Consider the following 144179-nt stretch of genomic DNA (forward strand, 5'->3'; position numbering starts at 1 on the left):
TTGAGGATTGAGGATTGAAGATTGAGAATTGAGGATTGGGGATTGAAGATTGAGTATTGATAATTGAAGATTGAGGATTGAGGATTGAGGATTGAGGATTGAGGATTGAAGATTAAGGATTGAGGATTCAGGATTGAGGATTGAGGATTGAGGATTGAAGATTGAATATTGATGATTGAAGATTGAGGATTGAGGATTGAGGATTGAGGATTGAGGTTGAGGATTGAAGATTGAGGATTGGGAATTGAGGATTGACGATTGAGGATTGAGTATTGGGGATTGAGAACTGAGGATTGGGGATTGAAATTGAGTATTGAGGATTGAAGATTGAGGATTGAGATTTGATTATTGAATATTGTGGATTGAGTATTGAACCATGAGTATTCAGAATATTCTATTGAGTATTGAGAATTGAGGATTGATGGTTGAGTATTGAGGATTGATGGCTGAGGGTTGTGTCTTGAATATTGAGGATTGAGGATTGAGGATTGAGGATAGAGCATTGAGGATTGAAGATTGAGTATTGATGATTGAATATTCAGGATTGAGGATTGAGGTTTGAGGATTGAGGACGAGGACTGACGGTTGAGGATTGAGGGTTGAGGATTGAGGATTGAGCATTGAGGATTGAAGATTGATGACTGGGGACTGAGGATTGAAGATTGAGTATTAAGGATTGAAGATTCGGGTTGAGGATCTAGGATTGGAGATTGATTATTGAGGATTGAAGATTGAGGATTGGGGATCGAGGATTGAGAATTGAGAATTGAGGATGAGGACTGAGGGTTGAGGATTGAGGTTTGAGGCATGAGGGTTGAGGGTTGAGGATTGAGGATTGAGGATTGAGGATTGAGGATTGAGTATTGAAGATTGAGTATTGATGCCTGAGGATTGAGGATCGAGGATTGAGGATTCAGGATTGGAGATTGATTATTGAGGATTGAAGATTGAGGATTGAGGATTGAGGATTGAGAATTGAGAATTGAGTATGAGGACTGAGGGTTGAGGATTGAGGTTTGAGGAATGAGGATTGAGGGTTGGGGAATGAGGATTGAGGATTGAGGATTGAGGATTGAGCATTGAAGATTGAGTACTGATGCCTGAGGATTGAGGATTGAGGATTGATGATTGAGGATCGAGGATTGAGGATTGAGGATTGAGGATTGCAGATTGAGTATTGAGGATTGAGGATTGAGGATTGAGGATTGAGGATTGAGGATTGAGGATTGAGGATTGAGAAATGAGGTTTGAGGATTGAGGATTGAAATTGAGGATTGGGTATTGAGGATTGAAGAATGAGGATTGAGGAGTTAGGATTGAGGATTGAGGATTGAGGATTGAAGATTGAGGATTGGGTATTGAGGATTGAAGAGTGAGGATTGAGGATTGAGGATTGAGGATTGAGGATTGAGGGTTATGGATTTTGGACGAGGACTGAGGGTTGAGTATTGATGTTTGATGTCTGGGGATTGAGGATTGAGGATTGAGAATTGAGGATTGAGGATTGGGGATTGAAGATTGAGGGTTGGGTATTGAGGATTGAAGAATGAGGATTGAGGATTGAGGATTGAGTATTGAAGATTGAGTATTGAGGATTGAAGATTGAGGATTGAGGATAGAGGATTGATGATGGAGGATGAGAGCTGAGGGTTGAGGTTTGAGGTTTGAGTATTGAATCCTGAGAATTCAGGATATTCTATTGAGTATTGAGAATTGAGGGTTGATGGTTGAGTATTGAGCATTGGGGTTGAGGATCGAGTATTGAAGATTGAGGATTGATGATTGAGGATTGAGGATTGAGGATTGAGGATTGAATATTGAGTATTGAAGATTGAGGATTGAGGATTGATGATAGAGGATTGAGGATTGAGCATTGAGGTTTGAGGACTGAGGACTGAGTATTGAGGATTGAGGATTGAGGATTGAGGACTGAGGATTGAAGATTGAGGATTGGGGACTGAGGATTGAGGATTCAGGATTGAGGATTAGGGATTGAGGTTTGAGGACTGAGGATTGAGGGTTGAGGGTTCAGGATTGAGGATTGACGCTTGAGGATTGAGGATTGAAGATTGATGATTGGGTATTGAGGATTGAACATTGAGGATTGAGGATTGAGGATTGAAGGTTGAATATTGATGAATGAAGATTGAGGATTGATGATTGAGTATTGAAGATTGAGGATTGATGATTGAGGATTGAGGATTGGGGATTGAGCATTCAGGAATGAGTATTGAAGGTTGAGGATTGAGAATTGAGGATTGAGGATTGAGGATTGAGGATTGAAGATTGAGTATTGATGATTGAATATTGAGGATTGAGGATTGGGGTTTGAGGATTGAGGACGAGGACTGACGGTAGAGGATTGAGGTTTGAGGATTGAGGATTGAGGACTGAGGATTGAGGATGAGGGCTGTGGGTCGGAGACTGAGGTTTGACGACTGAGGACTGAGGATTGAGGATTGACAATTGAGGACTGATGATTGAGGATTGAAGATTGAGGGTTGGGTATTGAGGATTGAAGAATGAGGATTGAGGATTGAGTATTGAGGATTGAGGATTGAGGATTGAAGATTGAGGATTGAGGATTGAAGATTGAGGATTGGGTATTGCGGATTCAACATTGAGGATTGAGGTTTGAGGATTGAGGATTGAGGATTGAGGACTGAAGATTGAATATTGATGATTGATGATTGAGGATTGAGGATTGAGGGTTGTGGATTGAGGACGAGGACTGAGGGTTGAGTATTGATGTGTGAGGTCTGAGGATTGAGGATTGAGGATTGAGAGTTGAGGATTGAGGATTGAAGATTGAGGATTGGGTATTGAGTATTGAAGAATGAGTATTGAGGATTGAGGATTCAGGATTGAGGATTGAAGATTGAGTATTGAGGATTGAACATTGAGGATTGAGGATTGAGAATTGAGGATTGGGGATTGAAGATTGAGTATTGAGGATAGAAGATTGAGGATTGAGGATTGAGGACTGAGGATTAAGGATTGAAGATTAAGGATTGAGGATTCAGGATTGAGGATTGAGGATTGAGGATTGAGGTTGAGGATTGAAGATTGAGGATTGGGGATTGAGGATTGACGATTGAGGATTGAGTATTGGGGATTGAGAACTGAGGATTGGGGATTGAAATTGAGTATTGAGGATTGAAGATTGAGGATTGAGATTTGATTATTGAATATTGTGGAGTGAGTATTGAACCATGAGTATTCAGAATATTCTATTGAGTATTGAGAATTGAGGATTGATGGTTGAGTATTGAGGACTGATGGCTGAGGGTTGTGTCTTGAATATTGAGGATTGAGGATTGAGGATTGAGGATAGAGCATTGAGGATTGAAGATTGAGTATTGATGATTGAATATTCAGGATTGAGGATTGAGGTTTGAGGATTGAGGACGAGGACTGACGGTTGAGGATTGAGGATTGAGGATTGAGGATTGAGCATTGAGGATTGAAGATTGATGACTGGGGACTGAGGATTGAAGATTGAGTATTAAGGATTGAAGATTCGGGTTGAGGATCTAGGATTGGAGATTGATTATTGAGGATTGAAGATTGAGGATTGAGGATCGAGGATTGAGAATTGAGAATTGAGGATGAGGACTGAGGGTTGAGGATTGAGGTTTGAGGCATGAGGGTTGAGGGTTGAGGATTGAGGATTGAGGATTGAGGATTGAGGATTGAGTATTGAAGATTGAGTATTGATGCCTGAGGATTGAGGATCGAGGATTGAGGATTCAGGATTGGAGATTGATTATTGAGGATTGAAGATTGAGGATTGAGTATTGAGGATTGAGGATTGAGGATTGAAGATTGAGGATTCAGAATTGAGGATTGAGGATTGAGGATTGAGGATTGAAGATTGAATATTGATGATTGAATATTGAGGACTGAGGATTGAGGGTTGTGGATTGCGGACGAGGACTGAGGGTTGAATATTGATGTTTGAGGTCTGAGGATTAACGATTGAGGGTTGTGAAATGAGGTTTGAGGATTGAGGATTGAAATTGAGGATTGGGTGTTTAGGATTGAAGAATGAGGATTGAGGATTGAGGTTAGAGGATTGAGGATTGAAGATTGAGTATTGATGATTGAATATTGAGGATTGAGGATAGAGGTTTGAGGATTGAGGATTGAGGATTGACGACTGAAGATTGAATATTGATGATTGATGATTGAGGATTGAGGATTGAGGGTTGTGGATTGAGGACGAGGACTGAGGGTTGAGTATTGATGTGTGCGGTCTGAGGATTGAGGATTGAGGATTGAGAGTTGAGGATTGAGGATTGAAGATTGAGGATTGGGTATTGAGGATTGAAGAATGAGGATTGAGGATTGAGGATTCAGGATTGAGGATTGAAGATTGAGTATTGAGGATTGAACATTGAGGATTGAGGATTGAGAATTGAGGATTGGGGATTGAAGATTGAGTATTGATAATTGAAGATTGAGGATTGAGGATTGAGGATTGAGGATTGAGGATTGAAGATTAAGGATTGAGGATTCAGGATTGAGGATTGAGGGTTGAGGATTGAAGATTGAATATTGATGATTGAAGTTTGAGGATTGAGGATTGAGGATTGAGGATTGAGGTTGAGGATTGAAGATTGAGGATTGGGAATTGAGGATTGACGATTGAGGATTGAGTATTGGGGATTGAGAACTGAGGATTGGGGATTGAAATTGAGTATTGAAGATTGAAGATTGAGGATTGAGATTTGATTATTCAATATTGTGGATTGAGTATTGAACCATGAGTATTCAGAATATTCTATTGAGTATTGAGAGTTGAGGATTGATGGTTGAGTATTGAGGATTGATGACTGAGGGTTGTGTCTTGAATATTGAGGATTGAGGATTGAGGATTGAGGATAGAGCATTGAGGATTGAAGATTGAGTATTGATGATTGAATATTCAGGATTGAGGATTGAGGTTTGAGGATTGAGGACGAGGACTGACGGTTGAGGATTGAGGATTGAGGATTGAGGATTGAGCATTGAGGATTGAAGATTGATGACTGGGGACTGAGGATTGAAGATTGAGTATTAAGGATTGAAGATTCGGGTTGAGGATCTAGGATTGGAGATTGATTATTGAGGATTGAAGATTGAGGATTGAGGATCGAGGATTGAGAATTGAGAATTGAGGATGAGGACTGAGGGTTGAGGATTGAGGTTTGAGGCATGAGGGTTGAGGGTTGAGGATTGAGGATTGAGGATTGAGGATTGAGGATTGAGTATTGAAGATTGAGTATTGATGCCTGAGGATTGAGAATCGACAATTGAGGATTGAGGATTGCAGATGGATTATTGAGGATTGAAGATTGAGGATTGAGGATTGAGGATTGAGAATTGAGAATTGAGTATGAGGACTGAGGGTTGAGAATTGAGGTTTGAGGAATGAGGATTGAGGGTTGGGGAATGAGGAATGAGGATTGAGGATTGAGGATTGAGCATTGAAGATTGAGTATTGATGCCTGAGGATTGAGGATTGAGGATTGATGATTGAGGATTGAAGATTGAGGATTGAGGATTGAGGATTGAGGATTGAGGATTGAGGATTGAAGATTGAATATTGATGATTGAATATTGAGGACTGAGGATTGAGGGTTGTGGATTGAGGACGAGGACTGAGGGTTGAACATTGATGTTTGAGGTCTGAGGATTAAGGATTGAGGATTGAGAATTGAGGATTGAGGATTGAGGATTGAAGATTGAGGATTGGGTATTTAGGATTGAAGAATGAGGATTGAGGATTGAGGTTTGAGGATTGAGGATTGAAGATTGAGTATTGATGATTGAATATTGAGGATTGAGGATTGAGGTTTGAGGACTGAGGACGAGGACTGAGGGTTGAATATTGATGTTTGACGTCCGAGGATTAAGGATTGTGGGTTGTGAAATGAGGTTTGAGGATTGAGGATTGAAATTGAGGATTGGGTATTTAGGATTGAAGAATGAGGATTGAGGATTGAGGTTAGAGGATTGAGGATTGAAGATTGAGTATTGATGATTGAATATTGAGGATTGAGGATTGAGGTTTGAGGATTGAGGACGAGGACTGACGGTTAAGGATTGAGGTTTGAGGATTGAGGATTGAGGATTGAGGTTTGAGGATTGAGGACGAGGGCTGCCGGTTGAGGATTGAGGTTTGAGGATTGAGGATTGTGGATTGAGGACTGAGGATTGAGGATTGAGGATTGAGCATTGAGGATTGAAGATTGATGACTGCGGATTGAGGATTGAAGATTGAGTATTAAGGATTGAAGATTGGGGATTGAGGATCTAGGATTGGAGATTGATTATTGAGGAATGAAGATAGAGGATTGAGGATTGAGGATTGAGAATTGAGAATTGAGGATGAGGACTGAGGGTTGAGGATTGAGGATTGAGGTTTGAGGCATGAGGATTGAGGGTTGAGGATTGAGGATTGAGGATTGAGGATTGAAATTGGGGATTGGGTATTGAGGATTGAAGAATGAGGATTGAGGAATTAGGATTGAGGTTTGAGGATTCAGGATTGAAGATTGAGGATTGGGTATTGAGGATTGAAGAATGAGGATTGAGGATTGAGGATTGAGGATTGAGGATTCAAGATTGAGGATTGAGTATTGAGGATTGAGGATTCAGGGTTGAAGATTGAGGATTGAGGATTGAGTATTGAGGATTGAGGATTGAGGCTTGAGGATTGAAGATTGAGTATTGAGGATTGAGGATTCAGGGTTGAAGATTGAGGATTGAGGTTTGAGGATTGAGGATTGAGGATTGAGGATTGAGGATTGAAGATTGAATATTGATGATTGAATATTGAGGACTGAGGATTGAGGGTTGTGGATTGAGGACGAGGACTGAGGGTTGAATATTGATGTTTGAGGTCTGAGGATTAAGGATTGAGGACTGAGAATTGAGGATTGGGGATTGAGGATTGAAGATTGAGGATTGGGCATTGAGGATTGAAGAATGAGAGTTGAGGATTGAGGTTTGAGGATTGAGGATTGCAGATTGAGTATTGAGGATTGAAGATTGAGGATTGAGGATTGAGGATTGAATATTGAGGATTGAGGATTGAGGATTGAGGATTGAGGATTGAATATTGTGTATTGAGGATTGAAGGTTGAGGATTGAGGATAGAGAACTGAGGATTGAGGATTGAGGATTGAGGATTGAAGATTGAGGATTGATGATTGAGGATTGAGAATTGAGAATTGAGGATGAGGGCTGAGGGTTGAGGATTGAGGTTTGGGAATTGGGGATTGAGGATTGAGGATTGAGGATTGAGGACTGAGGATTGAGTATTGAAGATTGATTATTGATCACTGAGGATTGAGGATTGAGGATTGAGGATTGAGGATTGAGGATTGAAGATTGAATATTGAGGATATAAGATTGAGGACTGATGATTGAGGATTGAGGATGGAGGATGAGGGCTGAGGGTAGAGGATTGAGGTTTGAGGACAGAGTACTGAGGATTGAGGATTGAGAATTGAGGATTGAGGATTGAGGATTGAAGATTGAGGATTGGGTATTGTGTATTGAAGAATGAGGATTGAGGATTGAGGATTGAGGATTGAGGATTGAGGGTTGAAGATTGAGTATTGAGGAGTGAAGATTGACGATTGAGGATTAAGGATTGAGGATTGAGGATTGAGGATTGAGGATTGAAGATTGAGTATTGAGGATTGAAGATTGACGATTGAGAATTAAGGATTGAAGATTGAGGATTAAGGATTGAAGATTGGGTATTGAGGATCTAGTATTGGAGGTTGATTATTGAGGATTGAAGATTGAGGTTTGAGGATTGAGGATTGAGAATTGAGAATTGAGGATGAGGACTGAGGGTTGAGGATTGAGGTTTGAGGAATGTGGATTGAGGGTTGAGGATTGAGGATTGAGGATTGAGGATTGAGGATTGAGTATTGAAGTTTGAGTATTGATGCCTCGGGATTGAGGATTGGCGATTGAGGATTGAGGATTGAGGATTGAGGATTGAGGATTGAGAATTGAGTGTTGAGGATTGAGGTTTGAGGACTGAGGACTGAAGATTGAGGATTGGGTATTGCGGATTGAACATTGAGGATTGAGGATTGAGGATTGAGGATTGAGGATTGAGGACTGAAGATTGAATATTGATGATTGATGATTGAGGATTGAGGATTGAGGGTTGTGGATTGAGGACGAGGACTGAGGGTTGAGTATTGATGTGTGTTGTCTGAGGATTGAGGATTGAGGATTGAGAGTTGAGGATTGAGGATTGAAGATTGAGGATTGGGTATTGAGGATTGAAGAATGAGGATTGAGGATTGAGGATTCAGGATTGATGATTGAAGATTGAGTATTGAGGATTGAACATTGAGGATTGAGGATTGAGAATTGAGGATTGGGGATTGAAGATTGAGTATTGAGGATTGAATATTGAGTATTGAGGATTGAGGATTGAGGATAGAGCATTGAGGATTGAAGATTGAGTATTGATGATTGAATATTGAGGATTGAGGATTGAGGTTTGAGGATTGAGGACGAGGGCTGACGGTTGAGGATTGAGGTTTGAGGATTGAGGATTGTGGATTGAGGACTGAGGATTGAGGATTGAGGATTGAGCATTGAGGATTGAAGATTGATGACTGCGGATTGAGGATTGAAGATTGAGTATTAAGGATTGAAGATTGGGGATTGAGGATCTAGGATTGGAGATTGATTATTGAGGAATGAAGATAGAGGATTGAGGATTGAGGATTAGAGAATTGAGAATTGAGGATGAGGACTGAGGGTTGAGGATTGAGGATTGAGGTTTGAGGCATGAGGATTGAGGGTTGAGGATTAAGGATTGAGGATTGAGGATTGAGTATTGAAGATTGAGTATTGATGCCTGAGGATTGAGGATCGAGGATTGACGATTGAGGATTGGAGATTGATTATTGAGGATTGAAGATTGAGGATTGAGGATTGAGGATTGAGAATTGAGAATTGAGAATTAAGTATGAGGTCTGAGGGTTGAGGATTGAGGTTTGAGGAATGAGGATTGAGGGTTGGGGAATGAGGATTGAGGATTGAGGATTGAGGATTGAGCATTGAAGACTGAGTATTGATGCCTGAGGATTGAGGATTGAGGATTGATGATTGAGGATCGAGGATTGAAGATTGAGAATTGAGGATTGAAGATTGAGGATTGAGGATTGAGGATTGAGGATTGAGGATGGAGGATGAGGGCTGAGGATTGAGGATTGAGGATTGAGAAATGAGGATTGAGGATTGAGGATAGAAATTGGGGATTGGGTATTGAGGATTGAAGAATGAGGATTGAGGAATTAGGATTGAGGTTTGAGGATTCAGGATTGAAGATTGAGGATTGGGTATTGAGGATTGAAGAATGAGGATTGAGGATTGAGGATTGAGGATTGAGCATTGAAGATTGAGTGTTGAGGATTGAAGATTGAGGATTGAGGATTGAGGATTGAGGATTGAGGATTGAAGATTGAGTATTGAGGATTGATGATTGAGGATTGAGGTTTGAGGATTGAGGATTCAGGGTTGAAGATTGAGGATTGAGGATTGAGGATTGAGGATTGAGGATTGAGGATTGAGGATTGAAGATTGAATATTGATGATTGAATATTGAGGACTGAGGATTGAGGGTTGTGGATTGAGGACGAGGACTGAGGGTTGAATATTGATATTTGAGGTCTGAGGATTAAGGATTGAGGATTGAGAATTGAGTGTTGAGGATTGAGGTTTGAGGACTGAGGATTGAAGATTGAGGATTGGGTATTGCGGATTGAACATTGAGGATTGAGGATTGAGGATTGAGGATTGAGGATTGAGGACTGAAGATTGAATATTGATGATTGATGATTGAGGATTGAGGATTGAGGGTTGTGGATTGAGGACGTGGACTGAGGGTTGAGTATTGATGTGTGATGTCTGAGGATTGAGGATTGAGGAATGAGAGTTGAGGATTGAGGATTGAGCATTGAGGATTGAAGATTGATGACTGCGGATTGAGGATTGAAGATTGAGTATTAAGGATTGAAGATTGGGGATTGAGGATCTAGGATTGGAGATTGATTATTGAGGAATGAAGATAGAGGATTGAGGATTGAGGATTGAGAATTGAGAATTGAGGATGAGGACTGAGGGTTGAGGATTGAGGATTGAGGTTTGAGGCATGAGGATTGAGGGTTGAGGATTAAGGATTGAGGATTGAGGATTGAGTATTGAAGATTGAGTATTGATGCCTGAGGATTGAGGATCGAGGATTGAGGATTGAGGATTGGAGATTGATTATTGAGGATTGAAGATTGAGGATTGAGGATTGAGGATTGAGAATTGAGAATTGAGAATTAAGTATGAGGTCTGAGGGTTGAGGATTGAGGTTTGAGGAATGAGGATTGAGGGTTGGGGAATGAGGATTGAGGATTGAGGATTGAGGATTGAGCATTGAAGACTGAGTATTGATGCCTGAGGATTGAGGATTGAGGATTGATGATTGAGGATCGAGGATTGAAGATTGAGAATTGAGGATTGAAGATTGAGGATTGAGGATTGAGGATTGAGGATTGAGGATGGAGGATGAGGGCTGAGGATTGAGGATTGAGGATTGAGAAATGAGGATTGAGGATTGAGGATAGAAATTGGGGATTGGGTATTGAGGATTGAAGAATGAGGATTGAGGAATTAGGATTGAGGTTTGAGGATTCAGGATTGAAGATTGAGGATTGGGTATTGAGGATTGAAGAATGAGGATTGAGGATTGAGGATTGAGGATTGAGCATTGAAGATTGAGTGTTGAGGATTGAAGATTGAGGATTGAGGATTGAGGATTGAGGATTGAGGATTGAAGATTGAGTATTCAGGATTGATGATTGAGGATTGAGTATTGAGGATTGAGGATTCAGGGTTGAAGATTGAGGATTGAGGATTGAGAATTGAGGATTGAGGATTGAGGATTGAGGATTGAAGATTGAATATTGATGATTGAATATTGAGGACTGAGGATTGAGGGTTGTGGATTGAGGACGAGGACTGAGGGTTGAATATTGATGTTTGAGGTCTGAGGATTAAGGATTGAGGATTGAGAATTGAGGATTGAGGATTGAGGATTGAAGATTGAGGATTGGGCATTGAGGATTGAAGAATGAGTATTGAGGATTGAGGTTTGAGGATTGAGGATTGCAGATTGAGTATTGAGGATTGAAGATTGAGGATTGAGGATTGAGGATTGAAGATTGAGGATTGAGGATTGAGGATTGAGGATTCAGTATTGAAGTTTGAGTATTGATGCCTGAGGATTGAGGATTGGGGATTGAGGATTGAGGATTGAGGATTGAAGATTGAGGATTGAGAATTGAGTGTTGAGGATTGAGGTTTGAGGACTGAGGATTGAAGATTGAGGATTGGGTATTGCGGATTGAACATTGAGGATTGAGGATTGAGGATTGAGGATTGATGATTGAGGACTGAAGATTGAATATTGATGATTGATGATTGAGGATTGAGGATTGAGGGTTGTGGATTGAGGACGAGGACTGAGGGTTGAGTATTGATGTGTGATGTCTGAGGATTGAGGATTGAGGATTGAGAGTTGAGGATTGAGGATTGAAGATTGAGGATTGGGTATTGAGGATTGAAGAATGAGGATTGAGGATTGAAGATTCAGGATTGAGGATTGAAGATTGAGTATTGAGGATTGAACATTGAGGATTGAGGATTGAGAATTGAGGATTGGGGATTGAAGATTGAGTATTGAGGATTGAAGATTGAGGATTGAGGATTGACGATTGAGGATTGAGGATTGAAAATTGAGGATTGAGGATTGAGGATTGGGGATTGAGGATTGACGATTGAGGATTGAGTATTGGGGTTTGAGAACTGAGGATTGAGGATTGAAATTGAGTATTGAGGATTGAAGATTGAGGATTGAGATTTGATTATTGAATATTGTGGATTGAGTATTGAACCATGAGTATTCAGAATATTCGATTGAGTATTGAGAATTGAGGATTGATGGTTGAGTATTGAGGATTGATGGCTGAGGGGTGTGTCTTGAATATTGAGGATTGAGGATTGAGGATTGAGGATAGAGCATTGAGGATTGAAGATTGAGTATTGATGATTGAATATTGAGGATTGAGAATTGAGGTTTGAGGATTGAGGACGAGGGCTGACGGTTGAGGATTGAGGTTTGAGGACTGAGGATTGTGGATTGAGGACTGAGGATTGAGGATTGAGGATTGAGCATTGAGGATTGAAGATTGATGACTGCGGATTGAGGATTGAAGATTGAGTATTAAGGATTGAAGGTTGGGGATTGAGGATCTAGGATTGGAGATTGATTATTGAGGAATGAAGATAGAGGATTGAGGATTGAGGATTGAGAATTCAGAATTGAGGATGAGGACTGAGGGTTGAGGATTGAGGATTGAGGTTTGAGGCATGGGGATTGAGGGTTGATGATTAAGGATTGAGGATTGAGGATTGAGTATTGAAGATTGAGTATTGATGCCTGAGGATTGAGGATCGAGGATTGAGGATTGAGGATTGGAGATTGAGTATTGAGGATTGAAGATTGACGATTGAGAATTAAGGATTGAAGATTGAGGATTAAGGATTGAAGATTGGGTATTGAGGATCTAGGATTGGAGGTTGATTATTGAGGATTGAAGATTGAGGTTTGAGGATTGAGGATTGAGGATTGGGGATTGAGGATTGAGGATTGAGGATTGAAGATTGAGGATTGAGAATTGAGTGTTGAGGATTGAGGTTTGAGGACTGAGGATTGAAGATTGAGGATTGGGTATTGCGGATTGAACATTGAGGATTGAGGATTGAGGATTGAGGATTGAGGATTGAGGACTGAAGATTGAATATTGATGGTTGATGATTGAGGATTGAGGATTGAGGGTTGTGGATTGAGGACGAGGACTGAGGGTTGAGTATTGATGTGTGATGTCTGAGGATTGAGGATTGAGGATTGAGAGTTGAGGATTGAGGATTGAAGATTGAGGATTGGGTATTGAGGATTGAAGAATGAGGATTGAGGATTGAGGATTCAGGATTGAGGATTGAAGATTGAGTATTGAGGATTGAACATTGAGGGTTGAGGATTGAGAATTGAGGATTGGGGATTGAAGATTGAGTATTGAGGATTGAAGATTGAGGATTGAGGATTGAGGATTGAGGATTGAGGATTGAAGATTGAGGATTGAGGATTGAGGATTGAGGATTGAGGATTGAGGATTGAAGATTGAATATTGATGATTGAAGATTGAGTATTGAGGATTGAGGATTGAGGATTGAGGTTGAGGATTGAAGATTGAGGATTGGGGATTGAGGATTGACGATTGAGGATTGAGTATTGGGGATTGAGAACTGAGGATTGAGGATTGAAATTGAGTATTGAGGATTGAAGATTGAGGATTGAGATTTGATTATTGAATATTGTGGATTGAGTATTGAACCATGAGTATTCAGAATATTCTATTGAGTATTGAGAATTGAGGATTGATGGTTGAGTATTGAGGATTGATGGCTGAGGGTTGTGTCTTGAATATTGAGGATTGAGGATTGAGGATTGAGGATAGAGCACTGAGGATTGAAGATTGAGTATTGATGATTGAATATTGAGGATTGAGGATTGAGGTTTGAGGATTGAGGACGAGGGCTGACGGTTGAGGATTGAGGTTTGAGGATTGAGGATTGTGGATTGAGGACTGAGGATTGAGGATTGAGGATTGAGCATTGAGGATTGAAGATTGATGACTGCGGATTGAGGATTGAAGATTGAGTATTAAGGATTGAAGATTGGGGATTGAGGATCTAGGATTGGAGATTGATTATTGAGGAATGAAGATAGAGGATTGAGGATTGAGGATTGAGAATTGAGAATTGAGGATGAGGACTGAGGGTTGAGGATTGAGGATTGAGGTTTGAGGCATGAGGATTGAGGGTTGAGGATTAAGGATTGAGGATTGAGGATTGAGTATTGAAGATTGAGTATTGATGCCTGAGGATTGAGGATCGAGGATTGAGGATTGAGGATTGGAGATTGATTATTGAGGATTGAAGATTGAGGATTGAGGATTGAGGATTGAGAATTGAGAATTGAGAATTAAGTATGAGGTCTGAGGGTTGAGGATTGAGGTTTGAGGAATGAGGATTGAGGGTTGGGGAATGAGGATTGAGGATTGAGGATTGAGGATTGAGCATTGAAGACTGAGTATTGATGCCTGAGGATTGAGGATTGAGGATTGATGATTGAGGATCGAGGATTGAAGATTGAGAATTGAGGACTGAAGATTGAGGATTGAGGATTGAGGATTGAGGATTGAGGATGGAGGATGAGGGCTGAGGATTGAGGATTGAGGATTGAGAAATGAGGATTGAGGATTGAGGATTGAAATTGGGGATTGAGTATTGAGGATTGAAGAATGAGGATTGAGGAATTAGGATTGAGGTTTGAGGATTCAGGATTGAAGATTGAGGATTGGGTATTGAGGATTGAAGAATGAGGATTGAGGATTGAGGATTGAGGATTGAGCATTGAAGATTGAGTGTTGAGGATTGAATATTGAGGATTGAGTATTGAGGATTGAGGATTGAGGATTGAAGATTGAGTATTGAGGATTGATGATTGAGGATTGAGTATTGAGGATTGAGGATTCAGGGTTGAAGATTGAGGATTGAGGATTGAGGATTGAGGATTGAGGGTTGAGGATTGAGGATTGAAGATTGAATATTGATGATTGAATATTGAGGAGCGAGGATTGAGGGTTGTGGATTGAGGACGAGGACTGAGGGTTGAATATTGATGTTTGAGGTCTGAGGATTAAGGATTGAGGATTGAGAATTGAGGATTGAGGATTGAGGATTGAAGATTGAGGATTGGGCATTGAGGATTGAAGAATGAGGATTGAGGATTGAGGTTTGAGGATTGAGGATTGCAGATTGAGTATTGAGGATTGAAGATTGAGGATTGAGGATTGAGGATTGAAGATTGAGGATTGACGATTGAGGATTGTCGATTGAGGATTGAAGATTGAGTATTGAGGATTGAAGGTTGAGGATTGAGGATTGAGTACTGATGATTGAGGATTGAGGATTGAGGATTGAGGATTGAAGATTGAGGATTGATGATTGAGGATTGAGAATTGAGAATTGAGGATGAGGGCTGAGGGTTGAGGATTGAGGTTTGGGAATTGGGGATTGAGGATTGAGGATTGAGGATTGAGGATTGAGGATTGAGGATTGAGGATTGAGGATTGAGTATTGAAGATTGAGTATTGATCACTGAGGATTGAGGATTGAGGATTGAGGATTGAGGATTGAAGATTGAATATTGAGGATATAAGATTGAGGATTGATGATTGAGGATTGAGGATGGAGGATGAGGGCTGAGGGTAGAGGGTTGAGGTTTGAGGACAGAGGACTGAGGATTGAGGTTTGAGAATTGAGGATTGAGGATTGAGGATTGAAGATTGAGGATTGGGTATTGAGTATTGAAGAATGAGGATTGAGGATTGAGGATTGAGGATTGAGGGTTGAAGATTGAGTATTGAGGAGTGAAGATTGACGATTGAGGATTACGGATTGAGGATTGAGGATTGAGGATTGAGGATTGAAGATTGAGTATTGAGGATTGAAGATTGACGATTGAGAATTAAGGATTGAAGATTGAGGATTAAGGATTGAAGATTGGGGATTGAGGATCTAGGATTGGAGGTTGATTATTGAGGATTGAAGATTGAGAATTGAGGATTGATGATTGAGTATTGACAACTGAGGATGAGGACTGAGAGTTGAGGATTGAGGTTTGAGGAATGGGGATTGAGGCTTGCGGATTGAGGATTGAGGATTGAAGATTGAGGATTGAGGATTGAGGATGAGGGCTGAGAGTTGAGGATTGAGGTTTGAGGTCTGAGGACTGAGGATTGAGGATTGAGAATTGAGGATTGAGGATTGAGGATTGAAGATTGAGGATTGGCGACTGAGTGTTGAGGGTTGAGTGATGAGAATTGATGTTTGTGGATAGAGATTTGAAGATTGCAGATTGAGTATTGAGTATTGAAATGTGTGAATTGATGATATTCTATTGAGGACTGAGAATTGACGGCTGATTGTTGAGGACTGAGGTCTGAAGATTGAGGATTCAGGATTGTGGATTCAGGATTGAGGTTTGAGGACTGAGAATTGAGGACTGAGTATTGAGAATTGAGGATTGAAGATTGAGAATTGAGGATTGAGGATTGAGGATTGAGGATTGAAGATTGAGGATTGGGCATTGCGGATTGAACATTGAGGATTGAGGATTGAGGATTGAGGATTGAGGATTGAGGACTGAAGACTGAATATTTATGATTGAAGATTGAGGATTCAGGATTGAGGGTTGTGGATTGAGGACGAGAACTGAGGGTTGAGTATTGATGTTTGAGGTCTGGGGATTGAGGATTGAGGATTGAGGATTGAGGATTGAAGGTTGAGGATTGGGTATTGAGGATTGAAGAATGACGATTGAGGATTGAGGATTGAGTATTGAGGATTGAGGATTGAGGATTGAGGATTGAGGATTGAGGATAGAGGATTGAGGATTGCAGATTGAGTATTGATGATTGAATATTGAGGATTGAGAATTGAGGTTTGAGGATTGAGGATTGATGATTGAGGATTGAGGATTGAGTATTGAAGATTGAGTATTTATGCCTGAGGATTGAGGACCGAGGATTGAGGATTGTGAATTGAGTATGAGGACTGAGGGTTGAGGATTGAGGTTTGAGGAATGAGGATTGAGGGTTGGGGAATCAGGATTGAGGATTGAGAATTGAGGATTGGGGATTGAAGATTGAGTATTGAGGATTGAAGATTGAGGATTGAGGATTGAAGATTGAATATTGATGATTGAAGATTGAGGATTGAGGATTGAGGATTGAGGATTGAGGTTGAGGATTGAAGATTGAGGATTGGGGATTGAGGATTGACGATTGAGGATTGAGTATTGGGGATTGAGAACTGAGGATTGAGGATTGAAAGTGAGTATTGAGGATTGAAGATTGAGGATTGAGATTTGATTATTGAATATTGTGGATTGAGTATTGAACCATGAGTATTCAGAATATTCTATTGAGTATTGAGAATTGAGGATTGATGGTTGAGTATTGAGGATTGATGGCTGAGGGTTGTGTCTTGAATATTGAGGATTGATGATTGAGGATTGAGGATACAGCATTGAGGATTGAAGATTGAGTATTGATGATTGAATATTCAGGATTGAGGATTGAGGTTTGAGGATTGAGGACGAGGACTGACGGTTGAGGATTGAGGATTGAGGATTGAGGATTGAGCATTGAGGACTGAAGATTGATGACTGGGGACTGAGGATTGAAGATTGAGTATTAAGGATTGAAGATTCGGGTTGAGGATCTAGGATTGGAGATTGATTATTGAGGATTGAGGATTGGGTATTGAGGATTGAAGAATGAGGATTGAGGATTGAGGATTCAGGATTGATGATTGAAGATTGAGTATTGAGGATTGAACATTGAGGATTGAGGATTGAGAATTGAGGATTGGGGATTGAAGATTGAGTATTGAGGATTGGAGATTGAGGATTGGAGGTTGATTATTGTGGATTGAAGATTGAGGTTTGAGGATTGAGGATTGAGGATTGGGGATTGAGGATTGAGGATTGAGGATTGAAGATTGAGGATTGAGAATTGAGTGTTGAGGATTGAGGTTTGAGGACTGAGGATTGAAGATTGAGGATTGGGTATTGCGGATTGAACATTGAGGATTGAGGATTGAGGATTGAGGATTGAGGATTGAGGACTGAAGATTGAATATTGATGGTTGATGATTGAGGATTGAGGATTGAGGGTTGTGGATTGAGGACGAGAACTGAGGGTTGAGTATTGATGTGTGATGTCTGAGGATTGAGGATTGAGGATTGAGAGTTGAGGATTGAGGATTGAAGATTGAGGATTGGGTATTGAGGATTGAAGAATGAGGATTGAGGATTGAGGATTCAGGATTGAGGATTGAAGATTGAGTATTGAGGATTGAACATTGAGGATTGAGGATTGAGAATTGAGGATTGGGGATTGAAGATTGAGTATTGAGGATTGAAGATTGAGGATTGAGGATTGAGGATTGAGGATTGAGGATTGAAGATTGAGGATTGAGGATTGAGGATTGAGGATTGAGGATTGAGGATTGAAGATTGAATATTGATGATTGAAGATTGAGTATTGAGGATTGAGGATTGAGGATTGAGGTTGAGGATTGAAGATTGAGGATTGGGGATTGAGGATTGACGATTGAGGATTGAGTATTGGGGATTGAGAACTGAGGATTGAGGATTGAAATTGAGTATTGAGGATTGAGGATTGAGGATTGAAGATTGAGGATTGACGATTGAGGATTGTCGATTGAGGATTGAAGATTGAGTATTGAGGATTGAAGGTTGAGGATTGAGGATTGAGTACTGATGATTGAGGATTGAGGATTGAGGATTGAGGATTGAAGATTGAGGATTGATGATTGAGGATTGAGAATTGAGAATTGAGGATGAGGGCTGAGGGTTGAGGATTGAGGTTTGGGAATTGGGGATTGAGGATTGAGGATTGAGGATTGAGGATTGAGGATTGAGGATTGAGGATTGAGGATTGAGTATTGAAGATTGAGTATTGATCACTGAGGATTGAGGATTGAGGATTGAGGATTGAGGATTGAAGATTGAATATTGAGGATATAAGATTGAGGATTGATGATTGAGGATTGAGGATGGAGGATGAGGGCTGAGGGTAGAGGGTTGAGGTTTGAGGACAGAGGACTGAGGATTGAGGTTTGAGAATTGAGGATTGAGGATTGAGGATTGAAGATTGAGGATTGGGTATTGAGTATTGAAGAATGAGGATTGAGGATTGAGGATTGAGGATTGAGGGTTGAAGATTGAGTATTGAGGAGTGAAGATTGACGATTGAGGATTACGGATTGAGGATTGAGGATTGAGGATTGAGGATTGAAGATTGAGTATTGAGGATTGAAGATTGACGATTGAGAATTAAGGATTGAAGATTGAGGATTAAGGATTGAAGATTGGGGATTGAGGATCTAGGATTGGAGGTTGATTATTGAGGATTGAAGATTGAGAATTGAGGATTGATGATTGAGTATTGACAACTGAGGATGAGGACTGAGAGTTGAGGATTGAGGTTTGAGGAATGGGGATTGAGGTTTGAGGATTGAGGATTGAGGATTGAGGATTGAGGATTGAGTATTGAAGATTGAGTATTGATGCCTGAGGATTGTGGATTGGGGATTGAGGATTGAGGATTGAGGATTGAAGGTTGAGGATTGAGAATTGAGTGTTGAGGATTGTTGTTTGAGGACTGAGGATTGAGGATTGAGGATTGAGGCTTGCGGATTGAGGATTGAGGATTGAAGATTGAGGATTGAGGATTGAGGATGAGGGCTGAGAGTTGAGGATTGAGGTTTGAGGTCTGAGGACTGAGGATTGAGGATTGAGAATTGAGGATTGAGGATTGAGGATTGAAGATTGAGGATTGGCGACTGAGTGTTGAGGGTTGAGTGATGAGAATTGATGTTTGTGGATAGAGATTTGAAGATTGCAGATTGAGTATTGAGTATTGAAATGTGTGAATTGATGATATTCTATTGAGGACTGAGAATTGACGGCTGATTGTTGAGGACTGAGGTCTGAAGATTGAGGATTCAGGATTGTGGATTCAGGATTGAGGTTTGAGGACTGAGAATTGAGGACTGAGTATTGAGAATTGAGGATTGAAGATTGAGAATTGAGGATTGAGGATTGAGGATTGAGGATTGAAGATTGAGGATTGGGCATTGCGGATTGAACATTGAGGATTGAGGATTGAGGATTGAGGATTGAGGATAGAGGACTGAAGACTGAATATTTATGATTGAAGATTGAGGATTCAGGATTGAGGGTTGTGGATTGAGGACGAGAACTGAGGGTTGAGTATTGATGTTTGAGGTCTGGGGATTGAGGATTGAGGATTGAGGATTGAGGATTGAAGGTTGCGGATTGGGTATTGAGGATTGAAGAATGACGATTGAGGATTGAGGATTGAGTATTGAGGATTGAGGATTGAGGATTGAGGATTGAGGATTGAGGATAGAGGATTGAGGATTGCAGATTGAGTATTGATGATTGAATATTGAGGATTGAGAATTGAGGTTTGAGGATTGAGGATTGATGATTGAGGATTGAGGATTGAGTATTGAAGATTGAGTATTTATGCCTGAGGATTGAGGACCGAGGATTGAGGATTGTGAATTGAGTATGAGGACTGAGGGTTGAGGATTGAGGTTTGAGGAATGAGGATTGAGGGTTGGGGAATCAGGATTGAGGATTGAGAATTGAGGATTGGGGATTGAAGATTGAGTATTGAGGATTGAAGATTGAGGATTGAGGATTGAAGATTGAATATTGATGATTGAAGATAGAGGATTGAGGATTGAGGATTGAGGATTGAGGTTGAGGATTGAAGATTGAGGATTGGGGATTGAGGATTGACGATTGAGGATTGAGTATTGGGGATTGAGAAATGAGGATTGAGGATTGAAAGTGAGTATTGAGGATTGAAGATTGAGGATTGAGATTTGATTATTGAATATTGTGGATTGAGTATTGAACCATGAGTATTCAGAATATTCTATTGAGTATTGAGAATTGAGGATTGATGGTTGAGTATTGAGGATTGATGGCTGAGGGTTGTGTCTTGAATATTGAGGATTGATGATTGAGGATTGAGGATACAGCATTGAGGATTGAAGATTGAGTATTGATGATTGAATATTCAGGATTGAGGATTGAGGTTTGAGGATTGAGGACGAGGACTGACGGTTGAGGATTGAGGATTGAGGATTGAGGATTGAGCATTGAGGACTGAAGATTGATGACTGGGGACTGAGGATTGAAGATTGAGTATTAAGGATTGAAGATTCGGGTTGAGGATCTAGGATTGGAGATTGATTATTGAGGATTGAGGATTGGGTATTGAGGATTGAAGAATGAGGATTGAGGATTGAGGATTCAGGATTGATGATTGAAGATTGAGTATTGAGGATTGAACATTGAGGATTGAGGATTGAGAATTGAGGATTGGGGATTGAAGATTGAGTATTGAGGATTGGAGATTGAGGATTGGAGGTTGATTATTGTGGATTGAAGATTGAGGTTTGAGGATTGAGGATTGAGGATTGGGATTGAGGATTGAGGATTGAGGATTGAAGATTGAGGATTGAGAATTGAGTGTTGAGGATTGAGGTTTGAGGACTGAGGATTGAAGATTGAGGATTGGGTATTGCGGATTGAACATTGAGGATTGAGGATTGAGGATTGAGGATTGAGGATTGAGGACTGAAGATTGAATATTGATGGTTGATGATTGAGGATTGAGGATTGAGGGTTGTGGATTGAGGACGAGGACTGAGGGTTGAGTATTGATGTGTGATGTCTGAGGATTGAGGATTGAGGATTGAGAGTTGAGGATTGAGGATTGAAGATTGAGGATTGGGTATTGAGGATTGAAGAATGAGGATTGAGGATTGAGGATTCAGGATTGAGGATTGACGATTGAGGATTGTCGATTGAGGATTGAAGATTGAGTATTGAGGATTGAAGGTTGAGGATTGAGGATTGAGTACTGATGATTGAGGATTGAGGATTGAGGATTGAGGATTGAAGATTGAGGATTGATGACTGAGGATTGAGAATTGAGAATTGAGGATGAGGGCTGAGGGTTGAGGATTGAGGTTTGGGAATTGGGGATTGAGGATTGAGGATTGAGGATTGAGGATTGAGGATTGAGGATTGAGGATTGAGGATTGAGTATTGAAGATTGAGTATTGATCACTGAGGATTGAGGATTGAGGATTGAGGATTGAGGATTGAAGATTGAATATTGAGGATATAAGATTGAGGATTGATGATTGAGGATTGAGGATGGAGGATGAGGGCTGAGGGTAGAGGGTTGAGGTTTGAGGACAGAGGACTGAGGATTGAGGTTTGAGAATTGAGGATTGAGGATTGAGGATTGAAGATTGAGGATTGGGTATTGAGTATTGAAGAATGAGGATTGAGGATTGAGGATTGAGGATTGAGGGTTGAAGATTGAGTATTGAGGAGTGAAGATTGACGATTGAGGATTACGGATTGAGGATTGAGGATTGAGGATTGAGGATTGAATATTGAGTATTGAGGATTGAAGATTGACGATTGAGAATTAAGGATTGAAGATTGAGGATTAAGGATTGAAGATTGGGGATTGAGGATCTAGGATTGGAGGTTGATTATTGAGGATTGAATATTGAGAATTGAGGATTGATGATTGAGTATTGACAACTGAGGATGAGGACTAAGAGTTGAGGATTGAGGTTTGAGGAATGGGGATTGAGGTTTGAGGATTGAGGATTGAGGATTGAGGATTGAGGATTGAGTATTGAAGGTTGAGTATTGATGCCTGAGGATTGTGGATTGGGGATTGAGGATTGAGGATTGAGGATTGAAGGTTGAGGATTGAGAATTGAGTGTTGAGGATTGTTGTTTGAGGACTGAGGATTGAGGATTGAGGATTGAGGCTTGCGGATTGAGGATTGAGGATTGAAGATTGAGGATTGAGGATTGAGGATGAGGGCTGAGAGTTGAGGATTGAGGTTTGAGGTCTGAGGACTGAGGATTGAGGATTGAGAATTGAGGATTGAGGATTGAGGATTGAAGATTGAGGATTGGCGACAGAGTGTTGAGGGTTGAGTGATGAGAATTGATGTTTGTGGATAGAGATTTGAAGATTGCAGATTGAGTATTGAGTATTGAAATGTGTGAATTGATGATATTCTATTGAGGACTGAGAATTGACGGCTGATTGTTGAGGACTGAGGTCTGAAGATTGAGGATTCAGGATTGTGGATTCAGGATTGAGGTTTGAGGACTGAGAATTGAGGACTGAGTATTGAGAATTGAGGATTGAGGTTTGAGGATTGAGGATTGAAGATTGAGAATTGAGTATTGAGGATTGAAGATTGAGGATTGAGATTTGATTATTGAATATTGTGGATTGAGTATTGAACCATGAGTATTCAGAATATTCTATTGAGTATTGAGAATTGAGGATTGATGGTTGAGTATTGAGGATTGATGGCTGAGGGTTGTGTCTTGAATATTGAGGATTGAGGATTGAGGATTGAGGATAGAGCACTGAGGATTGAAGATTGAGTATTGATAATTGAATATTGAGGATTGAGGATTGAGGTTTGAGGATTGAGGACGAGGGCTGACGGTTGAGGATTGAGGTTTGAGGATTGAGGATTGTGGATTGAGGACTGAGGATTGAGGATCGAGGATTGAGCATTGAGGATTGAAGATTGATGACTGCGGATTGAGGATTGAAGATTGAGTATTAAGGATTGAAGATTGGGGATTGAGGATCTAGGATTGGAGATTGATTATTGAGGAATGAAGATAGAGGATTGAGGATTGAGGATTGAGAATTGAGAATTGAGGATGAGGACTGAGGGTTGAGGATTGAGGATTGAGGTTTGAGGCATGAGGATTGAGGGTTGAGGATTAAGGATTGAGGATTGAGGATTGAGTATTGAAGATTGAGTATTGATGCCTGAGGATTGAGGATCGAGGATTGAGGATTGAGGATTGGAGATTGATTATTGAGGATTGAAGATTGAGGATTGAGGATTGAGGATTGAGAATTGAGAATTGAGAATTAAGTATGAGGTCTGAGGGTTGAGGATTGAGGTTTGAGGAATGAGGATTGAGGGTTGGGGAATGAGGATTGAGGATTGAGGATTGAGGATTGAGCATTGAAGACTGAGTATTGATGCCTGAGGATTGAGGATTGAGGATTGATGATTGAGGATCGAGGATTGAAGATTGAGAATTGAGGACTGAAGATTGAGGATTGAGGATTGAGGATTGAGGATTGAGGATGGAGGATGAGGGCTGAGGATTGAGGATTGAGGATTGAGAAATGAGGATTGAGGATTGAGGATTGAAATTGGGGATTGGGTATTGAGGATTGAAGAATGAGGATTGAGGAATTAGGATTGAGGTTTGAGGATTCAGGATTGAAGATTGAGGATTGGGTATTGAGGATTGAAGAATGAGGATTGAGGATTGAGGATTGAGGATTGAGCATTGAAGATTGAGTGTTGAGAATTGAAGATTGAGGATTGAGTATTGAGGATTGAGGATTGAGGATTGAAGATTGAGTATTGAGGATTGATGATTGAGGATTGAGTATTGAGGATTGAGGATTCAGGGTTGAAGATTGAGGATTGAGGATTGAGGATTGAGGATTGAGGATTGAGGATTGAGGATTGAAGATTGAATATTGATGATTGAATATTGAGGACCGAGGATTGAGGGTTGTGGATTGAGGACGAGGACTGAGGGTTGAATATTGATGTTTGAGGTCTGAGGATTAAGGATTGAGGATTGAGAATTGAGGATTGAGGATTGAGGATTGAAGATTGAGGATTGGGCATTGAGGATTGAAGAATGAGGATTGAGGATTGAGGTTTGAGGATTGAGGATTGCAGATTGAGTATTGAGGATTGAAGATTGAGGATTGAGGATTGAGGATTGAAGATTGAGGATTGACGATTGAGGATTGTCGATTGAGGATTGAAGATTGAGTATTGAGGATTGAAGGTTGAGGATTGAGGATTGAGTACTGATGATTGAGGATTGAGGATTGAGGATTGAGGATTGAAGATTGAGGATTGATGATTGAGGATTGAGAATTGAGAATTGAGGATGAGGGCTGAGGGTTGAGGATTGAGGTTTGGGAATTGGGGATTGAGGATTGAGCATTGAGGATTGAGGATTGAGGATTGAGGATTGAGGATTGAGGATTGAGTATTGAAGATTGAGTATTGATCACTGAGGATTGAGGATTGAGGATTGAGGATTGAGGATTGAAGATTGAATATTGAGGATATAAGATTGAGGATTGATGATTGAGGATTGAGGATGGAGGATGAGGGCTGAGGGTAGAGGGTTGAGGTTTGAGGACAGAGGACTGAGGATTGAGGTTTGAGAATTGAGGATTGAGGATTGAGGATTGAAGATTGAGGATTGGGTATTGAGTATTGAAGAATGAGGATTGAGGATTGAGGATTGAGGATTGAGGGTTGAAGATTGAGTATTGAGGAGTGAAGATTGACGATTGAGGATTACGGATTGAGGATTGAGGATTGAGGATTGAGGATTGAATATTGAGTATTGAGGATTGAAGATTGACGATTGAGAATTAAGGATTGAAGATTGAGGATTAAGGATTGAAGATTGGGGATTGAGGATCTAGGATTGGAGGTTGATTATTGAGGATTGAAGATTGAGAATTGAGGATTGATGATTGAGTATTGACAACTGAGGATGAGGACTGAGAGTTGAGGATTGAGGTTTGAGGAATGGGGATTGAGGTTTGAGGATTGAGGATTGAGGATTGAGGATTGAGGATTGAGTATTGAAGGTTGAGTATTGATGCCTGAGGATTGTGGATTGGGGATTGAGGATTGAGGATTGAGGATTGAAGGTTGAGGATTGAGAATTGAGTGTTGAGGATTGTTGTTTGAGGACTGAGGATTGAGGATTGAGGATTGAGGCTTGCGGATTGAGGATTGAGGATTGAAGATTGAGGATTGAGGATTGAGGATGAGGGCTGAGAGTTGAGGATTGAGGTTTGAGGTCTGAGGACTGAGGATTGAGGATTGAGAATTGAGGATTGAGGATTGAGGATTGAAGATTGAGGATTGGCGACAGAGTGTTGAGGGTTGAGTGATGAGAATTGATGTTTGTGGATAGAGATTTGAAGATTGCAGATTGAGTATTGAGTATTGAAATGTGTGAATTGATGATATTCTATTGAGGACTGAGAATTGACGGCTGATTGTTGAGGACTGAGGTCTGAAGATTGAGGATTCAGGATTGTGGATTCAGGATTGAGGTTTGAGGACTGAGAATTGAGGACTGAGTATTGAGAATTGAGGATTGAGGTTTGAGGATTGAGGATTGAAGATTGAGAATTGAGGATTGAGGATTGAGGATTGAGGATTGAAGATTGAGGATTGGGCATTGCGGATTGAACATTGAGGATTGAGGATTGAGGATTGAGGATTGAGGATTGAGGACTGAAGACTGAATATTTATGATTGAAGATTGAGGATTCAGGATTGAGGGTTGTGGATTGAGGACGAGAACTGAGGGTTGAGTATTGATGTTTGAGGTCTGGGGATTGAGGATTGAGGATTGAGGATTGAGGATTGAAGGTTGAGGATTGGGTATTGAGGATTGAAGAATGACGATTGAGGATTGAGGATTGAGTATTGAGGATTGAGGATTGAGGATTGAGGATTGAGGATTGAGGATAGAGGATTGAGGATTGCAGATTGAGTATTGATGATTGAATATTGAGGATTGAGAATTGAGGTTTGAGGATTGAGGATTGATGATTGAGGATTGAGGATTGAGTATTGAAGATTGAGTATTTATGCCTGAGGATTGAGGACCGAGGATTGAGGATTGTGAATTGAGTATGAGGACTGAGGGTTGAGGATTGAGGTTTGAGGAATGAGGATTGAGGGTTGGGGAATGAGGATTGAGGATTGAGAATTGAGGATTGGGGATTGAAGATTGAGTATTGAGGATTGAAGATTGAGGATTGAGGATTGAAGATTGAATATTGATGATTGAAGATTGAGGATTGAGGATTGAGGATTGAGGATTGAGGTTGAGGATTGAAGATTGAGGATTGGGGATTGAGGATTGACGATTGAGGATTGAGTATTGGGGATTGAGAACTGAGGATTGAGGATTGAAAGTGAGTATTGAGGATTGAAGATTGAGGATTGAGATTTGATTATTGAATATTGTGGATTGAGTATTGAACCATGAGTATTCAGAATATTCTATTGAGTATTGAGAATTGAGGATTGATGGTTGAGTATTGAGGATTGATGGCTGAGGGTTGTGTCTTGAATATTGAGGATTGATGATTGAGGATTGAGGATACAGCATTGAGGATTGAAGATTGAGTATTGATGATTGAATATTCAGGATTGAGGATTGAGGTTTGAGGATTGAGGACGAGGACTGACGGTTGAGGATTGAGGATTGAGGATTGAGGATTGAGCATTGAGGACTGAAGATTGATGACTGGGGACTGAGGATTGAAGATTGAGTATTAAGGATTGAAGATTCGGGTTGAGGATCTAGGATTGGAGATTGATTATTGAGGATTGAGGATTGAGAGTTGAGGATTGAGGATTGAAGATTGAGGATTGGGTATTGAGGATTGAAGAATGAGGATTGAGGATTGAGGATTCAGGATTGAGGATTGAAGATTGAGTATTGAGGATTGAACATTGAGGATTGAGGATTGAGAATTGAGGATTGGGGATTGAAGATTGAGTATTGAGGATTGAAGATTGAGGATTGAGGATTGAGGATTGAGGATTGAGGATTGAAGATTGAGGATTGAGGATTGAGGATTGAGGATTGAGGATTGAGGATTGAAGATTGAATATTGATGATTGAAGATTGAGGATTGAGGATTGAGGATTGAGGACTGAGGTTGAGGATTGAAGATTGAGGATTGGGGATTGAGGATTGACGATTGAGGATTGAGTATTGGGGATTGAGAACTGAGGATTGAGGATTGAAATTGAGTATTGAGGATTGAAGATTGAGGATTGAGATTTGATTATTGAATATTGTGGATTGAGTATTGAACCATGAGTATTCAGAATATTCTATTGAGTATTGAGAATTGAGGATTGATGGTTGAGTATTGAGGATTGATGGCTGAGGGTTTTGTCTTGAATATTGAGGATTGAGGATTGAGGATTGAGGATAGAGCATTGAGGATTGAAGATTGAGTATTGATGATTGAATATTGTGGATTGAGGATTGAGGTTTGAGGATTGAGGACGAGGGCTGACGGTTGAGGATTGAGGTTTGAGGATTGAGGATTGTGGATTGAGGACTGAGGATTGAGGATTGAGGATTGAGCATTGAGGATTGAAGATTGATGACTGCGGATTGAGGATTGAAGATTGAGTATTAAGGATTGAAGATTGGGGATTGAGGATCTAGGATTGGAGATTGATTATTGAGGAATGAAGATAGAGGATTGAGGATTGAGGATTGAGAATTGAGAATTGAGGATGAGGACTGAGGGTTGAGGATTGAGGATTGAGGTTTGAGGCATGAGGATTGAGGGTTGAGGATTAAGGATTGAGGATTGAGGATTGAGTATTGAAGATTGAGTATTGATGCCTGAGGATTGAGGATCGAGGATTGAGGATTGAGGATTGGAGATTGATTATTGAGGATTGAAGATTGAGGATTGAGGATTGAGGATTGAGAATTGAGATTTGAGAATTAAGTATAAGGTCTGAGGGTTGAGGATTGAGGTTTGAGGAATGAGGATTGAGGGTTGGGGAATGAGGATTGAGGATTGAGGATTGAGGATTGAGCATTGAAGACTGAGTATTGATGCCTGAGGATTGAGGATTGAGGATTGATGATTGAGGATCGAGGATTGAAGATTGAGAATTGAGGATTGAAGATTCAGGATTGAGGATTGAGGATTGAGGATAGAGGATGGAGGATGAGGGCTGAGGATTGAGCATTGAGGATTGAGAAATGAGGATTGAGGATTGAGGATTGAAATTGGGGATTGGGTATTGAGGATTGAAGAATGAGGATTGAGGAATTAGGATTGAGGTTTGAGGATTCAGGATTGAAGATTGAGGATTGGGTATTGAGGATTGAAGAATGAGGATTGAGGATTGAGGATTGAGGATTGAGCATTGAAGATTGAGTGTTGAGGATTGAAGATTGAGGATTGAGGATTGAGGATTGAGGATTGAAGATTCAGTATTGAGGATTGATGATTGAGGATTGAGTATTGAGGATTGAGGATTCAGGGTTGCAGGTTGAGGATTGAGGATTGAGGATTGAGGATTGAGGATTGAGGATTGAGGATTGAAGATTGAATATTGATGATTGAATATTGAGGACTGAGGATTGAGGGTTGTGGATTGAGGACGAGGACTGAGGGTTGAATATTGATGTTTGAGGTCTGAGGATTAAGGATTGAGGATTGAGAATTGAGGATTGAGGATTGAGGATTGAAGATTGAGGATTGGCCATTGAGGATTGAAGAATGAGGATTGAGGATTGAGGTTTGAGGATTGAGGATTGCAGATTGAATATTGAGGATTGAAGATTGGGGATTGAGGATCTAGGATTGGAGGTTGATTATAGAGGATTGAAGAGTGAGAATTGAGGATTGATGATTGAGTATTGACAACTGAGGATGAGGACTGAGAGTTGAGGATTGAGGTTTGAGGAATGGGGATTGAGGTTTGAGGATTGAGGATTGAGGATTGAGGATTGAGGATTGAGTATTGAAGATTGAGTATTGATGCCTGCGGATTGTGGATTGGGGATTGAGGATTGAGGATTGAGGATTGAAGGTTGAGGATTGAGAATTGAGTGTTGAGAATTGTTGTTTGAGGACTGAGGATTGAGGATTGAGGATTGAGGCTTGCGGATTGAGGATTGAGGATTGAAGATTGAGGATTGAGGATTGAGGATGAGGGCTGAGAGTTGAGGATTGAGGTTTGAGGTCTGAGGACTGAGGATTGAGGATTGAGAATTGAGGATTGAGGATTGAGGATTGAAGATTGAGGATTGGCGACTGAGTGTTGAGGGTTGAGTGATGAGAATTGATGTTTGTGGATAGAGATTTGAAGATTGCAGATTGAGTATTGAGTATTGAAATGTGTGAATTGATGATATTCTATTGAGGACTGAGAATTGACGGCTGATTGTTGAGGGCTGAGGTCTGAAGATTGAGGATTCAGGATTGTGGATTCAGGATTGAGGTTTGAGGACTGAGAATTGAGGACTGAGTATTGAGAATTGAGGATTGAGGTTTGAGGATTGAGGATTGAAGATTGAGAATTGAGGATTGAGGATTGAGGATTGAGGATTGAAGATTGAGGATTGGGCATTGCGGATTGAACATTGAGGATTGAGGATTGAGGATTGAGGATTGAGGATTGAGGACTGAAGACTGAATATTTATGATTGAAGGTTGAGGATTCAGGATTGAGGGTTGTGGATTGAGGACGAGAAATGAGGGTTGAGTATTGATGTTTGAGGTCTGGGGATTGAGGATTGAGGATTGAGGATTGAGGATTGAAGGTTGAGGATTGGGTATTGAGGATTGAAGAATGAGGATTGAGGATTGAGGATTGAGTATTGAGGATTGAGGATTGAGGATTGAGGATTGAGGATTGAGGATAGAGGATTGAGGATTGCAGATTGAGTATTGATGATTGAATATTGAGGATTGAGAATTGAGGTTTGAGGATTGAGGATTGATGATTGAGGATTGAGGATTGAGTATTGAAGATTGAGTATTTATGCCTGAGGATTGAGGACCGAGGATTGAGGATTGAGAATTGAGTATGAGGACTGAGGGTTGAGGATTGAGGTTTGAGGAATGAGGATTGAGGGTTGGGGAATTAGGATTGAGGATTGAGAATTGAGGATTGGGGATTGAAAATTGAGTATTGAGGATTGAAGATTGAGGATTGAGGATTGAAGATTGAATATTGATGATTGAAGATTGAGGATTGAGGATTGAGGATTGAGGATTGAGGTTGAGGATTGAAGATTGAGGATTGGGGATTGAGGATTGACGATTGAGGATTGAGTATTGGGGATTGAGAACTGAGGATTGAGGATTGAAATTGAGTATTGAGGATTGAAGATTGAGGATTGAGATTTGATTATTGAATATTGTGGATTGAGTATTGAACCATGAGTATTCAGAATATTCTATTGAGTATTGAGAATTGAGGATTGATGGTTGAGAATTGAGGATTGATGGCTGAGGGTTGTGTCTTGAATATTGAGGATTGAGGATTGAGGATTGAGGATACAGCATTGAGGATTGAAGATTGAGTATTGATGATTGAATATTCATGATTGAGGATTGAGGTTTGAGGATTGAGGACGAGGACTGACGGTTGAGGATTGAGGATTGAGGATTGAGGATTGAGCATTGAGGATTGAAGATTGATGACTGGGGACTGAGGATTGAAGATTGAGTATTAAGGATTGAAGATTCGGGTTGAGGATCTAGGATTGGAGATTGATTATTGAGGATTGAAGATTGAGGATTGAGGATCGAGGATTGAGAATTGAGAATTGAGGATGAGGACTGAGGGTTGAGGATTGAGGTTTGAGGCATGAGGGTTGAGGGTTGAGGATTGAGGATTGAGGATTGAGGATTGAGGATTGGGTATTGAGGATTGAAGAATGAGGATTGAGGATTGAGGATTGAGGATTGAAGATTGAGTATTGAGGATTGAAGATTGAGGATTGAGGATAGAGGATTGATGATGGAGGATGAGGGCTGAGGGTTGATGTTTGAGGTTTGAGTATTGAATCCTGAGAATTCAGGATATTCTATTGAGTATTGAGAATTGAGGGTTGATGGTTGAGTATTGAGCATTGGGGTTGAGGATCGAGTATTGAAGATTGAGGATTGATGATTGAGGATTGAGGATTGAGGATTGAGGATTGAGGATTGAGGATGAGGGCTGAGAGTTGAGGATTGAGGTTTGAGGTCTGAGGACTGAGGATTGAGGATTGAGAATTGAGGATTGAGGATTGAGGATTGAAGATTGAGGATTGGCGACAGAGTGTTGAGGGTTGAGTGATGAGAATTGATGTTTGTGGATAGAGATTTGAAGATTGCAGATTGAGTATTGAGTATTGAAATGTGTGAATTGATGATATTCTATTGAGGACTGAGAATTGACGGCTGATTGTTGAGGACTGAGGTCTGAAGATTGAGGATTCAGGATTGTGGATTCAGGATTGAGGTTTGAGGACTGAGAATTGAGGACTGAGTATTGAGAATTGAGGATTGAGGTTTGAGGATTGAGGATTGAAGATTGAGAATTGAGGATTGAGGATTGAGGATTGAGGATTGAAGATTGAGGATTGGGCATTGCGGATTGAACATTGAGGATTGAGGATTGAGGATTGAGGATTGAGGATTGAGGACTGAAGACTGAATATTTATGATTGAAGATTGAGGATTCAGGATTGAGGGTTGTGGATTGAGGACGAGAACTGAGGGTTGAGTATTGATGTTTGAGGTCTGGGGATTGAGGATTGAGGATTGAGGATTGAGGATTGAAGGTTGAGGATTGGGTATTGAGGATTGAAGAATGACGATTGAGGATTGAGGATTGAGTATTGAGGATTGAGGATTGAGGATTGAGGATTGAGGATTGAGGATTGAGGATAGAGGATTGAGGATTGCAGATTGAGTATTGATGATTGAATATTGAGGATTGAGAATTGAGGTTTGAGGATTGAGGATTGATGATTGAGGATTGAGGATTGAGTATTGAAGATTGAGTATTTATGCCTGAGGATTGAGGACCGAGGATTGAGGATTGTGAATTGAGTATGAGGACTGAGGGTTGAGGATTGAGGTTTGAGGAATGAGGATTGAGGGTTGGGGAATGAGGATTGAGGATTGAGAATTGAGGATTGGGGATTGAAGATTGAGTATTGAGGATTGAAGATTGAGGATTGAGGATTGAAGATTGAATATTGATGATTGAAGATTGAGGATTGAGGATTGAGGATTGAGGATTGAGGTTGAGGATTGAAGATTGAGGATTGGGGATTGAGGATTGACGATTGAGGATTGAGTATTGGGGATTGAGAACTGAGGATTGAGGATTGAAAGTGAGTATTGAGGATTGAAGATTGAGGATTGAGATTTGATTATTGAATATTGTGGATTGAGTATTGAACCATGAGTATTCAGAATATTCTATTGAGTATTGAGAATTGAGGATTGATGGTTGAGTATTGAGGATTGATGGCTGAGGGTTGTGTCTTGAATATTGAGGATTGATGATTGAGGATTGAGGATACAGCATTGAGGATTGAAGATTGAGTATTGATGATTGAATATTCAGGATTGAGGATTGAGGTTTGAGGATTGAGGACGAGGACTGACGGTTGAGGATTGAGGATTGAGGATTGAGGATTGAGCATTGAGGACTGAAGATTGATGACTGGGGACTGAGGATTGAAGATTGAGTATTAAGGATTGAAGATTCGGGTTGAGGATCTAGGATTGGAGATTGATTATTGAGGATTGAGGATTGAGAGTTGAGGATTGAGGATTGAAGATTGAGGATTGGGTATTGAGGATTGAAGAATGAGGATTGAGGATTGAGGATTCAGGATTGAGGATTGAAGATTGAGTATTGAGGATTGAACATTGAGGATTGAGGATTGAGAATTGAGGATTGGGGATTGAAGATTGAGTATTGAGGATTGAAGATTGAGGATTGAGGATTGAGGATTGAGGATTGAGGATTGAAGATTGAGGATTGAGGATTGAGGATTGAGGATTGAGGATTGAGGATTGAAGATTGAATATTGATGATTGAAGATTGAGGATTGAGGATTGAGGATTGAGGACTGAGGTTGAGGATTGAAGATTGAGGATTGGGGATTGAGGATTGACGATTGAGGATTGAGTATTGGGGATTGAGAACTGAGGATTGAGGATTGAAATTGAGTATTGAGGATTGAAGATTGAGGATTGAGATTTGATTATTGAATATTGTGGATTGAGTATTGAACCATGAGTATTCAGAATATTCTATTGAGTATTGAGAATTGAGGATTGATGGTTGAGTATTGAGGATTGATGGCTGAGGGTTGTGTCTTGAATATTGAGGATTGAGGATTGAGGATTGAGGATAGAGCATTGAGGATTGAAGATTGAGTATTGATGATTGAATATTGTGGATTGAGGATTGAGGTTTGAGGATTGAGGACGAGGGCTGACGGTTGAGGATTGAGGTTTGAGGATTGAGGATTGTGGATTGAGGACTGAGGATTGAGGATTGAGGATTGAGCATTGAGGATTGAAGATTGATGACTGCGGATTGAGGATTGAAGATTGAGTATTAAGGATTGAAGATTGGGGATTGAGGATCTAGGATTGGAGATTGATTATTGAGGAATGAAGATAGAGGATTGAGGATTGAGGATTGAGAATTGAGAATTGAGGATGAGGACTGAGGGTTGAGGATTGAGGATTGAGGTTTGAGGCATGAGGATTGAGGGTTGAGGATTAAGGATTGAGGATTGAGGATTGAGTATTGAAGATTGAGTATTGATGCCTGAGGATTGAGGATCGAGGATTGAGGATTGAGGATTGGAGATTGATTATTGAGGATTGAAGATTGAGGATTGAGGATTGAGGATTGAGAATTGAGATTTGAGAATTAAGTATAAGGTCTGAGGGTTGAGGATTGAGGTTTGAGGAATGAGGATTGAGGGTTGGGGAATGAGGATTGAGGATTGAGGATTGAGGATTGAGCATTGAAGACTGAGTATTGATGCCTGAGGATTGAGGATTGAGGATTGATGATTGAGGATCGAGGATTGAAGATTGAGAATTGAGGATTGAAGATTGAGGATTGAGGATTGAGGATTGAGGATAGAGGATGGAGGATGAGGGCTGAGGATTGAGCATTGAGGATTGAGAAATGAGGATTGAGGATTGAGGATTGAAATTGGGGATTGGGTATTGAGGATTGAAGAATGAGGATTGAGGAATTAGGATTGAGGTTTGAGGATTCAGGATTGAAGATTGAGGATTGGGTATTGAGGATTGAAGAATGAGGATTGAGGATTGAGGATTGAGGATTGAGCATTGAAGATTGAGTGTTGAGGATTGAAGATTGAGGATTGAGGATTGAGGATTGAGGATTGAAGATTCAGTATTGAGGATTGATGATTGAGGATTGAGTATTGAGGATTGAGGATTCAGGGTTGCAGGTTGAGGATTGAGGATTGAGGATTGAGGATTGAGGATTGAGGATTGAGGATTGAAGATTGAATATTGATGATTGAATATTGAGGACTGAGGATTGAGGGTTGTGGATTGAGGACGAGGACTGAGGGTTGAATATTGATGTTTGAGGTCTGAGGATTAAGGATTGAGGATTGAGAATTGAGGATTGAGGATTGAGGATTGAAGATTGAGGATTGGCCATTGAGGATTGAAGAATGAGGATTGAGGATTGAGGTTTGAGGATTGAGGATTGCAGATTGAATATTGAGGATTGAAGATTGAGGATTGAGGATTGAGGATTGAAGGTTGAGGATTGAGGATTGAGGATTGAGGATTGAGGATTGAAGATTGAGTATTGAGGATTGAAGGTTGAGGATTGAGGATTGAGTACTGATGATTGAGGATTGAGGATTGAGGATAGAAGATTGAGGATTGATGATTGAGGATTGAGAATTGAGAATTGAGGATGAGGGCTGAGGGTTGAGGATTGAGGTTTGGGAATTGGGGATTGAGGATTGAGGATTGAGGATTGAGGATTGAGGATTGAGGATTGAGGATTGAGGATTGAGGATTGAGTATTGAAGATTGAGTATTGATCACTGAGGATTGAGGATTGAGGATTGAGGATTGAGGATTGAAGATTGAATATTGAGGATATAAGATTGAGGATTCGTGATTGAGGATTGAGGATGGAGGATGAGGGCTGAGGGTAGAGGGTTGAGGTTTGAGGACAGAGGACTGAGGATTGAGGTTTGAGAATTGAGGATTGAGGATTGAGGATTGAAGATTGAGGATTGGGTATTGAGTATTGAAGAATGAGGATTGAGGATTGAGGATTGAGGATTGAGGATTGAGGATTGAGGGTTGAAGATTGAGTATTGAGGAGTGAAGATTGACGATTGAGGATTAAGGATTGAGGATTGAGGATTGAGGATTGAGGATTGAAGATTGAGTATTGGGGATTGAAGATTGACGATTGAGAATTAAGGATTGAAGATTGAGGATTAAGGATTGAAGATTGGGGATTGAGGATCTAGGATTGGAGGTTGATTATAGAGGATTGAAGAGTGAGAATTGAGGATTGATGATTGAGTATTGACAACTGAGGATGAGGACTGAGAGTTGAGGATTGAGGTTTGAGGAATGGGGATTGAGGTTTGAGGATTGAGGATTGAGGATTGAGGATTGAGGATTGAGTATTGAAGATTGAGTATTGATGCCTGCGGATTGTGGATTGGGGATTGAGGATTGAGGATTGAGGATTGAAGGTTGAGGATTGAGAATTGAGTGTTGAGGATTGTTGTTTGAGGACTGAGGATTGAGGATTGAGGATTGAGGCTTGCGGATTGAGGATTGAGGATTGAAGATTGAGGATTGAGGATTGAGGATGAGGGCTGAGAGTTGAGGATTGAGGTTTGAGGTCTGAGGACTGAGGATTGAGGATTGAGAATTGAGGATTGAGGATTGAGGATTGAAGATTGAGGATTGGCGACTGAGTGTTGAGGGTTGAGTGATGAGAATTGATGTTTGTGGATAGAGATTTGAAGATTGCAGATTGAGTATTGAGTATTGAAATGTGTGAATTGATGATATTCTATTGAGGACTGAGAATTGACGGCTGATTGTTGAGGGCTGAGGTCTGAAGATTGAGGATTCAGGATTGTGGATTCAGGATTGAGGTTTGAGGACTGAGAATTGAGGACTGAGTATTGAGAATTGAGGATTGAGGTTTGAGGATTGAGGATTGAAGATTGAGAATTGAGGATTGAGGATTGAGGATTGAGGATTGAAGATTGAGGATTGGGCATTGCGGATTGAACATTGAGGATTGAGGATTGAGGATTGAGGATTGAGGATTGAGGACTGAAGACTGAATATTTATGATTGAAGGTTGAGGATTCAGGATTGAGGGTTGTGGATTGAGGACGAGAAATGAGGGTTGAGTATTGATGTTTGAGGTCTGGGGATTGAGGATTGAGGATTGAGGATTGAGGATTGAAGGTTGAGGATTGGGTATTGAGGATTGAAGAATGAGGATTGAGGATTGAGGATTGAGTATTGAGGATTGAGGATTGAGGATTGAGGATTGAGGATTGAGGATAGAGGATTGAGGATTGCAGATTGAGTATTGATGATTGAATATTGAGGATTGAGAATTGAGGTTTGAGGATTGAGGATTGATGATTGAGGATTGAGGATTGAGTATTGAAGATTGAGTATTTATGCCTGAGGATTGAGGACCGAGGATTGAGGATTGAGAATTGAGTATGAGGACTGAGGGTTGAGGATTGAGGTTTGAGGAATGAGGATTGAGGGTTGGGGAATTAGGATTGAGGATTGAGAATTGAGGATTGGGGATTGAAAATTGAGTATTGAGGATTGAAGATTGAGGATTGAGGATTGAAGATTGAATATTGATGATTGAAGATTGAGGATTGAGGATTGAGGATTGAGGATTGAGGTTGAGGATTGAAGATTGAGGATTGGGGATTGAGGATTGACGATTGAGGATTGAGTATTGGGGATTGAGAACTGAGGATTGAGGATTGAAATTGAGTATTGAGGATTGAAGATTGAGGATTGAGATTTGATTATTGAATATTGTGGATTGAGTATTGAACCATGAGTATTCAGAATATTCTATTGAGTATTGAGAATTGAGGATTGATGGTTGAGAATTGAGGATTGATGGCTGAGGGTTGTGTCTTGAATATTGAGGATTGAGGATTGAGGATTGAGGATACAGCATTGAGGATTGAAGATTGAGTATTGATGATTGAATATTCATGATTGAGGATTGAGGTTTGAGGATTGAGGACGAGGACTGACGGTTGAGGATTGAGGATTGAGGATTGAGGATTGAGCATTGAGGATTGAAGATTGATGACTGGGGACTGAGGATTGAAGATTGAGTATTAAGGATTGAAGATTCGGGTTGAGGATCTAGGATTGGAGATTGATTATTGAGGATTGAAGATTGAGGATTGAGGATCGAGGATTGAGAATTGAGAATTGAGGATGAGGACTGAGGGTTGAGGATTGAGGTTTGAGGCATGAGGGTTGAGGGTTGAGGATTGAGGATTGAGGATTGAGGATTGAGGATTGGGTATTGAGGATTGAAGAATGAGGATTGAGGATTGAGGATTGAGGATTGAAGATTGAGTATTGAGGATTGAAGATTGAGGATTGAGGATAGAGGATTGATGATGGAGGATGAGGGCTGAGGGTTGATGTTTGAGGTTTGAGTATTGAATCCTGAGAATTCAGGATATTCTATTGAGTATTGAGAATTGAGGGTTGATGGTTGAGTATTGAGCATTGGGGTTGAGGATCGAGTATTGAAGATTGAGGATTGATGATTGAGGATTGAGGATTGAGGATTGAGGATTGAGTATTGAGTATTGAAGATTGAGGATTGATGATAGAGGATTGAGGATTGAGCATTGAGGTTTGAGAACTGAGGACTGAGTATTGAGGATTGAGGATTGAGGATTGAGGACTGAGGATTGAAGATTGAGGATTGGGGACTGAGGATTGAATATTCAGGTCTGAGGATTGAGGATTGAGGATTGATGATTGAAGATTCATTATTGAGGATTGAAGGTTGAGGATTGAGGATTGAGGATTGAAGATTGAGGACTGAGTGTTGATGGTTTAGTGATGAGAATTGATATTTGTGGATTGAGATTTGAAGAGTGAAGAATGGGGATTGAGTATTGAAAACTGTGAATTGAGGATATTCTATTGAGGACTGATGATTGACAATTGATTTAAGAGGACTAAGGGCTGATGATTGAGGATTCGGGATTGAGGATTAGGGATTGAGGTTTGAGGACTGAGGATTGAGGGTTGAGGGTTCAGGATTGAGGATTGACGCTTGAGGATTGAGGATTGAAGATTGACGATTGGGTATTGAGGATTGAACATTGAGGATTGAGGATTGAGGATTGAAGGTTGAATATTGATGAATGAAGATTGACGATTGATGATTGAGTATTGAAGATTGAGGATTGATGATTGAGGATTGAGGATTGGGGATTGAGGATTCAGGAATGAGTATTGAATGTTGATGATTGAGGATTGAGGATTGAGGATTGAGGATTGAGGATTGAAGATTGAGTATTGATGATTGAATATTGAGGATTGAGGATTGGGGTTTGTGGATTGAGGACGAGGACTGACGGTAGAGGATTGAGGTTTGAGGATTGAGGATTGAGGACTGAGGATTGAGGATGAGGGCTGTGGGTCGGAGACTGAGGTTTGACGACTGAGGACTGAGGATTGAGGATTGACAATTGAGGACTGATGATTGAGGATTGAAGATTGAGGATTGGGTATTGAGGATTGAAGAATGAGGATTGAGGATTGAGGATTGAGGATTGCGGATTGAGGACCTAGGATAGGAGATTGATTATTGAGGATTGATGATTGGGGATTGAGGATTGAGTATTGAGGGTCTAGTATTGGTAATCGATTATTGAGGATTGAGGTTTGAGGTCTGAGGACTGAGGATTGAGGATTGAGGATTGAGAATTGAGAATTGAGGATGAGGACTGAGGGTTGAGGATTGAGGATTGAGGTTTGAGGCATGAGGATTGAGGGTTGAGGATTGAGGATTGAGGATTGAGGATTGAGTATTGAAGATTGAGTATTGATGCCTGAGGATTGAGGATCGAGGATTCAGGATTGAGGATTGGAGATTGATTATTGAGGATTGAAGATTGAGGATTGAGGATTGAGGATTGAGAATTGAGAATTGAGAATTCAGTATGAGGTCTGAGGGTTGAGGATTGAGGTTTGAGGAATGAGGATTGAGGGTTGGGGAATGAGGATTGAGGATTGAGGATTGAGGATTGAGCATTGAAGATTGAGTGTTGAGGATTGAAGATTGAGGATTGAGGATTGAGGATTGAGGAACGAGGATTGAGGATTGAGGATTGAGGACTAAGGATTGACGATTGAGTATTGAAGATTGAGGATTGATGACTGAGGATTGACGACTGAGAATTGAGGATTGAGGATGATGATTGAAGATTGAGTATTGAGGATTGAATATTGAGGATTGAGGATTGAGGATTGAGGAATGAGGATTGAAGATTGAGTATTGAGGATTGAAGATGGAGGATAGAGGATTGAGTACTGAGGAAGGAGGATGAGGGCTGAGGGTTAAGGATTGAGGATTGAGAAATGAGGATTGAGGATTGAGGATTGAAATTGAGGATTGGGTATTGAGGATTGAAGAATGAGGATTGAGCAATTAGGATTGAGGATTGAGGATTGAGGATTGAAGATTGAGGATTGGGTATTGAGCATTGAAGAATGAGGATTTAGGATTGAGGATTGAGGATTGAGGATTGAAGATTGAGTGTTGAGGATTGAAGATTGAGTATTGAGGATTGAGCATTGAGGATTGAGGATTGAAGATTGAGTATTGAGGATTGAAGATTGAGGATTGAGTATTGAGGATTGAGGATTCAGGGTTGAAGATTGAGGATTGAGAATTGAGAATTCAGTATGAGGTCTGAGGGTTGAGGATTGAGGTTTGAGGAATGAGGATTGAGGGTTGGGGAATGAGGATTGAGGATTGAGGATTGAGGATTGAGCATTGAAGATTGAGTGTTGAGGATTGAAGATTGAGGATTGAGGATTGAGGATTGAGGAACGAGGATTGAGGATTGAGGATTGAGGACTAAGGATTGACGATTGAGTATTGAAGATTGAGGATTGATGACTGAGGATTGACGACTGAGAATTGAGGATTGAGGATGATGATTGAAGATTGAGTATTGAGGATTGAATATTGAGGATTGAGGATTGAGGATTGAGGATTGAGGATTGAAGATTGAATATTGATGATTGAATATTGAGGACTGAGGATTGAGGGTTGTGGATTGAGGACGAGGAGTGAGGGTTGAATATTGATGTTTGAGGTCTGAGGATTAAGGATTGAGGATTGAGAATTGAGGATTGAGGATTGAGGATTGAAGATTGAGGATTGGGTATTGAGGATTGAGGAATGAAGATTGAGGATTGAGGTTTGAGGATTGAGGATTGCAGATTGAGTATTGAGGATTGAAGATTCAGGATTGAGGATTGAGGATTGAGGATTGAGGAATGAGGACTGACGGTTGAGAATTGAGGTTTGAGGATTGAGGATTGGGGATTGTGGGCTGAGGATTGAGGATTGAGGATTGAGCATTGAGGATTGAAGATTGATGACTGGGGATTGAGGATTGAAGATTCAGAATTAACGATTGAAGATTGGGGATTGAGCATCTAGGATCGGATATTGACTATTGAGGATTGAAGATTGAGGATTGAGGATTGAGGATTGAGAATTGAGAATTGAGGATGAGGACTGAGGGTTGAGGATTGAGGTTTGAGGAATGAGGATTGATGGTTGAGGATTGAGGATTGAGGATTGAGGTTTGAGGATTGAGTACTGCAGATTGAGTATTGATGCCTGAGGATTGAGGATTGAGGATTGAGGATTGAGGATTGAAGATTGAAGATTGAGTATTGGGGATTGAAGAATGAGGATTGAGGATTGAGGATTGAGGATGGAGAATGAGGACTGACGGTTGAGGATTGAGGTTTGAGGATTGAAGATTGAGGGCTGAGGACTGAGGATTGAGGATTGAGGATTGAGCATTGAGGATTGAAGATTGAGTACTGGGGATTGGGGATTGAATATTGAGGATTAAGGATTGAGGATTGGGGATTGAGGACCTAGAATTGGAGATTGATTATCGAGGATTGAAGATTGAGGATTGAGGATTGAGGATTGAGAATTGAGAATTGAGTATGAGAACTGAGGGTTGTGGATTGAGGTTTGAGGAATGAGGATTGAGGGTTGGGGATTTAGGATTGAGAATTGAGGATTGAAGATTGAGGATTGAGGATTGAGGATTGAGGATTGAGGATGGAGAATGAGGGCTGAGGGTTGAGGATTGCGGTTTGAGGACTGAGGACTGAGGATTGAGGATTGAGAATTGAGGATTGAGGATTGAGGATTGAAATTGAGGATTGGGTATTGATGATTGAAGAATGAGGATTGAGGAATTAGGATTGAGGATTGAGGATTGAGGATTGAAGATTGAGGAGTGGGTATTCAGGATTGAAGATTGAGGATTGAGTATTGAGGATTGAGGATTGAGGATTGAAGATTGAGGATTCAGAATTGAGGATTGATGATTGAGGATTGAGAATTGAAGATTGAATATTGATGATTGAATATTGAGGACTGAGGATTGAGGGTTGTGGATTGAGGATGTGGACTGAGGGTTGAATATTGATGTTTGTGGTCTGAGGATTAAGGATTGAGGGTTGAGAATTGAGGATTGAGGATTGAGGATTGAGGATTGAGGATTGGGCATTGAGGATTGAAGAATGAGGATTGAGGATTGAGGTTTGAGGATTGAGGATTGCAGATTGAGTATTGAGGATTGAAGGTTGAGGATTGTGGATTGAGGATTTAGGCTTGGGGATTGAGGATTGAGGACTGAGGATTGAGGATGAGTGCTAAGGGTCGGGGATTGAGGTTTGACGGCTGAGGACTGACGATTGAGGATTGAGAATTGAGGATTGATGTTTGAGGATTGAAGATTGAGGATTAGGTATTGAGGATTGAAGAATGAGGATTGAGGATTGAGGATTGAGGATTGAGGATTGAGGATCTAGGATTGAGGATTGAGGATTGAGGATTGAGGATTGAGGATTGAAGATTGAGTATTGAGGATTGAATATTGAGGATTGAGGATTGAGGATTGAGGATTGAGGATTGAGGATTGAGGATTGAGGATTGAGGATTGAAGATTGAGTATTGAGTATTGTAGGTTGAGGATTGTGGATTGAGTATTAAGGATTGAGGATTGAATATTGTAGATTGAGTATTGATGCCTGAGGATTGAGGATTGAGGATTGAGGATTGAGGATTGAGGATTGAAGATTGAGTATTGAGGATTGAAAATTGAGGATTGAAGATTGAGTATTGATGATTGAATATTGAGGATTCAGGGTTGAGGATTGAGGATTGAGGATCTAGGATTGGAGATTGATTATTGAGTATTGAAGGTTGAGGATTGTGGATTGAATATTGAGGATTGAGGATTGAGGTTTGAGGATTGAGGACGAGGACTGACGGTAGAGGATTTAGGTTTGGGGATTGAGGATTGAGGACTGAGGATTGAGGATGAGTGCTAAGGGTCGGGGATTGAGGTTTGACGGCTGAGGACTGACGATTGAGGATTGAGAATTGAGGATTGATGTTTGAGGATTGAAGATTGAGGATTAGGTATTGAGGATTGAAGAATGAGGATTGAGGATTGAGGATTGAGGATTGAGGATTGAGGATCTAGGATTGGAGATTGATTATTGAGTATTGAAGGTTGAAGATTGTGGATTGAGGATTGAGGATTGAGGATTGAGGATTGAGGATTGTGGATTGAGGATTGAGGATTGAGGATTGAGGATCGAGGATTGAGGATTGAAGATTGTGTATTGATGATTGAATATTGAGGATTGAGGATTGAGGTTTGAGTATTGAGGATTGAGGATTGAGGGTTGAGGTTTGAGTATTGAAGATTGAGTATTGATGCCTGAGGATTGAGGATCGAGGATTGAGGATTGAGGATTGGAGATTGATTATTGAGGATTGAAGATTGAGGATTGAGTATTGAGAATTGAGAATTGAGAATTGCGTATGAGGACTGAGGGTTGAGGATTGAGGTTTGAGGAATGAGGACTGAGGGTTGGGGAATGAGGATTGAGGATTGAGGATTGAGGATTGAGGATGGAGGATGAGGGCTGAGGGTTGAGGATTGAGGATTGAGAAATGAGGATTGAGGATTGAGGATTTATATTGAGGATTGGGTATTGAGGATTGAAGAATGAGGATTGAGGAATTAGGATTGAGGATTGAGGATTGAGGATTGAAGATTGAGGATTGGGTATTGAGGATTGAAGTATCAGGATTGAGGATTGAGGATTGAGGATTGAGTATTGAAGATTGAGTGTTGAGGATTGAAGATTGAGGATGAGGATTGAGGATTGAGGATTGAGGATTGAAGATTGAGTATTGAGGATTGAAGATTGAAGATTGAATATCGATGATTGAATATTGAGGACTGAGGATTGAGGGTTGTGGATTGAGGACGAGGACTGAGGGTTGAATATTGATGTTTGAGGTCTGAGGATCAAGGATTGAGGATTGAGAATTGAGGATTGAGGATTGAGGATTGAAGATTGAGGATTGGGTATTTAGGATTGAAGAATGAGGATTGAGGATTGAGGTTTGAGGATTGAGGATTGTAGATTGAGTATTGATGATTGAATATTGAGGATTGAGGATTGAGGTTTGAGGATTGAGGATGAAGACTGAGGGTTGAGGATTGTGGTTTGAGGAACGAGGATTGAGGATTGAGGATTGAGGACTAAGGATTGACGATTGAGTATTGAAGATTGAGGATTGATGACTGAGGATTGACGACTGAGAATTGAGGATTGAGGATGATGATTGAAGATTGAGTATTGAAGATTGAATATTAAGGATTGAGGATTGAGGATTGAGGAATGAGGATTGAAGATTGAGTATTGAGGATTGAAGATTGAGGATAGAGGATTGAGTACTGAGGAAGGAGGATGAGGGCTGAGGGTTAAGGATTGAGGATTGAGAAATGAGGATTGAGGATTGAGGATTGAAATTGAGGATTGGGTATTGAGGATTGAAGAATGAGGATTGAGGAATTAGGATTGAGGATTGAGGATTGAGGATTGAAGATTGAGGATTGGGTATTGAGGATTGAAGAATGAGGATTTAGGATTGAGGATTGAGGATTGAGGATTGAAGATTGAGTGTTGAGGATAGAAGATTGAGTATTGAGGATTGAGCATTGAGGATTGAGGATTGAAGATTGAGTATTGAGGATTGAAGATTGAGGATTGAGTATTGAGGATTGAGGATTCAGGGTTGAAGATTGAGGATTGAGGAATGAGGATTGAGGATTGAGGATTGAGGATTGAAGATTGAATATTGATGATTGAATATTGAGGACTGAGGATTGTGGCTTGTGGATTGAGGACGAGGACAGAGGGTTTAATATTGATGTTTGAGGTCTGAGGATTAAGGATTGAGGATTGAGAATTGAGGATTGAGGATTGAGGATTGAAGATTGAGGATTGGGTATTTAGGATTGAATATTGAGGATTGAGGATTGAGGATTGAGGAATGAGGATTGAAGATTGAGTATTGAGGATTGAAGATTGAGGATAGAGGATTGAGTACTGAGGATGGAGGATGAGGACTGAGGGTTAAGGATTGAGGATTGAGAAATGACGATTGAGGATTGAGGATTGAAATTGAGGATTGGGTATTGAGGATTGAAGAATGAGGATTGAGGAATTAGGATTGAGGATTGAGGATTGAGGATTGAAGATTGAGGATTGGGTATTGAGGATTGAAGAATGAGGATTTAGGATTGAGGATTGAGGATTGAGGATTGAAGATTGAGTGTTGAGGATTGAAGATTGAGTATTGAGGATTGAGCATTGAGGATTGAGGATTGAAGATTGAGTATTGAGGATTGAAGATTGAGGATTGAGTATTGAGGATTGAGGATTCAGGGTTGAAGATTGAGGATTGAGGAATGAGGATTGAGGATTGAGGATTGAGGATTGAAGATTGAATATTGATGATTGAATATTGAGGACTGAGGATTGTGGCTTGTGGATTGAGGACGAGGACAGAGGGTTTAATATTGATGTTTGAGGTCTGAGGATTAGGGATTGAGGATTGAGAATTGAGGATTGAGGATTGAGGATTGAAGATTGAGGATTGGGTATTTAGGATTGAAGAATGAGGATTGAGGATTGAGGATTGAGGTTTGAGGATTGAGGACGAGGACTGACGGTTGAGGATTGAGGTTTGAGGGTTGAGGATTGGGGATTGACGACTGAGGATTGCGGTCTGGGGATTGAGCATTGAGGATTGAAGATTGATGACTGGGGATTGAGGATTGAAGATTGAGCATTAACGATTGAAGATTGGGGATTGAGGATCTAGGATCGGATATTGATTATTGAGGATTGAAGATTGAGGATTGAGGATTGAGGATTGAGAATTGAAAATTGAGGATGAGGACTGAGGGTTGAGGATTGAGGTTTGAGGAATGAGGATTGAGGATTGAGGATTGAGAATTGAGGATTGAGGATTGAGGATTGAAATTGAGGATTGGGTATTGATGATTGAAGAATGAGGATTGAGGAATTAGGATTGAGGATTGAGGATTGAGGATTGAAGATTGAGGAGTGGGTATTGAGGATTGAAGATTGAGGATTGAGTATTGAGGATTGAGGATTGAGGATTGAAGATTGAGGATTCAGAATTGAGGATTGAGAATTGACGATTGAGGATTGAAGATTGAATATTGATGATTGAATATTGAGGACTGAGGATTGAGGGTTGTGGATTGAGGATGTGGACTGAGGGTTGAATATTGATGTTTGAGGTCTGAGGATTAAGGATTGAGGATTGAGAATTGAGGATTGAGGATTGAGGATTGAGGATTGAGGATTGGGCATTGAGGATTGAAGAATGAGGATTGAGGATTGAGGTTTGAGGATTGAGAATTGCAGATTGAGTATTGAGGATTGAAGATTGAGGATTGAGGATTGAGGATTGAAGATTGAGGATTGAGGATTGAGGATTGAGGATTGAGGATTGAAGATTGAGTATTGAGGATTGAAGGTTGAGGATTGAGGATTGAGTACTGAGGATTGAGGATTGAGGATTGAGGATTGAAGATTGAGTATTGATGATTGAGGATTGAGAATTGAGATTTGAGTATGAGGGCTGAGGGTTGAGGATTGAGGTTTGGGAAATGGGGATTGAGGATTGAGGATTGAGGTTTGAGGATTGAGGATTGAGGATTGAGGATTGAGGGTTGAGTATTGAAGATTGAGTATTGATCACTGAGGATTGAGGATTGAGGATTGAAGATTGAATATTGAGGATATAAGATTGAGGATTGATGATTGAGGATTGAGGATGGAGGATGAGGGATGAGGGTAGACGATTGAGGTTTGAGGACAGAGGACTGAGGATTGAGAATTGAGAATTGAGGATTGAGGATTGAGGATTGAAGATTGAGGATTGGGTATTGAGTATTGAAGAATGAGGATTGTGGATTGAGGATTGAGGATTGAAGATTGAGTATTGAGGATTGAAGATTGACGATTGAGGATTAAGGATTGAGGATTGAGGATTGAGGATTGAGGATTGAAGATTGAGTATTGAGGATTGATGATTGACGATTGAGAATTAAAGATTTAAGATTGAGGATTAAGGATTGAAGATTGGGGATTGAGGATCTAGGATTGGAGGTTGATTATTGAGGATTGAAGATTGAGGATTGAGGATTGAGGATTGAGAATTGAGAATTGAGAATTGAGAATTGAGGATGAGGACTGAGGGTTGAGGATTGAGGTTTGAGGAATGAGGATTAAGGATTGAAGATTGAGGATTGGGTATTGCGGATTGAACATTGAGGATTGAGGATTGAGGATTGAGGATTGAGGATTGAGGACTGAAGATTGAATATTGATGATTGAAGATTGAGGATTGAGGATTGAGGGTTGTGGATTGAGGACGAGGACTGAGGGTTGAGTATTGATGTTTGAGGTCTTGGGATTGAGGATTGACGATTGAGAATTGAGGATTGAGGATTGAGGATTGAAGATTGTGGACTGGGTATTGAGGATTGAAGAATGAGGATTGCGGATTGAGGATTGAGGACTGAGGATTGAGGATTGCAGATTGAGTATTGAGGATTGAAGATTGAGGACTGAGGATTGAGGATTGAGGAATGAGGATTGAAGATTGAGTATTGAGAACTGAAGATTGAGGATAGAGGATTGAGTACTGAGGATTGAGGATTGAGGATTGAGGATTGATGATTGAGGATTGAGGATCGAGGATTGAGGATTGAGAATTGAGTATTGAGGATTGAGGATTGAAGATTGAGGATTGGGTATTGAGGATTGAAGAATGAGGATTGAGGATTGAGGATTGAGGATTGAAGATTGAGTATTGAGGATTGAAGATTGAGGATTGAGGATAGAGGATTGAAGATGGAGGATGAGGGCTGAGGGCTGAGGTTTGAGGTTTGAGTATTGAATCCTGTGAATTCAGGATATTCTATTGAGTATTGAGAATTGAGTGTTGATGGTTGAGTATTGAGCATTGGGGTTGAGGATTGAGTACTGAAGATTGAGGATTGATGATTGAGGATTGAGGATTGAGGATTGAGGATTGAGTATTGAGTATTGAAGATTGAGGATTGATGATAGAGGATTGAGGATTGAGCGCTGAGGTTTGAGGACTGAGGACTGAGTATTGAGAATTGAGGATTGAGGATTGAGGACTGAGGATTGAAGATTGAGGGTTGGGGACGGAGGATTGAATATTCAGGATTGAGGATTGAGGATTGAGGAGTGAGGATTGATGATTGAAGATTCATTATTGATGATTGAAGGTTGAGGATTGAGGATTGAGGATTGAAGATTGAGGACTGAGCGTTGATGGTTTAGTGATGAGAATTGATATTTGTAGATTGAAATTTGAAGAGTGAAGAATGGGGTTGAGTATTGAAAACTGTGAATTGAGGATATTCTATTGAGGACTGAGGATTGACAATTGATTTAAGAGGACTGAGGGCTGAAGATTGAGGATTCAGGATTGAGGATTAGGGATTGAGGTTTGAGGACTGAGGATTGAGGGTTGAGGATTGAGGATTGAGGATTGAGGGTTGAGTATTGAAGATTGAATATTGAGGATATAAGATTGAGCATTGATGATTGAGGATTGAGGATTGAATATTGATGATTGAATATTGAGGACTGAGGATTGAGGGTTGTGGATTGAGGATGTGGACTGAGGGTTGAATATTGATGTTTGAGGTCTGAGGATTAAGGATTGAGGATTGAGAATTGAGGATTGAGGATTGAGGATTGAGGATTGAGGATTGGGCATTGAGGATTGAAGAATGAGGATTGAGGATTGAGGTTTGAGGATTGAGAATTGCAGATTGAGTATTGAGGATTGAAGATTGAGGATTGAGGATTGAGGATTGAAGATTGAGGATTGAGGATTGAGGATTGAGGATTGAGGATTGAAGATTGAGTATTGAGGATTGAAGGTTGAGGATTGAGGATTGAGTACTGAGGATTGAGGATTGAGGATTGAGGATTGAGGATTGAAGATTGAGTATTGATGATTGAGGATTGAGAATTGAGATTTGAGTATGAGGGCTGAGGGTTGAGGATTGAGGTTTGGGAAATGGGGATTGAGGATTGAGGATTGAGGTTTGAGGATTGAGGATTGAGGATTGAGGATTGAGGGTTGAGTATTGAAGATTGAGTATTGATCACTGAGGATTGAGGATTGAGGATTGAAGATTGAATATTGAGGATATAAGATTGAGGATTGATGATTGAGGATTGAGGATGGAGGATGAGGGATGAGGGTAGACGATTGAGGTTTGAGGACAGAGGACTGAGGATTGAGAATTGAGAATTGAGGATTGTGGATTGAGGATTGAAGATTGAGGATTGGGTATTGAGTATTGAAGAATGAGGATTGAGGATTGAGGATTGAGGATTGAAGATTGAGTATTGAGGATTGAAGATTGACGATTGAGGATTAAGGATTGAGGATTGAGGATTGAGGATTGAGGATTGAAGATTGAGTATTGAGGATTGATGATTGACGATTGAGAATTAAAGATTTAAGATTGAGGATTAAGGATTGAAGATTGGGGATTGAGGATCTAGGATTGGAGGTTGATTATTGAGGATTGAAGATTGAGGATTGAGGATTGAGGATTGAGAATTCAGAATTGAGAATTGAGGATGAGGACTGAGGGTTGAGGATTGAGGTTTGAGGAATGAGGATTAAGGATTGAAGATTAAGGATTGGGTATTGCGGATTGAACATTGAGGATTGAGGATTGAGGATTGAGGATTGAGGATTGAGGACTGAAGATTGAATATTGATGATTGAAGATTGAGGATTGAGGATTGAGGGTTGTGGATTGAGGACGAGGACTGAGGGTTGAGTATTGATGTTTGAGGTCTTGGGATTGAGGATTGACGATTGAGAATTGAGGATTGAGGATTGAGGATTGAAGATTGTGGACTGGGTATTGAGGATTGAAGAATGAGAATTGCGGATTGAGGATTGAGGACTGAGGATTGAGGATTGCAGATTGAGTATTGAGGATTGAAGATTGAGGACTGAGGATTGAGGATTGAGGAATGAGGATTGAAGATTGAGTATTGAGAACTGAAGATTGAGGATAGAGGATTGAGTACTGAGGATTGAGGATTGAGGATTGAGGATTGATGATTGAGGATTGAGGATCGAGGATTGAGGATTGAGAATTGAGTATTGAGGATTGAGGATTGAAGATTGAGGATTGGGTATTGAGGATTGAAGAATGAGGATTGAGGATTGAGGATTGAGGATTGAAGATTGAGTATTGAGGATTGAAGATTGAGGATTGAGGATAGAGGATTGAAGATGGAGGATGAGGGCTGAGGGCTGAGGTTTGAGGTTTGAGTATTGAATCCTGTGAATTCAGGATATTCTATTGAGTATTGAGAATTGAGGGTTGATGGTTGAGTATTGAGCATTGGGGTTGAGGATTGAGTACTGAAGATTGAGGATTGATGATTGAGGATTGAGGATTGAGGATTGAGGATTGAGTATTGAGTATTGAAGATTGAGGATTGATGATAGAGGATTGAGGATTGAGCGCTGAGGTTTGAGGACTGAGGACTGAGTATTGAGAATTGAGGATTGAGGATTGAGGACTGAGGATTGAAGATTGAGGGTTGGGGACGGAGGATTGAATATTCAGGATTGAGGATTGAGGATTGAGGAGTGAGGATTGATGATTGAAGATTCATTATTGATGATTGAAGGTTGAGGATTGAGGATTGAGGATTGAGGATTGAGAGTTGAGAATTGAGAATTGAGGATGAGGACTGAGGGTTGAGGATTGAGGTTTGAGGAATGAGGATTGAGGGTTGATGATTGAGGATTGAGGATCGAGGATTGAGGATTGAGAATTGAGGATTGAGGATTGAGGATTGAAGATTGAGGATTGGGTATTGAGGATTGAAGAATGAGGATTGAGGATTGAGGATTGAGGATTGAAGATTGAGTATTGAGGATTGAAGATTGAGGATTGAGCATAGAGGATTGAAGATGGAGGATGAGGGCTGAGGGCTGAGGTTTGAGGTTTGAGTATTGAATCCTGAGAATTCAGGGTATTCTATTGAGTATTGAGAATTGAGGGTTGTTGGTTGAGTATTGAGCATTGGGGTTGAGGATTGAGTATTGAAGATTGAGGATTGATGATTGAGGATTGAGGATTGAGGATTGAAGATTGAGTATTGATGATTGAATATTGAGGATTGAGGATTGAGGTTTGAGGATTGAGGACGAGGACTGACGGTTGAGGATTGAGGTTTGAGGATTGAGGATTGGGGATTGAGGACTCAGGATTGAGGATTGAGGATTGAGCATTGAGGATTGAAGATTGATGACTGGGGATTGAGGATTGAAGATTGAGGATTAACGATTGAATGTTGGGGATTGAGGACCTAGTATCGGAGATTGATTATTGAGGATTGAAGATTGAGGATTGAGGATTGAGGATTGAGAATTGAGAATTGAGTATGAGGACTGAGGGTTGAGGATTGAGGTTTGAGGACTGGGGATTGAGGATTGAGGATTGAGGATTGAGGATTGAGGATTGAGGTTTGGGGATTGAGGATTGAAGATTGAGTATTGCTGATTGAATATTGAGGATTGAGGATTGAGGTTTGAGGATTGAGGACGAGGACTGGCGGTTGAGGATTGAGGTTTGAGGATTGAGAATTGGGGATTGTGGACTGAGGATTGAGGATTGAGTATTGAGCATTGAGGATTGAAGATTGATGACTGGGGATTGAGGATTGAAGATTGAGAATTAACGATTGAAGATTGGGGATTGAGCATCTAGGATCGGATATTGACTATTGAGGATTGCAGATTGAGGATTGAGGATTGAGGATTGAGAATTGAGATTTGAGGATGAGGACTGAGGGTTGAGGATTGAGGTTTGAGGAATGAGGATTGATGGTTGAGGATTGAGGATTGAGGATTGAGGATTGAGTACTGCAGATTGAGTATTGATGCCTGAGGATTGAGGATTGAGGATTGAGGATTGAGGATTGAGGATTGAAGATTGAGTATTGGGGATTGAAGATTGAGGATTGAGGATTGAGGATTGAGGATGGAGAATGAGGACTGACGGTTGAGGATTGAGGTTTGAGGATTGAAGATTGAGGGCTGAGGACTGAGGATTGAGGATTGAGGATTGAGCATTGAGGATTGAAGATTGAGTACTGGGGATTGGGGATTGAATATTGAGGATTAAGGATTGAAGATTGGGGATTGAGGATCTAGAATTGGAGATTGATTATTGAGGATTGAAGATTGAGGATTGAGGATTGAGGATTGAGAATTGAGAATTGAGTATGAGAACTGAGGTTTGTGGATTGAGGTTTGAGGACTGAGGATTGAGGGTTGGGGATTTAGGATTGAGAATTGAGGATTGAAGATTGAGGATTAAGGATTGAGGATTGAGGATTGAGGATGTAGGATGAGGGCTGAGGGTTGAGGATTGCGGTTTGAGGACTGAGGACTGAGGATTGAGGATTGAGAATTGAGGATTGAGGATTGAGGATTGAAATTGAGGATTGGGTATTGATGATTGAAGAATGAGGATTGAGGAATTAGGATTGAGGATTGAGGATTGAGGATTGAAGATTGAGGAGTGGGTATTCAGGATTGAAGATTGAGGATTGAGTATTGAGGATTGAGGATTGAGGATTGAAGATTGAGGATTCAGAATTGAGGATTGAGGATTGAGGATTGAGGATTGAAGATTGAATATTGATGATTGAATATTGAGGACTGAGGATTGAGGGTTGTGGATTGAGGACGTGGACTGAGGGTTGAATATTGATGTTTGAGGTCTGAGGATTAAGGATTGAGGGTTGAGAATTGAGGATTGAGGATTGAGGATTGAGGATTGAGGATTGGGCATTGAGGATTGAAGAATGAGGATTGAGGATTGAGGTTTGAGGATTGAGGATTGCAGATTCAGTATTGAGGATTGAAGATTGAGGATTGAGGATTGAGGATTGAAGATTGAGGATTGAGGATTGAGGATTGAGGATTGAGAATTGAGATTTGAGTATGAGGGCTGAGGGTTGAGGATTGAGGTTTGGGAAATGGGGATTGAGGATTGAGGATTGAGGATTGAGGATTGAGGATTGAGGATTGAGGATTGAGGATTGAGGATTGAGGGTTGAGTATTGAAGATTGAGTATTGATCACTGAGGATTGAGGATTGAGGATTGAAGATTGAATATTGAGGATATAAGATTGAGGATTGATGATTGAGGATTGAGGATGGAGGATGAGGGCTGAGGGTAGAGGATTGAGGTTTGAGGACAGAGGACTGAGGATTGAGGATTGAGAATTGAGGATTGAGGGTTGAGGATTGAAGATTGAGGATTGGGTATTGAGTATTGAAGAATGAGGATTGAGGATTGAGGATTGAGGATTGAAGATTGAGTATTGAGGATTGAAGATTCACGATTGAGGATTAAGGATTGAGGATTGAGTATTGAGGATTGAGGATTGAAGATTGAGTATTGAGGATTGAAGATTGACGATTGAGAATTAAATATTTAAGATTGAGGATTAAGGATTGAAGATTGGGGATTGAGGATCTAGGATTGGAGGTTGATTATTGAGGATTGAAGATTGAGGATTGAGGATTGAGGATTGAGAATTGAGAATTGAGAATTGAGGATGAGGACTGAGGGTTGAGGATTGAGGTTTGAGGAATGAGGATTGAGGATTGAAGATTGAGGATTGGGTATTGCGGATTGAACATTGAGGATTGAGGATTGAGGATTGAGGATTGAGGATTGAGGACTGAAGATTGAATATTGATGATTGAAGATTTAGGATTGAGGATTGAGTGTTGTGGATTGAGGACGAGGACTGAGGGTTGAGTATTGATGTTTGAGGTCTTGGGATTGAGGATTGACGATTGAGAATTGAGGATTGAGGATTGAGGATTGAAGATTGAGGACTGGGTATTGAGGATTGAAGAATTAGGATTGCGGATTGAGGATTGAGGACTGAGGGTTGAGGATTGCAGATTGAGTATTGAGGATTGAAGATTGAGGACTGAGGATTGAGGATTGAGGAATGAGGATTGAAGATTGAGTATTGAGAACTGAAGATTGAGGATAGAGGATTGAGTACTGAGGATTGAGGATTGAGGATTGAGGATTGATGATTGAGGATTGAGGATCGAGGATTGAGGATTGAGAATTGAGGATTGAGGATTGAGGATTGAAGATTGAGGATTGGGTATTGAGGATTGAAGAATGAGGATTGAGGATTGAGGATTGAGGATTGAAGATTGAGTATTGAGGATTGAAGATTGAGGATTGAGGATAGAGGATTGAAGATGGATGATGAGGGCTGAGGGCTGAGGTTTGAGGTTTGAGTATTGAATCCTGAGAATTCAGGATATTCTATTGAGTATTGAGAATTGAGTGTTGATGGTTGAGTATTGAGCATTGGGGTTGAGGATTGAGTATTGAAGATTGAGGATTGATGATTGAGGATTGAGGATTGAGGATTGAGGATTGAGTATTGAGTATTGAAGATTGAGGATTGATGATAGAGGATTGAGGATTGAGCGCTGAGGTTTGAGGACTGAGGACTGAGTATTGAGAATTGAGGATTGAGTATTGAGGACTGAGGATTGAAGATTGAGGATTGGGGACTGAGGATTGAATATTCAGGATTGAGGATTGAGGATTGAGGATTGAGGACTGATGATTGAAGATTCATTATTGATGATTGAAGGTTGAGGATTGAGGATTGAGGATTGAAGATTGAGGACTGAGTGTTGATGGTTTAGTGATGAGAGTTGATATTTGTGGATTGAGATTTGAAGAGTGAAGAATGGGGATTGAGTATTGAAAACTGTGAATTGAGGATATTCTATTGAGGACTGAGGATTGACAATTGATTTAAGAGGACTGAGGGCTGAAGATTGAGGATTCAGGATTGAGGATTAGGGATTGAGGTTTGAGGACTGAGGATTGAGGGTTGAGGATTTAGGATTGAGGATTGACGCTTGAGGATTGAGGATTGACGATTGAGGTTTGAGGATTGAGGACGAGGACTGACGGTTGAGGATTGAGGTTTGAGGATTGAGGATTGGGGATTGTGGACTGAGGATTGAGGATTGAGGATTGAGCATTGAGGATTGAAGATTGATGACTGGGGATTGAGGATTGAAGATTGAGAATTAACGATTGAAGATTGGGGATTGAGCATCTGGGATCGGATATTGACTATTGAGGATTGAAGATTGAGGATTGAGGATTGAGGATTGAGAATTGAGAATTGAGGATGAGGACTGAGGGTTGAGGATTGAGGTTTGAGGAATGAGGATTGATGGTTGAGGATTGAGGATTGAGGATTGAGGATTGAGGATTGAGTACTGCAGATTGAGTATTGATGCCTGAGGATTGAGGATTGAGGATTGAGGATTGAGGATTGAAGATTGAAGATTGAGTATTGGGGATTGAAGATTGAGGATTGAGGATTGAGGATTGAGGATGGAGAATGAGGACTGACGGTTGAGGATTGAGGTTTGAGGATTGAAGATTGAGGGCTGAGGACTGAGGATTGAGGATTGAGCATTGAGGATTGAAGATTGAGTACTGGGGATTGGGGATTGAATATTGAGGATTAAGGATTGAAGATTGGGGATTGAGGATCTAGAATTGGAGATTGATTATTGAGGATTGAAGATTGAGGATTGAGGATTGAGGATTGCGAATTGAGAATTGAGTATGAGAACTGAGGGTTGTGGATTGAGGTTTGAGGAATGAGGATTGAGGGTTGGGGATTTAGGATTGAGAATTGAGGACTGAAGATTGAGGATTGAGGATTGAGGATTGAGGATTGAGGATGGAGGATGAGGGCTGAGGGTTGAGGATTGCGGTTTGAGGACTGAGGACTGAGGATTGAGGATTGAGAATTGAGGATTGAGGATTGAGGATTGAAATTGAGGATTGGGTATTGATGATTGAAGAATGAGGATTGAGGAATTAGGATTGAGGATTGAGGATTGAGGATTGAAGATTGAGGAGTGGGTATTCAGGATTGAAGATTGAGGATTGAGTATTGAGGATTGAGGATTGAGGATTGAAGATTGAGGATTCTGAATTGAGGATTGAGGATTGAGGATTGAGGATTGAAGATTGAATATTGATGATTGAATATTGAGGATTGAGGATAGAGGATTGAAGATGGAGGATGAGGGCTGAGGGTTGAGGTTTGAGGTTTGAGTATTGAATCCTGAGAATTCAGGATATTCTATTGAGTATTGAGAATTGAGGGTTGATGGTTGAGTATTGAGCATTGGGGTTGAGGATTGAGTATTGAAGACTGAGGATTGATGATTGAGGATTGAGGATTGAGGTTTGTGGATTGAGTATTGAGTATTGAAGATTGAGGATTGATGATAGAGTATTGAGGATTGAGCGCTGTGGTTTGAGGACTGATGACTGAGTATTGAGAATTGAGGATTGAGGATTGAGGACTAAGGATTGAAGATTGAGGATTGGGGACTGAGGATTGAATATTCAGGATTGAGGATTGAGGATTGAGGATTGAGGATTGATGATTGAAGATTCATTATTGATGATTGAAGGTTGAGGATTGAGGATTGAGGATTGAAGATTGAGGACTGAGCGTTGATGGTTTAGTGATGAGAATTGATATTTGTGGATTGAGATTTGAAGAGTGAAGAATGGGGATTGAGTATTGAAAACTGTGAATTGAGGATATTCTATTGAGGACTGAGGATTGACAATTGATTTAAGAGGACTGAGGGCTGAAGATTGAGGATTCAGGATTGAGGATTAGGGATTGAGGTTTGTGGACTGAGGATTGAGGGTTGAGGATTCAGGATTGAGGATTGACGCTTGAGGATTGAGGATTGACGATTGAGGATAGGGTATTGAGGATTGAACATTGAGGATTGAGGATTGAGGATTGAGGATTGAGGATTGAGGATGAGGGCTGAGAGTTGAGGATTGAGGTTTGAGGTCTGAGGACTGAGGATTGAGGATTGAGAATTGAGGATTCAGGATTGAGGATTGAAGATTGAGGATTGGGGACTGAGTGTTGAGGGTTGAGTGATGAGAATTGATGTTTGTGGATAGATATTTGAAGATTGCAGATTGAGTATTGAGTACTGAAATGTGTGAATTGATGATATTCTATTGAGGACTGAGAATTGACGACTGATTGTTGAGGACTGAGGTCTGAAGATTGAGGATTCAGGGTTGTGGATTCAGGATTGAGGTTTGAGGACTGAGAATTGAGGACTGAGTATTGAGAATTGTGGATTGAGGATTGAGGATTGAGGATTGAGGATTGAGGATTGGGTATTGCGGATTGAACATTGAAGAATGAGGATTGAGGAATTAGGATTGAGGATTGAGGATTGAGGATTGAAGGTTGAGGATTGGGTATTGAGGATTAAAGAATGAGGATTGAGGATTGAGGATTGAGGATTGAGGATTGAAGATTAGTGTTGAGGATTGAAGATTGAGGATTGAGGATTGAGGATTGAGGATTGAGGATTGAAGATTGAGTATTGAGGATTGAAGATTGAGGACTGGGTATTGAGGATTGAGTATTCAGGGTTGAAGATTGAGGATTGAGGTTTGAGGATTGAGGATTGAGGATTGAGGATTGAAGATTGAATATTGATGATTGAATATTGAGGACTGAGGGTTGAGGGTTGTGGATTGAGGACGAGGACTGAGTGTCGACTATTGATGTTTGAGGTCTGTGGATTAAGGATTGACGATTGAGAATTGAGGATTGAGGATTGAGGATTGGAAATTGAGGATTGGGTATTTAGGATTGAAGAATGAGGATTGAGGATTGAGGTTTGAGGATTGAGGACTGAAGATTGAGTATTGATGATTGAATATGGAGGATTGAGGATTGAGGTTTGAGGATTGAGGACGAGGACTGCCGGTTGAGGATTGAGGTTTGAGGGTTCAGGATTGGGGATTGAGGACTGAGGATTGAGTATTGAGGATTGAGCATTGAGGATTGAAGATTGATGACTGGGGATTGAGGATTGAAGATTGAGGATTAACGATTGAATGTTGGGGATTGAGGACCTAGTATCGGAGATTGATTATTGACGATTGAAGATTGAGGATTGAGGATTGAGGATTGAGAATTGAGAATTGAGTATGAGGACTGAGGGTTGAGGATTGAGGTTTGAGGACTGGGGATTGAGGATTGAGGATTGAGGATTGAGGATTGAGGATTGAGGTTTGAGGATTGAGGATTGAAGATTGAGTATTGATGATTGAATATTGAGGATTGAGGATTGAGGTTTGAGGATTGAGGACGAGGACTGACGGTTGAGGATTGAGGTTTGAGGATTGAGGATTGGGGATTGTGGACTGAGGTTTGAGGATTGAGGATTGAAGATTGATGACTGGGGATTGAGGATTGAAGATTGAGAATTAACGATTGAAGATTGGGGATTGAGCATCTGGGATCGGATATTGACTATTGAGGATTGAAGATTGAGGATTGAGGATTGAGGATTGAGAATTGAGAATGAGGATGAGGACTGAGGGTTGAGGATTGAGGTTTGAGGAATGAGGATTGATGGTTGAGGATTGAGGATTGAGGATTGAGGATTGAGGATTGAGTACTGCAGATTGAGTATTGATGCCTGAGGATTGAGGATTGAGGATTGAGGATTGAGGATTGAAGATTGAAGATTGAGTATTGGGGATTGAAGATTGAGGATTGAGGATTGAGGATTGAGGATGGAGAATGAGGACTGACGGTTGAGGATTGAGGTTTGAGGATTGAAGATTGAGGGCTGAGGACTGAGGATTGAGGATTGAGGATTGAGCATTGAGGATTGAAGATTGAGTACTGGGGATTGGGGATTGAATATTGAGGATTAAGGATTGAAGATTGTGGATTGAGGATCTAGAATTGGAGATTGATTATTGAGGATTGAAGATTGAGGATTGAGGATTGAGGATTGAGGATTGTGAATTGAGTATGAGAACTGAGGGTTGTGGATTGAGGTTTGAGGAATGAGGATTCAGGGTTGGGGATTTAGGATTGAGAATTGAGGATTGAAGATTGAGGATTGAGGATTGAGGATTGAGGATTGAGGATGGAGGATGAGGGCTGAGGGTTGAGGATCGCGGTTTGAGGACTGAGGACTGAGGATTGAGGATTGAGAATTGAGGATTGAGGATTGAGGATTGAAATTGAGGATTGGGTATTGATGATTGAAGAATGAGGATTGAGGAATTAGGATTGAGGATTGAGGATTGAGGATTGAAGATTGAGGAGTGGGTATTCAGGATTGAAGATTGAGGATTGAGTATTGAGGATTGAGGATTGAGGATTGAAGATTGAGGATTCAGAATTGACGATTGAGGATTGAGGATTGAGGATTGAAGATTGAATATTGATGATAGAATATTGAGGACTGAGGATTGAGGGTTCTGGATTGAGGATGTGGACTGAGGGTTGAATATTGATGTTTGAGGTCTGAGGATTAAGGATTGAGGGTTGAGAATTGAGGATTGATGATTGGGGATTGAGGATTGAGGATTGGGCATTGAGGATTGAAGAATGAGGATTGAGGATTGCAGATTGAGTATTGAGGATTGAAGATTGAGGATTGAGGATTGAGGATTGAATATCGAGGGTTGAGGATTGAGGATTGAGGATTGAGGATTGAAGATTGAGTATTGAGGATTGAAGGTTGAGGATTGAGGATTGGGTACTGAGGATTCAGGATTGAGGATTGAGGATTGAAGATTGAGTATTGATGATTGAGGATTGAGAATTGAGATTTGAGTATGAGGGCTGAGGGTTGAGGATTGAGGTTTGGGAAATGGGGATTGAGGATTGAGGATTGAGGATTGAGGATTGAGGATTGAGGATTGAGGATTGAGGGTTGAGTATTGAAGATTGAGTATTGATCACTGAGGATTGAGGATTGAGGATTGAGGATTGAAGATTGAATATTGAGGATATAAGATTGAGGATTGATGATTGAGGATTGAGGATGGAGGATGAGGGCTGAGGGTAGAGGATTGAGGTTTGAGGACAGACGGCTGAGGATTGAGGATTGAGAATTGAGGATTGAGGATTGAGGATTGAAGATTGAGGATTGGCTATTGCGGATTGAACATTGAGGATTGAGGATTGAGGATTGAGGATTGAGGATTGAGGACTGAAGATTGAATATTGATGATTGAAGTTTGAGGATTGAGGATTGAGGGTTGTGGATTGAGGACGAGGACTGAGGGTTGAGTATTGATGTTTGAGGTCTTGGGATTGAGGATTGACGATTGAGAATTGAGGATTGAGGATTGAGGATTGAAGATTGAGGACTGGGTATTGAGGATTGAAGAATGAGGATTGCGGATTGAGGATTGAGGACTGAGAATTGAGGATTGCAGATTGAGTATTGAGGATTGAAGATTGAGGATTGAGGATTGAGGATTGAGGAATGAGGATTGAAGATTGAGTATTGAGAACTGAAGATTGAGGATAGAGGATTGAGTACTGAGGATTGAGGATTGAGGATTGAGGATTGATGATTGAGGATTGAGGATCGAGGATTGAGGATTGAGAATTGAGGATTGAGGATTGAGGATTGAAGATCGAGGATTGGGTATTGAGGATTGAGGATTGAGGATTGAAGATTGAGTATTGAGGATTGAAGGTTGAGGATTGAGGATTGAGTACTGAGGATTCAGGATTGAGGATTGAGGATTGAAGATTGAGTATTGATGATTGAGGATTGAGAATTGAGATTTGAGTATGAGGGCTGAGGGTTGAGGATTGAGGTTTGGGAAATGGGGATTGAGGATTGAGGATTGAGGATTGAGGATTGAGGATTGAGGATTGAGGATTGAGGGTTGAGTATTGAAGATTGAGTATTGATCACTGAGGATTGAGGATTGAGGATTGAGGATTGAAGATTGAATATTGAGGATATAAGATTGAGGATTGATGATTGAGGATTGAGGATGGAGGATGAGGGCTGAGGGTAGAGGATTGAGGTTTGAGGACAGACGGCTGAGGATTGAGGATTGAGAATTGAGGATTGAGGATTGAGGATTGAAGATTGAGGATTGGCTATTGCGGATTGAACATTGAGGATTGAGGATTGAGGATTGAGGATTGAGGATTGAGGACTGAAGATTGAATATTGATGATTGAAGATTGAGGATTGAGGATTGAGGGTTGTGGATTGAGGACGAGGACTGAGGGTTGAGTATTGATGTTTGAGGTCTTGGGATTGAGGATTGACGATTGAGAATTGAGGATTGAGGATTGAGGATTGAAGATTGAGGACTGGGTATTGAGGATTGAAGAATGAGGATTGCGGATTGAGGATTGAGGACTGAGAATTGAGGATTGCAGATTGAGTATTGAGGATTGAAGATTGAGGATTGATGATTGAGGATTGAGGATCGAGGATTGAGGATTGAGAATTGAGGATGGAGGATTGAGGATTGAAGATTGAGGATTGGGTATTGAGGATTGAAGAATGAGGATTGAGGATTGAGGATTGAGGATTGAAGATTGAGTATTGAGGATTGAAGATTGAGGATTGAGGATAGTGGATTGAAGATGGAGGATGTGGGCTGAGGGCTGAGGTTTGAGGTTTGAGTATTGCATCCTGAGAATTCAGGATATTCTATTGTGTATTGAGAATTGAGGGTTGATGGTTGAGTATTGAGCATTGGGGTTGAGGATTGAGTACTGAAGATTGAGGATTGATGATTGAGGATTGAGGATTGAGGATTGAGGATTGAGTATTGTGTATTGAAGATTGAGGATTGATGATAGAGGATTGAGGATTGAGCGCTGAGGTTTGAGGACTGAGGACTGAGTATTGAGAGTTGACGATTGAGGATTGAGGACTGAGGATTGAAGATTGAGGATTGGGGACTGAGGATTGAATATTCAGGATTGAGGATTGAGGATTGAGGATTGAGGATTGATGATTGAAGAATCATTATTGAGGATTGAAGGTTGAGGATTGAGGATTGAGGATTGAAGATTGAGGACTGAGTGTTGATGGTTTAGTGATGAGAATTGATATTTGTGGATTGAGATTTGAAGAGTGAAGAATGGGGATTGAGTATTGAAAACTGTGAATTGAGGATATTCTATTGAGGACTGAGGATTGACAATTGATTTAAGAGGACTGAGGGCTGAAGATTGAGGATTCAGGATTGAGGATTAGGGATTGAGGTTTGAGGACTGAGGATTGAGGGTTGAGGATTGAGGATTGAGGATTGAGGGTTGAGTATTGAAGATTGAGTATTGATCACTGAGGATTGAGGATTGAGGATTGAGGATTGAAGATTGAATATTGAGGATATAAGATTGAGGATTGATGATTGAGGATTGAGGATGGAGGATGAGGGCTGAGGGTAGACGATTGAGGTTTGAGGACAGAGGACTGAGGATTGAGGATTGAGAATTGAGGATTGAGGATTGAGGATTGAAGATTGAGGATTGGGTATTGAGTATTGAAGAATGAGGATTGAGGATTGAGGATTGAGGATTGAGGACTGAAGATTGAGTATTGAGGATTGAAGATTGACGGTTGAGGATTAAGGATTGAGGATTGAGGATTGAGGATTGAGGATTGAAGATTGAGTATTGAGGATTGAAGACTGACGATTGAGAATTAAGGATTTAAGATTGAGGATTAAGGATTGAAGATTGGGGATTGAGGATTGGAGGTTGATTATTGAGGATTGAAGATTGAGGATTGAGGATTGAGGATTGAGGATTGAGAATTGAGTATGAGGACTGAGGGTTGAGGATTGAGGTTTGAGGACTGGGGATTGAGGATTGAGGATTGAGGATTGAGGATTGAGGATTGAGGTTTGAGGATTGAGGATTGAAGATTGAGTATTGATGATTGAATATTGAGGATTGAGGATTGAGGTTTGAGGATTGAGGACGAGGACTGACGGTTGAGGATTGAGGTTTGAGGATTGAGGATTGGGGATTGAGGACTGAGGATTGAGGATTGAGGATTGAGCATTGAGGATTGAAGATTGATGACTGGGGATTGAGGATTGAACATTGAGGATTAACGATTGAAGGTTGGGGATTGAGGACCTAGTATCGGAGATTGATTATTGAGGATTGAAGATTGAGGATTGAGGATTGAGGATTGAGGATTGAGAATTGAGTATGAGGACTGAGGGTTGAGGATTGAGGTTTGAGGACTGGGGATTGAGGATTGAGGATTGAGGATTGAGGATTGAGGATTGAGGTTTGAGCATTGAGGATTGAAGATTGAGTATTGATGATTGAATATTGAGGATTGAGGATTGAGGTTTGAGGATTGAGGACGAGGACTGACGGTTGAGGATTGAGGTTTGAGGATTGAGAATTGGGGATTGTGGACTGAGGATTGAGGATTGAGGATTGAGCATTGAGGATTGAAGATTGATGACTGGGAATTGAGGATTGAAGATTGAGAATTAACGATTGAAGATTGGGGATTGAGCATCTAGGATCGGATATTGACTATTGAGGATTGCAGATTGAGGATTGAGGATTGAGGATTGAGAATTGAGATTTGAGGATGAGGACTGAGGGTTGAGGATTGAGGTTTGAGGAATGAGGATTGATGGTTGAGGATTGAGGATTGAGGATTGAGGATTGAGGATTGAGTACTGCAGATTGAGTATTGATGCCTGAGGATTGAGGATTGAGGATTGAGGATTGACGATTGAGGATTGAAGATTGAGTACTGGGGATTGAAGATTGAGGATTGAGGATTGAGGATTGAGGATGGAGAATGAGGACTGACGGTTGAGGATTGAGGTTTGAGGATTGAAGATTGAGGGCTGAGGACTGAGGATTGAGGATTGAGGATTGAGCATTGAGGATTGAATATTGAGTACTGGGGATTGGAGTGAATATTGAGGATTAAGGATTGAAGATTGGGGATTGAGGATCTAGAATTGGAGATTGATTATTGAGGATTGAAGATTGAGGATTGAGGATTGAGGATTGAGAATTGAGAATTGAGTATGAGAACTGAGGGTTGTGGATTGAGGTTTGAGGACTGAGGATTGAGGGTTGGGGATTTAGGATTGAGAATTGAGGATTGAAGATTGAGGATTAAGGATTGAGGATTGAGGATTGAGGATGGAGGATGAGGGCTGAGGGTTGAGGATTGCGGTTTGAGGACTGAGGACTGAGGATTGAGGATTGAGAATTGAGGATTGGGGATTGAGGATTGAAATTGAGGATTGGGTATTGATGATTGAAGAATGAGGATTGAGGAATTAGGATTGAGGATTGAGGATTGAGGATCGAAGATTGAGGAGTGGGTATTCAGGATTGAAGATTGAGGATTGAGTATTGAGGATTGAGGATTGAGGATTGAAGAATGAGGATTCAGAATTGAGGATTGAGCATTGAGGATTGAGGATTGAAGATTGAATATTGATGATTGAATATTGAGGACTGAGGATCGAGTGTTGTGGATTGAGGACGTGGACTGAGGGTTGAATATTGATGTTTGAGGTCTGAGGATTAAGGATTGAGGGTTGAGAATTGAGGATTGAGGATTGAGGATTGAGGATTGAGGATTGGGCATTGAGGATTGAAGAATGAGGATTGAGGATTGAGGTTTGAGGATTGAGGATTGCAGATTGAGACTTGAGTATTGAAGATTGAGGATTGAGGATTCAGGATTGAAGATTGAGGATTGAGGATTGAGGATTGAGGATTGAGGATTGAAGATTGAGTATTGAGGATTGAAGGTTGAGGATTGAGGATTGAGTACTGAGGATTGAGGATTGAGGATTGAGGATTGAGGATTGAAGATTGAATATTGAGGATATAAGATTGAGGATTGATGATTGAGGATTGAGGATGGAGGATGAGGGCTGAGGGTAGAGGATTGACGTTTGAGGACAGACGGCTGAGGATTGAGGATTGAGAATTGAGGATTGAGGATTGAGGATTGAAGATTGAGGATTGGCTATTGCGGATTGAACATTGAGGATTGAGGATTGAGGATTGAGGATTGAGGATTGAGGACTGAAGATTGAATATTGATGATTGAAGTTTGAGGATTGAGGATTGAGGGTTGTGGATTGAGGACGAGGACTGAGGGTTGAGTATTGATGTTTGAGGTCTTGGGATTGAGGATTGACGATTGAGAATTGAGGATTGAGGATTGAGGATTGAAGATTGAGGACTGGGTATTGAGGATTGAAGAATGAGGATTGCGGATTGAGGATTGAGGACTGAGAATTGAGGATTGCAGATTGAGTATTGAGGATTGAAGATTGAGGATTGAGGATTGAGGATTGAGGAATGAGGATTGAAGATTGAGTATTGAGAACTGAAGATTGAGGATAGAGGATTGAGTACTGAGGATTGAGGATTGAGGATTGAGGATTGATGATTGAGGATTGAGGATCGAGGATTGAGGATTGAGAATTGAGGATTGAGGATTGAGGATTGAAGATCGAGGATTGGGTATTGAGGATTGAGGATTGAGGATTGAAGATTGAGTATTGAGGATTGAAGGTTGAGGATTGAGGATTGAGTACTGAGGATTCAGGATTGAGGATTGAGGATTGAAGATTGAGTATTGATGATTGAGGATTGAGAATTGAGATTTGAGTATGAGGGCTGAGGGTTGAGGATTGAGGTTTGGGAAATGGGGATTGAGGATTGAGGATTGAGGATTGAGGATTGAGGATTGAGGATTGAGGATTGAGGGTTGAGTATTGAAGATTGAGTATTGATCACTGAGGATTGAGGATTGAGGATTGAGGATTGAAGATTGAATATTGAGGATATAAGATTGAGGATTGATGATTGAGGATTGAGGATGGAGGATGAGGGCTGAGGGTAGAGGATTGAGGTTTGAGGACAGACGGCTGAGGATTGAGGATTGAGAATTGAGGATTGAGGATTGAGGATTGAAGATTGAGGATTGGCTATTGCGGATTGAACATTGAGGATTGAGGATTGAGGATTGAGGATTGAGGATTGAGGACTGAAGATTGAATATTGATGATTGAAGATTGAGGATTGAGGATTGAGGGTTGTGGATTGAGGACGAGGACTGAGGGTTGAGTATTGATGTTTGAGGTCTTGGGATTGAGGATTGACGATTGAGAATTGAGGATTGAGGATTGAGGATTGAAGATTGAGGACTGGGTATTGAGGATTGAAGAATGAGGATTGCGGATTGAGGATTGAGGACTGAGAATTGAGGATTGCAGATTGAGTATTGAGGATTGAAGATTGAGGATTGATGATTGAGGATTGAGGATCGAGGATTGAGGATTGAGAATTGAGGATGGAGGATTGAGGATTGAAGATTGAGGATTGGGTATTGAGGATTGAAGAATGAGGATTGAGGATTGAGGATTGAGGATTGAAGATTGAGTATTGAGGATTGAAGATTGAGGATTGAGGATAGTGGATTGAAGATGGAGGATGTGGGCTGAGGGCTGAGGTTTGAGGTTTGAGTATTGCATCCTGAGAATTCAGGATATTCTATTGTGTATTGAGAATTGAGGGTTGATGGTTGAGTATTGAGCATTGGGGTTGAGGATTGAGTACTGAAGATTGAGGATTGATGATTGAGGATTGAGGATTGAGGATTGAGGATTGAGTATTGTGTATTGAAGATTGAGGATTGATGATAGAGGATTGAGGATTGAGCGCTGAGGTTTGAGGACTGAGGACTGAGTATTGAGAGTTGACGATTGAGGATTGAGGACTGAGGATTGAAGATTGAGGATTGGGGACTGAGGATTGAATATTCAGGATTGAGGATTGAGGATTGAGGATTGAGGATTGATGATTGAAGAATCATTATTGAGGATTGAAGGTTGAGGATTGAGGATTGAGGATTGAAGATTGAGGACTGAGTGTTGATGGTTTAGTGATGAGAATTGATATTTGTGGATTGAGATTTGAAGAGTGAAGAATGGGGATTGAGTATTGAAAACTGTGAATTGAGGATATTCTATTGAGGACTGAGGATTGACAATTGATTTAAGAGGACTGAGGGCTGAAGATTGAGGATTCAGGATTGAGGATTAGGGATTGAGGTTTGAGGACTGAGGATTGAGGGTTGAGGATTGAGGATTGAGGATTGAGGGTTGAGTATTGAAGATTGAGTATTGATCACTGAGGATTGAGGATTGAGGATTGAGGATTGAAGATTGAATATTGAGGATATAAGATTGAGGATTGATGATTGAGGATTGAGGATGGAGGATGAGGGCTGAGGGTAGACGATTGAGGTTTGAGGACAGAGGACTGAGGATTGAGGATTGAGAATTGAGGATTGAGGATTGAGGATTGAAGATTGAGGATTGGGTATTGAGTATTGAAGAATGAGGATTGAGGATTGAGGATTGAGGATTGAGGATTGAAGATTGAGTATTGAGGATTGAAGATTGACGGTTGAGGATTAAGGATTGAGGATTGAGGATTGAGGATTGAGGATTGAAGATTGAGTATTGAGGATTGAAGACTGACGATTGAGAATTAAGGATTTAAGATTGAGGATTAAGGATTGAAGATTGGGGATTGAGGATTGGAGGTTGATTATTGAGGATTGAAGATTGAGGATTGAGGATTGAGGATTGAGGATTGAGAATTGAGTATGAGGACTGAGGGTTGAGGATTGAGGTTTGAGGACTGGGGATTGAGGATTGAGGATTGAGGATTGAGGATTGAGGATTGAGGTTTGAGGATTGAGGATTGAAGATTGAGTATTGATGATTGAATATTGAGGATTGAGGATTGAGGTTTGAGGATTGAGGACGAGGACTGACGGTTGAGGATTGAGGTTTGAGGATTGAGGATTGGGGATTGAGGACTGAGGATTGAGGATTGAGGATTGAGCATTGAGGATTGAAGATTGATGACTGGGGATTGAGGATTGAACATTGAGGATTAACGATTGAAGGTTGGGGATTGAGGACCTAGTATCGGAGATTGATTATTGAGGATTGAAGATTGAGGATTGAGGATTGAGGATTGAGGATTGAGAATTGAGTATGAGGACTGAGGGTTGAGGATTGAGGTTTGAGGACTGGGGATTGAGGATTGAGGATTGAGGATTGAGGATTGAGGATTGAGGTTTGAGCATTGAGGATTGAAGATTGAGTATTGATGATTGAATATTGAGGATTGAGGATTGAGGTTTGAGGATTGAGGACGAGGACTGACGGTTGAGGATTGAGGTTTGAGGATTGAGAATTGGGGATTGTGGACTGAGGATTGAGGATTGAGGATTGAGCATTGAGGATTGAAGATTGATGACTGGGAATTGAGGATTGAAGATTGAGAATTAACGATTGAAGATTGGGGATTGAGCATCTAGGATCGGATATTGACTATTGAGGATTGCAGATTGAGGATTGAGGATTGAGGATTGAGAATTGAGATTTGAGGATGAGGACTGAGGGTTGAGGATTGAGGTTTGAGGAATGAGGATTGATGGTTGAGGATTGAGGATTGAGGATTGAGGATTGAGGATTGAGTACTGCAGATTGAGTATTGATGCCTGAGGATTGAGGATTGAGGATTGAGGATTGACGATTGAGGATTGAAGATTGAGTACTGGGGATTGAAGATTGAGGATTGAGGATTGAGGATTGAGGATGGAGAATGAGGACTGACGGTTGAGGATTGAGGTTTGAGGATTGAAGATTGAGGGCTGAGGACTGAGGATTGAGGATTGAGGATTGAGCATTGAGGATTGAATATTGAGTACTGGGGATTGGAGTGAATATTGAGGATTAAGGATTGAAGATTGGGGATTGAGGATCTAGAATTGGAGATTGATTATTGAGGATTGAAGATTGAGGATTGAGGATTGAGGATTGAGAATTGAGAATTGAGTATGAGAACTGAGGGTTGTGGATTGAGGTTTGAGGACTGAGGATTGAGGGTTGGGGATTTAGGATTGAGAATTGAGGATTGAAGATTGAGGATTAAGGATTGAGGATTGAGGATTGAGGATGGAGGATGAGGGCTGAGGGTTGAGGATTGCGGTTTGAGGACTGAGGACTGAGGATTGAGGATTGAGAATTGAGGATTGGGGATTGAGGATTGAAATTGAGGATTGGGTATTGATGATTGAAGAATGAGGATTGAGGAATTAGGATTGAGGATTGAGGATTGAGGATCGAAGATTGAGGAGTGGGTATTCAGGATTGAAGATTGAGGATTGAGTATTGAGGATTGAGGATTGAGGATTGAAGAATGAGGATTCAGAATTGAGGATTGAGCATTGAGGATTGAGGATTGAAGATTGAATATTGATGATTGAATATTGAGGACTGAGGATCGAGTGTTGTGGATTGAGGACGTGGACTGAGGGTTGAATATTGATGTTTGAGGTCTGAGGATTAAGGATTGAGGGTTGAGAATTGAGGATTGAGGATTGAGGATTGAGGATTGAGGATTGGGCATTGAGGATTGAAGAATGAGGATTGAGGATTGAGGTTTGAGGATTGAGGATTGCAGATTGAGACTTGAGTATTGAAGATTGAGGATTGAGGATTCAGGATTGAAGATTGAGGATTGAGGATTGAGGATTGAGGATTGAGGATTGAAGATTGAGTATTGAGGATTGAAGGTTGAGGATTGAGGATTGAGTACTGAGGATTGAGGATTGAGGATTGAGGATTGAGGATTGAAGATTGAGGATTGGGTATTGAGGATTGAAGAATGAGGATTGAGGATTGAGGATTGAGGATTGAAGATTGAGTATTGAGGATTGAAGATTGAGGATTGAGGATAGAGGATTGAAGATGGATGATGAGGGCTGAGGGCTGAGGTTTGAGGTTTGAGTATTGAATCCTGAGAATTCAGGATATTCTATTGAGTATTGAGAATTGAGGGTTGATGGTTGAGTATTGAGCATTGGGGTTGAGGATTGAGTATTGAAGATTGAGGATTGATGATTGAGGATTGAGGATTGAGGATTGAGGATTGAGTATTGAGTATTGAAGATTGAGGATTGATGATAGAGGATTGAGGATTGAGCGCTGAGGTTTGAGGACTGAGGACTGAGTATTGAGAATTGAGGATTGAGGATTGAGGACTGAGGATTGAAGATTGAGGATTGGGGACTGAGGATTGAATATTCAGGATTGAGGATTGAGGATTGAGGATTGAGGACTGATGATTGAAGATTCATTATTGATGATTGAAGGTTGAGGATTGAGGATTGAGGATTGAAGATTGAGGACTGAGTGTTGATGGTTTAGTGATGAGAGTTGATATTTGTGGATTGAGATTTGAAGAGTGAAGAATGGGGATTGAGTATTGAAAACTGTGAATTGAGGATATTCTATTGAGGACTGAGGATTGACAATTGATTTAAGAGGACTGAGGGCTGAAGATTGAGGATTCAGGATTGAGGATTAGGGATTGAGGTTTGAGGACTGAGGATTGAGGGTTGAGGATTTAGGATTGAGGATTGACGCTTGAGGATTGAGGATTGACGATTGAGGATAGGGTATTGAGGATTAAACATTGTGGATTGAGGATTGAGGATTGAGGATTGAGGATTGAGGATGAGGGCTGAGAGTTGAGGATTGAGGTTTGAGGTCTGAGGACTGAGGATTGAGGATTGAGAATTGAGGATTCAGGATTGAGGATTGAAGATTGAGGATTGGGGACTGAGTGTTGAGGGTTGAGTGATGAGAATTGATGTTTGTGGATAGATATTTGAAGATTGCAGATTGAGTATTGAGTACTGAAATGTGTGAATTGATGATATTCTATTGAGGACTGAGAATTGACGACTGATTGTTGAGGACTGAGGTCTGAAGATTGAGGATTCAGGGTTGTGGATTCAGGATTGAGGTTTGAGGACTGAGAAGTGAGGACTGAGTATTGAGAATTGAGGATTGAGGATTGAGGATTGAGGATTGAGGATTGAGGATTGGGTATTGCGGATTGAACATTGAAGAATGAGGATTGAGGAATTAGGATTGAGGATTGAGGATTGAGGATTGAAGGTTGAGGATTGGGTATTGAGGATTGAAGAATGAGGATTGAGGATTGAGGATTGAGGATTGAGGATTGAAGATTAGTGTTGAGGATTGAAGATTGAGGATTGAGGATTGAGGATTGAGGATTGAGGATTGAAGATTGAGTATTGAGGATTGAAGATTGAGGACTGGGTATTGAGGATTGAGTATTCAGGGTTGAAGTTTGAGGATTGAGGTTTGAGGATTGTGGATTGAGGATTGAGGATTGAAGATTGAATATTGATGATTGAATATTGAGGACTGAGGGTTGAGGGTTGTGGATTGAGGACGAGGACTGAGTGTCGACTATTGATGTTTGAGGTCTGTGGATTAAGGATTGACGATTGAGAATTGAGGATTGAAGATTGAGGATTGGAAATTGAGGATTGGGTATTTAGGATTGAAGAATGAGGATTGAGGATTGAGGTTTGAGGATTGAGGACTGAAGATTGAGTATTGTTGATTGAATATTGAGGATTGAGGATTGAGGTTTGAGGATTGAGGACGAGGACTGCCGGTTGAGGATTGAGGTTTGAGGGTTGAGGATTGGGGATTGAGGACTGAGGATTGAGTATTGAGGATTGAGCATTGAGGATTGAAGATTGATGACTGGGGATTGAGGATTGAAGATTGAGGATTAACGATTGAATGTTGGTGATTGAGGACATAGTATCGGAGATTGATTATTGACGATTGAAGATTGAGGATTGAGGATTGAGGATTGAGAATTGAGAATTGAGTATGAGGACTGAGGGTTGAGGATTGAGGTTTGAGGACTGGGGATTGAGGATTGAGGATTGAGGATTGATGATTGAGGATTGAGGTTTGAGGATTGAGGATTGAGGATTGAGTATTGATGATTGAATATTGAGGATTGAGGATTGAGGTTTGAGGATCGAGGACGAGGACTGACGGTTGAGGATTGAGGTTTGAGGATTGAGGATTGGGGATTGTGGACTGAGGATTGAGGATTGAGGATTGAGCATTGAGGATTGAAGATTGATGACTGGGGATTGAGGATTGAAGATTGAGAATTAACGATTGAAGATTGGGGATTGAGCATCTGGGATCGGATATTGACTATTGAGGATTGAAGATTGAGGATTGAGGATTGAGGATTGAGAATTGAGAATGAGGATGAGGACTGAGGGTTGAGGATTGAGGTTTGAGGAATGAGGATTGATGGTTGAGGATTGAGGATTGAGGATTGAGGATTGAGGATTGAGTACTGCAGATTGAGTATTGATGCCTGAGGATTGAGGATTGAGGATTGAGGATTGAGGATTGAAGATTGAAGATTGAGTATTGGGGATTGAAGATTGAGGATTGAGGATTGAGGATTGAGGATGGAGTATGAGGACTGACGTTTGAGGATTGAGGTTTGAGGATTGAAGATTGAGGGCTGAGGACTGAGGATTGAGGATTGAGGATTGAGCATTGAGGATTGAAGATTGAGTACTGGGGATTGGGGATTGAATATTGAGGATTAAGGATTGAAGATTGTGGATTGAGGATCTAGAATTGGAGATTGATTATTGAGGATTGAAGATTGAGGATTGAGGATTGAGGATTGAGAATTGTGAATTGAGTATGAGAACTGAGGGTTGTGGATTGAGGTTTGAGGAATGAGGATTGAGGGTTGGGGATTTAGGATTGAGAATTGAAGATTGAAGATTGAGGATTGAGGATTGAGGATTGAGGATTGAGGATGGAGGATGAGGGCTGAGGGTTGAGGATCGCGGTTTGAGGACTGAGGACTGAGGATTGAGGATTGAGAATTGAGGATTGAGGATTGAGGATTGAAATTGAGGATTGGGTATTGATGATTGAAGAATGAGGATTGAGGAATTAGGATTGAGGATTGAGGATTGAGGATTGAGGATTGAAGATTGAGGATTCAGAATTGAGGATTGAGGATTGAGGATTGAGGATTGAAGATTGAATATTGATGATTGAATATTGAGGACTGAGGATTGAGGGTTGTGGATTGAGGATGTGGACTGAGGGTTGAATATTGATGTTTGAGGTCTGAGGATTAAGGATTGAGGGTTGAGAATTGAGGATTGATGATTGGGGATTGAGGATTGAGGATTGGGCATTGAGGATTGAAGAATGAGGATTGAGGATTGCAGATTGAGTATTGAGGATTGAAGATTGAGGATTGAGGATTGAGGATTGAAGATTGAGGATTGATGATTGAAGAATCATTATTGAGGATTGAAGGTTGAGGATTGAGGATTGAGGATTGAAGATTGAGGACTGAGTGTTGATGGTTTAGTGATGAGAATTGATATTTGTGGATTGAGATTTGAAGAGTGAAGAATGGGGATTGAGTATTGAAAACTGTGAATTGAGGATATTCTATTGAGGATTTAAGAGGACTGAGGGCTGAAGATTGAGGATTCAGGATTGAGGATTAGGGATTGAGGTTTGAGGACTGAGGATTGAGGGTTGAGGATTGAGGATTGAGGATTGAGGGTTGAGTATTGAAGATTGAGTATTGATCACTGAGGATTGAGGATTGAGGATTGAGGATTGAAGATTGAATATTGAGGATATAAGATTGAGGATTGATGATTGAGGATTGAGGATGGAGGATGAGGGCTGAGGGTAGACGATTGAGGTTTGAGGACAGAGGACTGAGGATTGAGGATTGAGAATTGAGGATTGAGGATTGAGGATTGAAGATTGAGGATTGGGTATTGAGTATTGAAGAATGAGGATTGAGGATTGAGGATTGAGGATTGAGGATTGAAGATTGAGTATTGAGGATTGAAGATTGACGATTGAGGATTAAGGATTGAGGATTGAGGATTGAGGATTGAGGATTGAAGATTGAGTATTGAGGATTGAAGATTGACGATTGAGAATTAAGGATTTAAGATTGAGGATTAAGGATTGAAGATTGGGGATTGAGGATTGGAGGTTGATTATTGAGGATTGAAGATTGAGGATTGAGGATTGAGGATTGAGGATTGAGAGTTGAGAATTGAGAATTGAGGATGAGGACTGAGGGTTGAGGATTGAGGTTTGAGGAATGAGGATTGAGGGTTGATGATTGAGGATTGAGGATCCAGGATTGAGGATTGAGAATTGAGGATTGAGGATTGAGGATTGAAGATTGAGGATTGGGTATTGAGGATTGAAGAATTAGGATTGAGGATTGAGGATTGAGGATTGAAGATTGAGTATTGAGGATTGAAGATTGAGGATTGAGGATAGAGGATTGAAGATGGAGGATGAGGGCTGAGGGCTGAGGTTTGAGGTTTGAGTATTGAATCCTGAGAATTCAGGGTATTCTATTGAGTATTGAGAATTGAGGGTTGATGGTTGAGTATTGAGCATTGGGGTTGAGGATTGAGTATTGAAGATTGAGGATTGATGATTGAGGATTGAGGATTGAGGATTGAAGATTGAGTATTGATGATTGAATATTGAGGATTGAGGATTGAGGTTTGAGGATTGAGGACGAGGACTGACGGTTGAGGATTGAGGTTTGAGGATTGAGGATTGGGGATTGAGGACTCAGGATTGAGGATTGAGGATTGAGCATTGAGGATTGAAGATTGATGACTGGGGATTGAGGATTGAAGATTGAGGATTAACGATTGAAGGTTGGGGATTGAGGACCTAGTATCGGAGATTGATTATTGAGGATTGAAGATTGAGGATTGAGGATTGAGGATTGAGGATTGAGAATTGAGTATGAGGACTGAGGGTTGAGGATTGAGGTTTGAGGACTGGGGATTGAGGATTGAGGATTGAGGATTGAGGATTGAGGATTGAGGTTTGAGGATTGAGGATTGAAGATTGAGTATTGATGATTGAATATTGAGGATTGAGGATTGAGGTTTGAGGATTGAGGACGAGGACTGACGGTTGAGGATTGAGGTTTGAGGATTGAGAATTGGGGATTGTGGACTGAGGATTGAGGATTGAGGATTGAGCATTGAGGATTGAAGATTGATGACTGGGGATTGAGGATTGAAGATTGAGAATTAACGATTGAAGATTGGGGATTGAGCATCTAGGATCGGATATTGACTATTGAGGATTGCAGATTGAGGATTGAGGATTGAGGATTGAGAATTGAGATTTGAGGATGAGGACTGAGGGTTGAGGATTGAGGTTTGAGGAATGAGGATTGATGGTTGAGGATTGAGGATTGAGGATTGAGGATTGAGGATTGAGTACTGCAGATTGAGTATTGATGCCCGAGGATTGAGGATTGAGGATTGAGGATTGAGGATTGAGGATTGAAGATTGAGTACTGGGGATTGAAGATTGAGGATTGAGGATTGAGGATTGAGGATGGAGAATGAGGACTGACGGTTGAGGATTGAGGTTTGAGGATTGAAGATTGAGGGCTGAGGACTGAGGATTGAGGATTGAGGATTGAGCATTGAGGATTGAAGATTGAGTACTGGGGATTGGAGTGAATATTGAGGATTAAGGATTGAAGATTGGGGATTGAGGATCTAGAATTGGAGATTGATTATTGAGGATTGAAGATTGAGGATTGAGGATTGAGGATTGAGAATTGAGAATTGAGTATGAGAACTGAGGGTTGTGGATTGAGGTTTGAGGACTGAGGATTGAGGGTTGGGGATTTAGGATTGAGAATTGAGGATTGAAGATTGAGGATTAAGGATTGAGGATTGAGGATTGAGGATGGAGGATGAGGGCTGAGGGTTGAGGATTGCGGTTTGAGGACTGAGGACTGAGGATTGAGGATTGAGAATTGAGGATTGAGGATTGAGGATTGAAATTGAGGATTGGGTATTGATGATTGAAGAATGAGGATTGAGGAATTAGGATTGAGGATTGAGGATTGAGGATTGAAGATTGAGGAGTGGGTATTCAGGATTGAAGATTGAGGATTGAGTATTGAGGATTGAGGATTGAGGATTGAAGATTGAGGATTCAGAATTGAGGATTGAGGATTGAGGATTGAGGATTGAAGATTGAATATTGATGATTGAATATTGAGGACTGAGGATTGAGTGTTGTGGATTGAGGACGTGGACTGAGGGTTGAATATTGATGTTTGAGGTCTGAGGATTAAGGATTGAGGGTTGAGAATTGAGGATTGAGGATTGAGGATTGAGGATTGAGGATTGGGCATTGAGGATTGAAGAATGAGGATTGAGGATTGAGGTTTGAGGATTGAGGATTGCAGATTGAGTATTGAGGATTGAAGATTGAGGATTGAGGATTGAGGATTGAAGATTGAGGATTGAGGATTGAGGATTGAGGATTGAGGATTGAAGATTGAGTATTGAGGATTGAAGGTTGAGGATTGAGGATTGAGTACTGAGGATTGAGGATTGAGGATTGAGGATTGAAGATTGAGTATTGACGATTGAGGATTGAGAATTGAGATTTGAGTATGAGGGCTGAGGGTTGAGGATTGAGGTTTGGGAAATGGGGATTGAGGTTTGAGGACTGGGGATTGAGGATTGATGATTGAGGATTGAGGATTGAGGATTGAGGTTTGAGGATTGAGGATTGAAGATTGAGTATTGATGATTGAATATTGAGGATTGAGAATTGAGGTTTGAGGATTGAGGACGAGGACTGACGGTTGAGGATTGAGGTTTGAGGATTGAGGATTGGGGATTGTGGACTGAGGATTGAGGATTGAGGATTGAGCATTGAGGATTGAAGATTGATGACTGGGGATTGAGGATTGAAGATTGAGAATTAACGATTGAAGATTGGGGATTGAGCATCTGGGATCGGATATTGACTATTGAGGATTGAAGATTGAGGATTGAGGATTGAGGATTGAGAATTGAGAATTGAGGATGAGGACTGAGGGTTGAGGATTGAGGTTTGAGGAATGAGGATTGATGGTTGAGGATTGAGGATTGAGGATTGAGGATTGAGGATTGAGTACTGCAGATTGAGTATTGATGCCTGAGGATTGATGATTGAGGATTGAGTATTGAGGATTGAAGATTGAAAATTGAGTATTGGAGATTGAAGATTGAGGATTGAGGATTGAGGGTTGAGGATGGAGAATGAGGACTGACGGTTGAGGATTGAGGTTTGAGGATTGAAGATTGAGGGCTGAGGACTGAGGATTGAGGATTGAGGATTGAGCATTGAGGATTGAAGATTGAGTACAGGGGATTGGGGATTGAATATTGAGGATTAAGGATTGAAGATTGGGGATTGAGGATCTAGAATTGGAGATTGAATATTGAGGATTGAAGATTGAGGATTGAGGATTGAGGATTGAGAATTGAGAATTGAGTATGAGAACTGAGGGTTGTGGGTTGAGGTTTGAGGAATGAGGATTGAGGTTTGGGGATTTAGGATTGAGAATTGAGGATTGAAGATTGAGGATTGAGGATTGAGGATTGAGGATTGAGGATGGAGGATGAGGGCTGAGGGTTGAGGATTGCGGTTTGAGGACTGAGGACTGAGGATTGAGGATTGAGAATTGAGGATTGAGGATTGAGGATTGAAATTGAGGATTGGGTATTGATGATTGAAGAATGAGGATTGAGGAATTAGGATTGAGGATTGAGGATTGAGGATTGAAGATTGAGGAGTGGGTATTCAGGATTGAAGATTGAGGATTGAGTATTGAGGATTGAGGATTGAGGATTGAAGATTGAATATTGATGATTGAATATTGAGGATTGAGGATAGAGGATTGAAGATGGAGGATGAGGGCTGAGGGTTGAGGTTTGAGGTTTGAGTATTGAATCCTGAGAATTCAGGATATTCTATTGAGTATTGAGAATTGAGGGTTGATGGTTGAGTATTGAGCATTGGGGTTGAGGATTGAGTACTGAAGACTGAGGATTGATGATTGAGGATTGAGGATTGAGGTTTGAGGATTGAGTATTGAGTATTGAAGATTGAGGATTGATGATAGAGGATTGAGGATTGAGCGCTGAGGTTTGAGGACTGAGGACTGAGTATTGAGAGTTGAGGATTGAGGATTGAGGACTGAGGATTGAAGATTGAGGATTGGGGACTGAGGATTGAATATTCAGGATTGAGGATTGAGGATTGAGGATTGAGGATTGATGATTGAAGATTCATTATTGATGATTGAAGGTTGAGGATTGAGGATTGAGGATTGAAGATTGAGGACTGAACGTTGATGGTTTAGTGATGAGAATTGATATTTGTGGATTGAGATTTGAAGAGTGAAGAATGGGGATTGAGTATTGAAAACTGTGAATTGAGGATATTCTATTGAGGACTGAGGATTGACAATTGATTTAAGAGGACTGAGGGCTGAAGATTGAGGATTCAGGATTGAGGATTAGGGATTGAGGTTTGTGGACTGAGGATTGAGGGTTGAGGATTCAGGATTGAGGATTGACGCTTGAGGATTGAGGATTGACGATTGAGGATAGGGTATTGAGGATTGAACATTGAGGATTGAGGATTGAGGATTGAGGATTGAGGATTGAGGATGAGGGCTGAGAGTTGAGGATTGAGGTTTGAGGTCTGAGGACTGAGGATTGAGGATTGAGAATTGAGGATTCAGGATTGAGGATTGAAGATTGAGGATTGGGGACTGAGTGTTGAGGTTTGAGTGATGAGGATTGATGTTTGTGGATAGAGATTTGAAGATTGCAGATTGAGTATTGAGTATTGAAATGTGTGAATTGATGATATTCTATTGAGGACTGAGAATTGACGACTGATTGTTGAGGACTGAGGTCTGAAGATTGAGGATTCAGGATTGTGGATTCAGGATTGAGGTTTGAGGACTGAGAATTGAGGACTGAGTATTGAGAATTGAGGATTGAGGATTGAGGATTGAGGATTGAAGATTGAGGATTGGGTATTGCGTATTGAACATTGAGGATTGAGGATTGAGAATTGAGGATGAGGACTGAGGGTTGAGGATTGAGGTTTGAGGAATGAGGATTGATGGTTGAGGATTGAGGATTGAGGATTGAGGATTGAGGATTGAGTACTGCAGATTGAGTATTGATGCCTGAGGATTGAGGATTGAGGATTGAGGATTGAGGATTGAAGATTGAAGATTGAGTATTGGGGATTGAAGATTGAGGATTGAGGATTGAGGATTGAGGATGGAGAATGAGGACTGACGGTTGAGGATTGAGGTTTGAGGATTGAAGATTGAGGGCTGAGGACTGAGGATTGAGGATTGAGGATTGAGCATTGAGGACTGAAGATTGAGTACTGGGGATTGGGGATTGAATATTGAGGATTAAGGATTGAAGATTGGGGATTGAGGATCTAGAATTGGAGATTGATTATTGAGGATTGAAGATTGAGGATTGAGGATTGAGGATTGAGGATTGAGGATTGAAGATTGAGTATTGATGATTGAATATTGAGGATTGAGGATTGAGGTTTGAGGATTGAGGACGAGGACTGACGGTTGAGGATTGAGGTTTGAGGATTGAGGATTGGGGATTGAGGACTGAGGATTGAGTATTGAGGATTGAGCATTGAGGATTGAAGATTGATGACTGGGGATTGAGGATTGAAGATTGAGGATTAACGATTGAAGGTTGGGGATTGAGGACCTAGTATCGGAGATTGATTATTGAGGATTGAAGATTGAGGATTGAGGATTGAGGATTGAGAATTGAGAATTGAGTATGAGGACTGAGGGTTGAGGATTGAGGTTTGAGGACTGGGGATTGAGGATTGAGGATTGAGGATTGAGGATTGAGGATTGAGGTTTGAGGATTGAGGATTGAAGATTGAGAATTGATGATTGAATATTGAGGATTGAGGATTGAGGTTTGATGATTGAGGACGAGGACTGACGGTTGAGGATTGAGGTTTGAGGATTGAGGATTGGGGATTGAAGATTGAGGGCTGAGGACTGAGGATTGAGGATTGAGGATTGAGCATTGAGGATTGAAGATTGAGTACTGGGGATTGGGGATTGAATATTGAGGATTAAGGATTGAAGATTGGGGATTGAGGATCTAGAATTGGAGATTGATTATTGAGGATTGAAGATTGAGGATTGAGGATTGAGGATTGAGAATTGAGAATTGAGTATGAGAACTGAGGGTTGTGGATTGAGGTTTGAGGCATGAGGATTGAGGGTTGGGGATTTAGGATTGAGAATTGAGGATTGAAGATTGAGGATTGAGGATTGAGGATTGAGGATTGAGGATGGAGGATGAGGGCTGAGGGTTGAGGATTGCGGTTTGAGGACTGAGGACTGAGGATTGAGGATTGAGAATTGAGGATTGAGGATTGAGGATTGAAATTGAGGATTGGGTATTGATGATTGAAGAACGAGGATTGAGGAATTAGGATTGAGGATTGAGGATTGAGGATTGAAGATTGAGGAGTGGGTATTCAGGATTGAAGATTGAGGATTGAGTATTGAGGATTGAGGATTGAGGATTGAAGATTGAGGATTCAGAATTGAGGATTGAGGATTGAGGATTGAGGATTGAAGATTGAATATTGATGATTGAATATTGAGGATTGAGGATAGAGGATTGAAGATGGAGGATGAGGGCTGAGGGTTGAGGTTTGAGGTTTGAGTATTGAATCCTGAGAATTCAGGATATTCTATTGAGTATTGAGAATTGAGGGTTGATGGTTGAGTATTGAGCATTGGGGTTGAGGATTGAGTATTGAAGACTGAGGATTGATGATTGAGGATTGAGGATTGAGGTTTGAGGATTGAGTATTGAGTATTGAAGATTGAGGATTGATGATAGAGGATTGAGGATTGAGCGCTGAGGTTTGAGTACTGAGGACTGAGTATTGAGAATTGAGGATTGAGGATTGAGGACTGAGGATTGAAGATTGAGGATTGGGGACTGAGGATTGAATATTCAGGATTGAGGATTGAGGATTGAGGATTGAGGATTGATGACTGAAGATTCATTATTGATGATTGAAGGTTGAGGTTTGAGGATTGAGGATTGAAGATTGAGGACTGAGCGTTGATGGTTTAGTGATGAGAATTGATATTTGTGGATTGAGATTTGAAGAGTGAAGAATGGGGTTTGAGTATTGAAAACTGTGAATTGAGGATATTCTATTGAGGACTGAGGATTGACAATTGATTTAAGAGGACTGAGGGCTGAAGATTGAGGATTCAGGATTGAGGATTAGGGATTGAGGTTTGAGGACTGAGTATTGAGGGTTGAGGATTCAGGATTGAGGATTGACGCTTGAGGATTGAGGATTGACGATTGAGGATAGGGTATTGAGGATTGAACATTGAGGATTGAGGATTGAGGATTGAGGATTGAGGATTGAGGATGAGGGCTGAGAGTTGAGGATTGAGGTTTGAGGTCTGAGGACTGAGGATTGAGGATTGAGAATTGAGGATTCAGGATTGAGGATTGAAGATTGAGGATTGGGGACTGAGTGTTGAGGGTTGAGTGATGAGAATTGATGTTTGTGGATAGATATTTGAAGATTGCAGATTGAGTATTGAGTACTGAAATGTGTGAATTGATGATATTCTATTGAGGACTGAGAATTGACGACTGATTGTTGAGGACTGAGGTCTGAAGATTGAGGATTCAGGATTGTGGATTCAGGATTGAGGTTTGAGGACTGAGAATTGAGGACTGAGTATTGAGAATTGAGGATTGAGGATTGAGGATTGAGGATTGAAGATTGAGGATTGGGTATTGCGGATTGAACATTGATGAATGAGGATTGAGGAATTAGGATTGAGGATTGAGGATTGAGGATTGAGGATTGAGGTTTGAGGATTGAGGATTGAAGATTGAGAATTGATGATTGAATATTGAGGATTGAGGATTGAGGTTTGATGATTGAGGACGAGGACTGACGGTTGAGGATTGAGGTTTGAGGATTGAGGATTGGGGATTGAAGATTGAGGGCTGAGGACTGAGGATTGAGGATTGAGGATTGAGCATTGAGGATTGAAGATTGAGTACTGGGGATTGGGGATTGAATATTGAGGATTAAGGATTGAAGATTGGGGATTGAGGATCTAGAATTGGAGATTGATTATTGAGGATTGAAGATTGAGGATTGAGGATTGAGGATTGAGAATTGAGAATTGAGTATGAGAACTGAGGGTTGTGGATTGAGGTTTGAGGCATGAGGATTGAGGGTTGGGGATTTAGGATTGAGAATTGAGGATTGAAGATTGAGGATTGAGGATTGAGGATTGAGGATTGAGGATGGAGGATGAGGGCTGAGGGTTGAGGATTGCGGTTTGAGGACTGAGGACTGAGGATTGAGGATTGAGAATTGAGGATTGAGGATTGAGGATTGAAATTGAGGATTGGGTATTGATGATTGAAGAACGAGGATTGAGGAATTAGGATTGAGGATTGAGGATTGAGGATTGAAGATTGAGGAGTGGGTATTCAGGATTGAAGATTGAGGATTGAGTATTGAGGATTGAGGATTGAGGATTGAAGATTGAGGATTCAGAATTGAGGATTGAGGATTGAGGATTGAGGATTGAAGATTGAATATTGATGATTGAATATTGAGGATTGAGGATAGAGGATTGAAGATGGAGGATGAGGGCTGAGGGTTGAGGTTTGAGGTTTGAGTATTGAATCCTGAGAATTCAGGATATTCTATTGAGTATTGAGAATTGAGGGTTGATGGTTGAGTATTGAGCATTGGGGTTGAGGATTGAGTATTGAAGACTGAGGATTGATGATTGAGGATTGAGGATTGAGGTTTGAGGATTGAGTATTGAGTATTGAAGATTGAGGATTGATGATAGAGGATTGAGGATTGAGCGCTGAGGTTTGAGTACTGAGGACTGAGTATTGAGAATTGAGGATTGAGGATTGAGGACTGAGGATTGAAGATTGAGGATTGGGGACTGAGGATTGAATATTCAGGATTGAGGATTGAGGATTGAGGATTGAGGATTGATGACTGAAGATTCATTATTGATGATTGAAGGTTGAGGTTTGAGGATTGAGGATTGAAGATTGAGGACTGAGCGTTGATGGTTTAGTGATGAGAATTGATATTTGTGGATTGAGATTTGAAGAGTGAAGAATGGGGTTTGAGTATTGAAAACTGTGAATTGAGGATATTCTATTGAGGACTGAGGATTGACAATTGATTTAAGAGGACTGAGGGCTGAAGATTGAGGATTCAGGATTGAGGATTAGGGATTGAGGTTTGAGGACTGAGTATTGAGGGTTGAGGATTCAGGATTGAGGATTGACGCTTGAGGATTGAGGATTGACGATTGAGGATAGGGTATTGAGGATTGAACATTGAGGATTGAGGATTGAGGATTGAGGATTGAGGATTGAGGATGAGGGCTGAGAGTTGAGGATTGAGGTTTGAGGTCTGAGGACTGAGGATTGAGGATTGAGAATTGAGGATTCAGGATTGAGGATTGAAGATTGAGGATTGGGGACTGAGTGTTGAGGGTTGAGTGATGAGAATTGATGTTTGTGGATAGATATTTGAAGATTGCAGATTGAGTATTGAGTACTGAAATGTGTGAATTGATGATATTCTATTGAGGACTGAGAATTGACGACTGATTGTTGAGGACTGAGGTCTGAAGATTGAGGATTCAGGATTGTGGATTCAGGATTGAGGTTTGAGGACTGAGAATTGAGGACTGAGTATTGAGAATTGAGGATTGAGGATTGAGGATTGAGGATTGAAGATTGAGGATTGGGTATTGCGGATTGAACATTGATGAATGAGGATTGAGGAATTAGGATTGAGGATTGAGGATTGAGGACTGACGGTTGAGGATTGAGGTTTGAGGATTGAAGATTGAGGGCTGAGGACTGAGGATTGAGGATTGAGGATTGAGCATTGAGGATTGAAGATTGAGTATTGGGGATTGGGGATTGAATATTGAGGATTAAGGATTGATGATTGGGGATTGAGGATCTAGAATTGGAGATTGATTATTGAGGATTGAAGATTGAGGATTGAGGATTAAGGATTGAGAATTGAGAATTGAGTATGAGAACTGAGGGTTGTGGATTGAGGTTTGAGGACTGAGGATTGAGGGTTGGGGATTTAGGATTGAGAATTGAGGAATGAAGATTGAGGATTGAGGATTGAGGATTGAGGATTGAGGATGGAGGATGAGGGCTGAGGGTTGAGGATTGCGGTTTGAGGACTGAGGACTGAGGATTGAGGATTGAGAATTGAGGATTGAGGATTGAGGATTGAAATTGAGGATTGGGTATTGATGATTGAAGAATGAGGATTGAGGAATTAGGATTGAGGATTGAGGATTTAGGATTGAAGATTGAGGAGTGGGTATTCAGGATTGAAGATTGAGGATTGAGTATTGAGGATTGAGGATTGAAGATTGAGGATTCAGAATTGAGGATTGAGGATTGAGGATTGAGGATTGAAGATTGAATATTGATGATTGAATATTGAGGATTGAGGATAGAGGATTGAAGATGGAGCATGAGGGCTGAGGGTTGAGGTTTGAGGTTTGAGTATTGAATCCTGAGAATTCAGGATATTCTATTGAGTATTGAGAATTGAGGGTTGATGGTTGAGTATTGAGCATTGGGGTTGAGGATTGAGTATTGAAGACTGAGGATTGATGATTGAGGATTGAGGATTGAGGTTTGAGGATTGTGTATTGAGTATTGAAGATTGAGGATTGATGATAGAGGATTGAGGATTGAGCGCTGAGGTTTGAGGACAGAGGACTGAGTATTGAGAATTGAGGATTGAGGATTGAGGACTGAGGATTGAAGATTGCGGATTGGGGACTGAGGATTGAATATTCAGGATTGAGGATTGAGGATTGAGGATTGAGGATTGATGATTGAAGATTCATTATTGATGATTGAAGGTTGAGGATTGAGGATTGAGGATTGAAGATTGAGGACTGAGCGTTGATGGTTTAGTGATGAGAATTGATATTTGTGGATTGAGATTTGAAGAGTGAAGAATGGGGATTGAGTATTGAAAACTGTGAATTGAGGATATTCTATTGAGGACTGAGGATTGACAATTGATTTAAGAGGACTGAGGGCTGAAGATTGAGGATTCAGGATTGAGGATTAGGGATTGAGGTTTGAGGACTGAGGATTGAGGGATGAGGATTCAGGATGAGGGCTGAGAGTTGAGGATTGAGGTTTGAGGTCTGAGGACTGAGGATTGAGGATTGAGAATTGAGGATTCAGGATTGAGGATTGAAGATTGAGGATTGGGGACTGAGTGTTGAGGGTTGAGTGATGAGAATTGATGTTTGTGGATAGATATTTGAAGATTGCAGATTGAGTATTGAGTACTGAAATGTGTGAATTGATGATATTCTATTGAGGACTGAGAATTGACGACTGATTGTTGAGGACTGAGGTCTGAAGATTGAGGATTCAGGATTGTGGATTCAGGATTGAGGTTTGAGGACTGAGAATTGAGGACTGAGTATTGAGAATTGAGGATTGAGGATTGAGGATTGAGGATTGAAGATTGAGGATTGGGTATTGCGGATTGAACATTGATGAATGAGGATTGAGGTATTAGGATTGAGGATTGAGGATTGAGGACTGACGGTTGAGGATTGAGGTTTGAGGATTGAAGATTGAGGGCTGAGGACTGAGGATTGAGGATTGAGGATTGAGCATTGAGGATTGAAGATTGAGTACTGGGGATTGGGGATTGAATATTGAGGATTAAGGATTGATGATTGGGGATTGAGGATCTAGAATTGGAGATTGATTATTGAGGATTGAAGATTGAGGATTGAGGATTGAGGATTGAGAATTGAGAATTGAGTATGAGAACTGAGGGTTGTGGATTGAGGTTTGAGGACTGAGGATTGAGGGTTGGGGATTTAGGATTGAGAATTGAGGATTGAAGATTGAGGATTGAGGATTGAGGATTGAGGATTGAGGATGGAGGATGAGGGCTGAGGGTTGAGGATTGCGGTTTGAGGACTGAGGACTGAGGATTGAGGATTGAGAATTGAGGATTGAGGATTGAGGATTGAAATTGAGGATTGGGTATTGATGATTGAAGAATGAGGATTGAGGAATTAGGATTGAGGATTGAGGATTTAGGATTGAAGATTGAGGAGTGGGTATTCAGGATTGAAGATTGAGGATTGAGTATTGAGGATTGAGGATTGAGGATTGAAGATTGAGGATTCAGAATTGAGGATTGAGGATTGAGGATTGAGGATTGAAGATTGAATATTGATGATTGAATATTGAGGACTGAGGATTGAGGGTTGTGGATTGAGGACGTGGACTGAGGGTTGAATATTGATGTTTGAGGTCTGAGGATTAAGGATTGAGGGTTGAGAATTGAGGATTGAGGATTGAGGATTGAGGATTGAGGATTGGGCATTGAGGATTGAAGAATGAGGATTGAGGATTGAGGTTTGAGGATTGAGGATTGCAGATTGAGTATTGAGGATTGAAGATTGAGGATTGAGGATTGAGGATTGAAGATTGAGGATTGAGGATTGAGGATTGAGGATTGAGGATTGAAGATTGAGTATTGAGGATTGAAGGTTGAGGATTGAGGATTGAGTACTGAGGATTGAGGATTGAGGATTGAGGATTGAAGATTGAGTATTGATGATTGAGGATTGAGGATTGAGATTTGAGTATGAGGGCTGAGGGTTGAGGATTGAGGTTTGGGAAATGGGGATTGAGGATTGAGGATTGAGGATTGAGGATTGAGGATTGAGGATTGAGGATTGAGGGTTGAGTATTGAAGATTGAGTATTGATCACTGAGGATTGAGGATTGAGGATTGAGGATTGAAGATTGAATATTGAGGATATAAGATTGAGGATTGATGATTGAGGATTGAGGACGGAGGATGAGGGCTGAGGGTAGAGGATTGAGGTTTGAGGACAGAGGACTGAGGATTGAGGATTGAGAATTGAGGATTGATTAATGAGGATTGAAGATTGAGGATTGGGTATTGAGTATTGAAGTATGAGGATTGAGGATTGAGGATTGAAGATTGAGTATTGAGGATTGAAGATTGAGGGTTGTGGATTGAGGACGAGGACTGAGGGTTGAGTATTGATGTTTGAGGTCTTGGGATTGAGGATTGACGATTGAGAATTGAGTATTGAGGATTGAGGATTGAAGATTGAGGACTGAGTGTTGATGGTTTAGTGATGAGAATTGATATTTGTGGATTGAGATTTGAAGAGTGAAGAATGGGGATTGAGTATTGAAAACTGTGAATTGAGGATATTCTATTGAGGACTGAGGATTGACAATTGATTTAAGAGGACTGAGGGCTGAAGATTGAGGATTCAGGATTGAGGATTAGGGATTGAGGTTTGAGGACTGAGGATTGAGGGTTGAGGATTCAGGATTGAGGATTGACGCTTGAGGATTAAGGATTGACGATTGAGGATTGGGTATTGAGGATTGATCATTGAGGATTGAGGATTGAGGATTGAGGATTGAGGATTGAGGATGAGGGCTGAGAGTTGAGGATTGAGTTTTGAGATCTGAGGACTGAGGATTGAGGATTGAGAATTGAGGATTGAGGATTGAGGATTGAAGATTGAGGATTGGGGACTGAGTGTTGAGGGTTGAGTGATGAGAATTGATGTTTGTGGATAGAGATTTGAAGATTGCAGATTGAGTATTGAGTATTGAAATGTGTGAATTGATGATATTCTATTGAGGACTGAGAATTGACGACTGATTGTTGAGGACTGAGGTCTGAAGATTGAGGATTCAGGATTGTGGATTCAGGATTGAGGTTTGAGGACTGAGAATTGAGGACTGAGTATTGAGAATTGAGGATTGAGGATTGAGGATTGAGGATTGAAGATTGAGGATTGGGTATTGAGGATGAGGACTGAGGGTTGAGGATTGAGGTTTGAGGAATGAGGATTGATGGTTGAGGATTGAGGATTGAGGATTGAGGATTGAGGTTTGAGTACTGCAGATTGAGTATTGATGCCTGAGGATTGAGGATTGAGGATTGAGGATTGAGGATTGAATATTGAAGATTGAGTATTGGGGATTGAAGATTGAGGATTGAGGATTGAGGATTGAGGATGGAGAATGAGGACTGACGGTTGAGGATTGAGGTTTGACGATTGAAGATTGAGGGCTGAGGACTGAGGATTGAGGATTGAGGATTGAGCATTGAGGATTGAAGATTGAGTACTGGGGATTGGGGATTGAATATTGAGGATTAAGGATTGAAGATTGGGGATTGAGGATCTAGAATTGGAGATTGATTATTGAGGATTGAAGATTGAGGGCTGAGGATTGAGGATTGAGGATTGAGGATTGAAGATTGAGTATTGATGATTGAATATTGAGGATTGAGGATTGAGGTTTGAGGATTGAGGACGAGGACTGACGGTTGAGGATTGAGGTTTGACGATTGAGGATTGGGGATTGAGGACTGAGGATTGAGTATTGAGGATTGAGCATTGAGGATTGAGGATTGAGGATTGAGGATTGAGGATTGAGTACTGCAGATTGAGCATTGATGCCTGAGGATTGAGGATTGAGGATTGAGGATTGAGGATTGAAGATTGAAGATTGAGTATTGGGGATTGAAGATTGAGGATTGAGGATTGAGGATTGAGGATGGAGAATGAGGACTGACGGTTGAGGATTGAGGTTTGAGGATTGAAGATTGAGGGCTGAAGACTGAGGATTGAGGATTGAGGATTGAGCATTGAGGATTGAAGATTGAGTACTGGGGATTGGGGATTGAATATTGAGGATTAAGGATTGAAGATTGGGGATTGAGGATCTAGAATTGGAGATTGATTATTGAGGATTGAAGATTGAGGATTGAGGATTGAGGATTGAGGATTGAGGATTGAAGATTGAGTATTGATGATTGAATATTGAGGATTGAGGATTGAGGTTTGAGGATTGAGGACGAGGACTGACGGTTGAGGATTGAGGTTTGAGGATTGAGGATTGGGGATTGAGGACTGAGGATTGAGTATTGAGGATTGAGCATTGAGGATTGAAGATTGATTACTGGGGATTGAGGATTGAAGATTGAGGATTAACGATTGAAGGTTGGGGATTGAGGACCTAGTATCGGAGATTGATTATTGAGGATTGAAGATTGAGGATTGAGGATTGAGGATTGAGAATTGAGAATTGAGTATGAGGACTGAGGGTTGAGGATTGAGGTTTGAGGACTGGGGATTGAGGATTGAGGATTGTGGATTGAGGATTGAGGATTGAGGTTTGAGGATTGAGGATGGAAGATTGAGTATTGATGATTGAATATTGAGGATTGAGGATTGAGGTTTGATGATTGAGGACGAGGACTGACGGTTGAGGATTGAGGTTTGAGGATTGAGGATTGGGGATTGTGGACTGAGGATTGAGGATTGCGGATTGAGCATTGAGGATTGAAGATTGATGACTGGGGATTGAGGATTGAAGATTGAGGATTAACGATTGAAGATTGGGGATTGAGCATCTAGGATCGGATATTGACTATTGAGGATTGAAGATTGAGGATTGAGGATTGAGGATTGAGAATTGAGAATTGAGGATGAGGACTGAGCGTTGAGGATTGAGGTTTGAGGAATGGGGATTGATGGTTGAGGATTGAGGATTGAGGATTGAGGATTGAGGATTGAGGATTGAGTACTGCAGATTGAGTATTGATGCCTGAGTATTGAGGATTGAGGATTGAGGATTGAGGATTGAAGATTGAAGATTGAGTATTGGGGATTGAAGATTGAGAATTGAGGATTGAGGATTGAGGATGGAGAATGAGGACTGACGGTTGAGGATTGAGGTTTGAGGATTGAAGATTGAGGGCTGAGGACTGAGGATTGAGGATTGAGGATTGAGCATTGTGGATTGAAGATTGAGTACTGGGGATTGGGGATTGAATATTGAGGATTAAGGATTGAAGATTGGGGATTGAGGATCTAGAATTGGAGATTGATTATTGAGGATTGAAGATTGAGGATTGAGGATTGAGGATTGAGAATTGGGAATTGAGTATGAGAACTGAGGGTTGTGGATTGAGGTTTGAGGAATGAGGATTGAGGGTTGGGGATTTAGGATTGAGAATTGAGGATTGAAGATTGAGGATTGAGTATTGAGGATTGAGGATTGAGGATGGAGGATGAGGGCTGAGGGTTGAGGATTGCGGTTTGAGGACTGAGGACTGAGGATTGAGGATTGAGAATTGAGGATTGAGGATTGAGGATTGAAATTGAGGATTGGGTATTGATGATTGAAGAATGAGGATTGAGGAATTAGGATTGAGGATTGAGGATTGAGGATTGAAGATTGAGGAGTGGGTATTCAGGATTGAAGATTGAGGATTGAGTATTGAGGATTGAGGATTGAGGATTGAAGATTGAGGATTCAGAATTGAGGATTGAGGATTGAGGATTGAGGATTGAAGATTGAATATTGATGATTGAATATTGAGGATTGAGGATGGAGGATTGAAGATGGAGGATGAGGGCTGAGGGTTGAGGTTTGAGGTGTGAGTATTGAATCCTGAGAATTCAGGATATTCTATTGAGTATTGAGAATTGAGGGTTGATGGTTGAGTACTGAGCATTGGGGTTGAGGATTGAGTATTGAAGACTGAGGATTGATGATTGAGGATTGAGGATTGAGGTTTGAGGATTGAGTATTGAGTATTGAAGATTGAGGATTGATGATAGAGGATTGAGGATTGAGCGCTGAGGTTTGAGGACTGAGGACTGAGTATTGGGAATTGAGGATTGAGGATTGAGGACTGAGGATTGAAGATTGAGGATTGGGGACTGAGGATTGAATATTCAGGATTGAGGATTGAGGATTGAGGATTGAGGATTGATGATTGAAGATTCATTATTGATGATTGAAGGTTGGGGTTTGAGGATTGAGGATTGAAGATTGAGGACTGAGCGTTGATGGTTTAGTGATGAGAATTGATATTTGTGGATTGAGATTTGAAGAGTGAAGAATTGGGATTGAGTATTGAAAACTGTGAATTGAGGATATTCTATTGAGGACTGAGGATTGACAATTGATTTAAGAGGACTGAGGGCTGAAGATTGAGGATTCAGGATTGAGGATTAGGGATTGAGGTTTGAGGACTGAGGATTGAGGGTTGAGGATTCAGGATTGAGGATTGACGCTTGAGGATTGAGGATTGACGATTGAGGATAGGGTATTGAGGATTGAACATTGAGGATTGAGGATTGAGGATTGAGGATTGAGGATTGAGGATGAGAGCTGAGAGTTGAGGATTGAGGTTTGAGGTCTGAGGACTGAGGATTCAGGATTGAGAATTGAGGATTCAGGATTGAGGATTGAAGATTGAGGATTGGGGACTGAGTGTTGAGGGTTGAGTGATGAGGATTGATGTTTGTGGATAGATATTTGAAGATTGCAGATTGAGTATTGAGTACTGAAATGTGTGAATTGATGATATTCTATTGAGGACTGAGAATTGACGACTGATTGTTGAGGACTGAGGTCTGAAGATTGAGGATTCAGGATTGTGGATTCAGGATTGAGGTTTGAGGACTGAGAATTGAGGACTGAGTATTGAGAATTGAGGATTGAGGATTGAGGATTGAGGATTGAAGATTGAGGATTGGGTATTGCGGATTGAACATTGAAGAATGAGGATTGAGGAATTAGGATTGAGGATTGAGGATTGAGGATCGAAGGTTGAGGATTGGGTATTGAGGATTGAAGAATGAGGATTGAGGATTGAGGATTGAGGATTGAGGATTGAAGATTAGTGTTGAGGATTGAAGATTGAGGATTGAGGATTGAGGATTGAGGATTGAGGATTGAAGATTGAGTATTGAGGATTGAAGATTGAGGACTGGGTATTGAGGATTGAGTATTCAGGGTTGAAGATTGAGGATTGAGGATTGAGGATTGAGGATTGAGTATTGAGGATTGAAGATTGAATATTGGTGATTGAATATTGAGGACTGAGGGTTGAGGGTTGTGGATTGAGGACGAGGACTGAGTGTCGACTATTGATGTTTGAGGTCTGAGGATTAAGGATTGACGATTGAGAATTGAGGATTGAGGATTGAGGATTGGAAATTGAGGATTGGGTATTTAGGATTGAAGAATGAGGATTGAGGATTGAGGTTTGAGGATTGAGGATTGAAGATTGAGTATTGATGATTGAATATTGAGGATTGAGGATTGAGGTTTGAGGATTGAGGACGAGGACTGACGGTTGAGGATTGATGTTTGAGGATTGAGGATTGGGGATTGAGGACTGAGGATTGAGTATTGAGAATTGAGCATTGAGGATTGAAGATTGATGACTGGGGATTGAGGATTGAAGATTGAGGATTAACGATTGAATGTTGGGGATTGAGGACCTAGTATCGGAGATTGATTATTGAGGATTGAAGATTGAGGATTGAGGATTGAGGATTGAGAATTGAGAATTGAGTATGAGGACTGAGGGTTGAAGATTGAGGTTTGAGGACTGGGGATTGAGGATTGAGGATTGAGGATTGAGGATTGAGGATTGACGTTTGAGGATTGAGGATTGAAGATTGAGTATTGATGATTGAATATTGAGGATTGAGGATTGAGGTTTGAGGATTGAGGACGAGGACTGACGGTTGAGGATTGAGGTTTGAGGATTGAGGATTGGGGATTGTGGACTGAGGATTGAGGATTGAGGATTGAGCATTGAGGATTGAAGATTGATGACTGGGGATTGAGGATTGAAGATTGAGAATTAACGATTGAAGATTGGGGATCGAGCATCTGGGATCGGATATTGACTATTGAGGATTGAAGATTGAGGATTGAGGATTGAGGATTGAGAATTGAGAATTGAGGATGAGGACTGAGGGTTGAGGATTGAGGTTTGAGGAATGAGGATTGATGGTTGAGGATTGAGGATTGAGGATTGAGGATTGAGGATTGAGTACTGCAGATTGAGTATTGATGCCTGAGGATTGAGGATTGAGGATTGAGGATTGAGGATTGAAGATTGAAGATTGAGTATTGGGGATTGAAGATTGAGAATTGAGGATTGAGGATTGAGGATGGAGAATGAGGACTGACGGTTGAGGATTGAGGTTTGAGGATTGAAGATTGAGGGCTGAGGACTGAGGCTTGAGGATTGAGGATTGAGCATTGTGGATTGAAGATTGAGTACTGGGGATTGGGGATTGAATATTGAGGATTAAGGATTGAAGATTGGGGATTGAGGATCTAGAATTGGAGATTGATTATTGAGGATTGAAGATTGAGGATTGAGGATTGAGGATTGAGAATTGGGAATTGAGTATGAGAACTGAGGGTTGTGGATTGAGGTTTGAGGAATGAGGATTGAGGGTTGGGGATTTAGGATTGAGAATTGAGGATTGAAGATTGAGGATTGAGGATTGAGGATTGAGGATTGAGGATGGAGGATGAGGGCTGAGGGTTGAGGATTGCGGTTTGAGGACTGAGGACTGAGGATTGAGGATTGAGAATTGAGGATTGAGGATTGAGGATTGAAATTGAGGATTGGGTATTGATGATTGAAGAATGAGGATTGAGGAATTAGGATTGAGGATTGAGGATTGAGGATTGAAGATTGAGGAGTGGGTATTCAGGATTGAAGATTGAGGATTGAGTATTGAGGATTGAGGATTGAGGATTGAAGATTGAGGATTCAGAATTGAGGATTGAGGATTGAGGATTGAGGATTGAAGATTGAATATTGATGATTGAATATTGAGGATTGAGGATGGAGGATTGAAGATGGAGGATGAGGGCTGAGGGTTGAGGTTTGAGGTGTGAGTATTGAATCCTGAGAATTCAGGATATTCTATTGAGTATTGAGAATTGAGGGTTGATGGTTGAGTACTGAGCATTGGGGTTGAGGATTGAGTATTGAAGACTGAGGATTGATGATTGAGGATTGAGGATTGAGGTTTGAGGATTGAGTATTGAGTATTGAAGATTGAGGATTGATGATAGAGGATTGAGGATTGAGCGCTGAGGTTTGAGGACTGAGGACTGAGTATTGGGAATTGAGGATTGAGGATTGAGGACTGAGGATTGAAGATTGAGGATTGGGGACTGAGGATTGAATATTCAGGATTGAGGATTGAGGATTGAGGATTGAGGATTGATGATTGAAGATTCATTATTGATGATTGAAGGTTGGGGTTTGAGGATTGAGGATTGAAGATTGAGGACTGAGCGTTGATGGTTTAGTGATGAGAATTGATATTTGTGGATTGAGATTTGAAGAGTGAAGAATTGGGATTGAGTATTGAAAACTGTGAATTGAGGATATTCTATTGAGGACTGAGGATTGACAATTGATTTAAGAGGACTGAGGGCTGAAGATTGAGGATTCAGGATTGAGGATTAGGGATTGAGGTTTGAGGACTGAGGATTGAGGGTTGAGGATTCAGGATTGAGGATTGACGCTTGAGGATTGAGGATTGACGATTGAGGATAGGGTATTGAGGATTGAACATTGAGGATTGAGGATTGAGGATTGAGGATTGAGGATTGAGGATGAGAGCTGAGAGTTGAGGATTGAGGTTTGAGGTCTGAGGACTGAGGATTCAGGATTGAGAATTGAGGATTCAGGATTGAGGATTGAAGATTGAGGATTGGGGACTGAGTGTTGAGGGTTGAGTGATGAGGATTGATGTTTGTGGATAGATATTTGAAGATTGCAGATTGAGTATTGAGTACTGAAATGTGTGAATTGATGATATTCTATTGAGGACTGAGAATTGACGACTGATTGTTGAGGACTGAGGTCTGAAGATTGAGGATTCAGGATTGTGGATTCAGGATTGAGGTTTGAGGACTGAGAATTGAGGACTGAGTATTGAGAATTGAGGATTGAGGATTGAGGATTGAGGATTGAAGATTGAGGATTGGGTATTGCGGATTGAACATTGAAGAATGAGGATTGAGGAATTAGGATTGAGGATTGAGAATTGAGGATCGAAGGTTGAGGATTGGGTATTGAGGATTGAAGAATGAGGATTGAGGATTGAGGATTGAGGATTGAGGATTGAAGATTAGTGTTGAGGATTGAAGATTGAGGATTGAGGATTGAGGATTGAGGATTGAGGATTGAAGATTGAGTATTGAGGATTGAAGATTGAGGACTGGGTATTGAGGATTGAGTATTCAGGGTTGAAGATTGAGGATTGAGGATTGAGGATTGAGGATTGAGTATTGAGGATTGAAGATTGAATATTGGTGATTGAATATTGAGGACTGAGGGTTGAGGGTTGTGGATTGAGGACGAGGACTGAGTGTCGACTATTGATGTTTGAGGACTGAGGATTAAGGATTGACGATTGAGAATTGAGGATTGAGGATTGAGGATTGGAAATTGAGGATTGGGTATTTAGGATTGAAGAATGAGGATTGAGGATTGAGGTTTGAGGATTGAGGATTGAAGATTGAGTATTGATGATTGAATATTGAGGATTGAGGATTGAGGTTTGAGGATTGAGGACGAGGACTGACGGTTGAGGATTGATGTTTGAGGATTGAGGATTGGGGATTGAGGACTGAGGATTGAGTATTGAGAATTGAGCATTGAGGATTGAAGATTGATGACTGGGGATTGAGGATTGAAGATTGAGGATTAACGATTGAATGTTGGGGATTGAGGACCTAGTATCGGAGATTGATTATTGAGGATTGAAGATTGAGGATTGAGGATTGAGGATTGAGAATTGAGAATTGAGTATGAGGACTGAGGGTTGAAGATTGAGGTTTGAGGACTGGGGATTGAGGATTGAGGATTGAGGATTGAGGATTGAGGATTGAGGTTTGAGGATTGAGGATTGAAGATTGAGTATTGATGATTGAATATTGAGGATTGAGGATTGAGGTTTGAGGATTGAGGACGAGGACTGACGGTTGAGGATTGAGGTTTGAGGATTGAGGATTGGGGATTGTGGACTGAGGATTGAGGATTGAGGATTGAGCATTGAGGATTGAAGATTGATGACTGGGGATTGAGGATTGAAGATTGAGAATTAACGATTGAAGATTGGGGATCGAGCATCTGGGATCGGATATTGACTATTGAGGATTGAAGATTGAGGATTGAGGATTGAGGATTGAGAATTGAGAATTGAGGATGAGGACTGAGGGTTGAGGATTGAGGTTTGAGGAATGAGGATTGATGGTTGAGGATTGAGGATTGAGGATTGAGGATTGAGGATTGAGTACTGCAGATTGAGTATTGATGCCTGAGGATTGAGGATTGAGGGTTGAGGATTGAGGATTGAAGATTGAAGATTGAGTATTGGGGATTGAAGATTGAGGATTGAGGATTGGGGGTTGAGGATGGAGAATGAGGACTGACGGTTGAGGTTTGAGGTTTGAGGATTGAAGATTGAGGGCTGAGGACTGAGGATTGAGGATTGAGGATAGAGCATTGAGGATTGAAGATTGAGTACTGGGGATTGGGGATTGAATATTGAGGATTAAGGATTGAAGATTGGGGATTGAGGATCTAGAATTGGAGATTGATTATTGAGGATTGAAGATTGAGGATTGAGGATTGAGGATTGAGAATTGAGAATAGAGTATGAGAACTGAGGGTTGTGGATTGAGGTTTGAGGAATGAGGATTGAGGGTTGGGGATTTAGGATTGAGAATTGAGGATTGAAGATTGAGGATTGAGGATTGAGGATTGAGGATTGAGGATGGAGGATGAGGGCTGAGGGTTGAGGATTGCGGTTTGAGGACTGAGGACTGAGGATTGAGGATTGAGAATTGAGGATTGAGGATTGAGGATTGAAATTGAGGATTGGGTATCGATGATTGAAGAATGAGGATTGAGGAATTAGGATTGAGGATTGAGGATTGAGGATTGAAGATTGAGGAGTGGGTATTCAGGATTGAAGATTGAGGATTGAGTATTGAGGATTGAGGATTGAGGATTGAAGATTGAGGATTCAGAATTGAGGATTGAGGATTGAGGATTGAGGATTGAAGATTGAATATTGATGATTGAATATTGAGGATTGAGGATAGAGGATTGAAGATGGAGGATGAGCGCTGAGGGTTGAGGTTTGAGGTTTGAGTATTGAATCCTGAGAATTCAGGATATTCTATTGAGTATTGAGAATTGAGGGTTGATGGTTGAGTATTCAGCATTGGGGTTGAGGATTGAGTATTGAAGACTGAGGATTGATGATTGAGGATTGAGGATTGAGGTTTGAGGATTGAGTATTGAGTATTGAAGATTGAGGATTGATGATAGAGGATTGAGCGCTGAGGTTTGAGGACTGAGGACTGAGTATTGGGAATTGAGGATTGAGGATTGAGGACTGAGGATTGAAGATTGAGGATTGGGGACTGAGGATTGAATATTCAGGATTGAGGATTGAGGATTGAGGATTGAGGATTGATGATTGAAGATTCATTATTGATGATTGAAGGTTGGGGTTTGAGGATTGAGGATTGAAGATTGAGGACTGAGCGTTGATGGTTTAGTGATGAGAATTGATATTTGTGGATTGAGATTTGAAGAGTGAAGAATTGGGATTGAGTATTGAAAACTGTGAATTGAGGATATTCTATTGAGGACTGAGGATTGACAATTGATTTAAGAGGACTGAGGGCTGAAGATTGAGGATTCAGGATTGAGGATTAGGGATTGAGGTTTGAGGACTGAGGATTGAGGGTTGAGGATTCAGGATTGAGGATTGACGCTTGAGGATTGAGGATTGACGATTGAGGATAGGGTATTGAGGATTGAACATTGAGGATTGAGGATTGAGGATTGAGGATTGAGGATTGAGGATGAGAGCTGAGAGTTGAGGATTGAGGTTTGAGGTCTGAGGACTGAGGATTCAGGATTGAGAATTGAGGATTCAGGATTGAGGATTGAAGATTGAGGATTGGGGACTGAGTGTTGAGGGTTGAGTGATGAGGATTGATGTTTGTGGATAGATATTTGAAGATTGCAGATTGAGTATTGAGTACTGAAATGTGTGAATTGATGATATTCTATTGAGGACTGAGAATTGACGACTGATTGTTGAGGACTGAGGTCTGAAGATTGAGGATTCAGGATTGTGGATTCAGGATTGAGGTTTGAGGACTGAGAATTGAGGACTGAGTATTGAGAATTGAGGATTGAGGATTGAGGATTGAGGATTGAAGATTGAGGATTGGGTATTGCGGATTGAACATTGAAGAATGAGGATTGAGGAATTAGGATTGAGGATTGAGGATTGAGGATCGAAGGTTGAGGATTGGGTATTGAGGATTGAAGAATGAGGATTGAGGATTGAGGATTGAGGATTGAGGATTGAAGATTAGTGTTGAGGATTGAAGATTGAGGATTGAGGATTGATGATTGAGGATTGAGGATTGAAGATTGAGTATTGAGGATTGAAGATTGAGGACTGGGTATTGAGGATTGAGTATTCAGGGTTGAAGATTGAGGATTGAGGATTGAGGATTGAGGATTGAGTATTGAGGATTGAAGATTGAATATTGGAGAATGAATATTGAGGACTGAGGGTTGAGGGTTGTGGATTGAGGACGAGGACTGAGTGTCGACTATTGATGTTTGAGGTCTGAGGATTAAGGATTGACGATTGAGAATTGAGGATTGAGGATTGAGGATTGGAAATTGAGGATTGGGTATTTAGGATTGAAGAATGAGGATTGAGGATTGAGGTTTGAGGATTGAGGATTGAAGATTGAGTATTGATGATTGAATATTGAGGATTGAGGATTGAGGTTTGAGGATTGAGGACGAGGACTGACGGTTGAGGATTGATGTTTGAGGATTGAGGATTGGGGATTGAGGACTGAGGTTTGAGTATTGAGAATTGAGCATTGAGGATTGAAGATTGATGACTGGGGATTGAGGATTGAAGATTGAGGATTAACGATTGAATGTTGGGGATTGAGGACCTAGTATCGGAGATTGATTATTGAGGATTGAAGATAGAGGATTGAGGATTGAGGATTGAGAATTGAGAATTGAGTATGAGGACTGAGGGTTGAGGATTGAGGTTTGAGGACTGGGGATTGAGGATTGAGGATTGAGGATTGAGGATTGAGGATTGAGGTTTGAGGATTGAGGATTGAAGATTGAGTATTGATGATTGAATATTGAGGATTGAGGATTGAGGATTGAGGATAGAGCATTGAGGATTGAAGATTGAGTACTGGGGATTGGGGATTGAATATTGAGGATTAAGGATTGAAGATTGGGGATTGAGGATCTAGAATTGGAGATTGATTATTGAGGATTGAAGATTGAGGATTGAGGATTGAGGATTGAGAATTGAGAATAGAGTATGAGAACTGAGGGTTGTGGATTGAGGTTTGAGGAATGAGGATTGAGGGTTGGGGATTTAGGATTGAGAATTGAGGATTGAAGATTGAGGATTGAGGATTGAGGATTGAGGATTGAGGATGGAGGATGAGGGCTGAGGGTTGAGGATTGCGGTTTGAGGACTGAGGACTGAGGATTGAGGATTGAGAATTGAGGATTGAGGATTGAGGATTGAAATTGAGGATTGGGTATCGATGATTGAAGAATGAGGATTGAGGAATTAGGATTGAGGATTGAGGATTGAGGATTGAAGATTGAGGAGTGGGTATTCAGGATTGAAGATTGAGGATTGAGTATTGAGGATTGAGGATTGAGGATTGAAGATTGAGGATTCAGAATTGAGGATTGAGGATTGAGGATTGAGGATTGAAGATTGAATATTGATGATTGAATATTGAGGATTGAGGATAGAGGATTGAAGATGGAGGATGAGCGCTGAGGGTTGAGGTTTGAGGTTTGAGTATTGAATCCTGAGAATTCAGGATATTCTATTGAGTATTGAGAATTGAGGGTTGATGGTTGAGTATTCAGCATTGGGGTTGAGGATTGAGTATTGAAGACTGAGGATTGATGATTGAGGATTGAGGATTGAGGTTTGAGGATTGAGTATTGAGTATTGAAGATTGAGGATTGATGATAGAGGATTGAGCGCTGAGGTTTGAGGACTGAGGACTGAGTATTGGGAATTGAGGATTGAGGATTGAGGACTGAGGATTGAAGATTGAGGATTGGGGACTGAGGATTGAATATTCAGGATTGAGGATTGAGGATTGAGGATTGAGGATTGATGATTGAAGATTCATTATTGATGATTGAAGGTTGGGGTTTGAGGATTGAGGATTGAAGATTGAGGACTGAGCGTTGATGGTTTAGTGATGAGAATTGATATTTGTGGATTGAGATTTGAAGAGTGAAGAATTGGGATTGAGTATTGAAAACTGTGAATTGAGGATATTCTATTGAGGACTGAGGATTGACAATTGATTTAAGAGGACGGAGGGCTGAAGATTGAGGATTCAGGATTGAGGATTAGGGATTGAGGTTTGAGGACTGAGGATTGAGGGTTGAGGATTCAGGATTGAGGATTGACGCTTGAGGATTGAGGATTGACGATTGAGGATAGGGTATTGAGGATTGAACATTGAGGATTGAGGATTGAGGATTGAGGATTGAGGATTGAGGATGAGAGCTGAGAGTTGAGGATTGAGGTTTGAGGTCTGAGGACTGAGGATTCAGGATTGAGAATTGAGGATTCAGGATTGAGGATTGAAGATTGAGGATTGGGGACTGAGTGTTGAGGGTTGAGTGATGAGGATTGATGTTTGTGGATAGATATTTGAAGATTGCAGATTGAGTATTGAGTACTGAAATGTGTGAATTGATGATATTCTATTGAGGACTGAGAATTGACGACTGATTGTTGAGGACTGAGGTCTGAAGATTGAGGATTCAGGATTGTGGATTCAGGATTGAGGTTTGAGGACTGAGAATTGAGGACTGAGTATTGAGAATTGAGGATTGAGGATTGAGGATTGAGGATTGAAGATTGAGGATTGGGTATTGCGGATTGAACATTGAAGAATGAGGATTGAGGAATTAGGATTGAGGATTGAGGATTGAGGATCGAAGGTTGAGGATTGGGTATTGAGGATTGAAGAATGAGGATTGAGGATTGAGGATTGAGGATTGAGGATTGAAGATTAGTGTTGAGGATTGAAGATTGAGGATTGAGGATTGAGGATTGAGGATTGAGGATTGAAGATTGAGTATTGAGGATTGAAGATTGAGGACTGGGTATTGAGGATTGAGTATTCAGGGTTGAAGATTGAGGATTGAGGATTGAGGATTGAGGATTGAGTATTGAGGATTGAAGATTGAATATTGGAGAATGAATATTGAGGACTGAGGGTTGAGGGTTGTGGATTGAGGACGAGGACTGAGTGTCGACTATTGATGTTTGAGGTCTGAGGATTAAGGATTGACGATTGAGAATTGAGGATTGAGGATTGAGGATTGGAAATTGAGGATTGGGTATTTAGGATTGAAGAATGAGGATTGAGGATTGAGGTTTGAGGATTGAGGATTGAAGATTGAGTATTGATGATTGAATATTGAGGATTGAGGATTGAGGTTTGAGGATTGAGGACGAGGACTGACGGTTGAGGATTGATGTTTGAGGATTGAGGATTGGGGATTGAGGACTGAGGTTTGAGTATTGAGAATTGAGCATTGAGGATTGAAGATTGATGACTGGGGATTGAGGATTGAAGATTGAGAATTAACGATTGAAGATTGGGGATCGAGCATCTGGGATCGGATATTGACTATTGAGGATTGAAGATTGAGGATTGAGGATTGAGGATTGAGAATTGAGAATTGAGGATGAGGACTGAGGGTTGAGGATTGAAGATTGAGGATTGAGGATTGAGGATTGAGAATTGAGAATTGAGTATGAGGACTGAGGGTTGAGGATTGAGGTTTGAGGACTGGGGATTGAGGATTGAGGATTGAGGATTGAGGATTGAGGATTGAGGTTTGAGGATTGAGGATTGAAGATTGAGTATTGATGATTGAATATTGAGGATTGAGGATTGAGGTTTGAGGATTGAGGACGAGGACTGACGGTTGAGGATTGAGGTTTGAGGATTGAGGATTGGGGATTGTGGACTGAGGATTGAGGATTGAGGATTGAGGATTGAGCATTGAGGATTGAAGATTGAGGACTGGGGATTGAGGATTGAAGATTGAGAATTAACGATTGAAGATTGGGGATCGAGCATCTGGGATCGGATATTGACTATTGAGGATTGAAGATTGAGGATTGAGGATTGAGGATTGAGAATTGAGAATTGAGGATGAGGACTGAGGGTTGAGGATTGAGGTTTGAGGAATGAGGATTGATGGTTGAGGATTGAGGATTGAGGATTGAGGATTGAGGATTGAGGATTGAGGATTGAGTACTGCAGATTGAGTATTGATGCCTGAGGATTGAGGATTGAGGGTTGAGGATTGAGGATTGAAGATTGAAGATTGAGTATTGGGGATTGAAGATTGAGGATTGAGGATTGAGGATTGAGGATGGAGAATGAGGACTGACGGTTGAGGTTTGAGGTTTGAGGATTGAAGATTGAGGGCTGAGGACTGAGGATTGAGGATTGAGGATTGAGCATTGAGGATTGAAGATTGAGTACTGGGGATTGGGGATTGAATATTGAGGATTAAGGATTGAAGATTGGGGATTGAGGATCTAGAATTGGAGATTGATTATTGAGGATTGAAGATTGAGGATTGAGGATTGAGGATTGAGAATTGAGAATTGAGTATGAGAACTGAGGGCTGTGGATTGAGGTTTGAGGAATGAGGATTGAGGGTTGGTGATTTAGGATTGAGAATTGAGGATTGAAGATTGAGGATTGAGGATTGAGGATTGAGGATTGAGGATGGAGGATGAGGGCTGAGGGTTGAGGATTGCGGTTTGAGGACTGAGGACTGAGGATTGAGGATTGAGAATTGAGGATTGAGGATTGAGGATTGAAATTGAGGATTGGGTATCGATGATTGAAGAATGAGGATTGAGGAATTAGGATTGAGGATTGAGGATTGAGGATTGAAGATTGAGGAGTGGGTATTCAGGATTGAAGATTGAGGATTGAGTATTGAGGATTGAGGATTGAGGATTGAAGATTGAGGATTCAGAATTGAGGATTGAGGATTGAGGATTGAGGATTGAAGATTGAATATTGATGATTGAATATTGAGGATTGAGGATAGAGGATTGAAGATGGAGGATGAGCGCTGAGGGTTGAGGTTTGAGGTTTGAGTATTGAATCCTGAGAATTCAGGATATTCTATTGAGTATTGAGAATTGAGGGTTGATGGTTGAGTATTCAGCATTGGGGTTGAGGATTGAGTATTGAAGACTGAGGATTGATGATTGAGGATTGAGGATTGAGGTTTGAGGATTGAGTATTGAGTATTGAAGATTGAGGATTGATGATAGAGGATTGAGCGCTGAGGTTTGAGGACTGAGGACTGAGTATTGGGAATTGAGGATTGAGGCTTGAGGACTGAGGATTGAAGATTGAGGATTGGGGACTGAGGATTGAATATTCAGGATTGAGGATTGAGGATTGAGGATTGAGGATTGATGATTGAAGATTCATTATTGATGATTGAAGGTTGGGGTTTGAGGATTGAGGATTGAAGATTGAGGACTGAGCGTTGATGGTTTAGTGATGAGAATTGATATTTGTGGATTGAGATTTGAAGAGTGAAGAATTGGGATTGAGTATTGAAAACTGTGAATTGAGGATATTCTATTGAGGACTGAGGATTGACAATTGATTTAAGAGGACTGAGGGCTGAAGATTGAGGATTCAGGATTGAGGATTAGGGATTGTGGATTCAGGATTGAGGTTTGAGGACTGAGAATTGAGGACTGAGTATTGAGAATTGAGGATTGAGGATTGAGGATTGAGGATTGAAGATTGAGGATTGGGTATTGCGGATTGAACATTGAAGAATGAGGATTGAGGAATTAGGATTGAGGATTGAGGATTGAGGATCGAAGGTTGAGGATTGGGTATTGAGGATTGAAGAATGAGGATTGAGGATTGAGGATTGAGGATTGAGGATTGAAGATTAGTGTTGAGGATTGAAGATTGAGGATTGAGGATTGAGGATTGAGGATTGAGGATTGAAGATTGAGTATTGAGGATTGAAGATTGAGGACTGGGTATTGAGGATTGAGTATTCAGGGTTGAAGATTGAGGATTGAGGATTGAGGATTGAGGATTGAGTATTGAGGATTGAAGATTGAATATTGGAGAATGAATATTGAGGACTGAGGGTTGAGGGTTGTGGATTGAGGACGAGGACTGAGTGTCGACTATTGATGTTTGAGGTCTGAGGATTAAGGATTGACGATTGAGAATTGAGGATTGAGGATTGAGGATTGGAAATTGAGGATTGGGTATTTAGGATTGAAGAATGAGGATTGAGGATTGAGGTTTGAGGATTGAGGATTGAAGATTGAGTATTGATGATTGAATATTGAGGATTGAGGATTGAGGTTTGAGGATTGAGGACGAGGACTGACGGTTGAGGATTGATGTTTGAGGATTGAGGATTGGGGATTGAGGACTGAGGTTTGAGTATTGAGAATTGAGCATTGAAGATTGAAGATTGATGACTGGGGATTGAGGATTGAAGATTGAGGATTAACGATTGAATGTTGGGGATTGAGGACCTAGTATCGGAGATTGATTATTGAGGATTGAAGATGGAGGATTGAGGATTGAGGATTGAGAATTGAGAATTGAGTATGAGGACTGAGGGTTGAGGATTGAGGTTTGAGGACTGGGGATTGAGGATTGAGGATTGAGGATTGAGGATTGAGGATTGAGGTTTGAGGATTGAGGATTGAAGATTGAGTATTGATGATTGAATATTGAGGATTGAGGATTGAGGTTTGAGGATTGAGGACGAGGACTGACGGTTGAGGATTGAGGTTTGAGGATTGAGGATTGGGGATTGTGGACTGAGGATTGAGGATTGAGGATTGAGCATTGAGGATTGAAGATTGAGGACTGGGGATTGAGGATTGAAGATTGAGAATTAACGATTGAAGATTGGGGATCGAGCATCTGGGATCGGATATTGACTATTGAGGATTGAAGATTGAGGATTGAGGATTGAGGATTGAGAATTGAGAATTGAGGATGAGGACTGAGGGTTGAGGATTGAGGTTTGAGGAATGAGGATTGATGGTTGAGGATTGAGGATTGAGGATTGAGGATTGAGGATTGAGGATTGAGGATTGAGTACTGCAGATTGAGTATTGATGCCTGAGGATTGAGGATTGAGGGTTGAGGATTGAGGATTGAAGATTGAAGATTGAGTATTGGGGATTGAAGATTGAGGATTGAGGATTGAGGATTGAGGATGGAGAATGAGGACTGACGGTTGAGGTTTGAGGTTTGAGGATTGAAGATTGAGGGCTGAGGACTGAGGATTGAGGATTGAGGATTGAGCATTGAGGATTGAAGATTGAGTACTGGGGATTGGGGATTGAATATTGAGGATTAAGGATTGAAGATTGGGGATTGAGGATCTAGAATTGGAGATTGATTATTGAGGATTGAAGATTGAGGATTGAGGATTGAGGATTGAGAATTGAGAATTGAGTATGAGAACTGAGGGCTGTGGATTGAGGTTTGAGGAATGAGGATTGAGGGTTGGTGATTTAGGATTGAGAATTGAGGATTGAAGATTGAGGATTGAGGATTGAGGATTGAGGATTGAGGATGGAGGATGAGGGCTGAGGGTTGAGGATTGCGGTTTGAGGACTGAGGACTGAGGATTGAGGATTGAGAATTGAGGATTGAGGATTGAGGATTGAAATTGAGGATTGGGTATCGATGATTGAAGAATGAGGATTGAGGAATTAGGATTGAGGATTGAGGATTGAGGATTGAAGATTGAGGAGTGGGTATTCAGGATTGAAGATTGAGGATTGAGTATTGAGGATTGAGGATTGAGGATTGAAGATTGAGGATTCAGAATTGAGGATTGAGGATTGAGGATTGAGGATTGAAGATTGAATATTGATGATTGAATATTGAGGATTGAGGATAGAGGATTGAAGATGGAGGATGAGGGCTGAGGGTTGAGGTTTGAGGTTTGAGTATTGAATCCTGAGAATTCAGGATATTCTATTGAGTATTGAGAATTGAGGGTTGATGGTTGAGTATTCAGCATTGGGGTTGAGGATTGAGTATTGAAGACTGAGGATTGATGATTGAGGATTGAGGATTGAGGTTTGAGGATTGAGTATTGAGTATTGAAGATTGAGGATTGATGATAGAGGATTGAGGATTGAGCGCTGAGGTTTGAGGACTGAGGACTGAGTATTGAGAATTGAGGATTGAGGATTGAGGATTGAGGATTGAAGATTGAGGATTGGGTATTGCGGATTGAACATTGATGAATGAGGATTGAGGAATTAGGATTGAGGATTGAGGATTGAGGACTGACGGTTGAGGATTGAGGTTTGAGGATTGAAGATGGAGGGCTGAGGACTGAGGATTGAGGATTGAGGATTGAGCATTGAGGATTGAAGATTGAGTATTGGGGATTGGGGATTGAATATTGAGGATTAAGGATTGATGATTGGGGATTGAGGATCTAGAATTGGAGATTGATTATTGAGGATTGAAGATTGAGGATTGAGGATTAAGGATTGAGAATTGAGAGTTGAGTATGAGAACTGAGGGTTGTGGATTGAGGTTTGAGGACTGAGGATTGAGGGTTGGGGATTTAGGATTGAGAATTGAGGATTGAAGATTGAGGATTGAGGATTGAGGATTGAGGATTGAGGATGGAGGATGAGGGCTGAGGGTTGAGGATTGCGGTTTGAGGACTGAGGACTGAGGATTGAGGATTGAGAATTGAGGATTGAGGATTGAGGATTGAAATTGAGGATTGGGTATTGATGATTGAAGAATGAGGATTGAGGAATTAGGATTGAGGATTGAGGATTTAGGATTGAAGATTGAGGAGTGGGTATTCAGGATTGAAGATTGAGGATTGAGTATTGAGGATTGAGGATTGAAGATTGAGGATTCAGAATTGAGGATTGAGGATTGAGGATTGAGGATTGAAGATTAAATATTGATGATTGAATATTGAGGATTGAGGATAGAGGATTGAAGATGGAGCATGAGAGCTGAGGGTTGAGGTTTGAGGTTTGAGTATTGAATCCTGAGAATTCAGGATATTCTATTGAGTATTGAGAATTGAGGGTTGATGGTTGAGTATTGAGCATTGGGGTTGAGGATTGAGTATTGAAGACTGAGGATTGATGATTGAGGATTGAGGATTGAGGTTTGAGGATTGAGTATTGAGTATTGAAGATTGAGGATTGATGATAGAGGATTGAGCGCTGAGGTTTGAGGACTGAGGACTGAGTATTGGGAATTGAGGATTGAGGATTGAGGACTGAGGATTGAAGATTGAGGATTGGGGACTGAGGATTGAATATTCAGGATTGAGGATTGAGGATTGAGGATTGAGGATTGATGATTGAAGATTCATTATTGATGATTGAAGGTTGGGGTTTGAGGATTGAGGATTGAAGATTGAGGACTGAGCGTTGATGGTTTAGTGATGAGAATTGATATTTGTGGATTGAGATTTGAAGAGTGAAGAATTGGGATTGAGTATTGAAAACTGTGAATTGAGGATATTCTATTGAGGACTGAGGATTGACAATTGATTTAAGAGGACTGAGGGCTGAAGATTGAGGATTCAGGATTGAGGATTAGGGATTGAGGTTTGAGGACTGAGGATTGAGGGTTGAGGATTCAGGATTGAGGATTGACGCTTGAGGATTGAGGATTGACGATTGAGGATAGGGTATTGAGGATTGAACATTGAGGATTGAGGATTGAGGATTGAGGATTGAGGATTGAGGATGAGAGCTGAGAGTTGAGGATTGAGGTTTGAGGTCTGAGGACTGAGGATTCAGGATTGAGAATTGAGGATTCAGGATTGAGGATTGAAGATTGAGGATTGGGGACTGAGTGTTGAGGGTTGAGTGATGAGGATTGATGTTTGTGGATAGATATTTGAAGATTGCAGATTGAGTATTGAGTACTGAAATGTGTGAATTGATGATATTCTATTGAGGACTGAGAATTGACGACTGATTGTTGAGGACTGAGGTCTGAAGATTGAGGATTCAGGATTGTGGATTCAGGATTGAGGTTTGAGGACTGAGAATTGAGGACTGAGTATTGAGAATTGAGGATTGAGGATTGAGGATTGAGGATTGAAGATTGAGGATTGGGTATTGCGGATTGAACATTGAAGAATGAGGATTGAGGAATTAGGATTGAGGATTGAGGATTGAGGATCGAAGGTTGAGGATTGGGTATTGAGGATTGAAGAATGAGGATTGAGGATTGAGGATTGAGGATTGAGGATTGAAGATTAGTGTTGAGGATTGAAGATTGAGGATTGAGGATTGAGGATTGAGGATTGAGGATTGAAGATTGAGTATTGAGGATTGAAGATTGAGGACTGGGTATTGAGGATTGAGTATTCAGGGTTGAAGATTGAGGATTGAGGATTGAGGATTGAGGATTGAGTATTGAGGATTGAAGATTGAATATTGGAGAATGAATATTGAGGACTGAGGGTTGAGGGTTGTGGATTGAGGACGAGGACTGAGTGTCGACTATTGATGTTTGAGGTCTGAGGATTAAGGATTGACGATTGAGAATTGAGGATTGAGGATTGAGGATTGGAAATTGAGGATTGGGTATTTAGGATTGAAGAATGAGGATTGAGGATTGAGGTTTGAGGATTGAGGATTGAAGATTGAGTATTGATGATTGAATATTGAGGATTGAGGATTGAGGTTTGAGGATTGAGGACGAGGACTGACGGTTGAGGGTTGATGTTTGAGGATTGAGGATTGGGGATTGAGGACTGAGGTTTGAGTATTGAGAATTGAGCATTGAGGATTGAAGATTGATGACTGGGGATTGAGGATTGAAGATTGAGGATTAACGATTGAATGTTGGGGATTGAGGACCTAGTATCGGAGATTGATTATTGAGGATTGAAGATTGAGGATTGAGGATTGAGGATTGAGAATTGAGAATTGAGTATGAGGACTGAGGGTTGAGGATTGAGGTTTGAGGACTGGGGATTGAGGATTGAGGATTGAGGATTGAGGATTGAGGATTGAGGTTTGAGGATTGAGGATTGAAGATTGAGTATTGATGATTGAATATTGAGGATTGAGGATTGAGGTTTGAGGATTGAGGACGAGGACTGACGGTTGAGGATTGAGGTTTGAGGATTGAGGATTGGGGATTGTGGACTGAGGATTGAGGATTGAGGATTGAGCATTCAGGATTGAAGATTGAGGACTGGGGATTGAGGATTGAGGATTGAGAATTAACGATTGAAGATTGGGGATCGAGCATCTGGGATCGGATATTGACTATTGAGGATTGAAGATTGAGGATTGAGGATTGAGGATTGAGAATTGAGAATTGAGGATGAGGACTGAGGGTTGAGGATTGAGGATTGAGGATGGAGGATGAGGGCTGAGGGTTGAGGATTGCGGTTTGAGGACTGAGGACTGAGGATTGAGGATTGAGAATTGAGGATTGAGGATTGAGGATTGAAATTGAGGATTGGGTATCGATGATTGAAGAATGAGGATTGAGGAATTAGGATTGAGGATTGAGGATTGAGGATTGAAGATTGAGGAGTGGGTATTCAGGATTGAAGATTGAGGATTGAGTATTGAGGATTGAGGATTGAGGATTGAAGATTGAGGATTCAGAATTGAGGATTGAGGATTGAGGATTGAGGATTGAAGATTGAATATTGATGATTGAATATTGAGGATTGAGGATAGAGGATTGAAGATGGAGGATGAGCGCTGAGGGTTGAGGTTTGAGGTTTGAGTATTGAATCCTGAGAATTCAGGATATTCTATTGAGTATTGAGAATTGAGGGTTGATGGTTGAGTATTCAGCATTGGGGTTGAGGATTGAGTATTGAAGACTGAGGATTGATGATTGAGGATTGAGGATTGAGGTTTGAGGATTGAGTATTGAGTATTGAAGATTGAGGATTGATGATAGAGGATTGAGCGCTGAGGTTTGAGGACTGAGGACTGAGTATTGGGAATTGAGGATTGAGGATTGAGGACTGAGGATTGAAGATTGAGGATTGGGGACTGAGGATTGAATATTCAGGATTGAGGATTGAGGATTGAGGATTGAGGATTGATGATTGAAGATTCATTATTGATGATTGAAGGTTGGGGTTTGAGGATTGAGGATTGAAGATTGAGGACTGAGCGTTGATGGTTTAGTGATGAGAATTGATATTTGTGGATTGAGATTTGAAGAGTGAAGAATTGGGATTGAGTATTGAAAACTGTGAATTGAGGATATTCTATTGAGGACTGAGGATTGACAATTGATTTAAGAGGACTGAGGGCTGAAGATTGAGGATTCAGGATTGAGGATTAGGGATTGAGGTTTGAGGACTGAGGATTGAGGGTTGAGGATTCAGGATTGAGGATTGACGCTTGAGGATTGAGGATTGACGATTGAGGATAGGGTATTGAGGATTGAACATTGAGGATTGAGGATTGAGGATTGAGGATTGAGGATTGAGGATGAGAGCTGAGAGTTGAGGATTGAGGTTTGAGGTCTGAGGACTGAGGATTCAGGATTGAGAATTGAGGATTCAGGATTGAGGATTGAAGATTGAGGATTGGGGACTGAGTGTTGAGGGTTGAGTGATGAGGATTGATGTTTGTGGATAGATATTTGAAGATTGCAGATTGAGTATTGAGTACTGAAATGTGTGAATTGATGATATTCTATTGAGGACTGAGAATTGACGACTGATTGTTGAGGACTGAGGTCTGAAGATTGAGGATTCAGGATTGTGGATTCAGGATTGAGGTTTGAGGACTGAGAATTGAGGACTGAGTATTGAGAATTGAGGATTGAGGATTGAGGATTGAGGATTGAAGATTGAGGATTGGGTATTGCGGATTGAACATTGAAGAATGAGGATTGAGGAATTAGGATTGAGGATTGAGGATTGAGGATCGAAGGTTGAGGATTGGGTATTGAGGATTGAAGAATGAGGATTGAGGATTGAGGATTGAGGATTGAGGATTGAAGATTAGTGTTGAGGATTGAAGATTGAGGATTGAGGATTGAGGATTGAGGATTGAGGATTGAAGATTGAGTATTGAGGATTGAAGATTGAGGACTGGGTATTGAGGATTGAGTATTCAGGGTTGAAGATTGAGGATTGAGGATTGAGGATTGAGGATTGAGTATTGAGGATTGAAGATTGAATATTGGAGAATGAATATTGAGGACTGAGGGTTGAGGGTTGTGGATTGAGGACGAGGACTGAGTGTCGACTATTGATGTTTGAGGTCTGAGGATTAAGGATTGACGATTGAGAATTGAGGATTGAGGATTGAGGATTGGAAATTGAGGATTGGGTATTTAGGATTGAAGAATGAGGATTGAGGATTGAGGTTTGAGGATTGAGGATTGAAGATTGAGTATTGATGATTGAATATTGAGGATTGAGGATTGAGGTTTGAGGATTGAGGACGAGGACTGACGGTTGAGGATTGATGTTTGAGGATTGAGGATTGGGGATTGAGGACTGAGGTTTGAGTATTGAGAATTGAGCATTGAGGATTGAAGATTGATGACTGGGGATTGAGGATTGAAGATTGAGGATTAACGATTGAATGTTGGGGATTGAGGACCTAGTATCGGAGATTGATTATTGAGGATTGAAGATTGAGGATTGAGGATTGAGGATTGAGAATTGAGAATTGAGTATGAGGACTGAGGGTTGAGGATTGAGGTTTGAGGACTGGGGATTGAGGATTGAGGATTGAGGATTGAGGATTGAGGATTGAGGTTTGAGGATTGAGGATTGAAGATTGAGTATTGATGATTGAATATTGAGGATTGAGGATTGAGGTTTGAGGATTGAGGACGAGGACTGACGGTTGAGGATTGAGGTTTGAGGATTGAGGATTGGGGATTGTGGACTGAGGATTGAGGATTGAGGATTGAGGATTGAGCATTGAGGATTGAAGATTGAGGACTGGGGATTGAGGATTGAAGATTGAGAATTAACGATTGAAGATTGGGGATCGAGCATCTGGGATCGGATATTGACTATTGAGGATTGAAGATTGAGGATTGAGGATTGAGGATTGAGAATTGAGAATTGAGGATGAGGACTGAGGGTTGAGGATTGAGGTTTGAGGAATGAGGATTGATGGTTGAGGATTGAGGATTGAGGATTGAGGATTGAGGATTGAGGATTGAGGATTGAGTACTGCAGATTGAGTATTGATGCCTGAGGATTGAGGATTGAGGGTTGAGGATTGAGGATTGAAGATTGAAGATTGAGTATTGGGGATTGAAGATTGAGGATTGAGGATTGAGGATTGAGGATGGAGAATGAGGACTGACGGTTGAGGTTTGAGGTTTGAGGATTGAAGATTGAGGGCTGAGGACTGAGGATTGAGGATTGAGGATTGAGCATTGAGGATTGAAGATTGAGTACTGGGGATTGGGGATTGAATATTGAGGATTAAGGATTGAAGATTGGGGATTGAGGATCTAGAATTGGAGATTGATTATTGAGGATTGAAGATTGAGGATTGAGGATTGAGGATTGAGAATTGAGAATTGAGTATGAGAACTGAGGGCTGTGGATTGAGGTTTGAGGAATGAGGATTGAGGGTTGGTGATTTAGGATTGAGAATTGAGGATTGAAGATTGAGGATTGAGGATTGAGGATTGAGGATTGAGGATGGAGGATGAGGGCTGAGGGTTGAGGATTGCGGTTTGAGGACTGAGGACTGAGGATTGAGGATTGAGAATTGAGGATTGAGGATTGAGGATTGAAATTGAGGATTGGGTATCGATGATTGAAGAATGAGGATTGAGGAATTAGGATTGAGGATTGAGGATTGAGGATTGAAGATTGAGGAGTGGGTATTCAGGATTGAAGATTGAGGATTGAGTATTGAGGATTGAGGATTGAGGATTGAAGATTGAGGATTCAGAATTGAGGATTGAGGATTGAGGATTGAGGATTGAAGATTGAATATTGATGATTGAATATTGAGGATTGAGGATAGAGGATTGAAGATGGAGGATGAGCGCTGAGGGTTGAGGTTTGAGGTTTGAGTATTGAATCCTGAGAATTCAGGATATTCTATTGAGTATTGAGAATTGAGGGTTGATGGTTGAGTATTCAGCATTGGGGTTGAGGATTGAGTATTGAAGACTGAGGATTGATGATTGAGGATTGAGGATTGAGGTTTGAGGATTGAGTATTGAGTATTGAAGATTGAGGATTGATGATAGAGGATTGAGCGCTGAGGTTTGAGGACTGAGGACTGAGTATTGGGAATTGAGGATTGAGGCTTGAGGACTGAGGATTGAAGATTGAGGATTGGGGACTGAGGATTGAATATTCAGGATTGAGGATTGAGGATTGAGGATTGAGGATTGATGATTGAAGATTCATTATTGATGATTGAAGGTTGGGGTTTGAGGATTGAGGATTGAAGATTGAGGACTGAGCGTTGATGGTTTAGTGATGAGAATTGATATTTGTGGATTGAGATTTGAAGAGTGAAGAATTGGGATTGAGTATTGAAAACTGTGAATTGAGGATATTCTATTGAGGACTGAGGATTGACAATTGATTTAAGAGGACTGAGGGCTGAAGATTGAGGATTCAGGATTGAGGATTAGGGATTGTGGATTCAGGATTGAGGTTTGAGGACTGAGAATTGAGGACTGAGTATTGAGAATTGAGGATTGAGGATTGAGGATTGAGGATTGAAGATTGAGGATTGGGTATTGCGGATTGAACATTGAAGAATGAGGATTGAGGAATTAGGATTGAGGATTGAGGATTGAGGATCGAAGGTTGAGGATTGGGTATTGAGGATTGAAGAATGAGGATTGAGGATTGAGGATTGAGGATTGAGGATTGAAGATTAGTGTTGAGGATTGAAGATTGAGGATTGAGGATTGAGGATTGAGGATTGAGGATTGAAGATTGAGTATTGAGGATTGAAGATTGAGGACTGGGTATTGAGGATTGAGTATTCAGGGTTGAAGATTGAGGATTGAGGATTGAGGATTGAGGATTGAGTATTGAGGATTGAAGATTGAATATTGGAGAATGAATATTGAGGACTGAGGGTTGAGGGTTGTGGATTGAGGACGAGGACTGAGTGTCGACTATTGATGTTTGAGGTCTGAGGATTAAGGATTGACGATTGAGAATTGAGGATTGAGGATTGAGGATTGGAAATTGAGGATTGGGTATTTAGGATTGAAGAATGAGAATTGAGGATTGAGGTTTGAGGATTGAGGATTGAAGATTGAGTATTGATGATTGAATATTGAGGATTGAGGATTGAGGTTTGAGGATTGAGGACGAGGACTGACGGTTGAGGATTGATGTTTGAGGATTGAGGATTGGGGATTGAGGACTGAGGTTTGAGTATTGAGAATTGAGCATTGAGGATTGAAGATTGATGACTGGGGATTGAGGATTGAAGATTGAGGATTAACGATTGAATGTTGGGGATTGAGGACCTAGTATCGGAGATTGATTATTGAGGATTGAAGATTGAGGATTGAGGATTGAGGATTGAGAATTGAGAATTGAGTATGAGGACTGAGGGTTGAGGATTGAGGTTTGAGGACTGGGGATTGAGGATTGAGGATTGAGGATTGAGGATTGAGGATTGAGGTTTGAGGATTGAGGATTGAAGATTGAGTATTGATGATTGAATATTGAGGATTGAGGATTGAGGTTTGAGGATTGAGGACGAGGACTGACGGTTGAGGATTGAGGTTTGAGGATTGAGGATTGGGGATTGTGGACTGAGGATTGAGGATTGAGGATTGAGCATTGAGGATTGAAGATTGAGGACTGGGGATTGAGGATTGAAGATTGAGAATTAACGATTGAAGATTGGGGATCGAGCATCTGGGATCGGATATTGACTATTGAGGATTGAAGATTGAGGATTGAGGATTGAGGATTGAGAATTGAGAATTGAGGATGAGGACTGAGGGTTGAGGATTGAGGTTTGAGGAATGAGGATTGATGGTTGAGGATTGAGGATTGAGGATTGAGGATTGAGGATTGAGGATTGAGGATTGAGTACTGCAGATTGAGTATTGATGCCTGAGGATTGAGGATTGAGGGTTGAGGATTGAGGATTGAAGATTGAAGATTGAGTATTGGGGATTGAAGATTGAGGATTGAGGATTGAGGATTGAGGATGGAGAATGAGGACTGACGGTTGAGGTTTGAGGTTTGAGGATTGAAGATTGAGGGCTGAGGACTGAGGATTGAGGATTGAGGATTGAGCATTGAGGATTGAAGATTGAGTACTGGGGATTGGGGATTGAATATTGAGGATTAAGGATTGAAGATTGGGGATTGAGGATCTAGAATTGGAGATTGATTATTGAGGATTGAAGATTGAGGATTGAGGATTGAGGATTGAGAATTGAGAATTGAGTATGAGAACTGAGGGCTGTGGATTGAGGTTTGAGGAATGAGGATTGAGGGTTGGTGATTTAGGATTGAGAATTGAGGATTGAAGATTGAGGATTGAGGATTGAGGATTGAGGATTGAGGATGGAGGATGAGGGCTGAGGGTTGAGGATTGCGGTTTGAGGACTGAGGACTGAGGATTGAGGATGGAGAATTGAGGATTGAGGATTGAGGATTGAAATTGAGGATTGGGTATCGATGATTGAAGAATGAGGATTGAGGAATTAGGATTGAGGATTGAGGATTGAGGATTGAAGATTGAGGAGTGGGTATTCAGGATTGAAGATTGAGGATTGAGTATTGAGGATTGAGGATTGAGGATTGAAGATTGAGGATTCAGAATTGAGGATTGAGGATTGAGGATTGAGGATTGAAGATTGAATATTGATGATTGAATATTGAGGATTGAGGATAGAGGATTGAAGATGGAGGATGAGGGCTGAGGGTTGAGGTTTGAGGTTTGAGTATTGAATCCTGAGAATTCAGGATATTCTATTGAGTATTGAGAATTGAGGGTTGATGGTTGAGTATTCAGCATTGGGGTTGAGGATTGAGTATTGAAGACTGAGGATTGATGATTGAGGATTGAGGATTGAGGTTTGAGGATTGAGTATTGAGTATTGAAGATTGAGGATTGATGATAGAGGATTGAGGATTGAGCGCTGAGGTTTGAGGACTGAGGACTGAGTATTGAGAATTGAGGATTGAGGATTGAGGATTGAGGATTGAAGATTGAGGATTGGGTATTGCGGATTGAACATTGATGAATGAGGATTGAGGAATTAGGATTGAGGATTGAGGATTGAGGACTGACGGTTGAGGATTGAGGTTTGAGGATTGAAGATGGAGGGCTGAGGACTGAGGATTGAGGATTGAGGATTGAGCATTGAGGATTGAAGATTGAGTATTGGGGATTGGGGATTGAATATTGAGGATTAAGGATTGATGATTGGGGATTGAGGATCTAGAATTGGAGATTGATTATTGAGGATTGAAGATTGAGGATTGAGGATTAAGGATTGAGAATTGAGAGTTGAGTATGAGAACTGAGGGTTGTGGATTGAGGTTTGAGGACTGAGGATTGAGGGTTGGGGATTTAGGATTGAGAATTGAGGATTGAAGATTGAGGATTGAGGATTGAGGATTGAGGATTGAGGATGGAGGATGAGGGCTGAGGGTTGAGGATTGCGGTTTGAGGACTGAGGACTGAGGATTGAGGATTGAGAATTGAGGATTGAGGATTGAGGATTGAAATTGAGGATTGGGTATTGATGATTGAAGAATGAGGATTGAGGAATTAGGATTGAGGATTGAGGATTTAGGATTGAAGATTGAGGAGTGGGTATTCAGGATTGAAGATTGAGGATTGAGTATTGAGGATTGAGGATTGAAGATTGAGGATTCAGAATTGAGGATTGAGGATTGAGGATTGAGGATTGAAGATTAAATATTGATGATTGAATATTGAGGATTGAGGATAGAGGATTGAAGATGGAGCATGAGAGCTGAGGGTTGAGGTTTGAGGTTTGAGTATTGAATCCTGAGAATTCAGGATATTCTATTGAGTATTGAGAATTGAGGGTTGATGGTTGAGTATTGAGCATTGGGGTTGAGGATTGAGTATTGAAGACTGAGGATTGATGATTGAGGATTGAGGATTGAGGTTTGAGGATTGAGTATTGAGTATTGAAGATTGAGGATTGATGATAGAGGATTGAGCGCTGAGGTTTGAGGACTGAGGACTGAGTATTGGGAATTGAGGATTGAGGATTGAGGACTGAGGATTGAAGATTGAGGATTGGGGACTGAGGATTGAATATTCAGGATTGAGGATTGAGGATTGAGGATTGAGGATTGATGATTGAAGATTCATTATTGATGATTGAAGGTTGGGGTTTGAGGATTGAGGATTGAAGATTGAGGACTGAGCGTTGATGGTTTAGTGATGAGAATTGATATTTGTGGATTGAGATTTGAAGAGTGAAGAATTGGGATTGAGTATTGAAAACTGTGAATTGAGGATATTCTATTGAGGACTGAGGATTGACAATTGATTTAAGAGGACTGAGGGCTGAAGATTGAGGATTCAGGATTGAGGATTAGGGATTGAGGTTTGAGGACTGAGGATTGAGGGTTGAGGATTCAGGATTGAGGATTGACGCTTGAGGATTGAGGATTGACGATTGAGGATAGGGTATTGAGGATTGAACATTGAGGATTGAGGATTGAGGATTGAGGATTGAGGATTGAGGATGAGAGCTGAGAGTTGAGGATTGAGGTTTGAGGTCTGAGGACTGAGGATTCAGGATTGAGAATTGAGGATTCAGGATTGAGGATTGAAGACTGAGGATTGGGGACTGAGTGTTGAGGGTTGAGTGATGAGGATTGATGTTTGTGGATAGATATTTGAAGATTGCAGATTGAGTATTGAGTACTGAAATGTGTGAATTGATGATATTCTATTGAGGACTGAGAATTGACGACTGATTGTTGAGGACTGAGGTCTGAAGATTGAGGATTCAGGATTGTGGATTCAGGATTGAGGTTTGAGGACTGAGAATTGAGGACTGAGTATTGAGAATTGAGGATTGAGGATTGAGGATTGAGGATTGAAGATTGAGGATTGGGTATTGCGGATTGAACATTGAAGAATGAGGATTGAGGAATTAGGATTGAGGATTGAGGATTGAGGATCGAAGGTTGAGGATTGGGTATTGAGGATTGAAGAATGAGGATTGAGGATTGAGGATTGAGGATTGAGGATTGAAGATTAGTGTTGAGGATTGAAGATTGAGGATTGAGGATTGAGGATTGAGGATTGAGGATTGAAGATTGAGTATTGAGGATTGAAGATTGAGGACTGGGTATTGAGGATTGAGTATTCAGGGTTGAAGATTGAGGATTGAGGATTGAGGATTGAGGATTGAGTATTGAGGATTGAAGATTGAATATTGGAGAATGAATATTGAGGACTGAGGGTTGAGGGTTGTGGATTGAGGACGAGGACTGAGTGTCGACTATTGATGTTTGAGGTCTGAGGATTAAGGATTGACGATTGAGAATTGAGGATTGAGGATTGAGGATTGGAAATTGAGGATTGGGTATTTAGGATTGAAGAATGAGGATTGAGGATTGAGGTTTGAGGATTGAGGATTGAAGATTGAGTATTGATGATTGAATATTGAGGATTGAGGATTGAGGTTTGAGGATTGAGGACGAGGACTGACGGTTGAGGATTGATGTTTGAGGATTGAGGATTGGGGATTGAGGACTGAGGTTTGAGTATTGAGAATTGAGCATTGAGGATTGAAGATTGATGACTGGGGATTGAGGATTGAAGATTGAGGATTAACGATTGAATGTTGGGGATTGAGGACCTAGTATCGGAGATTGATTATTGAGGATTGAAGATTGAGGATTGAGGATTGAGGATTGAGAATTGAGAATTGAGTATGAGGACTGAGGGTTGAGGATTGAGGTTTGAGGACTGGGGATTGAGGATTGAGGATTGAGGATTGAGGATTGAGGATTGAGGTTTGAGGATTGAGGATTGAAGATTGAGTATTGATGATTGAATATTGAGGATTGAGGATTGAGGTTTGAGGATTGAGGACGAGGACTGACGGTTGAGGATTGAGGTTTGAGGATTGAGGATTGGGGATTGTGGACTGAGGATTGAGGATTGAGGATTGAGCATTCAGGATTGAAGATTGAGGACTGGGGATTGAGGATTGAAGATTGAGAATTAACGATTGAAGATTGGGGATCGAGCATCTGGGATCGGATATTGACTATTGAGGATTGAAGATTGAGGATTGAGGATTGAGGATTGAGAATTGAGAATTGAGGATGAGGACTGAGGGTTGAGGATTGAGGTTTGAGGAATGAGGATTGATGGTTGAGGATTGAGGATTGAGGATTGAGGATTGAGGATTGAGGATTGAGGATTGAGTACTGCAGATTGAGTATTGATGCCTGAGGATTGAGGATTGAGGGTTGAGGATTGAGGATTGAAGATTGAAGATTGAGTATTGGGGATTGAAGATTGAGGATTGAGGATTGAGGATTGAGGATGGAGAATGAGGACTGACGGTTGAGGTTTGAGGTTTGAGGATTGAAGATTGAGGGCTGAGGACTGAGGATTGAGGATTGAGGATTGAGCATTGAGGATTGAAGATTGAGTACTGGGGATTGGGGATTGAATATTGAGGATTAAGGATTGAAGATTGGGGATTGAGGATCTAGAATTGGAGATTGATTATTGAGGATTGAAGATTGAGGATTGAGGATTGAGGATTGAGAATTGAGAATTGAGTATGAGAACTGAGGGCTGTGGATTGAGGTTTGAGGAATGAGGATTGAGGGTTGGTGATTTAGGATTGAGAATTGAGGATTGAAGATTGAGGATTGAGGATTGAGGATTGAGGATTGAGGATGGAGGATGAGGGCTGAGGGTTGAGGATTGCGGTTCGAGGACTGAGGACTGAGGATTGAGGATTGAGAATTGAGGATTGAGGATTGAGGATTGAAATTGAGGATTGGGTATCGATGATTGAAGAATGAGGATTGAGGAATTAGGATTGAGGATTGAGGATTGAGGATTGAAGATTGAGGAGTGGGTATTCAGGATTGAAGATTGAGGATTGAGTATTGAGGATTGAGGATTGAGGATTGAAGATTGAGGATTCAGAATTGAGGATTGAGGATTGAGGATTGAGGATTGAAGATTGAATATTGATGATTGAATATTGAGGATTGAGGATAGAGGATTGAAGATGGAGGATGAGGGCTGAGGGTTGAGGTTTGAGGTTTGAGTATTGAATCCTGAGAATTCAGGATATTCTATTGAGTATTGAGAATTGAGGGTTGATGGTTGAGTATTCAGCATTGGGGTTGAGGATTGAGTATTGAAGACTGAGGATTGATGATTGAGGATTGAGGATTGAGGTTTGAGGATTGAGTATTGAGTATTGAAGATTGAGGATTGATGATAGAGGATTGAGGATTGAGCGCTGAGGTTTGAGGACTGAGGACTGAGTATTGAGAATTGAGGATTGAGGATTGAGGATTGAGGATTGAAGATTGAGGATTGGGTATTGCGGATTGAACATTGATGAATGAGGATTGAGGAATTAGGATTGAGGATTGAGGATTGAGGACTGACGGTTGAGGATTGAGGTTTGAGGATTGAAGATGGAGGGCTGAGGACTGAGGATTGAGGATTGAGGATTGAGCATTGAGGATTGAAGATTGAGTATTGGGGATTGGGGATTGAATATTGAGGATTAAGGATTGATGATTGGGGATTGAGGATCTAGAATTGGAGATTGATTATTGAGGATTGAAGATTGAGGATTGAGGATTAAGGATTGAGAATTGAGAGTTGAGTATGAGAACTGAGGGTTGTGGATTGAGGTTTGAGGACTGAGGATTGAGGGTTGGGGATTTAGGATTGAGAATTGAGGATTGAAGATTGAGGATTGAGGATTGAGGATTGAGGATTGAGGATGGAGGATGAGGGCTGAGGGTTGAGGATTGCGGTTTGAGGACTGAGGACTGAGGATTGAGGATTGAGAATTGAGGATTGAGGATTGAGGATTGAAATTGAGGATTGGGTATTGATGATTGAAGAATGAGGATTGAGGAATTAGGATTGAGGATTGAGGATTTAGGATTGAAGATTGAGGAGTGGGTATTCAGGATTGAAGATTGAGGATTGAGTATTGAGGATTGAGGATTGAAGATTGAGGATTCAGAATTGAGGATTGAGGATTGAGGATTGAGGATTGAAGATTAAATATTGATGATTGAATATTGAGGATTGAGGATAGAGGATTGAAGATGGAGCATGAGAGCTGAGGGTTGAGGTTTGAGGTTTGAGTATTGAATCCTGAGAATTCAGGATATTCTATTGAGTATTGAGAATTGAGGGTTGATGGTTGAGTATTGAGCATTGGGGTTGAGGATTGAGTATTGAAGACTGAGGATTGATGATTGAGGATTGAGGATTGAGGTTTGAGGATTGAGTATTGAGTATTGAAGATTGAGGATTGATGATAGAGGATTGAGGATTGAGCGCTGAGGTTTGAGGACTGAGGACTGAGTATTGAGAATTCAGGATTGAGGATTGAGGACTGAGGATTGAAGATTGCGGATTGGGGACTGAGGATTGAATATTCAGGATTGAGGATTGAGGATTGAGGATTGAGGATTGATGATTGAAGATTCATTATTGATGATTGAAGGTTGAGGATTGAGGATTGAGGATTGAAGATTGAGGACTGAGCGTTGATGGTTTAGTGATGAGAATTGATATTTGTGGATTGAGATTTGAAGAGTGAAGAATGGGGATTGAGTATTGAAAACTGTGAATTGAGGATATTCTATTGAGGACTGAGGATTGACAATTGATTTAAGAGGACTGAGGGCTGAAGATTGAGGATTCAGGATTGAGGATTAGGGATTGAGGTTTGAGGACTGAGGATTGAGGGTTGAGGATTCAGGATGAGGGCTGAGATTTGAGGATTGAGGTTTGAGGTCTGAGGACTGAGGATTGAGGATTGAGAATTGAGGATTCAGGATTGAGGATTGAAGATTGAGGATTGGGGACTGAGTGTTGAGGGTTGAGTGATGAGAATTGATGTTTGTGGATAGATATTTGAAGATTGCAGATTCAGTATTGAGTACTGAAATGTGTGAATTGATGATATTCTATTGAGGACTGAGAATTGACGACTGATTGTTGAGGACTGAGGTCTGAAGATTGAGGATTCAGGATTGTGGATTCAGGATTGAGGTTTGAGGACTGAGAATTGAGGACTGAGTATTGAGAATTGAGGATTGAGGATTGAGGATTGAGGATTGAAGATTGAGGATTGGGTATTGCGGATTGAACATTGATGAATGAGGATTGAGGAATTAGGATTGAGGATTGAGGATTGAGGACTGACGGTTGAGGATTGAGGTTTGAGGATTGAAGATTGAGGGCTGAGGACTGAGGATTGAGGATTGAGGATTGAGCATTGAGGATTGAAGATTGAGTACTGGGGATTGGGGATTGAATATTGAGGATTAAGGATTGATGATTGGGGATTGAGGATCTAGAATTGGAGATTGATTATTGAGGATTGAAGATTGAGGATTGAGGATTGAGGATTGAGAATTGAGAATTGAGTATGAGAACTGAGGGTTGTGGATTGAGGTTTGAGGACTGAGGATTGAGGGTTGGGGATTTAGGATTGAGAGTTGAGGATTGAAGATTGAGGATTGAGGATTGAGGATTGAGGATTGAGGATGGAGGATGAGGGCTGAGGGTTGAGGATTGCGGTTTGAGGACTGAGGACTGAGGATTGAGGATTGAGAATTGAGGATTGAGGATTGAGGATTGAAATTGAGGATTGTGTATTGATGATTGAAGAATGAGGATTGAGGAATTAGGATTCAGGATTGAGGATTTAGGATTGAAGATTGAGGAGTGGGTATTCAGGATTGAAGATTGAGGATTGAGTATTGAGGATTGAGGATTGAGGATTGAAGATTGAGGATTCAGAATTGAGGATTGAGGATTGAGGATTGAGGATTGAAGGTTGAGGATTGAGGATTGAGTACTGAGGATTGAGGATTGAGGATTGAGGATTGAAGATTGAGTATTGATGATTGAGGATTGAGGATTGAGATTTGAGTATGAGGGCTGAGGGTTGAGGATTGAGGTTTGGGAAATGGGGATTGAGGATTGAGGATTGAGGATTGAGGATTGAGGATTGAGGATTGAGGATTGAGGGTTGAGTATTGAAGATTGAGTATTGATCACTGAGGATTGAGGATTGAGGATTGAGGATTGAAGATTGAATATTGAGGATATAAGATTGAGGATTGATGATTGAGGATTGAGGACGGAGGATGAGGGCTGAGGGTAGAGGATTGAGGTTTGAGGACAGAGGACTGAGGATTGAGGATTGAGAATTGAGGATTGATTAATGAGGATTGAAGATTGAGGATTGGGTATTGAGTATTGAAGTATGAGGATTGAGGATTGAGGATTGAAGATTGAGTATTGAGGATTGAAGATTGAGGGTTGTGGATTGAGGACGAGGACTGAGGGTTGAGTATTGATGTTTGAGGTCTTGGGATTGAGGATTGACGATTGAGAATTGAGTATTGAGGATTGAGGATTGAAGATTGAGGACTGAGTGTTGATGGTTTAGTGATGAGAATTGATATTTGTGGATTGAGATTTGAAGAGTGAAGAATGGGGATTGAGTATTGAAAACTGTGAATTGAGGATATTCTATTGAGGACTGAGGATTGACAATTGATTTAAGAGGACTGAGGGCTGAAGATTGAGGATTCAGGATTGAGGATTAGGGATTGAGGTTTGAGGACTGAGGATTGAGGGTTGAGGATTCAGGATTGAGGATTGACGCTTGAGGATTGAGGATTGAGGATTGAGGATTGGGTATTGAGGATTGATCATTGAGGATTGAGGATTGAGGATTGAGGATTGAGGATTGAGGATGAGGGCTGAGAGTTGAGGATTGAGTTTTGAGATCTGAGGACTGAGGATTGAGGATTGAGAATTGAGGATTGAGGATTGAGGATTGAAGATTGAGGATTGGGGACTGAGTGTTGAGGGTTGAGTGATGAGAATTGATGTTTGTGGATAGAGATTTGAAGATTGCAGATTGAGTATTGAGTATTGAAATGTGTGAACTGATGATATTCTATTGAGGACTGAGAATTGACGACTGATTGTTGAGGACTGAGGTCTGAAGATTGAGGATTCAGGATTGTGGATTCAGGATTGAGGTTTGAGGACTGAGAATTGAGGACTGAGTATTGAGAATTGAGGATTGAGGATTGAGGATTGAGGATTGAAGATTGAGGATTGGGTATTGAGGATGAGGACTGAGGGTTGAGGATTGAGGTTTGAGGAATGAGGATTGATGGTTGAGGATTGAGGATTGAGGATTGAGGATTGAGGATTGAGTACTGCAGATTGAGTATTGATGCCTGAGGATTGAGGATTGAGGATTGAGGATTGAGGATTGAATATTGAAGATTGAGTATTGGGGATTGAAGATTGAGGATTGAGGATTGAGGATTGAGGATGGAGAATGAGGACTGACGGTTGAGGATTGAGGTTTGACGATTGAAGATTGAGGGCTGAGGACTGAGGATTGAGGATTGAGGATTGAGCATTGAGGATTGAAGATTGAGTACTGGGGATTGGGGATTGAATATTGAGGATTAAGGATTGAAGATTGGGGATTGAGGATCTAGAATTGGAGATTGATTATTGAGGATTGAGGATTGAGGGCTGAGGATTGAGGATTGAGGATTGAGGATTGAAGATTGAGTATTGATGATTGAATATTGAGGATTGAGGATTGAGGTTTGAGGATTGAGGACGAGGACTGACGGTTGAGGATTGAGGTTTGAGGATTGAGGATTGGGGATTGAGGACTGTGGATTGAGTATTGAGGATTGAGCATTGAGGATTGAGGATTGAGGATTGAGGATTGAGGATTGAGTACTGCAGATTGAGTATTGATGCCTGAGGATTGAGGATTGAGGATTGAGGATTGAGGATTGAAGATTGAAGATTGAGTATTGGGGATTGAAGATTGAGGATTGAGGATTGAGGATTGAGGATGGAGAATGAGGACTGACGGTTGAGGATTGAGGTTTGAGGATTGAAGATTGAGGGCTGAGGACTGAGGATTGAGGATTGAGGATTGAGCATTGAGGATTGAAGATTGAGTACTGGGGATTGGGGATTGAATATTGAGGATTAAGGATTGAAGATTGGGGATTGAGGATCTAGAATTGGAGATTGATTATTGAGGATTGAAGATTGAGGATTGAGGATTGAGGATTGAGGATTGAGGATTGAGGATTGAAGATTGAGTATTGATGATTGAATATTGAGGATTGAGGATTGAGGTTTGAGGATTGAGGACGAGGACTGACGGTTGAGGATTGAGGTTTGAGGATTGAGGATTGGGGATTGAGGACTGAGGATTGAGTATTGAGGATTGAGCATTGAGGATTGAAGATTGATTACTGGGGATTGAGGATTGAAGATTGAGGATTAACGATTGAAGGTTGGGGATTGAGGACCTAGTATCGGAGATTGATTATTGAGGATTGAAGATTGAGGATTGAGGATTGAGGATTGAGAATTGAGAATTGAGTATGAGGACTGAGGGATGAGGATTGAGGTTTGAGGACTGGGGATTGAGGATTGAGGATTGAGGATTGAGGATTGAGGATTGAGGTTTGAGGATTGAGGATGGAAGATTGAGTATTGATGATTGAATATTGAGGATTGAGGATTGAGGTTTGATGATTGAGGACGAGGACTGACGGTTGAGGATTGAGGTTTGAGGATTGAGGATTGGGGATTGTGGACTGAGGATTGAGGATTGCGGATTGAGCATTGAGGATTGAAGATTGATGACTGGGGATTGAGGATTGAAGATTGAGGATTAACGATTGAAGATTGGGGATTGAGCATCTAGGATCGGATATTGACTATTGAGGATTGAAGATTGAGGATTGAGGATTGAGGATTGAGAATTGAGAATTGAGGATGAGGACTGAGGGTTGAGGATTGAGGTTTGAGGAATGAGGATTGATGGTTGAGGATTGAGGATTGAGGATTGAGGATTGAGGATTGAGTACTGCAGATTGAGTATTGATGCCTGAGGATTGAGGATTGAGGATTGAGGATTGAGGATTGAAGATTGAAGATTGAGTATTGGGGATTGAAGATTGAGAATTGAGGATTGAGGATTGAGGATGGAGAATGAGGACTGACGGTTGAGGATTGAGGTTTGAGGATTGAAGATTGAGGGCTGAGGACTGAGGATTGAGGATTGAGGATTGAGCATTGAGGATTGAAGATTGAGTACTGGGGATTGGGGATTGAATATTGAGGATTAAGGATTGAAGATTGGGGATTGAGGATCTAGAATTGGAGATTGATTATTGAGGATTGAAGATTGAGGATTGAGGATTGAGGATTGAGAATTGGGAATTGAGTATGAGAACTGAGGGTTGTGGATTGAGGTTTGAGGAATGAGGATTGAGGGTTGGGGATTTAGGATTGAGAATTGAGGATTGAAGATTGAGGATTGAGGATTGAGGATTGAGGATTATGGATGGAGGATGAGGGCTGAGGGTTGAGGATTGCGGTTTGAGGACTGAGGACTGAGGATTGAGGATTGAGAATTGAGGATTGAGGATTGAGGATTGAAATTGAGGATTGGGTATTGATGATTGAAGAATGAGGATTGAGGAATTAGGATTGAGGATTGAGGATTGAGGATTGAAGATTGAGGAGTGGGTATTCAGGATTGAAGATTGATGATTGAGTATTGAGGATTGAGGATTGAGGATTGAAGATTGAGGATTCAGAATTGAGGATTGAGGATTGAGGATTGAGGATTGAAGATTGAATATTGATGATTGAATATTGAGGATTGAGGATAGAGGATTGAAGATGGAGGATGAGGGCTGAGGGCTGAGGTTTGAGGTTTGAGTATTGAATCCTGAGAATTCAGGATATTCTATTGAGTATTGAGAATTGAGGATTGATGGTTGAGTATTGAGCATTGGGGTTGAGGATTGAGTATTGAAGACTGAGGATTGATGATTGAGGATTGAGGATTGAGGTTTGAGGATTGAGTATTGAGTATTGAAGATTGAGGATTGATGATAGAGGATTGAGGATTGAGCGCTGAGGTTTGAGGACTGAGGACTGAGTATTGGGAATTGAGGATTGAGGATTGAGGACTGAGGATTGAAGATTGAGGATTGGGGACTGAGGATTGAATATTCAGGATTGAGGATTGAGGATTGAGGATTGAGGATTGAGGATTGATGATTGAAGATTCATTATTGATGATTGAAGGTTGGGGTTTGAGGATTGAGGATTGAAGATTGAGGACTGAGCGTTGATGGTTTAGTGATGAGAATTGATATTTGTGGATTGAGATTTGAAGAGTGAAGAATTGGGATTGAGTATTGAAAACTGTGAATTGAGGATATTCTATTGAGGACTGAGGATTGACAATTGATTTAAGAGGACTGAGGGCTGAAGATTGAGGATTCAGGATTGAGGATTAGGGATTGAGGTTTGAGGACTGAGGATTGAGGGTCGAGGATTGAGGGTTGAGGATTGAACTTTAAGTATTGAGGATTGAAGACTAACGATTGAGGATTGAGGATTGAGGATTGAGTATTGAGGAAAGAGGATTGAAGATTGAGTATTGAGGATTGAAGTTTGAGGATTGAGGTTTGGGGACTGAGGATTGTGGATTGAGGATTGAGGTTTGAGGGCTGAGGATTGAGGATTGAGGATTGAGGATTGAGGATTGAAGATTGAGGATTGAGGATTGAGGATTGAAGATTGAAGATTGAGTATTGAGGATAGAAGACTGACTATTGAGGGTTGAGTATTGATGTTTGAGGTCTGAGGATCGAGCATTGAGGATTGAGAATTGAGGATTGAGGATTGAGGATTGAGGATTGAAGATTGAGTATTGGGTATTGAGGATTGAAGAGTGAGGATTGAGGATTGAGGATTGAGGATGAGGGCTGAAGGTTGAGGATTGAGGTTTGAGGACTGAGGACTGAGGATTGAGGATTAAGAATTGAGGATGGAGGATTGAGGATTGAAGATTGAGGATTGGGTATTGAGGATTGAAGAATGAGGATTGAGGATTGAGGGTTGAGGATTGAACATTGAGTATTGACGATTGAAGACTGACGACTGAGGATTTAGGATTGAGGATTGAGTATTGAGGAATGAGGATTGAAGATTGTGTATTGAGGATTGAAGATTGAGGATAGAGATTTGGGGACTGTGGATTGTGGATTGAGGATTGAGGATTGAGGACTGAGGATTGAGGATTGAGTATTGAGGATTGAACATTGAGGACTGGACATCGCGGATTGAACATTGAGGATTGAGGATTGAGGATTGAGTATTGAGGATTGAGGACTGAAGGTTGTATATTGATGATTGAAGATTGAGTATTGGGGAATGAGGGTTGTGGATTGAGGACGAGGACTGAGGTTTTGAGTATTGATGTTTGAGGTCTGAGGATCGAGGATTGAGGATTGAGAATTGAGGATTCAGGATTGAGCATTAAAGATTGAGGATTGGGTATTGAGGATTGAAGTATGAGGATTGAGGATTGAGGATTGAGGATTGAGGAATGAAGATTGAGGATTGGGCACTGAGTGTTGAGCATTGAGGGTTGAAGGTTGAGGATTGGGGACTGAGTGTTGAGGGTTGAGTGATGAGAATTGATGTTTGTGGATAGAGATTTGAAGATTGCAGGTTGAGTATTGAGTATTGAAAGCTGTGAATTGATGATATTCTATTGAGGATTGAGGATTGACAACTGATTGTTGAGGACTGAGGGCTGAAGATTGAGTATTCAGGATTGAGGATTCAGGACTGTGGTTTGAGGGCTGAGGATTAGGGATTGAGGTTTGAGGACTGAGAATTGAGGACTGAGTATTGAGAATTGAGGATTGAGGATTGAGGATTGAGGATTGAAATTGAGGATTGGGTATTGATGATTGAAGAATGAGGATTGAGGAATTAGGATTGAGGATTGAGGATTGAGGATTGAAGATTGAGGAGTGGGTATTCAGGATTGAAGATTGATGATTGAGTATTGAGGATTGAGGATTGAGGATTGAAGATTGAGGATTCAGAATTGAGGATTGAGGATTGAGGATTGAGGATTGAAGATTGAATATTGATGATTGAATATTGAGGATTGAGGATAGAGGATTGAAGATGGAGGATGAGGGCTGAGGGCTGAGGTTTGAGGTTTGAGTATTGAATCCTGAGAATTCAGGATATTCTATTGAGTATTGAGAATTGAGGATTGATGGTTGAGTATTGAGCATTGGGGTTGAGGATTGAGTATTGAAGACTGAGGATTGATGATTGAGGATTGAGGATTGAGGTTTGAGGATTGAGTATTGAGTATTGAAGATTGAGGATTGATGATAGAGGATTGAGGATTGAGCGCTGAGGTTTGAGGACTGAGGACTGAGTATTGGGAATTGAGGATTGAGGATTGAGGACTGAGGATTGAAGATTGAGGATTGGGGACTGAGGATTGAATATTCAGGATTGAGGATTGAGGATTGAGGATTGAGGATTGATGATTGAAGATTCATTATTGATGATTGAAGGTTGGGGTTTGAGGATTGAGGATTGAAGATTGAGGACTGAGCGTTGATGGTTTAGTGATGAGAATTGATATTTGTGGATTGAGATTTGAAGAGTGAAGAATTGGGATTGAGTATTGAAAACTGTGAATTGAGGATATTCTATTGAGGACTGAGGATTGACAATTGATTTAAGAGGACTGAGGGCTGAAGATTGAGGATTCAGGATTGAGGATTAGGGATTGAGGTTTGAGGACTGAGGATTGAGGGTTGAGGATTGAGGGTTGAGGATTGAACTTTAAGTATTGAGGATTGAAGACTAACGATTGAGGATTGAGGATTGAGGATTGAGTATTGAGGAAAGAGGATTGAAGATTGAGTATTGAGGATTGAAGTTTGAGGATTGAGGTTTGGGGACTGAGGATTGTGGATTGAGGATTGAGGTTTGAGGGCTGAGGATTGAGGATTGAGGATTGAGGATTGAGGATTGAAGATTGAGGATTGAGGATTGAGGATTGAAGATTGAAGATTGAGTATTGAGGATAGAAGACTGACTATTGAGGGTTGAGTATTGATGTTTGAGGTCTGAGGATCGAGCATTGAGGATTGAGAATTGAGGATTGAGGATTGAGGATTGAAGATTGAGTATTGGGTATTGAGGATTGAAGAGTGAGGATTGAGGATTGAGGATTGAGGATGAGGGCTGAAGGTTGAGGATTGAGGTTTGAGGACTGAGGACTGAGGATTGAGGATTAAGAATTGAGGATGGAGGATTGAGGATTGAAGATTGAGGATTGGGTATTGAGGATTGAAGAATGAGGATTGAGGATTGAGGGTTGAGGATTGAACATTGAGTATTGACGATTGAAGACTGACGACTGAGGATTTAGGATTGAGGATTGAGTATTGAGGAATGAGGATTGAAGATTGTGTATTGAGGATTGAAGATTGAGGATAGAGATTTGGGGACTGTGGATTGTGGATTGAGGATTGAGGATTGAGGACTGAGGATTGAGGATTGAGTATTGAGGATTGAACATTGAGGACTGGACATCGCGGATTGAACATTGAGGATTGAGGATTGAGGATTGAGTATTGAGGATTGAGGACTGAAGATTGTATATTGATGATTGAAGATTGAGTATTGGGGAATGAGGGTTGTGGATTGAGGACGAGGACTGAGGTTTTGAGTATTGATGTTTGAGGTCTGAGGATCGAGGATTGAGGATTGAGAATTGAGGATTCAGGATTGAGCATTAAAGATTGAGGATTGGGTATTGAGGATTGAAGTATGAGGATTGAGGATTGAGGATTGAGGATTGAGGAATGAAGATTGAGGATTGGGCACTGAGTGTTGAGCATTGAGGGTTGAAGGTTGAGGATTGGGGACTGAGTGTTGAGGGTTGAGTGATGAGAATTGATGTTTGTGGATAGAGATTTGAAGATTGCAGGTTGAGTATTGAGTATTGAAAGCTGTGAATTGATGATATTCTATTGAGGATTGAGGATTGACAACTGATTGTTGAGGACTGAGGGCTGAAGATTGAGTATTCAGGATTGAGGATTCAGGACTGTGGTTTGAGGGCTGAGGATTAGGGATTGAGGTTTGAGGACTGAGAATTGAGGACTGAGTATTGAGAATTGAGGATTGAGGATTGAGGATTGAGGATTGAAGATTGAGGATTGGGTATTGCGGATTGAACATTGATGAATGAGGATTGAGGAATTAGGATTGAGGATTGAGGATTGAGGACTGACGGTTGAGGATTGAGGTTTGAGGATTGAAGATTGAGGGCTGAGGACTGAGGATTGAGGATTGAGGATTGAGCATTGAGGATTGAAGATTGAGTACTGGGGATTGGGGATTGAATATTGAGGATTAAGGATTGATGATTGGGGATTGAGGATCTAGAATTGGAGATTGATTATTGAGGATTGAATATTGAGGATTGAGGATTGAGGATTGAGAATTGAGAATTGAGTATGAGAACTGAGGGTTGTGGATTGAGGTTTGAGGACTGAGGATTGAGGGTTGGGGATTTAGGATTGAGAGTTGAGGATTGAAGATTGAGGATTGAGGATTGAGGATTGAGGATTGAGGATGGAGGATGAGGGCTGAGGGTTGAGGATTGCGGTTTGAGGACTGAGGACTGAGGATTGAGGATTGAGAATTGAGGATTGAGGATTGAGGATTGAAATTGAGGATTGTGTATTGATGATTGAAGAATGAGGATTGAGGAATTAGGATTCAGGATTGAGGATTTAGGATTGAAGATTGAGGAGTGGGTATTCAGGATTGAAGATTGAGGATTGAGTATTGAGGATTGAGGATTGAGGATTGAAGATTGAGGATTCAGAATTGAGGATTGAGGATTGAGGATTGAGGATTGAAGGTTGAGGATTGAGGATTGAGTACTGAGGATTGAGGATTGAGGATTGAGGATTGAAGATTGAGTATTGATGATTGAGGATTGAGGATTGAGATTTGAGTATGAGGGCTGAGGGTTGAGGATTGAGGTTTGGGAAATGGGGATTGAGGATTGAGGATTGAGGATTGAGGATTGAGGATTGAGGATTGAGGATTGAGGGTTGAGTATTGAAGATTGAGTATTGATCACTGAGGATTGAGGATTGAGGATTGAGGATTGAAGATTGAATATTGAGGATATAAGATTGAGGATTGATGATTGAGGATTGAGGACGGAGGATGAGGGCTGAGGGTAGAGGATTGAGGTTTGAGGACAGAGGACTGAGGATTGAGGATTGAGAATTGAGGATTGATTAATGAGGATTGAAGATTGAGGATTGGGTATTGAGTATTGAAGTATGAGGATTGAGGATTGAGGATTGAAGATTGAGTATTGAGGATTGAAGATTGAGGGTTGTGGATTGAGGACGAGGACTGAGGGTTGAGTATTGATGTTTGAGGTCTTGGGATTGAGGATTGACGATTGAGAATTGAGTATTGAGGATTGAGGATTGAAGATTGAGGACTGAGTGTTGATGGTTTAGTGATGAGAATTGATATTTGTGGATTGAGATTTGAAGAGTGAAGAATGGGGATTGAGTATTGAAAACTGTGAATTGAGGATATTCTATTGAGGACTGAGGATTGACAATTGATTTAAGAGGACTGAGGGCTGAAGATTGAGGATTCAGGATTGAGGATTAGGGATTGAGGTTTGAGGACTGAGGATTGAGGGTTGAGGATTCAGGATTGAGGATTGACGCTTGAGGATTGAGGATTGAGGATTGAGGATTGGGTATTGAGGATTGATCATTGAGGATTGAGGATTGAGGATTGAGGATTGAGGATTGAGGATGAGGGCTGAGAGTTGAGGATTGAGTTTTGAGATCTGAGGACTGAGGATTGAGGATTGAGAATTGAGGATTGAGGATTGAGGATTGAAGATTGAGGATTGGGGACTGAGTGTTGAGGGTTGAGTGATGAGAATTGATGTTTGTGGATAGAGATTTGAAGATTGCAGATTGAGTATTGAGTATTGAAATGTGTGAACTGATGATATTCTATTGAGGACTGAGAATTGACGACTGATTGTTGAGGACTGAGGTCTGAAGATTGAGGATTCAGGATTGTGGATTCAGGATTGAGGTTTGAGGACTGAGAATTGAGGACTGAGTATTGAGAATTGAGGATTGAGGATTGAGGATTGAGGATTGAAGATTGAGGATTGGGTATTGAGGATGAGGACTGAGGGTTGAGGATTGAGGTTTGAGGAATGAGGATTGATGGTTGAGGATTGAGGATTGAGGATTGAGGATTGAGGATTGAGTACTGCAGATTGAGTATTGATGCCTGAGGATTGAGGATTGAGGATTGAGGATTGAGGATTGAATATTGAAGATTGAGTATTGGGGATTGAAGATTGAGGATTGAGGATTGAGGATTGAGGATGGAGAATGAGGACTGACGGTTGAGGATTGAGGTTTGACGATTGAAGATTGAGGGCTGAGGACTGAGGATTGAGGATTGAGGATTGAGCATTGAGGATTGAAGATTGAGTACTGGGGATTGGGGATTGAATATTGAGGATTAAGGATTGAAGATTGGGGATTGAGGATCTAGAATTGGAGATTGATTATTGAGGATTGAGGATTGAGGGCTGAGGATTGAGGATTGAGGATTGAGGATTGAAGATTGAGTATTGATGATTGAATATTGAGGATTGAGGATTGAGGTTTGAGGATTGAGGACGAGGACTGACGGTTGAGGATTGAGGTTTGAGGATTGAGGATTGGGGATTGAGGACTGAGGATTGAGTATTGAGGATTGAGCATTGAGGATTGAGGATTGAGGATTGAGGATTGAGGATTGAGTACTGCAGATTGAGTATTGATGCCTGAGGATTGAGGATTGAGGATTGAGGATTGAGGATTGAAGATTGAAGATTGAGTATTGGGGATTGAAGATTGAGGATTGAGGATTGAGGATTGAGGATGGAGAATGAGGACTGACGGTTGAGGATTGAGGTTTGAGGATTGAAGATTGAGGGCTGAGGACTGAGGATTGAGGATTGAGGATTGAGCATTGAGGATTGAAGATTGAGTACTGGGGATTGGGGATTGAATATTGAGGATTAAGGATTGAAGATTGGGGATTGAGGATCTAGAATTGGAGATTGATTATTGAGGATTGAAGATTGAGGATTGAGGATTGAGGATTGAGGATTGAGGATTGAGGATTGAAGATTGAGTATTGATGATTGAATATTGAGGATTGAGGATTGAGGTTTGAGGATTGAGGACGAGGACTGACGGTTGAGGATTGAGGTTTGAGGATTGAGGATTGGGGATTGAGGACTGAGGATTGAGTATTGAGGATTGAGCATTGAGGATTGAAGATTGATTACTGGGGATTGAGGATTGAAGATTGAGGATTAACGATTGAAGGTTGGGGATTGAGGACCTAGTATCGGAGATTGATTATTGAGGATTGAAGATTGAGGATTGAGGATTGAGGATTGAGAATTGAGAATTGAGTATGAGGACTGAGGGATGAGGATTGAGGTTTGAGGACTGGGGATTGAGGATTGAGGATTGAGGATTGAGGATTGAGGATTGAGGTTTGAGGATTGAGGATGGAAGATTGAGTATTGATGATTGAATATTGAGGATTGAGGATTGAGGTTTGATGATTGAGGACGAGGACTGACGGTTGAGGATTGAGGTTTGAGGATTGAGGATTGGGGATTGTGGACTGAGGATTGAGGATTGCGGATTGAGCATTGAGGATTGAAGATTGATGACTGGGGATTGAGGATTGAAGATTGAGGATTAACGATTGAAGATTGGGGATTGAGCATCTAGGATCGGATATTGACTATTGAGGATTGAAGATTGAGGATTGAGGATTGAGGATTGAGAATTGAGAATTGAGGATGAGGACTGAGGGTTGAGGATTGAGGTTTGAGGAATGAGGATTGATGGTTGAGGATTGAGGATTGAGGATTGAGGATTGAGGATTGAGTACTGCAGATTGAGTATTGATGCCTGAGGATTGAGGATTGAGGATTGAGGATTGAGGATTGAAGATTGAAGATTGAGTATTGGGGATTGAAGATTGAGAATTGAGGATTGAGGATTGAGGATGGAGAATGAGGACTGACGGTTGAGGATTGAGGTTTGAGGATTGAAGATTGAGGGCTGAGGACTGAGGATTGAGGATTGAGGATTGAGCATTGAGGATTGAAGATTGAGTACTGGGGATTGGGGATTGAATATTGAGGATTAAGGATTGAAGATTGGGGATTGAGGATCTAGAATTGGAGATTGATTATTGAGGATTGAAGATTGAGGATTGAGGATTGAGGATTGAGAATTGGGAATTGAGTATGAGAACTGAGGGTTGTGGATTGAGGTTTGAGGAATGAGGATTGAGGGTTGGGGATTTAGGATTGAGAATTGAGGATTGAAGATTGAGGATTGAGGATTGAGGATTGAGGATTATGGATGGAGGATGAGGGCTGAGGGTTGAGGATTGCGGTTTGAGGACTGAGGACTGAGGATTGAGGATTGAGAATTGAGGATTGAGGATTGAGGATTGAAATTGAGGATTGGGTATTGATGATTGAAGAATGAGGATTGAGGAATTAGGATTGAGGATTGAGGATTGAGGATTGAAGATTGAGGAGTGGGTATTCAGGATTGAAGATTGATGATTGAGTATTGAGGATTGAGGATTGAGGATTGAAGATTGAGGATTCAGAATTGAGGATTGAGGATTGAGGATTGAGGATTGAAGATTGAATATTGATGATTGAATATTGAGGATTGAGGATAGAGGATTGAAGATGGAGGATGAGGGCTGAGGGCTGAGGTTTGAGGTTTGAGTATTGAATCCTGAGAATTCAGGATATTCTATTGAGTATTGAGAATTGAGGATTGATGGTTGAGTATTGAGCATTGGGGTTGAGGATTGAGTATTGAAGACTGAGGATTGATGATTGAGGATTGAGGATTGAGGTTTGAGGATTGAGTATTGAGTATTGAAGATTGAGGATTGATGATAGAGGATTGAGGATTGAGCGCTGAGGTTTGAGGACTGAGGACTGAGTATTGGGAATTGAGGATTGAGGATTGAGGACTGAGGATTGAAGATTGAGGATTGGGGACTGAGGATTGAATATTCAGGATTGAGGATTGAGGATTGAGGATTGAGGATTGATGATTGAAGATTCATTATTGATGATTGAAGGTTGGGGTTTGAGGATTGAGGATTGAAGATTGAGGACTGAGCGTTGATGGTTTAGTGATGAGAATTGATATTTGTGGATTGAGATTTGAAGAGTGAAGAATTGGGATTGAGTATTGAAAACTGTGAATTGAGGATATTCTATTGAGGACTGAGGATTGACAATTGATTTAAGAGGACTGAGGGCTGAAGATTGAGGATTCAGGATTGAGGATTAGGGATTGAGGTTTGAGGACTGAGGATTGAGGGTTGAGGATTGAGGGTTGAGGATTGAACTTTAAGTATTGAGGATTGAAGACTAACGATTGAGGATTGAGGATTGAGGATTGAGTATTGAGGAAAGAGGATTGAAGATTGAGTATTGAGGATTGAAGTTTGAGGATTGAGGTTTGGGGACTGAGGATTGTGGATTGAGGATTGAGGTTTGAGGGCTGAGGATTGAGGATTGAGGATTGAGGATTGAGGATTGAAGATTGAGGATTGAGGATTGAGGATTGAAGATTGAAGATTGAGTATTGAGGATAGAAGACTGACTATTGAGGGTTGAGTATTGATGTTTGAGGTCTGAGGATCGAGCATTGAGGATTGAGAATTGAGGATTGAGGATTGAGGATTGAAGATTGAGTATTGGGTATTGAGGATTGAAGAGTGAGGATTGAGGATTGAGGATTGAGGATGAGGGCTGAAGGTTGAGGATTGAGGTTTGAGGACTGAGGACTGAGGATTGAGGATTAAGAATTGAGGATGGAGGATTGAGGATTGAAGATTGAGGATTGGGTATTGAGGATTGAAGAATGAGGATTGAGGATTGAGGGTTGAGGATTGAACATTGAGTATTGACGATTGAAGACTGACGACTGAGGATTTAGGATTGAGGATTGAGTATTGAGGAATGAGGATTGAAGATTGTGTATTGAGGATTGAAGATTGAGGATAGAGATTTGGGGACTGTGGATTGTGGATTGAGGATTGAGGATTGAGGACTGAGGATTGAGGATTGAGTATTGAGGATTGAACATTGAGGACTGGACATCGCGGATTGAACATTGAGGATTGAGGATTGAGGATTGAGTATTGAGGATTGAGGACTGAAGATTGTATATTGATGATTGAAGATTGAGTATTGGGGAATGAGGGTTGTGGATTGAGGACGAGGACTGAGGTTTTGAGTATTGATGTTTGAGGTCTGAGGATCGAGGATTGAGGATTGAGAATTGAGGATTCAGGATTGAGCATTAAAGATTGAGGATTGGGTATTGAGGATTGAAGTATGAGGATTGAGGATTGAGGATTGAGGATTGAGGAATGAAGATTGAGGATTGGGCACTGAGTGTTGAGCATTGAGGGTTGAAGGTTGAGGATTGGGGACTGAGTGTTGAGGGTTGAGTGATGAGAATTGATGTTTGTGGATAGAGATTTGAAGATTGCAGGTTGAGTATTGAGTATTGAAAGCTGTGAATTGATGATATTCTATTGAGGATTGAGGATTGACAACTGATTGTTGAGGACTGAGGGCTGAAGATTGAGTATTCAGGATTGAGGATTCAGGACTGTGGTTTGAGGGCTGAGGATTAAGGATTGAGGATTGAGGATTCAGGATTGAGAATTGAGGATTGAAGATTGAGGATTGGGTATTGCGGGTTGAACATTGACGGTTGAGGATTGAGGATTGAGGATTGAGGATTGAGGATTGAAGATTGAATATTGATGATTGAAGGTTGAGGATTGAGGACTGATGGTTGTGGATTGAGGACGAGGACTGAGGGTTGAGTATTGATGTTTGAGGTCTGAGGATTGCGGATTGAGGATTGAGAATTCAGGATTGAGGATTGAGGATTGAAGATTGAGGATTGGGTATGAAGGATTGAAGAATGAGTATTGAGGATTGAGGATTGAGGATTGAGGATTGAAGATTGAGTATTGAGGATTGAAGATTGATGGTTGAGGATTGAGACCTGAAGATTGAGGATTTTGGACTGAGGATTGAGGATTGAGGATCGAGGATTGAAGATTGAGGATTGAGGATTGAGGATTGAGGATTGAGGATTGAAGATTGAGGATTGGGGATTGAGGATTGAAGATTGAGGATTCAGGATTGAGGATTCAGAATTGAGGTTTGAGGGCTGAGGATTGAGGATTGAAGATTGAGTATTGAGGATTGAGGATTGAGGATTGAATATTGACGATTGAGGATTGAGGATGAGGGCTGAGGGTTGAGGATTGAGGTTTGAGGACTGAGGACTGAGGATTGAGGATTGAGAATTGAGGGTTGAGGATTGAGGATTGAAGATTGAGGTTTGGGTATTGATGATTGAAGAATAAGGATTGAGGATTGAGGATTGAGGTTTGAGGATTGAAGATTGAGTATTGAGGATTGATGACTGACGATTGAGGATTTAGGGTTGAGGATTGAGGATTGAGGATTGAGGATTGGGGATTGAGAATTAAGGATTGAGGATTGAAGATTGAGTATTGAGGATTGAAGATTGACAATTGAGGATTGAGGGTTGAGGATTGAGGGTTGAATATTGGGGACTGGGTGTTGAGGGTTGAGTGATGAGTATTGAGGGTTGTGGATTGAGGGCGAGGACTGAGGGTTGAGTACTGATGTTTGAGGTCTGAGGAATGATGATTGAGGATTGAGAATTGAGGATTGAGTATTGAGGATTGAGGATTGAAGATTGAGTATTGAGGATTGAAGATTGAGGATTGAGGTTTGGGGACTTAGGATTGAGGATTGAGGATTGAGGATTGAGGATTGAGGATTGAGGGTTGAGGATTGAGGATTGAAGATTGACGATTGAGGATTGAATATTGGGGACTGGGTGTTGAGGGTTGAGTGATGAGTATTGAGGGTTGTGGATTGAGGACGAGGACTGAGGGTTGAGTACTGATGTTTGAGGTCTGAGGAATGATGATTGAGGATTGAGAATTGAGGATTGAGTATTGAGGATTGAGGATTGAAGATTGAGTATTGAGGATTGAAGATTGAGGATTGAGGTTTGGGGACTTAGGATTGAGGATTGAGGATTGAGGATTGAGGATTGAGGGTTGAGGATTGAGGATTGAGGATTGAGGATTGAGGATTGAGGATTGAAGATTGAAGATTGAGGTTTGGGGACTTAGGATTGAGGATTGAGGATTGAGGATTGAGGATTGAGGATTGAGGATTGAGGATTGAGGATTGAGGATTGCGGATTGAGGATTGAGGATTGAGGATTGAGGACTGAGGATTGAGGATTGAGGATTGAAAATTGAGGATAGAGGATTGAGAATGAGGGCTGAGGGTTGAGGATTGAGGTTTGAGGTCTGAGGACTGAGGATTGAGGATTGAGAGTTGAGGATTGAGGATGATGATTGCAGATTGAAGATAGGGTATTGAGGATTGAGGATTGGGTATTGAGGATTGAAAAATGAGGATTGAGGGTTGAGGATTGAGGATTGAGGAATGAATATTGAGGATTGAGGATTGAGGATTGAGGATTGAAGATTGAGTATTGAGGAATGAAGAATGAGGATTGAGGATTGAGGATTAAGGATTGAGGATTGAAGATTGAGGATTGGGGACTGAGTGTTGAGGGTTGAGTGATGAGAATTGATGTTTGTGGATAGAGATTTGAAGATTGCAGATTGAGTATTGCGTATTGAGAACTCTGAACTGAGGATATTCTATTGAGGATTGAGGATTGACAACTGATTGTTGAGGACTGAGGGCCGAAGACTGAGGATTCAGGATTGAGGATTCGGAATTGAAGTTGGAGGGCTGAGAATTGAGGATTGAAGATTGAGTATTGAGGATTGAAGAGTGAGGATTGAGGATTGAGGATTGAGGATTGAGGATGAGGGCTGAGGGTTGAGGATTGAGGTTTGAGGACAGAGGACTGAGGATTGAGGATTGAGAATTGAGGATGGAGGATTGAGGATTGAAGATTGAGGATTGGGTATTGAGGATTGAAGAATGAGGATTGAGGATTGAGGGTTGAGGATTGAACATTAAGTATTGAGGATTGAAGACTAACGATTGAGGATTGAGGATTGAGGATTGAGTATTGAGGAAAGAGGATTGAAGATTGAGTATTGAGGATTGAAGTTTGAGGATTGAGGTTTGGGGACTGAGGATTGTGGATTGAGGATTGAGGTTTGAGGGCTGAGGATTGAGGATTGAGGATTGAGGATTGAGGATTGAAGATTGAGGATTGAGGATTGAGGATTGAAGATTGAAGATTGAGTATTGAGGATAGAAGACTGACTATTGAGGGTTGAGTATTGATGTTTGAGGTCTGAGGATCGAGCATTGAGGATTGAGAATTGAGGATTGAGGATTGAGGATTGAAGATTGAGTATTGGGTATTGAGGATTGAAGAGTGAGGATTGAGGATTGAGGATTGAGGATGAGGGCTGAAGGTTGAGGATTGAGGTTTGAGGACTGAGGACTGAGGATTGAGGATTAAGAATTGAGGATGGAGGATTGAGGATTGAAGATTGAGGATTGGGTATTGAGGATTGAAGAATGAGGATTGAGGATTGAGGGTTGAGGATTGAACATTGAGTATTGACGATTGAAGACTGACGACTGAGGATTTAGGATTGAGGATTGAGTATTGAGGAATGAGGATTGAAGATTGTGTATTGAGGATTGAAGATTGAGGATTGAGATTTGGGGACTGTGGATTGTGGATTGAGGATTGAGGATTGAGGACTGAGGATTGAGGATTGAGTATTGAGGATTGAACATTGAGGACTGGACATCGCGGATTGAACATTGAGGATTGAGGATTGAGGATTGAGTATTGAGGATTGAGGACTGAAGATTGTATATTGATGATTGAAGATTGAGTATTGGGGAATGAGGGTTGTGGATTGAGGACGAGGACTGAGGTTTTGAGTATTGATGTTTGAGGTCTGAGGATCGAGGATTGAGGATTGAGAATTGAGGATTCAGGATTGAGCATTAAAGATTGAGGATTGGGTGTTGAGGATTGAAGTATGAGGATTGAGGATTGAGGATTGAGGATTGAGGAATGAAGATTGAGGATTGGGCACTGAGTGTTGAGCATTGAGGGTTGAAGGTTGAGGATTGGGGACTGAGTGTTGAGGGTTGAGTGATGAGAATTGATGTTTGTGGATAGAGATTTGAAGATTGCAGGTTGAGTATTGAGTATTGAAAGCTGTGAATTGATGATATTCTATTGAGGATTGAGGATTGACAACTGATTGTTGAGGACTGAGGGCTGAAGATTGAGTATTCAGGATTGAGGATTCAGGACTGTGGTTTGAGGGCTGAGGATTAAGGATTGAGGATTGAGGATTCAGGATTGAGAATTGAGGATTGAAGATTGAGGATTGGGTATTGCGGGTTGAACATTGACGGTTGAGGATTGAGGATTGAGGATTGAGGATTGAGGATTGAAGATTGAATATTGATGATTGAAGGTTGAGGATTGAGGACTGATGGTTGTGGATTGAGGACGAGGACTGAGGGTTGAGTATTGATGTTTGAGGTCTGAGGATTGCGGATTGAGGATTGAGAATTCAGGATTGAGGATTGAGGATTGAAGATTGAGGATTGGGTATGAAGGGTTGAAGAATGAGTATTGAGGATTGAGGATTGAGGACTGAGGATTGAGGATAGAGTATTGAGGATTGAACATTGAGGACTGGGTATCGCGGATTGAACATTGAGGATTGAGGATTGAGGATTGAGTATTGAGGATTGAGGACTGAAGATTGTATATTGATGATCGAAGATTGAGGATTGAGGATTGAGGGTTGTGGATTGAGGACGAGGACTGAGGGTTGAGTATTGATGTTTGAGGACCGAGGATCGAGGATTGAGGATTGAGAATTGAGGATTGAGGATTGAGGATTGAAGATTGAGGATTGGGTATTGAGGATTGAAGTACGAGGATTGAGGATTGAGGACTGAGGATTGAGGAATGAAGATTGAGGATTGGGGACTGAGTGTTGAGCATTGAGGGTTGAAGGTTGAGGATTGGGGACTGAGTGTTGAGGGTTGAGTGATGAGAATTGATGTTTGTGGATAGAGATTTGAAGATTGCAGGTTGAGTATTGAGTATTGAAAGCTGTGAATTGATGATATTCTATTGAGGATTGAGGATTGACAACTGGTTGTTGAGGACTGAGGTCTGAAAATTGAGGATTCAGGATTGAGGATTCAGGATTGAGGTTTGAGGGCTGAGGATTGAGGATTGAGGATTGAGGATTGAGGATTGAGGATTGAGGATTGAGGATTCAGGATTGAGGATTGAGGATTGAAGATTGAGGATTGGGTATTGCGGATTGAACATTGACGGTTGAGGATTGAGGATTGAGGATTGGGGATTGAGGATTGAAGATTGAATATTGATGATTGAAGGTTGAGGAATGAAGACTGATGGTTGTGGATTGAGGACGAGGACTGAGGGTTGAGTGTTGATGTTTGAGGTCTGAGGATTGAGGATTGAGGATTGAGAATTAAGGATTGAGCATTGATGATTGAGTATTGAGGATTGAAGATTGACGATTGAGGATTGAGGATTGAGGATTGAGGATTGAATATTGGGGACTGGGTGTTGAGGGTTGAGTGATGAGTATTGAGGGTTGTGGATTGAGGACGAGGACTGAGGGTTGAGTACTGATGTTTGAGGTCTGGGGATTGATGATTGAGGATTGAGAATTGAGGATTGAGTATTGAGGATTGAGGATTGAGGTTTGGGGACTTAGGATTGAGGATTGAGGATTGAGGATTGAGGATTGAGGATTGAGGATTGAGGATTGAGGATTGAGGATTGAGGATTGAGGATTGAGGATTGAGGATTGAAGATTGAGGATTGAGGTTTGGGGACTTAGGATTGAGGATTGAGGATTGAGGATTGAGGATTGAGGATTGAGGATTGAGGATTGAGGATTGAGGATTCAGGATTGAGGATTGAGGATTGAGGATTGAGGATTGAGGATTGAGGATTGAGGATTGAGGATTGAAAATTGAGGATTGAGGATTGAGAATGAGGGCTGAGGGTTGAGGATTGTGGTTTGAGGTCTGAGGACTGAGGATTGAGGATTGAGAATTGAGGATTGAGGATTGAAAATTGAGGATTGAGGATTCAGAATTGAGGACTGAGGATTGAGGATTGAGGATTGAGGATTGGGTATTGAGGATGGAAGAATGAGGATTGAGGATTGAGGATTGAGGATTGAGGATTGAAGATTTAGTATTGAGGATTGAAGATTGACGATTGAGGATTGAGGATTGAGGATTGAGGATTGAATATTGGGGACTGAGTGTTGAGGGTTGAATGATGAGAATTGATGTTTGTGGATGGAGGTTTGAAGACTGCAGATTGAGTATTGAGTATTGAAATCTGTGAACTGAGGATATTTTATAGAGAATTGAGGATTGACAACTGATTGTTGAGGACTGAGTGCCGGAGATTGAGGATTCAGGATTGAGGATTCAGAATTGAGGTTTGAGGACTGAGGATTGAGGATTGAAGATTGAGTATTGAGGATTGAAGTGTGAGGATTGAGGATTGAGTATTGAGGATTGAGGATTGAAGTTTGAGTATTGAGGATTGAAGATTGAGGATTGAAGATTG

Source organism: Calliopsis andreniformis, unplaced genomic scaffold (assembly GCF_051401765.1).
Source record: "Calliopsis andreniformis isolate RMS-2024a unplaced genomic scaffold, iyCalAndr_principal scaffold0139, whole genome shotgun sequence".
Classification (NCBI taxonomy): domain Eukaryota; kingdom Metazoa; phylum Arthropoda; class Insecta; order Hymenoptera; family Andrenidae; genus Calliopsis; species Calliopsis andreniformis.